At 39.0% G+C, this 107,542-nt stretch overlaps 3 protein-coding genes and 1 long non-coding RNA gene across 4 annotated transcripts; 3 read left to right on the forward strand and 1 right to left on the reverse strand.

The window, feature by feature from the left end:
• The first annotated feature begins 2,247 nt into the window (after positions 1-2,247).
• Positions 2,248-4,172, forward strand: LOC105380257 (A disintegrin and metalloproteinase with thrombospondin motifs 16-like). Its single transcript, XM_048628026.1, has 4 exons — positions 2,248-2,583; positions 3,086-3,191; positions 3,424-3,549; positions 4,049-4,172. The coding sequence occupies exons 1-4, from the start codon at positions 2,355-2,357 to the stop codon at positions 4,080-4,082; spliced, it is 495 nt and encodes a 164-aa protein (XP_048483983.1). The 5' UTR covers positions 2,248-2,354; the 3' UTR covers positions 4,083-4,172.
• Positions 4,173-8,312: 4,140 nt separating this feature from the next.
• Positions 8,313-8,942, forward strand: LOC125490035. Its single transcript, XR_007267406.1, has 3 exons — positions 8,313-8,482; positions 8,593-8,758; positions 8,908-8,942. It is a non-coding gene; the product is annotated as an uncharacterized LOC125490035 (long non-coding RNA).
• Positions 8,943-12,843: 3,901 nt separating this feature from the next.
• Positions 12,844-94,085, forward strand: LOC105380255 (A disintegrin and metalloproteinase with thrombospondin motifs 16). The gene is made up of 18 exons (XM_048627901.1): positions 12,844-13,213; positions 41,174-41,246; positions 43,052-43,317; positions 43,431-44,181; positions 49,392-49,497; positions 62,108-62,242; positions 63,016-63,122; positions 64,163-64,305; positions 68,359-68,528; positions 69,341-69,407; positions 69,732-69,846; positions 70,242-70,582; positions 70,927-71,027; positions 71,706-71,877; positions 80,126-80,237; positions 81,155-81,303; positions 81,769-81,961; positions 93,555-94,085. The coding sequence occupies exons 1-18, from the start codon at positions 13,133-13,135 to the stop codon at positions 93,719-93,721; spliced, it is 3,249 nt and encodes a 1,082-aa protein (XP_048483858.1). The 5' UTR covers positions 12,844-13,132; the 3' UTR covers positions 93,722-94,085.
• A 245-nt stretch (positions 94,086-94,330) lies between these two features.
• Positions 94,331-104,530, reverse strand: LOC105391737 (augmin complex subunit dgt3). Its single transcript, XM_048627902.1, has 11 exons — positions 104,260-104,530; positions 103,613-103,825; positions 103,050-103,239; positions 102,529-102,710; positions 101,997-102,107; positions 101,227-101,382; positions 99,115-99,284; positions 97,453-97,604; positions 96,727-96,947; positions 95,988-96,150; positions 94,331-94,536 (listed from the first exon to the last, which is right to left on the reverse strand). Exons 1-11 carry the CDS (start codon positions 104,439-104,441, stop codon positions 94,432-94,434), a joined length of 1,845 nt encoding a protein of 614 aa, XP_048483859.1. The 5' UTR covers positions 104,442-104,530; the 3' UTR covers positions 94,331-94,431.
• Positions 104,531-107,542: the final 3,012 nt, after the last annotated feature.

Below are 107,542 nucleotides of genomic sequence, written 5' to 3' on the forward strand. Positions count from 1 at the left end.
GTTTCTGGGAAGAGGGAAGGATGAAGAAAGAAGAAAGAGTCGAGTAACTTCATTTAAGATCCAGAAGGTTTTTGAAACATCCATTTATACCTGTCAATTTCATAATAGCCAAGTTTATTTATTTATTTATGTATTTCATTATTTATTGCATAAATATGAGATATAAGTGTACAAAAGGTGGACCTAATGCTATTCTGGATAGTGATCTGGATGGAATGTTATAGTACCGTACTCTGCTTCAGGCTTAGGTACTTGTTTCAGAACCAAGCTTGTTGGTACTGCAATAACAACACTATTCACATGTGTTTAAAGGTTATAATTGAAAGTGCAGCGAAGTACGGGTTGCCATTGCATACGACCTGTGAGGGTCACTTTAGCGTACGAAAAACGTAGTTTCAGACGCTTAATTAAATGAAACCGGTTCTACCTTTTTTGGCCTAAGATTTATTTGCCTAATCTCATATTGCATAGTAACGTTTGGTCAAAGTCTCGTTTCGCCGAAAATCGTATGGCATAAATCTCTTTTAGTAAAAAGTTATTTCGCATAATCTTGTTTAGCCTAATAATAGTATGGCCAAATCTTGAATAGCCTAATAATGCTATGGCATAGGTTATACAAAGTAATAATATTCGTTTGGCTTTAACTTTGATGGAGCGTCTCCCTACATAGCGCAGACTGGTGCCATGTATTGTGGCCGCTATGTGGGAAACGCTCCGCTCCGCTTCGCTTCGCTCCGCTTTGCTTTTGACGATAATGTGCACCTAACACGCTCGTCGTCACACCTATCTTTAGGTTTCGATCCCATGGGGTTTAATGCCGTTTGTAATTATAATGGTCATTCACTTTCGATATTTTGATCATTCAATATCGTAATTTTCGGGATGTAGGAGAAAAATACCACAATTTGTAAATTTATAACATACTTAATATAGTAATTATTAAAATAATATATATTTTTGACGAAGCGAGGGTGGATTGTATGTTTGATAAATTTTGTATTTTAATAAGTCAAATTGTATACATATATTTTGTTCTAAATAAATAATCAATCAATCTTGTTTCTCCTAATATTATATTAATAATTAATAATAATAAGTATTGGTATAAACCAATACGAACAATTTGAGCAAACGAGACTTAGGTGTTTCAAGTTTGTGCCAAAAGAGTTTTAGACGAAACGAGTCTTATGCCACATAAGTCTTGGCGAAGTGATGATTCTACCTAAAAAGTTTAGACCTTACGAGTTATGCGAAACGAGTTTAGGGCAATAAAGATTAGGCGAGATGAGGGGAACCCAATGAAACCATTTACTTCAGTTGTAGTTTATTTGTCTGATTAAAAACACACACAGATATTTTACCTTTAATGACTAGTCTAAAAAAATGCAGTAAGTATAAGTGTAAGCATAGAATAACGAGTACTGTACTTGTTATTCTATGGTATAAGTATCTCGTCGATTACCATACCGATGCATGGCATTACTTCCTCGTTTATAATCAAATTGTCTCTCTTAGCTCGTAGGGTTGCCTGGAAGAGATTGATCGCTTTTAGCGATAAGGCCGCCCTTATTGTATTATACATATTAAGTCTTAAATGTGTTTTTAAGTGTTTTATGTACAATAAAGTTATACTACTACTACTACTACATGGCAGTTCTCATTCATTAATTTTATGTTAAGCTAAAGTGACCCTTCTTCTTTCCGAATCGCAACGGGATCAAAACTGCGAATCAAATTGAAGCTTCAAGCTTTTGACAGAGAATAATCGAGCTTACGTAACCTATGGTTAGTGTTTACAGTTACTTGGCCGACATTCGCACAATTACAAGTAAATGATTCTGGCTCAGTTAGTCATTGGGCCTTTTGACTTTAGTGTTCTTTTAGTGCTTGACGTTTTAACACACAGGATGAATTATTTTGCGTTTTTTTTTGGATTGCTTCTGTGCGGTGTGGCTGTTCGGTGTTGGACGGTGCATGTGGTAAGCCTTTTTTGATTTATATTTAAGGTATTTTGTTTTTTTCATAACTTCAAGTAAGTACTTATCAGTCATCATATCGTACACAATGTGATGTATTATTACATATTATGTAGATTAAAACTTTTTTTTATGTGTTGTATTTTTTATGTTTTGTATTTTAATTCAAGAATATTTTTAATTTGTTTTCAGATTAAAAATAGACTCTTAACACATCATGAAACGAAGCTAAATAAAACGTCAATAACAGTGGATCTTCTAATACATTTTGATCCGGACTTGTTTGAACAGTTACTAGAAGAATGGGGAGACAGAAATAACATAGAAAAAAACACTAGAAAACTAATAAAAAGTGTTGAAAATTTGTATAAAAACCCTATGTTGAATGTCAATGTGAACTTTAACATTCTGGGAATAAGGTTTATAAGGAGACATCTAAGAACTGTTGATAGGACTGAAGATATATCTTTGTATTTGAGGAGTTACTGTGAATGGCAAGGAATGAAGAAAATTGCGAAGAAAAAGCAGTATTTTTCGATATTATTTACTAGCCTGGATCTATATTCTACAAAAAATGGGAGCAACTTAAAAGTTCGCGAGGCTGTGGGTGAGTACCTACTGAAACTTATTCTTAATTTGCTCGGCGTCGTACAAAAAAATTCACATAATGAGTTCCTAAGGTAACCCTCTTTCGGCTTACTGTACCACTTTTGCCACCACCTGTATTAGACGTGTAACTAGTGCAAAAATTACACAAATTAAATTAAAAGTAGCTTACCAACTTGTCATTCAAACCACCCCAACCAAACTGCATTCAAATCCGTTCAGCAGTTTTGGCGTGAAATAGTAACAGACAGACAGACACAGCTACTTTCGCATTTATAATATTAATATAAGTTAGGATTAGTTAGGATTAGGATCTGATATTTTTTGTGGTATATAAGAAGGTCAGTATGTTGTGGCGCTGCTGGGGACAGTAGCCTATGCTTAGCAGTGGAACACTACGGGCTGCTTATAATGATGTTGTAGTTTAAATTTATCACACAAATAACGATACTTATATCACGAAATAGTGAGACTAGCTTATAAATGGTGTATTTTGTTTACAGGTCGCAGTTTCAGGAATGGTATTTGCAACCCGCACCGGAGTTGCGCGGTGTTTCAGTGGAGGCTCGACATACTGAAATATCTGGTGGCGCATGAAATTGGTCACAGGTTGGTTTAAAATAAGATTTGATAAGTTGTTACATACTTACCTTAAAAAAGTCGGTTTTTAATCTCAGATACTAAATTGACAGATTCTGAACGGTTCATCAACAGTCAATAGTCCTGTCAATAGAACGATACGTCACTTAATCGCAGGACAAGCGACTGTTTGTGAACCGTTCAGAATCTGTCAATTTAGTATCTGAGATTAAAAAACAGTAGTGTAATTATTATTTTACAGCCTCGGTATGTTCCATGACATTCCGCCATGCACCGATGGCATCATGTCATCGAGGTTCAGAAACAGGAGGGCTCCGTTGAAAAATTGGACACCCTGTAATCAGATAGCGCTGAGAAACTTTTTGAGGTAACAAAATATTAATGTACGATTAAAATATGTACTTACTTAATTAAAATAACAAATGCAAATGACACCTTGAGGCCTTGTGGAACAGGCTTTTAGCGAGCTATATTATTCAAAATCATCATCATCAGTCAATATTCTTCCACTGCTGGGCATATGCTTGGACATGGACTATAGGTACTTATACTCTTCTCTCATTCATGGACTTATCTCTATTTCATTCAAAAGTTGTCTGGGAGAAATTGCTATAAGCATCAAGGCCGCCTTTTTAAAAAAAATATTTTAATTGTAAATGTGTGACCGTTTGGGGTGGCGATTGTTAGGAGAGGCCTATGTCCAACAGTGGACTATACAGGGTGTTGACTTAATTGCGTTTGAGCGGCTTTGTAGAAGGCTGAGAGAGAGAGAGAGAGAGAGTGTAATTTTGAAGTTGGTACCATGCTTCGGATTAGTTTTTATTTAATGTAAAAGCTATGTACTTAATTAGTTTTTTTTGTTTTAGGACGAAAAAGGCGAGGTGTTTACGTACAAATTGATATAAATAACAATAATACTATATAAGGTACTCGTAAGAAATGGATGATCTCTTTAATTAAGTTCGCGTTTTAATTAATTTATCCTTAACTTTAACTTATAAATAAGTAACTATTTATTTAACGAATCTGTAATAATTAGCATACTTGTGAACTTATGTTAAATGTGTTTTTTTTACTTCGAAATAATTAATAGTTAAATAAAAATATAAAGACTTTTTTTTTGTTTTATTAGTAGCGAGCAATGTAAATAGTCCTAGTACAATAGCACAAAATTATGCCTACACGGAATTAGAATATTATGCACTGACTAAAAACGTAAATATTGTGTTCAAAATTCCAATCAAATGTTACAAAACATTGGGGCCATTAATTTGGTGTTTGCATTTTGTAGGTGTTGGTGTTTGCCGAAGAACCGATAACCGTTGGGGTAGACGAGTTCTCGAGTGGAGACCACGACCTTAGGCGGGTAGCCGGCAGTGGTTAGATGAGGATGGCCGAGGACCGAGTGTTGTGACCCTCCTTGGGAGAGGCCTATGACCAGCAGTGCATGATTATTGGCTGATGATGATGATTTTGTAGGTGGAACTATTTCATTGCTCGTGAGTATATACAACGGCCTGTGTTCAACATTACTTTGTAAGGGGCATTCCTTTCAGTATGTTCACCGGAAATCCAAAAATAGTAAACAACAAACAATGCTAATTCTTGTAAATGACAGTTCATTACTTTTAAGAACAGTAGGTGCATTATTGGCTAGGCACAGTAGCGTTAGTTACATTCAATAATTTTCCCAGAATTGTATTGGATGCGTGAAGGTATTATTATGTTAATTTCGTGACACTTGCTTCGTCTATTTCGTCTTCGCCGCCTCTCCCAAAATCTACACTTAAAAATAAATATGTATTTACAAATGTGGCTATGAGGTTGAAACTTTTCAATTCTGACAGATACTAAGACCCCCCGCAGACTGCAGACTTTTAGTCGGCCGATAGTTTGGTCGGGCTCTTAATCAGTATGGAGTATCGGCCGATACATAATCGTTGAATGTGCGCACTACCATACATCTCCATACTGATTAAGAGCCCGACCAAACTATCGGCCGACTAAAAGTCTGCAGCCTGCGGGGGGTCTTATACTAGAGCATTGAATTGAACTTCTATACACATCTTAATATATGTATAAGGTGGAATTTCACCAAAAACGCTAAACGTATGTAGTTTCTTACCGTTAAACGTCTTTCAGTTGTACAAAATGTATTTAAAAATTAATTTAAATATATTTTTTATATACTTACGTTTAGAATTTGGTAAAAGTCACCTAACTATATTTTTTATAAATGAAATCAATCACTAGGCATTGCCTATTAGGCAAGCAGAACAGGAAAGACACGAAAGACTTTATAGCGCCTAATTTTATTGTAGCGGCAATCCATGGAATGTGTGATTGAATTATACAAATAAACAGGCTGTATTATAAATGTATAGGTTTTTTCAACTTACTAGATGTCAACCTCTAGCTTCGCTTCCCCACTAAAGGTTTTCCCATGTATCCTTCTAACCCTCAGTAAAAATAAGGAAAAACTAAATGAGCGGGTGTGTAGATAATACTGAATCCCGGTGCTGAAATGGTTTTTAGCTCAGTCTGTTTCTATAGTAGACCGTAGCTCTGGTTTTCAGCTAGAACCCTGGGTGAAGTCTCTAGTACCTAGTTTTGTATTTTTTCTTAACCCTGTGACCTTACTAAAGTTAAAGTTAGGATTCTTAGGATCCCTTATCTTTTCCAATTAGCAATAAATATAGCCTATGTTACACGGGGTGGGTAGCTTTGTAATCAAATGGTGAAAGATTTGTTTAAGTCGTACTTCCTCCGTATTTTTCATAATTATCTAAATGGTGACCTAGAAATGGTCGAAAAGCTGTTGGCAGACCACCTGCTAAGACCTAACACCACCTTGTGGTTTATTTATTTATTTATACTGTTATTGCACTATTTACAAAACTAGATGTACAATCAGGTGGACTTAATGCTAAGAGCATCATCTACCATTCAACCTGCAGGAGGTTCAGGAGCAGAAAGTAGGGAAGTGCAAAAAAATTACAAATTCATAATTACTCACTTAATAGAAATTATTAAGCTTGGATTACATGCAAGCGTTACGCATTACGTGGTTCGATGATATCTGCGGGGTTGCGGGGAAGCAGTGGACTAGAGCGGCACAGGAATAGAAGAAAATGGTACAAAAAAGAAGGCATTTACCTACCCTACAGTGGACAATAGAAGGCTGATGATGATGACGAAGATGCTGATGATTTTCCATCTCAATGTATTTATATTTTATATCACCAAATCTAGATACGTACCTACGTGAAACAATACTAGTTATTTTAGTAAGGCTGGTATGGCTAGATTCTTTATTTTGCTGACCGTTGAATATACTCTCGCTACTACAGGTAAGCTTGTATTTACTGAATTCGAACAAAAATCAGTATTCCAAATGTGAAATGCTAACTTGAGAAAATACTTGAAAACATCTGACCTGAATTCAAAATAACTTTTTAAGACATTATAATTGTTTATGCTAGGGTGCACCCGCTTACGGATTTATAGTGAAAGTACCTAAGGATACTAAAAGTGAAACTGAATGGTATTTATTTATACTACATGCGAATTTTCTCTTTGTTTTTTTTTCACTAATACCTCCTGCCCGCTGGACTGACGACCTTAGGCGGGTGACGGGTAGTGGTTGGATGAGGAAGGCCGAGGACCGAGTGTTGTGGCGCTCCTTGGCAGAGGCCTATGTCCAGCAGTGGATGATTATTGGCTGATGATGAATACACTTGCGAGCAATGAAACAGTTCCACTTACAGCTAGTCTTATTTTGGTTCAGGAGTAATTTGGTAACACTGGAACTTTTTCATTGCCCGCGATTTTGTGTAATTTCTGACAATATAACTTTTTCAATTACTCTAACTAATATTATAAATGCGAAAGTAACTGTGTCAGTTTGTCTGTCTGTTACTCTTTCACGCCAAAACTACTGGACGGATTTAAATGAAATTTGGTATATATATGGACAAATAACATAGGCTAATCTTTATCCCGGAATTCCCAGGAGAAAACTTTTTAAGGCGAAGCGAAGCTCGCGGGAACAGCTAGTAATTGATAATTAAAGAAAATATATCTAATCTCCCATGTTCTACGTAGAAAATTAAGCGTTGTTGGACTCTACATAATATTTAAAGATACCTACTATATTTAACTTATTTAATACAACAGTCGCGTTTCCAAGTAACTGACCTTACTTAGAAAACGAGAGTGCTTAGAAGAAAATGGCCGGGGCATTGACCAAAAACTACAAGCAATTTACCTCTACTAATGGTGATTGCATCTAATGTGAAAACTTACTTTCTAGCGTGCTAACGCAAAATTATATAAAAATTGGTGACTGATGTTATGATAAATATTCACATGTCTTTTTATCTACTGAATTAGGTACGTACCTACGAGATATATTTTATAATTACCATGATCTCATTAAATTATTTCGTCCTATCAACCACACAATGTAAAATGACCCAGTCACATGACCTTAAAATAATAAACATAAAACTGAAACAAACCTCTAGGCACAATAAACCGACCAGCCTTTGCCCCACATATTCTGAGAGGTAGTGAAAAAAAGTTTTACATACGGTATTTTTTTTAGATTAATTAGCATTACTTAACGTTTTCATTTTGATTTGAATGGATTGTAACTCGCTAACAAAAGCAGTCACGGTATGATTAATTTGAAAAAACCTAAAGTTTAGTATATGTACTTTTACTCACATAAATAAAAAATCATTAAAAATTATTAGGTACCTAGTCCCAATGCTTGGCGAAGAGACTTAAAAAAACCTAATTAGGTACGGTCATGTGCAGAGAAACCTGGCCCCCCTCTCATAGTAACAATGCTTCTGGGGCGCGATTCACATCTCAACCGAAATATTTGTAAAGCGATACGAACGAGTTACGAGATGAAATCCGCAATGTTTAAAAACGCGATTCATAGCACACATACTTTGATCTCGTTTTCATATCGCTAGTTCGTATTTGGATGGCTTGAGTGAAATGAATGAAACTATATTTTTTTTAATTGCCATGCAAAAATTATAAATACTACCACTAATTGTTTTAAATAATTTTGTTCCTACAATATATTTTGTTGGAATTAGTGTCGATAGCAAACAGCTTTTTAATTCAACGTTGAAGAAATTCATAACCTGTGGCACTTTTGACAGCCGCCATGTTTTCTCCATAAAAACATTGATTTTCTTTGCTCATTTTCGTGTCAACGTAGTTTTTTTGGAAAATAAGAAGAAAGGAAGTTTAACTTACTTAGAGAAATACGACTGAGACATGTAAGTATCAATGTATTAACCTATTTTTTTGAAATATAAATGTTACCGGTTGTAGTCAAGAAGGTATTGTAATTTACGATGTATCCAATTTCTGTTTTGAATTGTTTTAGAAACACAAGCAGCAGCCGATGTGCTTGAGTAGCAGAAGGAGCAACTGCGTTGTGAGAGGGCCACGGCTTCAGCCCTCACAATGATAGCTGATTAGCTGAAGTAATGAACAGACAGGCTGCAGTCAATGAGAGGCTTCTTGAGGAGGGGTTCCTCATATGGAAAAAGGTAGGTTATTCCTAAATGTTTGGCTAAATAATAGAATGTCTTAGGAAAACTGGTGTTGAATATTTATGTTACAGCGTAGTTTTGTTTAGTATCTGTCTGTAATTTTTTAGAACAATATCATACTGAACTTTTCATTTTGTCTTTTCTAGGCTAATGAAAGGAACAATCAAGACCAGACTTAAGGCGCGGGAGGATCCTTTCCCTGCGCATGCGCCTGGCCTTCAATGACCTCACGCCTCTCTTCTTCATCTTCTTCATGCGTCAATTCAAACAGAGGAGCACCTGTGATTACTGATTACCTAAGTTCCTATATACAATAATAGTTTAATAATTGTTAACAAAATATTGTATATATAAGTATTAATAATTACTTATACAAAAGGCTAAAAGCATTTTGTACCAGCCAACCTATAGGAGAGAATATGAGAAAAATAATAAGACTTTAATCTTTGATTGCCATTATCTGTAGCTTTATTAAGTGGTAAAGGGACCTAATTACTACCTATATTTTTTTAGTATTTGTGATAATTCATAGAATTTATTAGTTCTATCAATAAATAAAATATACATGCATTACAATGTGTTTAATTCATTAACTTACAATTTGCACACTGAGGGAATGTGTATGCTTTCGGTTAAAATATTCTTCCTCATTCTGCGAGGGCCTCAGGCCAAAACCCACACCAATCAAATAAATATCACTAATACAAGCTTACTATAGAGGAAAATTACGAATTCGGTAAAGATGGAAACGTATCTCGTAGGGACGGCTGTCCGGCTGAAAAATGGCTTGAAGATCTTGGAGAGATGCGTACAAGGTCAATTTCACTTTTAGCAGTATTTTCTGAAAACGATCTAACAATTTCACCCTTTTCTTCGAAAGTTTAAAATCGCTAAAACGTCAAAATATGACAGATAAGCGATATCAAAAAGTTCAACAAAAATGACATGAATCGCGTCATTCTCCATTCCGTTCATTCATTTTGCGATCTCGAAACGATCTTACTATGTAGCTTGTTTTTAGTGCCATGTGAATCGCAATTTCATAGCTCGTTCGTAAAAATCTGAAAACGAGATGAAAACGAAGTTGTTTTTTGTGACACGAATCACCCTCCTGAGAGGGGTTAGATTTATCTGCCTTATACTGTACCTACATAAAATCTACCTGCCTATTTTCCTCTTTAAAATTTAATATGGAATTTAAAAATGCACAATAAAATTACTTATAGACAGAATAAATACAGGTGTATTTTTGTTGAGAGAAGAATAAATATTTAATATGGGTAAAATTTTTACAGGTTGGTTACCATCTGTAGAATTTTCCTTTTTTTATAGGTACATACGACATACATGACACTACCTAGGTACTGAAGTAAATTCGCTAATGTCTTAAATTTTATTAATGTTTGTAATCAACATCATCTGAGTTTATAATTAATTACAATGTTATCATATTTATTAGGTACTTAAGTATTTATATCTACGTAACGAAACTTTTTTCAAAATTTAGTTTTTATCATCATAATTATCTGCTTTAGTTATAATTAGCCAGGCCAGTTGAACTATACCTATACCTCCCTCACCTACATGTAATTGAACCAAAATGTTCAGCAACATTCTCTCATGTGGTTCCGCTCCGTTTGTATGTTCACATCGGCGCGTGCGCAGCTAATAAAGCCATGGAGTCGCATTATTACCTTTTTTTGTTTTATTTTTATAGCTGTTCCCGCGAGCTTCGCTTCGGCTTGAAAAGTTTTCCCGCGGGAATTCCGGGATAAAAAGTAGCCTATGTTTGTTCTCAGGGTTTTGACCACAATATGTATACCAAATTTCATTCAAATCCGTTCAGTAGTTTTGGCGTGAAAGAGTAACAGACAGACACAGTTACTTTCGCATTTATAATATCAGTTAGGATTAGCAGAAAATGCTTTTAGCATTAAGTCCACGCTTTTATTTGTAATATTTGTACAATAAAGAGTTAAATAAATAAATAAATAAATTAGGGTAGGATGTACTTAGCCTTTTTAGTGTCCCACTGCTGGGCAAAGGCCTCTTTATAAACTGCTATTATAACTTTGTAGTTTGAAAAATAACTCTTATCCAAAGTTTGTCTGGAAGAGATTGCTTAAAGAGATAGAACCGCCTAATTAAGATACAAATTATTATTCATGTAAGAATAAATGAAGAGTGGGTAGGCTATCTATCTATCTTGTACAAAGTCAAATGATTTTATTCATCGTATAAATATAAAATTTTCTGATGAACGTAATTTTTTACAAACTAGGTACTCTCCGTTCGGATAAGAGGTATTTTTGTCTTAGGAGAAGATCGGAAGAAAGAAACTTCTTAACCATCTTTTCAAAAAAATACTTAAAACTAGTTGCTATGGTACTTATACAATACTTATAAGCTTAATAGTACACTCACGGGCAATGAAACAGTTCCACATACAAAATGCCGACACCAAATGACCCCAATTTTTTCAAACATTTAATTTAAAATTTAAACAAAATCTTACCGTTTTTAATTGGTAACATCCCGATGCTCTTTTAAATGTACTCCAATGTTGTAGAAGGCGTAATTATGCTAGCCTTTTCCGTTTAGAAGTAAGTAATTTTGCTGTTTTTCTCAGTGGAACCTTTTCATTGCCCGTGAGTGTATATAAGGCCGGCTCCAGACGTTGGTCCCAACGCTCGTACCAACGTTGGACTGTAAATTGAGTGAGGCGTACATACGTTGGCTCATAAACTAGTTCTGTCCCGACAGGGCCAACGTGAAGATGTCCGATACAGAAATGTTAACTGCTCTGAGGCGATAAATATGAGCTCATTAATTATTTCCGCTTTTTTAAAATCTTCAATTGAGAAGATCATGCCCATATTCTGTTGAATGCTGCGCCATGCATCAGCTAATACATTTAGATTTCTATGTTCCTTTCGAGTTGCGTCCCATATTATTGAATGTGCTTGTTGTTAAGTTCAATATAATCTGTAACTTTTTAATTTTTCCATAAAGGTAACGATTTTGTGTATGAGAAATCTCTTCTTGCTCGACGTCCGCACTCGTTGCGTGTTGCAACAGCACTGAGCAAAGCGCCAACGTGTGGGAGTGATCGCCAGCGTTGGCGCAGATTCCTTTGATAAAACCGACACGAGCCGGCCAACTACCAACGCTCGCCCCAACGTTGGGGCCAATGCAATTTTCTAGATCCATATTCCATACGTTGGACGAGTAGCGTTGGGACCTGCGTTGGGGCCAACGTATGGAGCCGGCGTAACAATAATATGTATATGATAAGGCCTCCATTGGAACATAATGTATGTGTTAGATTAATTCCTATAACTGCGTCCGTTTCATTTTTCTGTGTTCAAATAAACAATAATGTTAGAAAATGGCTACTCTACATTTTTCTATAACAATGAACCGAAGAGATGGCTCACGATATGTCACAGCAGCTTTGTCTCATTGTGTGTGTGTGTGTGTGTGTGTGTGTGTGTGTGTGTATGTGTGTGTGTATTAATGTGGATGCAGGAAAACACCATCGCCTTTCCCCTATACTTAATAGACAACCTTTTTGCACTGATTCTCTTTGTTCGTAAATGGAAAGTCCGTTTAGAAACGTGCCGCGAAGGAGATAAAGTTTACAATAGATATTAGGCGCGAAATGCGTTTGTCTATGCCTGTCTGGATTAAAAAAGACGACGATTCATTTTGTTTCTTTTTTGGTCTGTGTGCTGTGTGTGTAAAAAGTTTAAATAAACACAATACGTGATTTTTTTGCATATTGATTAAGTAATTTTTTAATTGATTAATGTACTATGAATGTACCTAGTTACCTAAATAGTAATTTTATGCAATCATTACTGCTCGGCTTAGTATTATAGGTAAGTACCCTTTTACAAACACACAACACAAACACACCACCATAGATAGAAATCCTGAGACTAATCCAGTTTTAATTGGCTACTCCAGATAGATAGAATAATTGCCTGCTTTAAATTCCGTCTTATGCAAATTGAGCATGAAACTGTCGAAAAATAAGCACCCGCGCATTAGAATGCCGCTTTCAGAGTCAGCTGTGCATTGCAACTGGCAGAATGCGTAGTCACACGGCAGACCGCGAACGTAGAGTACTGTCATTGGCGGGCAAATAGACGCGCGAAAATACTGGCCGCTAACAGCCATGCGCGGAAAAATAATACCATAATTAAAAAGTAAAACATAAATCGCGCAGCGTTGCTGGCTGTATGGCACTGAAACCTTTGCCTAAAAAAGCAACTGTCAAATTTCGGCGGCAATATTTGATGTGCAATTATTTTTGTGATTAGTTTTTAGTTGAAAATGTGAAGTTAGATTAGAATTTAAATTGTGATAATGCATTGGAAAGAGGTATTTGTTGTTGCATCGCTGACTGTGCTTTTGGATGCCACCAGTGAGCAGTTATTTGGGGATGATGTGAGTAAATTGCTTATACATAAGTAGGTACTTTAAACTATTATTAATTAATTCATATAATTATATGCTTTACCTTTGATGCAAAATCTAAAATGCATTCTTATCTAAAACTTTGAGCCTATTAGCCTTAAGTAAAATACCGTTCTTTCAAACTATAGAAAAATACGGTTTTCCATTTGAGAATTTCAATCAGTTAAATTTATCGTTTTTACAGTGCCGAATGGCTCTGGTTCGATCCCCAGCTGGGGCAGATATTTGGTCTTGAGTCTTGTTAAATGTTTGTGTGCTGTATCACACAACTCGTGTGATATCTCCTTCTTTACCATATTATAATATAACTACATATTATAAGGGTGGGTTTCACCATTTAACTTTAACTATTACAAACGTCAAATCGCTTGAAGATTGATCTCTCTCGTCAAGGGATTTGACGTTTGTAATAGTTAAAGTTAAATGGTGCAACCCACCCTAAGTATGTAATTTTAACAAAAGCAACTTAACAGCTGTATGTGACCTTTCAAAAATCATAAACCATACCTCAATGTTTCATTTTTGTGCAACACACTCAAACCAACCATTTTATCAATACATACTATCAACAAAATGTAGCCTTACTTTAATTTCTTTCGAAACATTTTTTGTTACTAGAATTGCCGTGTTCTGTGTTCACCCACATGGGAAACTGCTGTTTTTTTTAATGTTGGGCAAAAGCCATAAATGTTAATTACATATCTAACGTACGTATAGTTACATTAATTAAACTGTTTAATTAGAAGGTTTTAGTAAAATGTAGTATCTTGAACTTTCGGTAAAATTTACTACTTTTTAAACACTTTTTAGGGTTCCGTAGCCAAAATGGCAAAAACGGAACCCTTATAGTTTCGTCATGTCCGTCTGTCCGTCTGTCCGTCTGTCCGTCTGTCACAGCCGATTTACTCGGAAACTATAAGTACTACAGTGATGAAATTTGATGGGAATATGTGTTGTATGAACCGCTACAAAAATATGACACTAAATAGTAAAAAAAAGAATTGGGGGTGGGGCCCCCCATACATGTAACTGAGGGATGAAATTTTTTTTTTCGATGTACGTGTGGGGTATCAATGGAAAGGTCTTTTAAAATGATATAAAGTTTTCTAAAAAACATTTTTCTTAAAGTGAACGGTTTTTGAGATATCAGCTCTCAAAGTCGTAAAAAGTATGTCCCCCCCCCTCTATTTTTATAACTACGGGGTATAAAATTCTAAAAAAAATAGAGGTGATGCATGCTAATTAACTCTTTCAACGATTTTTGGTTTGATCAAAGTATCTCTTATAGTTTTTGAGATAGGTTGATTTAACTGTAATATTATATTTGCTGCTACGGAACCCTTTGTGCGCGAGCCCGACTCGCACTTGGCCGGTTTTTTTTTATTAATTCATGTTGATTTTTTTGAAATAGCAGGAGTGTCTATTAGTATCAGTATTTATACTCTCCTTGCCTATAAAACGTAAAGAAATTTAAATGCCCCTACAGAAACGTCACAACACCCTGTCGTCGACATTACCACTACTGTCTCTATACAGTGTGTCTGGTCAACGATGTCTGAGCCGAAAGGAGGTGACTCAGGGGGTCAGAACTGCATTTGTTTAACAACATTTGAAAATTCACGAAAAAAATTATCAGTTCCCCATAGTAAAAACTCACGTGACCAACTAAGTTTCTATGGAGAAGCAATTATTTTTTCGCGAAATTCCATAAGTCATAGAATAGATCAATAGAGATTCAGAATAACCACTGAGTCCTTTCGGAAACCGAAATCGTTGACCAGACACACTGTATATGTGTGCAAGGTCATAATATATTATAAGCTTCATGTAAAATATGGTTAAGGTAAGGTATATTATGTTTAAGTTACATAATAATATTAACATAGGTTCTTAGTTGAATCCTTCTCCTTGAGCCAACATGTAGGTATGCACGTAACCTTTTGCATAGTTGAAAATTTAACCTACATACCTACGACGCATACCTAGATGGAACAGAATATGTTTTGACCGATCAAGCTAGCTATACATATTATACAGGTTGTTGGAAAAATAGTTTGTCGAAATGTCCTGAAACCCTTCCTTCATTGGAAGGAGACCCGTGCCCCAGCAGTGGGGACGTGATGGGTTGTAATGATGATGATTATAGCAATGGATTTTTTTCTTTGCAATATATTGCTGTAGCTTTCAAGGGTTCCGTAGCCAAATTTACACGAAAACGGAACTGAATCGCACTTAGCCGATTTTTATACTTCAGGTTATGCACTAAAGACACAAAAGGTGCAGTCTTATAAAGTTACGTAAGGCAAACCGTAAACTAGACGTTCAACTAAACACAGGTCAAGGACCTCTGGTTAGAACTTTGTGTTCAGTACGGCTTTATCACAGGTTATATTAAAACCAGGTTTTAAACATTGTCCATTTAACTAAGCTAAAGTTTAGACCTCTCTCTGAGTTACACGTAAAAAACAAATGTTCTGTGGGAAATAAAATTTCGATTATTTGTATTATGATATGCGTAAGAACATACACACGTACGTGTAAATAGCAAACTATTTAATTTCTTATGTCTATAATGTAAATTTAATTTAATATTGGAAAGGACTCTAAGGGCGTCTTGCATAACAAAGTTAAATAAAATTAAATAGTTTGTCTCTTGCTCTGACAGTATAATGTCAGAGCAAGAGGTCATAGATTTAATTTTATTTAACTTTGTTGTGCAAGACGCCCTAAATAATGTATCTGTCTTTTGATCAAAAAATACTTAACTTTAATTAATACTTAACTCTCACATCCCGAGAAATCAGAGGCAACAAAAAATCTATTGTGTCTGGTTTACCAATGGGTCACCGGGACGTAAGCGGTTATTATGATATATATATTATGAAAAATATTAACGTAATTAAACTTTCACTAAGAAATTATAAGAATGACTCGATATTAAATCGCGTTTAGACTAGGATTGAAACATGCTGCAAGTGGGTCGCACTAGACAAGCTTTACTTTGAGTGTCACGCTTTTCGCGGACTAGTAATCGCTCGTCAAGCGTTTTGTATTAGCTATTGTCTAGTTAACAAGGGGTGGAATGAAAATTCATGAAACTTAAATAAAAAGCCTGGCTTTTACTTTAGAGAAGCTTTAGTGCCAATTTCTCCATAGTCGGTTATATAACCGACCAGGGATTGGTTCATCAAGTATAGTATACGTCATCTCCATATAAAATGTTCTTGTCAGAAGTGTCAAAAGTCAACCACTAATACCTGGTTATGCTCTAACCGACTATGGCGAAATTGGAGCTTAGCCTAGCAAAACTTTAGAAAAGTCAACGCCCAACAAAACAAACCGTAGGTGATTATAGGTACTTACTGCCTAATTTATATTTCAATATTTGACTCTTACACAACTAATTATTAATTACTGATGATAATTGATTGATAATTTGTTATTTTTTGCACTTCCCTATCTTTTGCTCCTGAACCTCCTGCAGGTGGACTGGTAGAGAATGCTCTTAGCATTAAGTCCACCTGATTGTACATCTACTGTTGTAATATGTGCAATAAAAGTATACATAAATAATGATGCTGATGGCCAAGCTGCACTAGATGCTTAACCGTCATCGTTGCCAAGAGGAAGTCGAAGCTCACGACAGTACTTTCTGTCAACGAAATTGCCACATAATGGCTCTAAATTATGAATCTAACTCAAAAAACCGTGACAATGCGGGCCATTTCTTAAAAAGCTCAAATCACGACCGTCACAATAGAAGCATTTGTAAAGGTGAAAATTGGCCGCTGACGTGACGACATGTTTTAGCAGACGACGCGTCGTGTCTCACCGACACTACCTACTAGGCCCGAAGTCAGCTAAATTTTATAAATGTCAGTTGGATATAAAGGAAATGTAATATTGGACAGTAAGTCATTATTTACTTATATGTATAATTTCCTCTTGTTTTTAAATCCAACTGACATGCTATTGACATCTATATCAAAATTTTGCAGATTTCGGGGCCTGGTTGCTAATTATTTCTATGGGATTCGTCTTTGGCCGGCGACATGACAGCAAATACATAGAAATTGTGTCGCCTGCTGCAACCTCATGTAGTCAGCCGTCAATCAGCACCCTAAATTGTAACTGTCGCAACACGGTCGGCTGATAAGTCTACCGTTTTGTTTACCATAATGTGCAGAAAGCATACATTAAAGTGTGTAAATCTCGAGAGATCTTGCACCGGGACTGAAGTAATTTTACCCAGCGGTACGCTGCATAATCACTCATGTAAGATTTGGGACACAGTTCAAAAAGTTTAAAAGGCTACAAAAGTTTTGGAGGTTGATGCCTTCGTCTTGTGTACCTACGTGTACTCACTATTTTAACTAACTTAGAAAAAAGGAGGAGGAGGAGGAGGTCTCAATTCGTCTAGTATGCTATTTTTCCTGACTTTTTAGCGATTTGCATAGTCGGTTTTCATTTTAAATTGGCTAACATTCTTCTCCTATTGGCTTTTTAATTGTTGTGAAAGGATTGGCGTTTCTCGCTGACAGTCCAGGGTTCGAGGGTGATAAATAGGTGACGTCACTCGATTTGGCTCCTTCCGTGCACCTAAGCTCACGACTGTAGCCCCCAAGGTGTAGCCAGAGGTGACTGTGAAGAGTGTGTGTCATGTGATAGGAATAAAGAAACATTAATTTGACACACATACAGTGACATTCAAATTCGTTAATGCCCTTAGGTAATTATTAACATGAGTCGTATATATAATAAGTAAGTACTTAATGAAAGAAAAAAAAATATTCACGTTTTTTACACGTTATCCTTGCTAGATGTGAAATTATATAATACTCATAATATTTACTAATTATATTGTAAGGAAATACGTCTACAGCTGCTGAGAAATATAAACAATGACTATCATAATAGTTTAATTGCAATCTCAAATTCCTAATAGACTTCATGAAAAAATAAACTGCTATGTTACCTACAGAATGATACAGAACAGCAACTGAAAAAAAACTAGGAAATACATTATTATGTCATAAACATAACATAATAATTAACCATAATGGGTATCAAACGACACGACTTCATAGCGTAAGTCCAAAATCGTTTCACCCGGTTGCCAAGCAGAGCATTAAACAAACAACATTGGAGGGTTCTGTAATGTGATGCAATTTGAAAGTACATAGGGAAGATTCCTAGACGCAATGTGTACTTGAATTCGTGCAATTAAATTTCGTTTCGCAATCGGTTTGGTACCACCCGAGTCCGCGTTGTTCTATGCCAAACCATAGAACAACGCGGACTCGGCGAGCGTGGTGTAACTCTTTGTTTTGATGGCGTGTGTTTGGTTTTACATTTCAACTTATAAGTTGGTATATTAAATTTTATGTCTACCACAACGCCCATTACAGTCTGCCTACTGGTTACTCACGGCACAGGCTTAGCCTAGTGTGAGAACCCTAGCTACCATAGTTTTTTTTTTTTTTTAATCTGGTCCAAACAATTTATAACTGTTTTATATTCATAATATTTATTAAGATAACCTGTATTTTTTGGTTAAATAATCATTTTTTCATTTTTTATTTTTTTTTCATCTGGACAATTATGCTCTCCTAAGGGAGACCTCAATACTTTGTCCTCTGTCTCCCCAATTCAACCACCAGGAGCCTTCACGCAAAATGTGGTCGTCGATCAGGCCTAGCAAATATACTTACCTATTTCACGACATGAAAAATATAAATGTCAGTTGAATTTCGATTACAGCGTATTTCTAAAACCTTTCATCTACATGCCGTAGCATCACTAATTGTCCTGTTGGCTTCACCATGCTCCGCTGCGCGACGCTCGGTGTCACTGCGTTCGAAACAGTGTGACAAATTATACCACATTTCAGCGCATACCCTGTCTGGTACCTAACCAGATATTTGCGATTCTCATTTGTTCCTAAATGTGTTAAAATATGTACTTATGTCAGAGATACAGACAGGGTGTCATTTTTATTTGTTTCGAGTAGAAGTAGATGCACTTATTTCGAAACTATGGATAGTTGGGTTTGTTTTTTTTAAAGTTAAATACTAAACTAAGTTTTTTGTTTCTCACTATTGTGTCCCGCTTCTTGGCAAAGGTCTTAACTAAGTTAGCGTTCTAAAATGATCACTCTTTTAAGATAAGTAGTAACTTAATAGATTTCTCTACTGGTTCAGTGGCTTACCTAAAGAGGAGCTGGTTAGGTCGCTTGTGACTAATCAAATCGCAAAACACTGAGACAGTGGCACCAGATAACCATTACATATGACTTCGCAAGAATGACATTTCTATGTAATTTCATTAGATAAAGAAAATGCACATAATTGCTTGAACGTCCACCTCACATGCTACTGCGCATATTCCTTTTCTAAAACCTACACTACGGTCTAGGAAATAGGGGTTAGGTGAGTTTATTGTGGAAACGAAATCTGCAAAATGTACGATTTCTTCTCCGCATGGAAGCACCTGAGATGAGAGTGTGTGATAACTTTACATACATACGTTTCCTTGTTATAATAGGTGCTTCTCTGACAGTAACACATAAATTATGGACGTAGATAGCGTATACAGACCTTTGTATGACTAGATGCCATAAATGCACTAATTTCTATGAGAACTGGGCGTGCCGATATTTGTATATGAATTATTATTTTTGACACTGACAATGACAGCTGGACGGGACTAAATGTATGAACCAACGCGCTCAGTAGGTATTAGCGTAGAATTACAAGTACAGTAGTACAAGTACTCGTTATTCCATGGTATTAGGTATGTACACTTGGGGAATCTGATGTCATATAATATGTCTGTGGTAACTGGTATCACATAAATTATGTAGGCATAAATGGGTATTCTTAAAATATCTGCATGTTATTTGCACAGTGCGCCGAAAATTTATTCAGTTTCAATGAGTCTGGAGTGAAAATTGCAACCTTGATAATGTTAATGTCACAACTGTGCCTTATTGGATATCCTAAAAAATATACTTAAGTACTACCGAGTAATGAAAAAATTCCACTTATATAATTCCGGCACCAAAATATCCCCATTTTCTTTAAACAGAAACTTTTTATTTAAGTTAACTAAAAAATGTACTTACCTAATATTTACATTTTTAGTTGGTAATATTCTAATGTTAAGTGTAGGTACTACATGCTAGTGAGTATATTTTATTATATTTCAGGCCTAACAGTAGGTACTTAATCCCTGCTTAGGATAATTAAGATATGCTGAATACATAAAAACTATATTAAATTTTACCGGAAATCACAATGCAATGTAAAGCAGATCTTGCGGAAATGAAGTTACTAAGTATTTCATCATTTCAATAGTTTTTAATTACTCAATTCAATTTGAAAAGGCGTGAGGAAAATGTTAAACTAGAGGGTTATTCTATACTGACGAAAAAACGAACAAACGAGAGCTTGTCGTGCAATTGCCTCGTTTTGTACGACCTACAGTCGTCGAAATATAATAGGCCCGTTTGGACAGCTCCAAAATGTATGGGATGACAGCTGGTGTCAAAACTAAATCATCAAAAATCTAAACAATAAGTAGCTTTTGGTGTTTTAAAAGTTTTTTATTCTTTCGGCCGTTAAATAATACCTAAGCCAGACTATGTGTCTTTTTATGTATTTCATCAAGTAAATAGCAAATTTGAGTAGCTGTCCAAACGGGCCTATTATATTTGGACGACTGTAGAGTCGTGGCTCGCGCAGCAGCGCTCTGAAACTCGTTTTCGTTGTAAAGAGTGACCCCCCCTAATTCTAATCGCAAATCTTAATAGCCGTGCAAACCGATCATCTGCGGGCCACTTTCCCATTGCATAACAGTAGCAAAATAAATAAAAAAGTGTTATTTACATAACAACACAACTTTTTGTTAATAGTTTTCTGCGTGTGGCCGCTAGACCGAGTCGGAAATAGAGAAGCTCTTTTGATCGGAAATGAATGCGCATTTTTTTATTTTAATTAACGTGCACTAATCACAATAATCATGTATTTTAAGTTGGTAAAGGTTGTATTTAATCGTAATTTTCAAAGGATTTTCATTAATTTCTCTCATTCTAAACATGCGATGCGAATGTTTTTTTACCCTTTAACACCATTTTATGATATCACATAAATTATAACAATATATGTTACAGCATCAATGGCCTATCTATGTAAATTCCTTTCAGGAAATGCAGTTATGACTTTTTCATCAATAAATCAAACCGCCTTATTGTATTCATTGTGTCTTGTTTTGTGCAATACACATACACATACGCATTTTTTGCTTTTACATGGGTTGCGTGCTTTGATACGTAATGAAATAATGTTACCGCCTACCTATGAAATATGTAAAGATTGTAGAGGCAACTTTACTATATTTTCAAAGATTAAATTTAAAAAATTATCAAACTATTACTTACCGTTTTTAGTTGGTAATATCCTGATGCTCTGTTAAATGGACTTCAATGTTACAAAAGGCGTAATTAAGTTTGGCTTTTCCTTTAAGGAGTAATTTGGTCCTTTTCTCAGTGGAACCTTTTCATTGCCCGTGAGTGTACTACTTCTATCCTGAGTTTTCATGATACGAGCGATGTCTAACAGTAAGAGTCGAACTTCAAATTATCAAGATGACTGTTGCAAGTTGCAAGCCTCTTAACTGTCAATTCGTTAAAAGGTAGTTTCTTCGGTGGGCTACCCTTAAACGGGCCAAATACAATACACATTGCACATACATTACTTTCAGCCACGCATCACGGTGGAACGTTACCGTGGATGTAATTGAATAAGTGCATGATCGTAATATCGTAACAAACAATGTGCACTATCAATGGATGATAATGATGGATGCCATTCTTCATTATGGTGGCTCCGTGCAGTCACCCCGCCTCTACTAGCAATGATGTTTCATGCTCGGTGCATTTTTATACAGGGTGTTGCAAATAGGACATACTTGCTAACCCGAAAGGGGGTGCCTCAGGGGGTCATTCTGAACAACTTTTATACTACGAGTTTTGGAAATTGTCAAAAATTCTTTTTCGTTTTCTATTTAAAAGGAAAAAAATATCGTGAATTATCAAAACAACAAAATTAGAACAAAATTTGTTCAGAATGACCGCCTGAGTCACCCCCTATCGGCTTTTATACCCTTTTAACAACATTCGGTATAATCATTTGCCAAGAAGGTTTAGCCAGATATTGGAACTGGGAACTTATATGGCCTGCCCTTTATAAAATAATGATTGGGATGGGGTTGGAACTACCTATAATAGTGGCGAAAAGTGGGTGCATCAAGCTACCTCTGGCAAATTTACCCGCAATTATGCTGTATCTATTACCAAGCTATAAGAAGCTTATCACAATCGAATCGTATGATTTTGATAAAATTTAAAAATACCAATTGGCTGTAAACGTTGAGAATAAAAAATTTAGGGTCTAGACAGGCGGACCGTATTTCAACTGCAAATAGCAGTTCAGGTGCAGTTGACACGACTGCAATAGCTGCAAACTAAACGCGAAGTCCGATTGCAGTTCAATTGCAGTCGGCGTGCAGTTGCAGTTGGATTGCAGTTGAAATGCGGTCCGTCTGTCTAGCTAGACCCTTAGACCATATACAACCACTAACAACATTCGACCATAATTTTATATCATAATTTTAAACTTTCTTCAAGTCGTAACCGTAACTCAGAGGAAACAACAAATTAAATTTACCTCATAGTTGTAATACCTACGTGTATAATTGCTTTCTACAACTTTGTAATTGTATCACGTTAACGCATAATGTCTATTTAGCCAGAGAAAATAGGAAAAGCTGTTCATAATGATAGTGTTTAGTTGGTTTAGAACGACGCAACTCAAAGGTTCAACCGTACTTAGAAATGTCGATTGAAAACCAACTTTACTTATGTAAACGAAGTGAGTAGGGAACTATTTGAAGAAGACGGGCGGCTAGTGTCTGTGAACCGTGTTATACTTTTAATTACATACTTATTCTCTTGTCAGGCGCATGGTATTATTGCCAATAATACATAAGTATCTATTTCATCTCACATAATTATAACACTAAGCTTGTTCATTTAGCTAGACCGGCTCGTAAATATACCTAGCTACATAACAAAAATGTGTATCCTAGATCCAAAACGCCCTAATTCTGCGCTTGCCTTGCCCATCGAGTTCGTCACCCATACCTAATGCTTTTGTCATTCATTTTTCCACACACCAACGTACAAGTATAAGGTGGCAACTAAGTTTACCCACTCGCTGGTCAGCCGGACCGCGTCTCGCCAGAGGAATGCTAATCTCAGTTACGCTGTTCCGCTCTTCCGTACAATGTCACGCGATACTGGAGGACGGCTCTAGCTTGACAAATAACGAATTAACTATTGCTGTCATCATGTCATGCGATAGAGATATTTTTATAGTTCTCGAGTGGAGACCACGAACAAGCAAACGCAGCGTGAGACGCCCTTCTTCCCGCTGGACTGACGACCTTAGGCGGGTAGCCGGTAGTGGTTGGATGAGGAAGGCCGAGGACCGAGTGTCTTGGCGCTCCTTGGGAGAGGCTTATGTCCAGCAGTGGATGATTATTGGCTGATGATGATAGATATTTTAACACATCGAGATAAAGTCGTGGTTAGCGAAGCGGCGCTATGAAACTTAGTTTTTCGTAAGGTAGATAGACCTCTCTGTATGCAGAGTATTCACATGCGATGTGGATGTGGGTGGACAGTGGGTAATATTTATAATGAGTTGGTTTAATAAATTTCTATTTACTTCCATCGATAGCTATTTCCATAGCACGTTGAGCAATTTCATGGATTGAGCATCTACTGGTACCTAAATATTTTCAACTGCTTAAGAAACCAATTAATTCACTTTCAAACCACTGACCCTATTCCGTCAACAGCCTAATAGACATTTAAGTCACAACTTGTTACCATAACACCATAAATAAATAAGCTAACTAGTCGTTTCGTAATAATATGATACTCGCACAATGCATGCCACCTCCGGACACGGACTGGAGACTCGTGAGGGCGAAGTCACGACTACACGTAACATATTACAAGATCCCAGGATGTTATAAAATATGAAATTGTGAAATATGGTAAGGATGGTATTATTCTGAGCAACCCTAGGCAAATCATACCTACTGCCATTGAATCTCAGCACGACATAACCTAACCAACGTTAAAAACCCTCGACATTCAAAACATAACTTTTAAACGGCTAAGCCGATTTTGATAAATTATGGCTAACTTGGGGTAACGTAAACGTCTACTATGACCCAAAAATTCAAACCGAAAAACGTTTCAGCCGCCAAATACACAAACACGTTAAACAAACTTAGGTCGTCGTCGAGGGTTATAATGATATTTTTGCAACCAAAACTAGTAGTTACACCTAGATTTTCTTCTAAAACTGTTGCTTTACCGTTTAAGTAAGTACCTTTTTCTGTTGCCATGCATGGATATTCAGATTATTTTAAAACCCAAAACCAGTACTTTGTCTAAGGTCTACTACTAAAGATAAATCTATCTTTATAACAAAATAAATTATGATCTAAAGTCGAATAAGTTTTGGACAGACAACTGGAAAGGTTAATGTTTGCTTTACTGTTTCTCACAAAATAACAATTGAATTTAATATAATTCGTTATGTTATCTAAGTCGAAACGGAAGGTAGAATGTATTTAGTATTTTACCATTTCCTACTATATATTAATATTGCAGGATTGAATTTCACGTTTTATGATAGTAGTTAAGGGCCTGTTACGATGTCTGGATAATAGTTATCTGCTGGGTGATGAAAATCATACCTACTGTCATCTTTTAATTAAATTCTACAGAGTGGTCGTAACTAAAATGTTTTCTCCCACAAATAAGTGTGGGAGTGGAACAGAACGCAAGGTGAAATATCCATGACGACGAATAACAGAGGAGCATAGAGTGAAAGGAGAGTGTGAAAGACGTATAAAGACGTAAAGACGATTTCATATTTCTTTATTTTATTTTGACCCTTATATAATAAAAGTGATAAATACAACATCTGATTTAATTCCTACATAAACTTTATCAACAAGTAGCAAGATTGTAGATGCTGGTGGAAAACATCTGAATTATTGTGGTTGTATCACTCACTCACTCACTCACTCTTGATGGCTCGTTGACCCAAAGTGTATCTTGGCCTCCGCTACCAAAAGACGCCACTTCTCTCTGTTCCGCGCAAGTTCTCGCCAGTTGTCCGTTTTGAGCTCGCGCAGATCCTTCTCCACCTCATCTCTCCAGCGATACCTGGGGCGACCGACTGGCCTACGCCCAACGGGTCGCGCTTCATATGCCATCCTAGCCGCCCGATCCTCTCCCATTCTTTCTACGTGACCGAACCAGCGGAGTCTTGCAGCTTTAGTCTCTCCAATTATGTGGGCCCGGCCATTAGGTTTTATTGTGGTTGTATATAAAATATTATTTTTATCATTAGTTATTACATACTTATTGAACATTTCAATGTTACCTATACAATACCTCTAGATAGCTAGGTTACTAAGGCAAATTTATTTAATTCAAATGATTTATTATAAGCTAAATCGTGATCCTCTTTGCGCACAGGTTCAATGTGCCTATAAAACATCCTTTCCCAGTCTATGAACGTAGGCGTCTCGACATGACTCGCCACAATTTATTGTGATCAGAGCGTGTGGGACGCCCCTCGGTTAATTGGCAATATGTAAAGTTACTTCATGTGAAATTTATCTAGGTACTTATTAGCTGTTTCCGCGAGCTTCGCTTCGCCTTAAAAAGTTTTCCCGTGGGAAATCCGGGATAAAAAGTAGCCTATATACTTTTTCAGGGTCTAGAACATATGTATACCAAATTTCATTCAAATCCGTTCTGTAGTTTTGGCGTGAAAGAGTAACAGACAGACAGACACAGTTACTTTCGCATAATATTAGTTAGGATTAGGATTTTACTGTATTAAGGTTATTTTCCTTTACATTTGCGTCTGCCATGAATTCTTTTTCGTGAAATTTGAAATTTTGTAAAGCAATATTGATTATCAATTTGTGTAACTTGTCATCATTCACTATCGTTTGGAAAGCAGGTTAACCTGGATCACCCTGCTTTTAATAGTATTGAAGATAATAATTATATGATACGATAAGTTGACTGGTAGAGAATGCTCTTAGCATTAAGTCCACCTGATTGTACATCTTCTTTTGTAATTTGTGCAATAAAAGTATAGATAAATAAATAAATAAGAGAATAATTAATATTGAAGAAGATATTATGTGTCACATTTTACGATTCATTAATTGAAACGTGACCTCAAACATATTATAATTTAAATCAGTTTTGAATAATAATGAAATGCCGTCTGTTCTGGGGTGGCTGAAAAGCATTCAACTGTCATTCACCTTTCGTATATTATGTAAAGAGAGCAATTCGTCTGAATAATATTATTGCCTATTTTGAATTTCATTGACTTAGATTCCATTTCGTAAGTTTATTTTTGTCAGTGAACCATGGAAGTAATGAGTGAATTACTTCCATGCAGAGAACATACTTTTGATGGACTATTAAAGTTCTTTGACAGAGAGTATAGAGACCTTAGACAAGTAAACCCAGTATACGGACAGAAAGACGACTATTAATTTGTCCAAATTAAGTGTGCTGTAAACACATACTTTTGATTTAAATTCAGAACAAAACTTTATAGTAATAGATTTTAAAGTTCGTCATTAGTTTTAAAGTTCTTTTGCAACTGATTACAAGTGGAGATGTTAGGGATTCTGAAAGCATAATTTTATGTCTTCATCACTGCCAATAACATTATAAATTTACTTTATAGGTTACGTTATGTAATAATAATAATAATATGTAAAAATAGGTTAGGTATAGTTTAACAGGTTTAATTACTGTATGTAGAGTATTGTTGAGTTTACAATAAAGTTTCAGTTGCTATGCGGTATTCTCCTCAGAAAGGCGCTGTGACAAATGAAATGATTTAAAAATTTAAATAATTATTGGTATTGTAATTTATTTAAATCTTACTTCATTCATTCATTTCTTATAGTACTTAGTAGATCTTGAGGACGTCAACCTTTTTGTAATACTTATACTTGCATAATTATGTTTTTTTATAGTGTAATAGTTACTTTTACCAGTATCTGTTTTTTTTTTACTGACGGGAAACTTAGGTTAGTAATGCCCTTATTTGAATAAATCCCACCCTATAAGACAGGTTGCGATGGAGAGTCACTGTGGGTGGACGCCCTCTGCCCGATCCAGGGGACATAGGATACTAAGTCAAGTAAGTCAAGATAGGTGTTATCTCGAGTCTCGACAAAACTATTCTCTATTAAAACGTCGAAATCTGCCGTCTACCTCTATTCTCTCATATTCGTTATACCTCGTGTGGTTTTGACGAGAGTCTGGAGCGCGCTTAAGGGTGCTTACATAGAGAATCGGGTTCTCTGTATCTACCTGTACCGGTAACCTGAATATGCGAAAGCGCTCACAGAGATTTAAAAATCCGGAAAATGCTCCGTGAGTGAGCGCTTTTGCATAACCAGGTTACCGGTACAGGTAGACACAGGGAACCCGATTCTCTATGTAAGCACCCTAAGTATGTACTTTGGTTTCTGTCTAGATCACCTGGATGAGCGCAATCCTTAATGAGTTAATTAAATCTCAGCCCCAAACCGCACAATTACCTTTCAGGTCAGATGGAACACTTTCGCACCGGCCGGCGTGTTGAAACAGCTAGCGGAACGACAGACACACAGACAGACAGACAATGTTGTAAATATTCATGAACTGTTACACTGTACAATGGTATAGTGTTGTGTGGACGAGATTAGGCGTCAATTGTGATTGGTTTGGTGTATTGTAGACTATTATTGTTATTGGTAAAGTTTGATGAGGACTTGAAATATAAATTTATTATTATGTATGCCGGTTTTATAGCTGAGAGCTTTCTTAATTTAGGTCGTAGATAATGTTACCTTGAGTGTTCTTAGACATATTTTATCAAAATCATATATTCATATAATAATTTTAATGTTGAATGACGGAGTTTTTTTTTGTTACTTAGATTAAATAACGATATATTTACATGAACTTCGGAGCTTTTTAAGTACGACTTAATAACGAATTTCTTAAGCTTATCTTTAAGTTTATTTGAATGACAGAAAGTGACCATGTTAGAAAGTAGGTAACTGTGTCTGTTACTCTTTCACGCCAAAACTACTGAACGGATTTGAATGAAATTTGGTATAAATATGGTCTAGACCCTGAGAAATAACATAAGTACTTTTTATCCCGGAATTCCCACGGGAAAACTTTTTAAGGCGAAGCGAAGCTCGCGGGAACAGCTACATTTCATAAAAATCGTTTTCGGAGCTACGTGTATCCGTTCACAGACAGGCTAATAAAATGTACAAAAATCAAATTTAAATCTAGGTAAGTATACATTTTTATTGCTAGTCGATCCGAGACGAGGTCACCAAATAAAATAAATAGTACATTGACCATTACATTTACCTAATGTATGTAACCTAGGTACATAATCGTGCGCAGCGACAGTAAATTAGGTTATAAATAAACTAAATGAGCATGATGTAGGCGTAACATTAGGATCGTTAGGTTTATATATACAATCAATTTGTATAGGTATTAGTAGTAGGTACCTAGGTAGGTACATTTATAGACGTGGTGCATCAAAAAGCAAAAGCTCATAGTGATAGACTCATACTCTTGACAAACAACAAATAATTGTAAATGTTTACGTTTAATATTACTTACTGAATAAAATCATTATTTTATTCAATGTAAAATTTATTCTCTGGGCATAGAATCATAGAATCAGAATGCAATCTATTTTATTATTTTCTACTCTACATGTGCTGTGGACAATAAAGGCCATATAACTGTTCGCAAGCTACCTATAAACATGTACTTAGTTAAAAACTATTTAATATACGCCTTAAACCCAGGCGTGGCTGGCAAACCAGTTTCTCCCAAGTAAGATCTAAAAGATCTACAAACTAGACCCAGTAGTCCCCCTATATACAATCATGGCAGATCGATGTAGTTATGTATATTTGTGCTGCATAGAATTTCTCCAACAAACTGGTTCTAAGGCATTGCCTTGCCATTTCCATTGTATGGTTCAATGAATCATGGAATAAAATAAAATAAAGGATTCGCTGTTTTGGCTTGGTAAAAGTGAGAGATTTTAAACTGAGAAGTTACTTTATATTACTCTTGTTACTCATTATAGTCGTCGAAATATGTATAATATGCCCGTTTGGACAGCAACACAAATTTGCTATTTACTCTGGATTTACTTGATGAAATACATAAAATGACACAAAATCTGGCGTATTATTTAACGGCCAAAAGAAAAAAGAACTTTTGAAGCCCCAAAAGTTACTTATTGTTTAGATTTTTTATGATTTAGATTTGACACCAGCTGTCATCCCATACATTTTGGAGCTGTCCAAACGGGCTTATTATATTTGGACGACTTTACGTATACATTATGAGCAGTAGAATTTTCATATAAGTACCTACTTATTAAGTATCTAAGGAGTTACTTATTTATGTGAACAATAATTATTGTGAGTTTAGCAGGTTTTAAGATAAATACCTCGGTACCTAGTTACAATATACATAAGTACTATAGCTATATTATTGTGCTTTAGCTATTTAAGCAATACCACTATAGTCCCGCAAATAAACATGTCATTTCATTTTATTTACGGGTCTCCTTCATTTGTCTGCCAAAATGTGAATAAAATGTACCTAGTTATCTAATCCCCACTTTTATGTCATTTTGAACTTGACCTTTAGCAAAAAAATAAGGCAAAATAAATGCATTTTATTATCTATTCGATACTTATTTGTCACATGTTCACATTTGAGGATCTACTTATTATGTAATTATGGAACGTGAGAACATAAAAAATACGTCCTACATGAATACCTATACAAGGTGCTGCAAAAGTCCTATAAGTACCTACCTATGCCGAAAGGGGGTGACTCAGACAGGGGGACATCTTAAAGAAAAGTTTTTAAAATCAATTGAAAATTGGGTACAATTTAAATCATCACCAAAAAAATATATTGTACGCTAATACATTGCACCAAAAAAAATAATTTATTAAATCAACTCCAAAATCGAAACCCCAAAAAAAAACGTTTACGTTCCAAAATAAATAAACAAGCCTCCAAATAATTGCAAGTTTACAATAGAAAATCTTTTTCGTCGCCAAAACGGATAAATCACCAAATTATGCTATACTAAAATATAAACATTGACACCAAAACTGAGTGTTCAATTTTTTTTTAATTCACCAAATTATCCTACCCAAAAACAATATAAAATATAGTATAAAGGTAATCGATTTACCTGTTAATTTTAATATGTAGGCATTTGCGGCTTTAAGAGTGGTGCGGCATGAATTTTGAATTTGCGCGATGCTTGTGGACGCAATGTATTGATGTCTAGTACATCGACCTCAATACATCGCGGCAAATTCACCCCTTCTGGACAAGGTCAAATTTGAGCGGCGCCATCCCCCCGCGCCCGCATACTCATATATATACATTTACCTATCATCATCATGATCATCAGCCAATAATCATCCACTGCTGCATTTCCTAGATTATTACCTTATTGTACTGAATATTGTGTATTTTACGGATGTGTACTGTTTGTGTTCCTAATAAATAAAAACTAAAACTAAAACTGCTGGACATAGGCCTCTCCCAAGGAGCGCCACAACACTCGGTCCTCGGCCTTCCTCATCCAACCACAACCCGCCTAAGGTCGTCAGTCCAGCGGGCAGGAGGGCGTCCCACGCTGCGTTTGCCTGTTCGAGGTCTCCACTCGAGAACTCGTCTACCCCAACAGTTATCGGTTCTTCGACAGATATGACCAGCCCACTGCCATTTCAGCTTGCAAATTTTGACAGCTATGTCAATAATCTTAGTCCTCTGACAGATAACCTCATTTCTGATACGATCCATCAGAGAAACCCCAAGCACCAAGCACTTAACTATAATTAATTGTATTTCAATTCCTTATTTCTATAGAATTTATTGGTAGGTACATGGAAAAATTCAAACCCTCGGCCACACGAATGGGAGTCGAGATGGCGTAACGGATAGATTTTACTAGGCACATACTAATGATTTAATTAATTCATAAAGCAATTTAACAAGTGACTTGGGATAAGCTATTTATTATTTGGTATAAACTTAATTTTTAATATTTACTTTTACTTTTTTTGGTTAGAAAGGATTATTAAAATGATACTGATAAAAGAATATATTGCTTACATCTATATAGCGATGATATACTTTATTTGGTTTGAAATAAATTTTAATCGTGTCAATATAGTTTTACAGTATGCAGTAAAAAATAATTTGGTTCATTTCAAACATATTTTGGGAAGCATGATTTGGTGATGATTTATCCGTTTTTGTGCATAAGTACTTATTATGGTTTCAAATAAATATCATCACAATTATGTACTCAGGAACCCTTTCGGAACTCTTACAACATCATATTAGCAAAACCAATCTAAATGCAATTGGAATTGCTTGGGAAGTGAATAGACAATTGCTAATACTTTCGTAATAATATGTAAAGAAACTGCTACTAACAATAATTTCTTAATAGTCCCAGTGCAATACGTATTTGATTCCATTGATCTTTTCTAGTTGTTAATTTCAAGCTTATTGACATGTATGGGAAAGGCCTTGATACACTTATAGAGTTCGACCACGCTACCATAACAAAACGGGTATAAAATGGGAGATAGTACCTTTTTGTTTTCTTTAATTGGTAGCCCATAAGGTGTCTGACTGACTGCCCAGCAGAGGGAAAACAAAATAGACTTTTTATAAAAAGTGTAAACTTATAACTGGACAGTTGAATATTGTGTGTATAAATAATTATTAATTATATTGTGAAAAACTAGCGTCACGACGTGATCATAATCATCCTGGCCTAGAATAGAGTTATTGTGATGGATATAATTTTTATAATATGTTTAACCTTTATTTAAGTAGGTACTTTTAGTTATTTTTATTAAATACAATGACTGTTGTTCAAGAGTAAATTACAATGTAGTTATAGTTAGGTCTGCAGTTACCTCTAGATGATATTGTCAGGTTTATGAAGAACCATAAAATTTTGAATAATTCTCTAAATTTCATAATCACGACAATATTATGCCTTGTTTCTGTATTGTTAAAATTAAAATGAAGTTAGTAGGTGTAGCTATATTTTTTACTCACCGATTTTGTAAAGAAGGGTATAGTAGGTAAGTACCTATCTGACAAAATTTATTTCCGTAGAAATGTTGAACTCTATAAAACTTAGTAGGTCACGTGACTGACGTTACCTTTTACTAGAGGATGTGGTTTATTTTCACCAATTACCAAAAGTCGTAGAACCATAATTTCCCGGAATAACCTCTCAAATTCAAATTCAAATTCAAATTCAAATGGTTTAATCGACGTAAAATTTTACAATTATTTGTCGATAGTCATCTACCACCATTTCACAAAGGCCCCGTCATTGAGAAGGAAAGAAATGGCGAAAGAAACTCCTCGAGCATCTTTTCAACTTTTTCCTTATAATCTATTACAATTTTTACTTATATCTAGTGCCTACAATTTTACTTAAGTACCTATATCCATTTCATTTTTTCAATAGCCTTAGCTGAGGTGGACAAGACCACGCGTTTTTGTCGTTTAAATAATCATTTATACTATAGTAAGCTTTACTACATAATGTAGCTTTAACATAATTCTTAAATTTTTGCTCAGTAAGGTTTATTGCTTCATTTGATAATTTATTATAAAAACGTATACAGTTCCCCATGAATGATGTGTTTGTTTTCGAAAGTCTGAGTGTGGGGAAAAGCAACCTATTTTTGTTTCTGGTCTCAATACCGTGAGTGGCTCCTACTTTACTAAATGAATTTAAGTTTTTACGAACATACATAATATTTTCATAGATATATTGGCATGGAACAGTTAGTATACCTATTTCCTTAAACGTATCTCTTAATGAAATTCTAGACCCTAATACATATATGGCTCGAATTGCTCGTTTTTGCAGAACAAAGATTTGATTAATGTCAGCCGCTCGTCCCCACAATAGAATTCCGTAAGACATAACACTATGAAAATAACTAAAATACACAAGCCTGGCTGTATCTACATCTGTTAACTGTCTAATGGTTCTAACCGCATAAGCTGCAGAACTCAATCTACCGGCTATCCTCTCAATATGGGGTCCCCATTGCAACTTTGAGTCAATTGTAATACCCAGGAATACCGTTTCATTTACTAACTCTAGCTTATCGTTATTCAATGTCAAATATGTCTCTACTTGTCTTACATTAGGCAAAGTGAATTTAATACATTTTGTTTTCTTGGAGTTAAGAGCTAAATTATTTACAGTGAACCAATTAGCAACTATGGAAAGAGTACTGTTTGCATTGTCAAAATTGACTTCTTGTCGCTTCAACTTAAATATAAGTGAAGTATCATCAGCAAACAGTACTATCTCACATAATTTATCTACCAAAAACGGTAAATCGTTAACATATACAAGAAACAAGAATGGTCCTAGAATCGAGCCTTGGGGAACACCCATACTGACAGGACAGCCAGCCGAACGCACTCCATTTATGTCAACTAGTTGAGTTCTGTTGCTCAAGTATGATTCCAATAATGTAAGAGCTTTGCCAGTTAGCCCATAATATTTAAGTTTCATAAGTAGAGTGGCATGATCCACACAATCAAATGCTTTCGATAGATCGCAAAATACACCCACAGCATCAAGACGCTCCTCCCAAGCACTAAATATGTGTTTGACCAACGCGACACCAGCGTCAGTTGTAGATCGACCTTTGGTGAAACCGAACTGTTGGTTATGGAGAAGGCCGTGAATACTAAAGTGAGAAAGCATTTGATGTAGCATAATTTTTTCAAATATTTTACTCAGTACTGGCAAAACTGATACAGGCCTAAAATTATTGGGATCATTTTTCTCACCAGATTTAAAAAGCGGTATTAGTTTACTAAGTTTCATCAAATCGGGGAATACACCGACCTCAATGCATCTGTTAAAAAGATTAGCCAAGTGGGGTGCTAGGATATCAATAACATGACTAATAACTTTAACGGACATGCCTCATAAATCTTCTGTCATTTTTAAATTTAATTCTTTATAAGTGCTAATTATAGTCTGTGTATTTATACCATGAAATTGAAAGTCGAGATCGCAAGGCGGTGCATTCCCTCTTAGCAAACGTTCAGCTTCAGCGCAAAATGAATCAAGGTTCTCAGTTGTAGCTATCGGTATACTACGGAAAAAATCTTCAAAGACGGAAGCCACTTCTTCACTAGATGAAACAATTTTATCATTAATTTTAAGTTCAAAATTTAAATCACGTGGTTTATTCTTCCCGGTTTCAGTATTAATGATATTCCATACGGTTTTAATCTTGTTATTAGAGTTTTTAATCTTTCTATTTATATAATCTTATTTAGCTTGGTGGCAAACGGCTTTGAATATCTTTGTATATTTCTTTACATAATCTCTAAAGTTATCGTCATGAGTAAATGTACGCTGTTCATAGAGATCATATAATTTACGTCTGCTCTTATAAATTCCCGATGTTGCCCAGTCATTAAGACTTAGTTTACAATTAACATCTACTTCTTTCTTAGTGAACACGTTTTCAAATTCTTGAGACAAACCTTGAAATATTTCCTTAAAGGCATCATTGGGATTTCTTTCAGAGCTTCTACAGTAGCCAAGTTTACTGTTCAATCGAGATTTAAACTTATCAATTCTGTATGATGTTACTGGTCTGAACTTGAAAGTGGCTGACTTACGTTCAAAAGTACAAGGAAACGTAATAATTTGCCCACTGTGGTCGGATGGTAAACAATTGATTACAGAATGATTAGTAAAATCACAATTACAGTAAATATTGTCAATACAAGTGGCTGAGGTGGGAGTAATTCTGGTAGGTTCCAGGAAGACATTACTTAAATTATATGACTTGAACAAATTAATTATACAACATTTCATAGAAGTCTCAACTAATAAATCAATATTAAAATCTCCCACCACGACCATTTGTTTTGAGCTCTTAGATAAGATGGTAAGACTATCCTCCATCACTTTCTCAAATACTTTATAGTCAGAAGAGGGGGGCCTGTACACGCTTAAAATTATATACTTGTCCATCTCAACACAAGCTAGTTCAGCTATTCTTTCGACCGATAATTTTACAATATCTTTCCTATCCTTACATTTTAAATTTTTCTTTACAAATATTAATGATCCTCCTTTGTCTAACGATTTCCTATTAAATGAGCTAATAACATTGTAATTTTTTACATTAAAATTCATGTCATCATTTTTAAGGTGATGCTCAGTAATACAAATTATGTCTATGTCGTATTGTTCTAAAAATAACTCTAGCATTAGAAGTTTGCGAGAAAGCCCCTGAATGTTCTGGTGTACAACTCTCAGTTGCTCATCTCTTGTCGTGCATGGCAGTTTAAATTTACATTAGTATTACTACTAACTATCGTATCAGTTGGTCCTACTTCTGTTATACTACTTATAACAGGGTCATAAATATTGTAAGCTAACAATTTAGCTATCTGTCGCTTATAAAACTTAGGTACAAATAATGTACTCTTGGTCAAAATAAAATTGTGAATAAATTTATTTGTATCGAAATACATCATCTGTTCCCTATGACCAAATGTCATGTTAAATATCAACATATTTAACTCATGTATCTGAGTGTTCTGCTTATGAGACCGTGAAGCGGAATAGGGAAAAGCACAGATTATCGTTTTCTTGATTTCCATGGTAGAAAGGGCGTCATAGCATCTTATTAAGTCATTTTCTGTCACATCTAAGCTGTTTCCAATTAACAATACTAATGTAGTGTTTGCACTGTATTGTCCTGACAAAATTCTATCTACAATTTGGTTATAAGAAGCCCCTGGCATACATATATTAATGACTTTTTGTTTAAGATAGTCATTTAACATGTGACCCATTTTGCTACCTAGCTTATCTGAGAAGACAATTGTCTCATAAGGAGCTTCTCGAAGCAGGCAGGTACTCGGTGTTGAAGACAGGGCAATCTCGGACCGGTCGCACGGTGACGGGCTGCTCGTCGGGACGGCTGGCTCGTCGTTGCAGACTGTAGTAGCTGGCTCGTCGTTGCAGGCTGTACCAGCTGGCTCGTTCACATGAAGAGCGCAGGCTGGCGGCAGTTGAGTGTCAGTTAGTAGGACACTACTCGTCGCGACGGCGGGCTCGTTGTTGCAGGTTGTAGTAGGTGGCTGAATCTCATCAGGGGGGCAGGCAGATGGCAGCTGATGTAGCTGAGTGGCAGTTGGTAGGACACTGTCTGCTGGATGCTGGTGCTGTTCAGGTGAAGCACTCTGGTTGAACCCCGAAAGAGGTGCCGACATCTGGGGACTGGTGGTTTTATCCCCAGAGTATGGCGTGCGGGTACTATTTAGGGCAGACTCTAAGTTGACCAGTCTGCGCTGCAACATTGCCATGTTCATCTCGTAGTAGCTGTTGCATTCCGAAAGGTCCTGCCTATGGACTAAAATATCCTTCTCATACTTATGGACCAGTAGTACTAGAATAGAATACTTAACAAAGAATAGAAGGCTTGGTATACTTAACATTTTTGCAACATCCTGTATATAAACAAATACAATTTTAATAATATAGGTATTAGATCTCTTTCTCTCTCTCTCTCTCTCAGCCTACTATAGTCCACTGTTGGACATAGGCCTTTCCAAACGATCGCCACCCCAAACGGTCACCCGCCATCTGCATCCCGCGGCTTCCCGCTACCTTCCGCAGATCATCAGTCCAACGGATTGGGGGCGACCGATACGCCATTTGTATTAGATACCAACAGCTTATTATCCCATCTACGATCGCAGTCGGATGTAGGCACATTAGCACGTAACATAAAGCGGAACAAAAAATGCAGATTTTTCTTCAACCAGCTGTGTAGTTGGTGATCAAGAACAATACACGTAATTCTCGCATTTCAAATTTACTGACGCGTCACAAGGCTGTTGGATAATATTAGAGACAAATTATTGTGTTGTACAGGCGCTGACACAAGTGTGCACATTTTGAAAGAAAAAAGAAGATTGCTAAAGAATTCACAGAGTGGTGGCCAAGAACTGGCAAACGAGGAATAGGCAGACCGATGGTCTGATGACATTGTTAAGGTGGCCGGTAGACACTGGACTAGACTCGCACAGGACCGGAAGAGATGGCGTGATAGGGAAGAGGCTTATACCCAGCAGTGGGCAGATACGGGCTGATAATGATGATGATGATGATAGATGATTGTTATGAAAAATTTGTGACGCAAAAATGCTTAGAGGCGGGAGAAATACCTTTACGAAAAACCATTATTTTATACGATCCTCGCGGGGACACCTAATCTTGACCTTACCTAAGACTTTTTAAATTTGTTCTGAGTTAGAGAGGGACAAAACGGTTCAATAGCTAAGACGTCCTGTAACTTTTCTATGTATAAGGGGGTTAGCGTTAAATAAATAAGCAATCACTTGTGCTATTGACTGTACAGGGTACACAGCTGCCTGTATAATACTTAATATATTATCTTATCATGATTCCTTTACACGTCTCATACGTTCATTTTAATTACTAATTACGCGAATCCGCTTAAACAAAGCCTTTTCAGTTGTATATTTCCGGTTCATTTGAACATATTACGCTATAAAATTATTAAATACTTATAATAGGGACCGATAAACCGTTAACGTTGTATCGTGAAATTATCTAATAAGACAAAGTCAAAAGTCAAAGTCAAATGTTTTTATTCATCGTATAAATATAAAATTTTCTGATGAACGTAATTTTTTACAATCTTCTCTCCGTTTGGATAAGGAGCTCTTTCTGTCTTAGGAGAAGAACGGAGGCAAGAAACACCTGAGCCATCTTTTCAAAAAGACACCCACACAGACATTAATAAAGACCGGATGTCTTTTAGAAGTTTAGTCCGGAAAGAGCTTCCGGAAACCGTACAGTGTGTGGGAATTGCCTTAAGTAGGTATAGATATCCGGAATTCATATTTTTGTGAAATTTGAGTAAAAATACCTAGGAATACTTTGTAACATAAAAATAATGATAGGTATATTATGGTGTAGTGTGATGAGTGTGACGAAAAGCGAAGTTTCGGAGCACCCATCTAGTTCGTATATTGTTAATCTAAGGTACACGCACTACTTAATTAGGTACTTATACGGTATACATAACTCAATACCATACGCTATTACAGACACCTATGTACTTTACAATGAGCGTAGAACAACGAAATGATAAAACATAACCTAGTTCCCAGAATATGAAAATATTTATCAATTGAACCGCGAGCCACGGCGAAATCTAGTTCAGACCATAGACAATTACTAGGAACGTAGGAATGCAGTTTAGAATTCTAGACTTGAATTTTAAGTGGCTGTTTTGGTAAGTATATCAAATTTTGGTAAGCTTGAACATTGAGGGGCATAATGTCTGTTATTAAGTATTTATTTTGTTCATCAAAGACCGGTTCCTATAATATGTACCTACCTAGGTCAATTACATATCCTACAACTGATGCCATTAAATATTTGGACAAACTTGATAGAAATTTAGCTAATTTCCAACTTCAAAGGCAGGTATCATTACCTACTGACCACCATCTATCGAATTCGAACTCACCACACCATACTATCAAAATAAACAATACCTGCGCCTCATACCAAATTCAGATAAGAATCAACAAGTTTTCGGCAATGGCCGAGTAGCCATCAGATACAGGGTGCACCTTGGAACAGAACAATCGCCCTGGGCCAAGGTCAAGTTCTCCTTATTTGATTGTTAATTCAAAACGGAAATATTTGCTTTACCCGGCACATCCTGCCTTGCTTGCTTATTGCTATTATACTCGGAGTTTAACTTCATCTCCATCCATCATCATTGGCCAATCTTAAGAAAAATTAAATACTTATTCTTTCTATTGGACGTACAATTATTTGTCGATTTTCAAATTTCTCGATATAAACATGTTAACAAGAAGAACTATAAAATAATACTGTCGTCGCCATCATCCAACCATAGTTATTCACAGTATGGCATAATGAAATGAAATATTAGTATCAGAATAAGGTACCTAAAGCCGAATTATATTTCATGTTTTTTTACGATTACATTGGATAATGGCGTAATCCGCCAACCACAAACTTTCATTTGTTTTGCTTGACCGTTAGGTACAATTCCAAATTCAACTCAAGTATTCAAGAGCAACAGCAGAACGCAGCGATTACCATTAGGTACCTACTTTCGCTCTCTACATCTACTTCCGACAAGTTTCTGAAATACCACATTTAAAGTTAATCATTGCTATAATAAGTTAACCAAACAGTGGTGCGATAAGGATCTTCAGCAGTTTAGTTAAATCTGAAGTCAGGTATATAAATAGCCGATGCATCGAGCCCAGAAATTGCTTTTGGGGTCTAGATGTTCCTATTAAGTACATAATAATATTAATAATCTACTGTGGGGTATCGTTGAAAAGATCTTTTAAATATTTTAGTTGTGCTCAAACCATTTTACAATAAGTGATTGGTTTACGAAATATTAAGCTTCAAATTTTTTTTTAATTGTTTGACTCAATTGTGTTCCTATGCTGGCTAAAAGCCAACCTTTTCCAAAAAATATGAAAAATTCACGGATGTAGTACATTTAACGAAATTAAAAGGAAAACTATCTCAGATAAGTAGACTAGTAGTTAACTGCTTCGGTAGGTAATAATAAATAATTCACAAAAGGAAAGTACATAATGAGGTAAAAGTAAAATATGTACTAACATAGATGATTTGACAGTTTTAGGTGAACTTAACCAAGCTCAGAACTTAAATTGCGACAGCAGCAATCACCACCGTAAATGCAGTGGCCTTGTTAAATTGCAATCATAATTATGATTATAAAGGTTTACTCTCTTATAAAATACCTTTTATAGCCCACTTGCTTTTCCAGTGTGCTTTGCATTATTTATTGGCAGAAGATTAAGGAAACCTGCGATGCCAGAATCTATACGTGTGAAATAAATATTAGGGTATAAGTATGCCAAATGGGGGTGACTCAGATGGTCATTATGACAAGTTTTGCTATAGCTATACGTAAGTACATCTATTAAAGTCTAGTAACTAGACTACTAACATAACTGAGTTCCCTCTTTCGGCATGTAATACCTATCACTTTTGCAACATCTAGTATAGCCGAATACACCGTTGATCATACCATACCCACCATAGAACAACGCCAAAGCACCCTTACCCCTTTGTCGGGAAAGGATTAAAAATACTATTAAGAATAGCGCATTCATAATTAAATTAAATTTTAATTCACAAGATATAACCCCATAATGTGAAGCTCGATCTACAATTTCGATAAAGGAAATTAAGGAGCGTAATTAAAAATCAAAATACAAAACACATAACCGATTAGTCGAGAAGGCGTGAGAAACTCCATCTCGCTGCCAGCGCCATTGTCAAAAATAATGTCGAGGTTCGTACTTATAATTTACCTAAAGAACATAAGACTATTGTGTTAACAACCAATAATTAGATATGCGCAGATAAAATTATAAATTGTCTGAAAGATTCCACATTATGCAATGAAACTTATGAGGTATTCCACAAAATATAAAGTTAGGGTAAATATGGCATTAACATTTCCATAATTATTAGCAACAACCTGTATACTATAATTAAGCTTTGTCATTTTTCTAACGTGTTTTTTCTTTGGTTGCAGGAGCACTCTAATCGAGTTTTGGAGCATTTGACTGATGCAGAAAAGTTATTTCTGTTTGGAGCTATCGACAAAAGTGAGCATAAAATACTTAATTACCTATAAATACCTACTACATAATAAGTAGTCATTATTCGTTTTTATATTTAAACAAACCCATGCGCCGTTAAACGCTGACAAATGTCGGTAAGGTTCCTCTTCCTAACCCTGTCGGAATAACAAGTATACTAATCTTCTTCTTCTTTCGTGTCAGTGAAATGCGATTTTTTATATTTGTCCAGACCAAAAAGAAGCAACTTTGATAGCATTCTGGTTGGCCTGGAGTAAGTCTTCCCGTGTGCAGGTGGAAGGGCACAGGGGACAGGAGAGTAAATGCTCCATAGTCTGGGGGGCGGTACCACAGTCGCATAGGTTGGTACCAACGGTATAGCCCCACTTACAGAGATTGTCCTTGCAGCAGCCTACCTCTGCTCGCAACCGATTTAGAGTCTTCCAGATGTGCCAGGGAAGACTGTTACCGGGAGCAAGTTTTTCCTCAAGAGGTAGGAAAGGATCCTGGGGCTGCTTTTCCTCCCAGAGCCTTAGCCTTGCGTTTTGTGGGTTTTCATCCGTTAAGGACACCTCACTATTTAGAAACGCTTTGCGGTTCTTAAGGCGGGAAGGTGCGGCAGGTGGGGCAGGCATATTCGGCAGCTGAGAAGCAGAGTGCTAAGCTACTTGTTCGTAGAACTTGCGGAGAGGCGCCCCAGCTGGTAGACGTAAGCCGTCGCAGAAGGTTGTTTCGGGAGCTGACTTTCTTCTTGGTGATTTGGCAGTGAGTTTTGTACGTGAGGGATCTATCCAGGGTCACTCCGAGGTATTTTGGTGACGAGCAGTGCTGGATTTTTACCCCTTCCCATGTTATGTCCAGCTCTCGATTTGCCTGGTGGTTGCGTAGGTGGAAAGCACATGACTGAGTTTTTGATGGGTTTGGCCTCAAAGCGTTTTGACTGTAGTAGTCACCCAGCTTCCGCAAAGCTGCAGTCAACGTGCCTTCCACTTCTTCGAACGTAGCTGCCTGCGATGCCAGTGCAAGGTCGTCAGCGTAGAGGAATCGAGCTGTTCCTGCATCGCGGGGCTGGTCGTTGGTATATATGTTAAAAAGAGTTGGCGCCAACACACTTCCCTGAGGCAATCCATTTCTCTGAGAGCGCCATCTACTTTTTTCCGAGTTAATGCAAACTTGGAAACGGCGGTTGTGGAGCATCTCACTTAAAAGTTTGACGAAGTTGTTATCGTTAGTGAGTGCACCGACCTTCACCAGTAGTCTCTTTATATTGACTGTGTCATAGGCGGCTGATAGGTCGACAAACACCACACCAGTCACCTTTCCAGTTTCAAAACCATCCTCAATGGATTGAGTCAAATTTAAGGTCTGACTGGTGCAGGACTTTCCTGGTCTAAAGCCAGCCTGTTCAGGTATAAGTTTTGGCTCTATTTCGCTTGTGAGACGGTTAAGGATGAGCCTTTCGAACAGCTTATATGTATGGCACAGAAGAGATATTGGTCGGTAGCTCTTAGTTTCAGAAGCAGGCTTACCCGGCTTTAAGAGCGCTACAACTTTTGCTTTCCTCCATGGCTTAGGGATTCTTGCCGAATCAGTGCAGTTGTTGCAAAGGGCAAGTAACCAGGACACAGTCCCAGGGCCGAACTCTTTTATTTGCTCCACCATGATGTCGTCGACTCCAGCAGCTTTACCAGTCTTAAGTGATTTTATGACACAGATAATTTCACTGAGCGTAAACGGCTGAGAGTATACTAATTAAAAATTTATAAAAGAAATTACAACGTCTTATGTATGTTAAATTAACTTCTAATCCTCAATTATTAACATTTTTACAGCACCCCAGTTTGAAATAGCGCATCTAAAGCATCCACGGCGACGGAAGCGGTCAATCTATAACCGCCAACCAAATCAAGATCTAGAACTCATCAAGAAGATCCTAGATCTAAAACTAAGTCCTAGAAACACCTTCCTAGACCCCCAGTTCCTAGTAGTGAGACGATGGGCCAACAACACGGAGCCTGTTGTAGACCATTCTGATGATGAAGTGGATTCGTGTTATTATAGGAGTCAAAACGCCGCACTTTATGTTTGCAATGATGTGGTAAGAAAGCATAACAGTTAAAATTTTATGAGTAATAACGTTATGGTAAACTTTCTAATGGTTAATGTTGTGCGATTGTGTTTTAAAGTATTAATTTAACATCTCTATTTCAGAGAGGAGTCATAAAAGCTGATAATGACAGCCATTACTTCATACATCCTTTACCAGAAAGGTTTCACAACGATGATGGAAAGCACCACGTTATAGTCAAAAGATCTCCAACTGATCGAAATAACAATGATCAGTCGAATCAAGAAAACACATGTGTAGAAAGTACAGATTTAGACAAATTCAATAACAACCCATCTCAAATTTGGACAAAACACAGGCGGAAAAGAGAAGCGAGACAAAGCACAATAGAAAGTGAAAGAAATAGTTTAGAGAAACTTAAACTAGACTTAGCTCATAGGAATAGAACAATTAGTACATTTATTAACAAATTAGATTCAATACAAAACAGGCAAAGAAGAGCCGTTTTACCGGCGATATTCGTCGAAACAGCTGTATTTGTCGACAGAGACTTGTACAAGCACATGACTGTAAACTTTCCCAAAGACACTGAGAGAGAACTGATAAGATTCGTCCTGGCAATGATAAACGCTGTGCAATTGCTGTACCACGACTCATCGTTGGGGAGACCAGTGAATTTCATCCTTAAGAGACTGGAGATCCTTCACGAAGACCCGGCTAATTTGAAGAGACCTCACGACATTGACAGGTTCCTGAGTAACTTCTGTACATGGCAAAGGCTGGAGAATCCTCCGGGTGATACCGATCCCTTGCATTGGGACCACGCGCTCATTTTGACAGGGTTGGATCTGTATGTTGTGAGCAAGAACGGCAAAGTGAGCAGCCAAGTTGTTGGTACGTAAATTTAAGTATACAAAATCCTAGATGTATGATACTCTTGCTAATGGACACAGGACACTTAAATAGGGTTCAATAACATTTATAACTTCAATATTACGCCACTAAGTCATAAAGCTAAATCACCTAGTTACTGACATGCATCAGGGCATTATAAGCCATTCTGTTAAATTCGCTCCACCTGTATTGAACGAACAGTAACACCATTTACTTGTAATCGCTAGTGTAGTAAGATTACTCAACGTCAATAAAGATATTTCCCTCTTTAGTAATAATTTCCGACATTCATAGTAATCTCCCGCACATTGAAGAAATCATGTTAATATTATAATGATGATGGGAGAAAGTTGGAGGAAAGTAATCACATCAAATACCTAAATGTGTATCAAGTAGCTCTACTAATATATTCCGTTGACGCAGTTATTTATATTCGATTAAATAAGTTAACTAATAATAGATTAGCATAATAATATCGACTGTAGCAATTAACAATGTCGTAAGTGAAAAACCGCTACTTTTCAGTAGAGCCGTTTTAAGTTTTAAATATGACTAAAATAGTTCTAAAATTTACATAACTCTATCTATCTTAACCAAATTCGGCATGGTGACTTAGTTTTAAATGTGCTACAAGGTAGTAAGATAAAAAGTTAGCATTTTTGATAGGAAAGGTGAAAAAAGGCACATGTGACATTATTAACCGTCAAATCCCAGATTAACTTTGTCGGAAGAGTTAGATCCAACAATGTTAACTGGACTTGGTATTATAAATTTTGTTGGTAGTGGGAGATTCAACAATGTTCACTGAACTTAGTACTCAAAATTTTGTCGGAAGTGGGAAATCCTGCTATTTTAAGTGGACTTTATATTCTTTACGATGTCGGATTTATGCTTTCCTGAATAAATTTTTCCATGAAAATTTTAGTTTTCCATTATTTTGTTTCTATTTTCTAAGATAAATTTTAGTAATCAATTATAATAATGCAACGATAATCTGCTTATAGTTCTAGACACAAAACTGAATGTCGCAGTTTCTTAAGGCATGCTAAGAACGGGAAATTCGGGAAACTTCGTCACATATTCTCCTCGGCCATTCCTCAGAGCCTGAAGACAAAAGTCTTCAGCCAGTGAGTCCTGCCAGTGAGGACGTATGTTGCAGAGACCTGGACACTGACGGTAGGACTGGTCTACCGATTTCAAATCGCTCAGCGTGCTATGGAGAGAGCTATGCTTGAGGTTTCTTTGATAGATCGTATCAGAAATTAGGTTATCCGTCAGAGGACTACGGTTACCGACATAGCTGTCAAAATATGCAAGCTGAAGTGGCAGTGGGCTGGTCATATCTGCCGAAGAATCGATAACAGTTGGGGTAGACGAGTTCTCGAGTGGAGACCACGAACAGACAGACGCAGGGTGGGACGCCCTCCTGCCTGCTGGACCGTAGGCGGGTAGCCGGTTGGAGGAGGAAGTCCGAGAACCGAGTGTTGTGGCGCTCATTGGGAGAGGCTGCAACTGAGATTTACCAACTCCTCAATGAGTGCTGGTATTGCGGTACAGTGCCAGGTAACTGGAACGGAGCGGTCATAGTTCCTTTGCATAAAAACAAAGGCTCTCTCCAGGTCCGCAACATTCACCGTGGCATCAGCCTCTTAAGTATCGTTGATTCTGTATGCAAAAATATTGATTGAAAGGGTATATAGGGAGACAGAGAATAAAAAATCTTGGATGTGTTGGCATGGTATTTGAAGAAAGGGAATGGGATTTGTGGATTACGATCTTATCACTACGTATAACGTCACAGATAGGTCCTGGCTTAACAGAGTTCTGTGCCTTCTTGGATTTAGGAAATGCTTTTATAGTAAGGAGGAATGATTTGTGGGACACAATGTCCGTTTATGGAGTGGACAGCCAATTGACGCGACCACTGGGATCCCTTTAGGGACTTTAGCTTGCGTTAGGATAAATAGAGCCTACACTGACTGGTTTAGCATCCACAGGGGTGTTAAGCCCTGCTTAATGTGTGCTTCGCCTTGGGTGTTTCATTTATTTAAAGAAAGTTATGTTAGGGATATAAAAGATGATAAAGAGGATTGCGAATCGAAAAGTTACTTCTTAAGTGCATGCTGTACGCTGACAATTAAGTCTTACTATCATCGTCGGTAGAACAGCTGCAAAAATAAGTAATTTTCCGGTATGATGTTTAAAAATGAAGGGAATGAAAGGCGAAAGTAATGATTTTTGAAAGAGATGAAACGGTGACTGAGTGTAAGATCACGATAGAGAATTATAGATTACAGCAAGAGAATGAGTTTGTATTGTTTGGGTATCCTGTTAACGAGAGATGTAAGGGGGTTATTGAAAGTGAAAGTGGGAAATCAGATAAATTTATTGGAGCCTGGAACTCTGTAATGAGGAGTCAGAAAGTGTCTCAAAAAGCTCGTTTGGATGCTCATGAGAGTGTTGTTCCCTACGCTGATGTCATTTATTATTGTTATCACTAAAGATCTAGCATACTCGTATCCTTGCAGCTGTACAGTAAGATGCCGAGAAACCTGCAGGTTACAGTGCACATGACTGCACTAGTTCATCTTCAAATCCAATAGGAATTTTACTGACGGTTGTTATCCAAAAAACAACAAATAAATAATAAAATATCGGTACCTATAAACATACAGAATGTAAAAGCAATGCTCCTGAAATCATGAACCACGTGCTCCTTCAGTCCAACTAAAAAAGTCTAAGGGACATACCTACGCAAATTAAATTTTTTTTCAGTTTACCATACAGAATTACCTACTCTGGAATATTATGAGTATGTATGGGATTTCTAAAGATGTGAGTGTTCAATTAAAGTAAACTATTTTTGCAGATACCAGAGCTTTTGACTGTTTTTGAAAAATCTGCCCTTAATAAATTTACAGTAAGAGGCCTTCCTTACTAGGCCATGGTCACATCAGCAACTACGTATCCAAGCAGTAGGTATATTGAAATGTATGGTATTAGCGACGATGCCACACCGTCGCCAAGTGAGTTAGGTACCATAAATTTCAATACTTACAGTTAGGAGACGTTGCTGGTAACGCGGTCAATGAGGTTCTAGTAAGGCTGGGCTCTAACTTTTATAGAGAGCCGGTCGAGATTTTACAACGTTAACAGAAAATAATGGTACATTGTACCACATCCAACTCAATAGTTTAACATTATGTACAAATAACAAGGTCGGTTCTTCCATATCCGACAATCACAAGGGAAAGAAGAACAAATAATAAAGTCGGTAATACCATATACAACAGTAGTACTTGAAACGCAAGCAAGTAACAATGTGGGATGTGGTACATCCGACTCAAAATTAAAATAATGCGCAGTTAATACTGTTGGATGTGCCGTTTGCTACAATGTTACCTGTTCAGTACTGTTTATACAACTTCCATACGAACAATTTTATAAAATATTAATTGTTAAAAAAAAATACATTGTATGAAGCAAGCATGTTAATGTGAGATGCTATAAAAATATTTATTTGTTTAATTGTATCCGTTTTAATGGATCATGTTTGTACACAAATCTTCAAATTCTGTCATACATTGTCTTGAGATCTTTACCCGTTCCTTGATACACTAAGTCTACCATTATTTAGAGCAAGACATTATAGTTTCATTATTTTTATAAATTAATTGATCTTAAAGACCACATAATAAAATTGTATAACGCAACTTGGGCTCCTCCCGCTAACATGGCGGGAAGTGGTAGATACGACCGGCCGTCCCGCTCGCCCGCCCCGGGAACAGTGTCGCAACATACTTACCGACAGTGTTAAGCGGTCGCCATGAACAGATCCGACTTTTTTCCACAAGAAAAATCGGGAAATATTCATAATTACGAGCTGAAACTTTCCTAACACCTTCCTTATTGATATTATGACCTTCTAGTGCAATAAACTGAAAAATGGCCAAAAGTCAGTTACGACATTGTTAATTGCTACAGTCGATATAGAGTAGATAGTCCTTATGTATAGCGCACGGGTTTGTAGTGGGGTAACGGATAAGGTCTAGTGGTAGCATACAGGGTGTTGCAAAAAGAGGTATACTAAGCCGAAACCTGTTAAGGCCTAATTTCACACCATTCGGTTAGGTTAAAAATACCTCGGTTTGGTTACATGTTGGACCGTTAAGGTTAGTGAGTGTCCCACCATGCTAAATCACAGGGTTAACTCCCTTGATCGGGTGATAAACTTGATTGCTGCTGTGGGGTTCCGCTAAGACTTGGTTAAGACCGGTAACCAGGCAACGGGTTGTTTACTTGTCACTCATTCTGTCAAGATTCAAGATGGAAAAGTGAACAGAGCCTTTGATAAACAATATACGAACTAGATGTTGTGTGACATAAAAAATGAAGCGAAATACTGTCTGGGTTTTATATAATGTCAAACCGAGATAAAAGTTTAAATTTAATGTCCTAACCTAACTTGGAACCGCAATATAGAAACACAAATAGATGGCCCTACCTGGAAATCGAACCCGGGATCCCTGGGTGATGAAGCTGAGCTTCTACCACTAGACCACAGACGTAGATTCAAGAAGTTAAACCTCATGACTTAATGAGAACTATCGAATTAAGTGAAAAATCTTCTAACTAAATATTTTAAAATAAGACCTTACTTAGAAATTGATATGTTATTTCCCGAGAAGTTTCTTTTGCACTGACACTCCATCTTGTTCGTTGTATTGTTTTTCAAAGGGCATGGCGTAATAATATTATTTTCAATGACGGATGTCAAAAAACAACCTCGGTAGAAATAGTAACCATGGCAACCTCTAAACCAAAAAGTTTGGTTGTTTGAGGTTTTTTGAAATCACAGAGACATAGACAACAAATTTCAATGAATATGACAGAATATTGAGTGAAGTGTGAGGGAAATGAGTGAATGATAGACATAATGCTGGATTTATGAATGGTCTGTTAGATTTTCGTCGTGGGACTCATCCAGTTAACAAGGGTAATAATCCTTAAACGCGTCGTCAGCAAATCCGTTATTGAGACTGTAACTAACAGAATCATGAGAAACCAGGTCTAAGCATGTTACATCAAAGCCCAAAAATTAAATCAGAATGTCAAAATTCGCAAAAAAAACTATAGAAACTTTATGGGTCACGGTTTTTTTATACTAACATCCTGTATTTGTTAAATAATGTGTACAATTATTATTCCAGGGTTGGCACCAGTAGCCGGGATGTGTACAGTGACCAGCAGCTGCACGGTGAACGAGGGGAGACACTTCGAGAGCGTCTATGTGGTCGCTCATGAAATCGGACACAAGTAAGTAACTATTTGATCACGGGCCTTGCATTTGCCCAAAGGATAGGATTGCTTACTTACTTATATCGGTACTGGCTAAAAATTACATGCCGTTCAGATGGCGCATCGGTTAGTAACTATGACTCTTGTAAATAGGGTCCCGAAATCGATCTCCGACCGGGGCAGGTATTTGTTTAGACAAAGTCATAGATAGAGGAAGCTCATGTCCTACAGTCTACAGTGTTTACGGGCTGTGTGTTTGTTTGTATTTAACAAATGCTAAATCTGCCTACCCCACAAGGGGTAAACACAAATGTCTGGGGGGACAAACTTCACAACTGAAACTGAAGTCTTCAGTCAGCTGTTTTGTGCGTGTCATCGTTACGTCACGTTGTTCTGTTCTCTTGGTGTCTATGGTCAATCGGCATAAATCGGTTAGTCGAGTTCCCATCACTAGTACCCAACCGTATTCTGAGAATTAAGTTCACAGACCAACTTTCGTTTTGACACGTAACTTTTAAATATCTGGGACTGCTTTTAGGTTATTTTATTAGACGAAAATATTAACAAACAACAATGAGCAAATCAGAAAGCAAAATGGTTAGGGGTTCCTCAGCCGACCCCACCAAAGTGTGTATGGCCCAGCTGGAGGCTGCAGAGCAGTACCTAGCTGGGATCTACAAGCTAGCTTGTAGTTTGCAGGGAAAATCGGACCCAGCTAGCGTTGCAATGTTCAGAGTCCGTTTTGAGGACTTAAAAGAGATGCGTGACCTATATCGGGACGCCTACACGAGCCTGAAGGGTCTGTCGGTTGAGGAGTCCGCGCTGGAACAGGCTGACCATAATTATATAAAATTCTGCGAGATGGTCTATTCCGTGAAAGTGATAGCAGAGGGATTTTTATCGACTAGCAGCGGTACTCGGGTGGAGCCGAGATCAACTCAATTTCAACTACCCAAAATAAATCTACCGAGTTTCTCAGGTGTCTACACCGAGTGGCCCAACTTCATAGGGTTGTTCGATAGCCTCATCCACAACAATGAGGGTCTGTCCAATGTACAGAAAATGCATTACTTGGTCGGCGCATTGGATAGGGAACCTCTCGCCTTAGTTAAGCACCTGCAGCTATCGGATAGTAATTATGCTATTGCCTATCAGCTTCTCAAGGAGCGCTATGAAAATAAGAGACTTATAGCTGATAAGCATCTAGAAGCCATACTGTCTACATCATTGGGACAGGGTTCAGCAGTCAACCTCCGTAAATTTGTTAACGTCATAAAGGAGAACAGTATGGCTCTGGGTGCTTTAGGCTTTGATGTGAAGTCCTGGAGCTTCTTATTACTCCACATCATCCTTAGGAAACTTACCCAAGACCTTAGGAGTAGGTTTGAGCTTAGCCTCGATTGTTCTTCTAGCACCATACCCACATTCTCCTGCTTGCTTGCCTTCTTGGAGAACCAGCTTAGGGTGTTGGAGGCTGTTGGTGGCTCCAGGGGTTCAGGCAACCAGGGGACTCCGGGGACTTCACAAACTAGGACAAGTCTTGCTGCAATGGACATTTCATGTGTGCTCTGCAGGGGTAGCCATAGCATTTATAACTGCGACACATTCAACGCCATGACACCTAGCCAACGTAAGGAGGTAGTCACACAGCAGCGCCTATGTTACAATTGTCTGCGCTCTCACTCTGCAAATAGATGCACATCAAAAAGTAGGTGCTCAGTGTGCAATGGTCGCCACCATACCAAATTGCATCTTGCACCATCATCTTCATCTTCAACGTCTCCATCACAGTCATCATCATCATCGCCTCCGATAGCTTCCACATCATCATCATCTATGGTAGTGCCCTCTGAAGGTCTACCCGCAGTGTCTGGGCATTCTGCTGCATCCCTCAACTCGACGGTCTCTGACGGTAGGGTGCAGAGCACCATGCTGCTGGGAACAGCGATGGTCGGAGTACATGACTGTAATGGTCACGTACATATAGTGAGAGCCTTGTTGGACAGCGGATCTCAGGTATCGATTGTTACGGAGAATTTGGCCCAGAAGCTGCGGCTTCCCCGCAGTTCATCTGGCAGTTTGTATGGTTTGGGAGGTTCATCTGCTCAGCGGACCAATGGCAGCATTGAGATCCGAGTGACATCCCGTCATGATCGGTCAGCTCCTGGGTTGGTAACCACAGCTGTAGTTTTAAAGCGCATCACGGGTAGTCTCCCTACTGCTTCTGTGTCTCCACGTGTCATGGAGCGGTGCCAACATCTTACACTTGCAGATGACAGGCTGTCCTCCCCGGGTCCCATCGATGTCCTCATAGGCGTGGACCTGTATAGTCAGGTGTTCAAGGGTGGTTCTTACCAGTTGGGTGAAGGGTTTCCCACAGCGCATGAATCTGTGTTTGGGTGGATTTTGATGGGGCAAGCGCCAGTCAACTCTCAAGTGTGTAGTCTCATGTCTCTGTCTTGCACGACCGACGAGCTGAACTCTACCTTGTCCAAGTTCTGGGAGGTAGAGGAGGCTCCAGCCACCGCCGTGCAAGATCCAGAGAACATTCTTTGTGAAAGGCATTTTGTGGAGACACACACTCGGGACGAGACGGGACGGTTTATTGTGCGGCTTCCCTTCAAATCCACCCACATGCCTCTGGGCGATACCCGTACATACGCCTTGAAAAGGTTCTTTAATTTAGAGCGCAAGCTACAAAGAGACGCCAGGCTTCACCAGCTCTACAGCGCATTCATGGCCGACTACCTTGAAACTGGCCATATGCGGCCTGTGTCCACGCCTAGCTGTAACGACAGGTATTACATACCTCATCACGGGGTTCTAAAGGAGAGCAGCAGCACCACCAAACTTAGGGCGGTCTTCGATGCGTCTCATCCCAGCTCCACCGGTGTCTCGCTGAATCAAGTTTTGATGCCTGGTCCCAAGCTGCAACAGCACATTTCGGACGTCATATTGCGCTTTCGCACATACGCAGTCGTGTTCACTTGCGACATAAAGCAGATGTACCGGAATGTGCGCATGCACGACGACGATTGTCGGTACCAGACCATCTTTTGGCGCGAGTCACCGGACCAGCCCCTCCGGGAGTTTGAGCTGACAACCGTCACCTATGGCGTATCCAGTTCAGCTTATCAAGCGATCCGCGTCTTGCACGAATTAGCTAACATCAACGAGGTCAAGTGTCCAGAGGTTGCCCGTATCCTTCGGGAAGACACCTTCGTTGATGATGTGGTCAGTGGTTGCGGATCCATTGAGGAAGCGAAGCTGTTGCAACAACAGGTGGTCGATGTGTTGTCACAAGGGGGTTTCACTGTTCGGAAGTGGGCCAGTAACCGTGATGAGGTCCTCCACGGCTATCCTAGCGATCACTTGGAGTGTCCCTTTCGATTCGAGGAATCAGGGGACAACATTTTCAAGATCTTGGGGATCGAATGGAATTCGGACTCGGACAGCTTTGTCTACCATGTTTCACCTTTCGGGAGATGCAGAAGTAAGCGGGAGATTATGTCGAATGTTGCTCGTATCTACGATCCCTGTGGTTACTTAACTCCTGTGACCTTCAAGGCCAAGGCCTTCTTACAAGGTCTTTGGTCACACAATTTAGGTTGGGATGAACCTCTGCCCGAAGAACTCACTACTGAGTGGGCTTCCTTCGCAGAGGGCTTCGTCAATTTACGGCTGCCCCGGATTACAAGATTTGTATCGTCTGATCAACCTCAAACCCGTGAGTTGATGGGTTTCAGCGATGCCTCGGAATCTGGGTACTCAGCCGTACTCTATTTACGCGTGCTAGACGCGTCAGGTGAGGCGACGGTGCATCTTCTCATGGGCAAGTCCCGTGTGGCACCCATCAAGCAGAAGATGACCATACCGCGCCTCGAGTTATCAGGAGCCTTCCTATTGGCTCGCATGATGCATCATGTTTTAACGGTGTTGCAGAGTAAGATGATCGTCGACCACTCAATTGCGTGGTGTGACTCCAGCATCGCTTTGGCCTGGATTCACACTCCACCGCATAAGTTAGGAGTCTTTGAAGGAAATCGGGTCTCCCAGATTCAGGGTCTCGTTCCTTCAACTGAGTGGCGACACGTTCCATCAGCGCTCAACCCTGCTGATTGCGCCAGTAGAGGTCTTCGACCCGACGAAATTGTTGGGCATGATTTATGGTGGTCCCCGTCTTGGTTACGGGACGACCCTTCCACTTGGCCGGAGAACATTGCGGTGAACTCGTCCAGTGCCCAAGTGCATACTGGAACCATTGCGAGCGAGGAAGAGGTAGTAGCTGTAGACCCTTCTTTCATTGTCGGTCGCTACAGCTCTCTATCAAGAACCAAGCGAACAATAGCTTGGGTTTTGCGATTCATCCGCAATGTTCGAAGTCGCAATCATCCGACCAAACATGACCCGTTGGTCGTACCGGAACCATTGACGGTTTCGGAGCTTGATGGTGCCTTGCTGAGAATGATTAGGTTGGTGCAGATGACTTCCTTCTCTGAGGAGATCACAGCCCTGCGCGAGAAGAAACCCCTCAAGCGACTGACTCAGCTCAGTCCATTTTTGGATTCAGAGGGTCTTCTTCGTGTAGGTGGACGTCTTCGGCACTCCGGCTTGCCATTCTCTGCAAAGCATCCCATCCTTTTGCCTTCGAAGCATTGTCTGACCGATCTGATCGTCGACTACCACCACGTCACTCACATGCACGCCGGACCTGCATGCTTGATTTCGGTGCTGAGCCAAAGGTTCTGGATCCCTTCAGCGCGTCGTGTGGTTCGACACCGAATACATATGTGTCACCGCCTGAAGGCTAGACCTTTGCAGCCGCTCATGGGTGACTTACCTCCCAACCGTGTAGGCCAAATTCGTCCCTTCCTGAAGGTCGGCATTGATTTCGCGGGGCCTTTCCTAGTAAAGGCCTCCACTTTGCGAAATGCGAAGTCCCACAAGGCATATCTGTGTGTCTTCGTTTGCTTCGCCACTAAGGCGATGCATTTAGAGGTCACCACAGATCTCACTACCGAGGCGTTCTTGGCAGCATTCCATCGGTTTGTGTCGCGAAGGGGAATGGCGTCGGATGTCCATTCCGATTGTGGGAAGAACTTTCAGGGGGCTAGGCGTCATCTATCGGAGGTAGAAACCTTCTTGCGGAGCAAGCAGAGTGACATAGACGCTGCTCTGGTTGGTCAGGGTGTCAGGTGGCACATGAATCCACCGTATAGTCCGCACATGGGGGGGTTATGGGAGTCCGCAGTGAAGTCCGCGAAGCAGCTGCTGAAACGAACCATCGGGGATAGGATTCTCACTTTGGAGGAGCTGATGACCGTGTTCTGTCGGGTAGAGGCGGTGCTTAACTCGAGGCCGTTGTGTGCTCTGTCGAATGACCCAAATGATTTGGAGGCGCTCACCCCCGGGCACTTTTTGATCGGTCAACCGTTGGTGGCGCCACCCGAGCCCTGCTTCGAGGATATCCCAATGCCACGCTTGAAGCGATGGCAGCTTGTGCAGCAGATTGCTCAGCACGTGTGGCGCAGGTGGCAGCTGGAGTACTTGCACACTCTGCAGCAGCGTGGCAAGTGGACCAAAGATCTCCCCAACCTTCAGTTGGGAGACTTGGTTTTGATTAAGGAGGACCACTTGCCACCTCTACAATGGCGCAAGGGGCGAGTGCTCGAGCTGCACCCTGGACCCGACGGGGTCGTGCGGGTTGTCAAACTCAAGACGGGCTCTGGCACATGCCTGCGTTCGATGGCTAAGCTGTGTCGACTTCCCACTTTGCAGGATTAGGCTGGCTTGTGGGTCCCACCCCAGCCGCCCTGTTAGGTTTACTAGGTAGGTAATTTAGTTTTATAACTTTTAGGTAGGTATTACTTTATATTTTTGTTTTTTTTTTTTCATGCGGAAAATCACCTCGGAAAATCATCTTTCTTATATGTTTTTTTTTCAAATTTTGTTTTTACTTTTTCGTTAAAGAGCCTAGACGCTCTTTGGGGGGCGGTTTATGTTGGGGCCATAGGCATAGGGTCAAGGAACTCCGTGGGTACACACACAAACAGCTGACAGACAGGTACACAGATGCTTGTAACTCCTTCCCACCTTCCCTATCCTAATGGAAACTGCAGGTAGATGAACACTAGCTGTCATCTGCCACCTCAACGACTGACCCTCGTCCACTTCTACCACCGCCGCGATTCGAGTCGGTCGACGCACCTTACGCTCCCGTCACTCAATCCGCGATAGAAGCACAATCCGCCGCGTACTACAACACACGTAGCTCTACGCCGCGCACCGGTACATCAGCACATCAACCTGGAGAAGAACGGGTGGAAAATCGAAGAGGTCAAACGCATTTGATCAGCCGGACAACCGTTCCTGCCAGGTCAGTTTCTTTCCTTTGAACTTCCCCCTTGCTCCTCCATTTCATGGTCCTTCGAGCCGGATAAAAACACAACTGAAACTGAACATTAGTGAAAGGCGTCAGTGTGCTTGTAAGATCTAATTTCACAGCTATTCTTGAAGTTAACTTGATGGGTATAAAATATTTGGGGCCCTCGTCACGGCACCATTGTAAATTTTGCGACCTTTTCGGGAACCTTGACTCTTTTCAAAGGTATTGTTAGAGTCATTTTACACTTCTAACCTATCACGTCCGTCATTTGACATGTCACAGTAACATAGTTCTAAATACTTCCGCATACTGCAATGAGCCGTTTTCCTTGACAGCTGTCAGTTGAGCTTTTGGGTAAGCCGATAGATGGCGTGAAAACGCAGTGTACCAACTGTCAAAAATTACATAGAGAGCAAAGAGTACTAAACTCAGAATAAGAACTCACTAGTTGTGATTAAATGTCGGGTGGCAGCGCGAGCCATCCTTCCGAGGCTCAGACTGCATGTGGCTTGGGCTTGGGATAGTGCTAAGTATTCTGTGAATAGTTCTACCCGCGCCGTCACGTAGTGTTCTTTTCTCTATGCGCGCCGTTTGAACGGGTGCTGCGTGCGAGAACTGATTTTCTATTTTTATTTATTGTATGATCCTAAATAAGATCCCAAAGAAATACTTACAAGACAAGATGAGAATGTGTGCCGTCGCAACTTGTAAAAATAAAGGACATCATAAATTTCCAAATGATGAAAGCCAGGCGCAACAATGGATTAAGGCGACTCGGATAAATGTGCGAAAAATTGATTGGAAACTGCGAAAACATTCATGGTTGTGTTCGGATCATTTCATACCAAGTGATTTTCATTCACGTAAGTAAGTTAAATCATTCGCGGTAATGTAAATTAACCATTGTTACATAAGCACTCAAACAGGTAGGTAGAGTTGCCCAACATGACCCACCAAATCAGGGATTAAATTCATTAAAAGGGATTTGAGCTGCATGTAGGTACTTATAGCTTTTCACATTTTATATGCACTAGGTTGCTTGCTCAGTCAGTACCTGTACCACATAAGAGTCACTATCTCAAAAGAGTCACTATCTCAAGTGCACTAACTCTACAGTATCAAGGGAGGAGGAGCAGATAGCTCAACTACAACTCAATTAATACAGGAGAAACACAAGGAAACTGAGAAAACTTGAAAAGAACGGCTGTACGCACAATCGCACTGAACGCTGAAGCAACAGTGACATCGACATCATAGAGAAAATAATACTACAATTCTACCTACCTACGTCACTTTCACATTTCTTTAGCCTCACAGAATAACATATTGTGATCTGAGTGTGTTCTGAGGGTTTGAAAGTTGGTACAACCCCAGACAACGCCATCTATTTCTCCAAAAAGGAACTTTTTTTTTTTTTTAACAAACGCCTCATAGAATCACCGAATGCTTTTATGAAGTGTTGCTGGAACGAATGTCCAGTTATTGGTGTTTTCAGATTATACGTTATACGCAACCAGCCTATTTCCGTGAGAATCATTTAAGGGCCCGTACAGGGTGACGTGCCGCGCCAATTTTGGGTTTTCAATGCTCTTCACACAGCACACGCAGTGACACGCACACATGTAAGTTTGCACAGTGGGTCGATAAACTTTTACTCGCCAACTTTATTGACAATTATTTTCAAGTAGTGATTTGAGGGTAAGTTTAATTTTTAATTACACTGGTAAGCACCAGGAAAGAGTAGAAATTAATAGGGGTGCCACTTTTCTCCATACTCGGAACCCGATTAGATTTCTAAACAAATGTGGTATTTACTTGTAGAAAGGTAACTACAGGTATTAAAGTGTAGATAATAAGTTATACTAAGGGTATACTAAGCCGAAAGGGGATGACTCAAGGGGTCATTCTGAACAACTTTATAGATTGGCAAGTTGCTTGGCGACCCTCCTTGCGGGGTAAAAGACGCGGAGGGGACGAGGTACCCAAGACGACAGCGGGTAGCGGAAGGGGTAGCGGTGAAGGGCAACGCGTGCACTGCATGTCATTGTTACGGCAGTCTCGGCCGCGCAGCCGAGGCGGCCACATGTCTTATATAGTCTGTCATAATTTGAGTGCGACCCACATGAGATCATTGATCCTGAGACCATTAGTCTTAGGATGAGTGTTGAGGCCTTTTTAATATTATCATTTTATTATTATTAGGTATCTATAATTCGTCAACAAAATAACGTTAAAAACAACAAATCGTATAATGTCTCAATATAGGGGCTTCTTGTAGAACAGCGTACCGGATCAGTCATGCAGCATGCTACGCGGCTAAAGGTTGGTACTGCGCAGTCAGATACGAAAAAGTAAACAACAAAGACGAAGAGTCCATATGACAGTGCGTCAGTTGTCAGTTCTTGTAACTAGGAAAGCAACCAAAATTTATGTGATTTAATGAAAGTAATTAATGAGCAAAACACAGAGAAAAATTACAAAATTGATGAAATTTTGAAAGAAAATGGTCATATCGTGCTTCGCCTACCCCCATACCACCCGGAATTAAATCCTATTGAACTTGTGTGGCGGTACGTGAAAGGCGAGCTCGCAAGAACGTCGATTGACTCTAACTTAGATAAAGAGATAAAAGACTTAGAGTTGCTTTTCTCTAATTATTCGCCTGAAAAGTGGAGAAATTGTGACGACCATGTCATGAAAAATTAAGACGAATATTATAAATCTGATAGAGTATTTGACGATGTATTGGACAGGTATGTTATTGTTTATTTATAATTTAATGTAAATTAAACATAAAATATTATAGGTGTACACTGAACTAATATGACTGGCGTACTCTAGTACATTATACATCAAAGTAGGTATAATGTTTTTTGGTTTTTGTCTTAGATTTATAATTGAAGTTAATGAAAACGATGATGAAGATGAGGATGACGACGACGATGAACAAGTTCAAACAGAGAGTGAACATGAAAGTGACATGGAAATTGATTTATAAAATAAAACACTTTTACATAAATTAATTCAAATTGGTAGATATTCTGAGGGTAAACATCCAAATTTTAATGCTGTCAAACTATAAATTTTAAGCTAAATATGACATTTACGGGAACACTCATAGAATAAAATTTTACTTACGTCAGAAATAGTTACAAGCTATCGCGAGATTAATCCGGGCACACTTTTCTACGTGTGTAGCATGTCGTGCTACCTCGCCCCCGCCACTTCTTTCACCCCGCAAGGAGGGTCGCCAAGTAACTTGCCACATTATAGTTCTACGAGTTTTGCAAAAACGCGAAAAAAAAAATTCGTTTTCCATGGTAAAAAGTCACGTGTCAACAAAGTTTCTATGATAAAGGTTTTTTTTGGTTAATTTTTAAAACTCGTAGAACAAAAGTTCAGAATCAATCTCACTTGTTTTAACCCGACTGCCGAAGGAGGAGAGTAATGTTTTTTGATTGTATGTATGTATGTTTGTAAGTATATTTTTTGGTGGCAGAATAATATTTTTTCATATTTTAAGAGTTTCGTACCTCAAAAGGAAAAAAGCAACCGTTATAAGATCTCTTTGTTGTCCGTCTGTCTGACTGACTGTCTGTCACTGCCCTTTTTCTCAGAAACGGGTAAAGATATCAAGCTGATATTTCGCATAGATATGAGGAGTACCCAAAAAAAATTGGGGTTGATATTTTTTCCGGTTATTTTGATGGTGTAGGTAGGGTATCGTTGAATAGGTCTTTTAATATAATAGGTATAAAAAAAGGTTAAAATATAATTATTTGGCTTTTACCCTTAAATTTGGGGACCACACCATAGACAAATCCTAATTTAAAAAATGATTTCAATAGATGGCGTGATTTTATGTTGGGTAACTCAGAATAAGAAGTGATGATATCTCAGAATAATAATGGTTAATGGTGCTATTCCGCTGAGCATCGAAACCGGTGGGACGCTAATGAAAAGTGGTCATGGAAATGCACCAGGGTAGACCCTGCTCCTAGAACAAGGCATGAGTTTGTGATTTGTGTGCGTGAAAAGCGAGGATGGAAACTTTGAATATTTTCTTGATTTTTTTATTATTGATGCAATAACATATAATTAGTATTATTCTGAGTTACCCACCGAAGTCACCCCGTGGCAGGTTGACTAGATAGGTACTTTTGCAAATCACGCCATATATCGTTGTTTTTATTAGTGGCTACTGTCTATAGAAGAAATTCCGTCATTGACAATTTTACGTTACGAATGAATTTAGTAAACTCAGTAAACCTAACTAATCCAGAGGAAACCTAAAATATCTTTCTCTCTCTCTTTGAAAAACATACTTAATAGCCCAAACTCGATTCTATTCTATTCTCTGTGGGGGTGTAAGTACCTGCACCTGGCTCTCTCAAGTGGAACCTTTGTGCATATCCCCAAGGTCTAAACTGCCTTCCTAAGCTTGAACCATTTCCCACCACGCTGGTCCACTGCGGGTTGGTGGGTTCACATATCTAGATGTGCTAAATCTAGATATGCAGGTTTCCTCACGATGTTTTCCTTCACCGTTAGAGCGATGGTATACATTGTACTTAAGTTAAAAGAACTCATTGGTACATGTCAGCGCCGTGATTCGAACCCGCATCTCTTGCGTGAGAAGCGGGCGCTTACCCGACTGAGCTACCACCGCGCCCAAACTCGATGCTTTTAGCTATTAAATCTTTGAAATAAAATTCAGTCACCTCCGTGTTACTGCCCTCATCAGATCCTCACGAGACCATGCCTCAACCAGCACCATGAGACTGTGTTTTTGAATCCTAACCTAATCTTCCTACGTATTGTCATCACTTAGATCCATTTACTATATTCCTGCTCCTCATCCCAGGGCCGTGGGGAGGCACGTCAGCTTTTTAAAGACATCAGCAGCAGACTAATAGAAGTCTCAAGGGATCCTAGGGCTGGCACTTAGGTACCTATCACAAAGGCTAAGCATCGCTATATAGCGGGGTAACGCGGCCAGCGTCTTGGGTACCCTACCCGACAGTGGCAGCGATCTGGCCAGCATCTTCTTTTTAGTTTAATTTTAATTTTATATTAGTGAGTTTTAGTTAGGCATTAATAATTATAATTTAATCAAGAAGTACCATGGACTTAACTAATAAAAAACATTATGATTTAATTTATTGAATATAGTAGTTATAAGAATTATGCTTCCTCAATTTCAAATCAAATTATGTTGGTGTCATAAAAGTTGAAAAAGTGCAATGACAACCAATGTGCAGTGATTTTGTGTCTGTACACAATTAGATCGCGAGCTGTCAGTGCCGCCTAAACCGACGTGACCCTTCTTTGGAGGCCACCGGCCGACTGAGTCAAACGTCGCATGTGTTTATGATTTTATAACACAGAAAGCCGCCATAGATATTTGTATGAAGATTTGAGGGAAAAAAATTGCTCAAGTTTGGGATTAATTTACACAAAATAGGTGAGTGTTTATTAAAAAACAAGGTATTTAGCGCCTAGTCCAAGCATTTATCTTTATAATTTGATAAGAATCATATGAAAATTCTTGATTATTACGACACAGTTGTTACAATACGGGAGTGTGATTTACTGGTTTTTCGTAATTAATTTACAGTTATCCATAAGCATTTACTTAAATTCGAATGATTCAGCACCTAGCTAGACTCTTCGGCTACCTGTGTGATTTTTTTCAAGGCTGTAGAGCATCATTTACTACATAATTCTATGACAATGCCAACCCTCGATTGCCTATTGCGGACCCTTAAGACGTGTGAAGTCCAAATTCTTACCTTTACAAGCTTGACATTTATAACATAAAACCTTTGAAAAGCATCGGGCATGAAGATGTTAAGTACCTATCATCGTAACTGATTGTTACCACAAACATAAAAAGAAGGTTATAAAAAATATTCCTGTGCCCTTCTTTAACCCTTCCACTGGCAGGCGGCGCGCTCCAAGCGGATTTTTTAAATGTATTATTATTTCCTAAACCGTAAAGAGCCGAGCGCAGCGAGGCCATATAAACCAACCGCGCATTCCTAAACCCTTGAGAGCCGAGCGAAGCGAGGCAATACATACTTAACCGGCAATTCCTAAACCTTAAAGAGCCGAGCGTAGCGAGGCCATATATCTCATCCCAGCATTCTCTAAAGCCTAACATAGGGAATTATTGGTTGACGCAGCCAAAACTTACTTTTTCTCTACCTAAAACCCCACTCTCATAGTTCCCTTCATCCACAGCCTAGGAATGCGGCACGACGGCCCGCTGGCAGACAACGGCTGCGACCCGAGCGCCTACATCATGAGCCCCACGCTCGGCAGCGGCAAGATCACCTGGTCGCAGTGCAGCCGCACCTACCTGCAGAAATTTCTCGAGTAAGCCATTCCTAACACCCTGCCTTGATAGTCATACGTCAAACTGGTAAGAGGTCTACAGCATGAGCTATTTGCAGAAGTTTCTAGAGTGAATCTTGTTCAATATGGATACCTTATACAAACTGACCTTTATGTATTGGTGATAACAGGTCTGCAGTAGGACCTATCTGCACAAGTTTCTGGAGTAAGCTATGTGGATGTGCATTCCTAATACAGGCAGCGTCTTGTTAGTCAACCTCATGCTGGTAAGTTTGCAGCAGGAGCTGGGTATCTGCAGAAATTTATTGAGTGAACTTTGTTTATTACTTATTGTTATATTGTTTAATTTAGAGCTTTTTTGAAAAACTCTGTTATTTCCTAGTTCAGATCAGCATTTTAAACTACCTTTAGCATTAAGAGTTGACCTATTATTGTAAATCACATTTAGGATTAAGTTTTTTTCTGAATAAATATTCTATTCTATTCTATCATAGCACCAAGCTGAGCTAGAACCCGTTTCTGCACCGGAAAGCAACACCCTTGCTCATTTTCCTTTACCTTTTTTTATTATTGTTTTATTATTTATTTTTGTGTTGTTTCGGTGTGTGTGTGAAATAAATGTATGTATTTCTAAAATGTATTACTATCCTATGATCTTGAAAAATTAACTAACGGTAGTCTTAAAAAAACTAGACGCCCCGCCAATCATATCGTTGCATTTCTAAAGATGCCATTCCTGGGGCATGTCATAAGACATTTTTCAAAATTAACCATCATTATTCTTCTCTTTCCAGCACAATCCAGTCCCGATGCCTGCTAGACCACGGCAACTCGGCGGGACAGCTGGACCACAGCGCGGAGGGCATTCTGCCCGGAGAGCGGTTTGATGCGGACCAGCAGTGTGAGTTCACCCTCTTTATTGTGATTCAACTTTATACGACTCTTTCTGGTTTAATTCATTATACCTTTTGCATCCCAAAGTCGCGATATCGCAAGATACACAATAGTTTTTTTTTGTCTTTTTTGACGGGATTTAAATTCATACTCAAACCAGTTATGTGAAAAAAATTACAAACATCCATTCATTCATCATTCAGATAAATTATAGGGTTGAATTCCTGGTGCTATAGTATCAAAGTTGGCTGAGAACATCAAAGGAAATCCATCAATAATGTATGATATCCGAGATAACACCTCAAAAAGAGTTGACTGACCCGACATCTATACCAGACCATGAAATCCAACTTATTTATGCCAACAACGTCGCCAAAAAGTCATCATAAAGAAAATTTTCTCGGACACTATTTCTATTTTCGTAAATTCTAAACACGTTCCTATTGTATTAGAATCCATCACCAAACGCACCCGCCAACGGACAATTTGGCATGATCTTGAACTTCTGTTGTCACCTATTGTCTTCGTTCTAACGTCACGACAGTAGTATTATACTCAGCAGCTTTCGCCACGGTGATCGATGACCAATCGATTATGCGCGGGGTCATTATAGATCAGACTCGGTATATTCTCGATGGGTGTTGAATAATAGGTTTTGGAGCGGTATTGTCGGGATATAGCGGTGCATTATGATGAAAATGGCTATCTTTATGCTATCGGTAATTCGCTGGTAACCTGTGAAAGATCGATTGTTGTACCTACCTACTTAAACTTACGGTGGGATAGATAGTAACAGCTAGAAACCCAAAAGCCAATAAGTTAAAAAACACTTTTTTTTTAATAAGGCATCACTACTGTTCTGAACCCCTACTATTCTCTAAATATCACTATAACAAAGTGCTGTTTACACGATAAGAGTACCTAGCCGAGCAGAGCCAATCATATGGAAATAGAGCGAATACTTACTATTTTCGTGTAAACCCAGCTTATCTTAGTGCATACAAGCCAAACTACCAGAAATCATAATCACAACTCTCCTTTCTCCAGGCATGTTAAAATACGGGCGCGGCAGTCGTCACTCCGCATCTCAGAGCCTGGAGGACATCTGCCGGGACCTGCACTGCCAGCGGGAGCGCCACACCTGGACCTCGCACCCCGCGCTCGAGGGGACCAAGTGTGGACACGATATGGTAAGGACACTAGGAACACCACCCATCATTAAAAGGTTAATATGTACCGGCATTTCATCCTACCTAAAATATGCAGCGCCTGTAATTTGGAAGTCAGGTAGCTGATATATATATAGACACCAAACACGAGGCAAACTATATAGACACCAAACACGAGGCAAAAGTGCTCATCATCATCACACCAACATTTGCGCTGGACGGGATTCAAACCCGTAGCCCCGAACCACGGAAACAGGGTTACTACCTCCTGAGCTGCGACGTCATCAATCATCATTACTTCAGTCATGAGGAAGTGGCAGTCGTCACTCCGCGTCTCAGAGCCTGGAGGACATCTGCCGGGACCTGCACTGCCAGCGGGAGCGCCACACCTGGACCTCGCACCCCGCGCTCGAGGCGACCAAGTGTGGACACGATATGGTAAGAACATATGTGAAATAATAGGATAATATCTGCGGGCATCTCATCCTACCCTGTAATTTTGATGTCAGGTAGCTGATATATAGACACCAAACACGAGGCGAACCAGTTTAAGTGCTCATCACACCAACATTTGCCCTGGGCGGGATTCAAACCTGTAGCCCCGAGCGAAGGAAGCAGCAGGTCGTCTACTGGCTTTCTGGCGTAGGTATTTCACGCATAATGGCCCACCTAAGAGGCTAAATGCGAAAAATCAGCTCGCCATGATAAGGAAGCAGGGTTACTACCGCCTTAGCTTAGCTCCAGTAAAGTGCAAGTGGCAGGGGTCACTCCGCGTCTCAGAGCCTGGAGGACATCTGCCGGGACCTGCACTGCCAGCGGGAGCGCCACACCTGGACCTTGCACCCCGCGCTCGAGGGGACCAGGTGTGGACACGATATGGTGAGGACATGGATGATGTAAAAGGATAATAGAGGTATTGTATTGTATTGTATTGTATTGTATTTATTCACAAAAGAAAAAAGGTAAGATACAGAGTACAACTTACAAATTATTTTACAATAAAATATGAATGACAATAGGCTGTAATCTTCATTGACATGTAGCTTCCAGCAACCGCGCTAGGTGGTAACCTGTGTTACAGCTGCTGGTGCCCCATATAACGGTTTCACAAAATTAAAAGGTAAGCCTTATAATATTTTGCCAATAAAAACGTTATACTTATAGTGCTCAGTGACATCCGTCTTAGGGTGGATTCAACCAAGCTCGAGTAACTTTTATTCAAGAGTAAACTACCAGTTACTCGGGAGTAAGCAGATTTTGCACCCTACCAAACCTGAAACCAAGATAAGTAGCTAATACGACGGATTGGGTGATTTGGACGAATCCACCCTTAGTATATTACTTACATTTATTCATTTTATTAGAAGTTAAGTTAAATATAATAAGTAAGCTTAGTTTATTGAGAGATGTATGTAGGCGTGTGTGTGTGTGTGTGCGTGCGTGCGTGTGTGTGCGTGTGTGTGTGTGTGTGTGTGTGTGCGTGTGTGTGTGTGTGTGTGTGTGTGTGTGTGTGTGCGTGTGTGTGTGTGTGTGTATTGTGATGTTATAGATCACTTGCTATTTTGTTGTATATAGTAGATTTTCTGTGTCTCCTTGCCCGATTTCCAAAAGGTACTTGGTAACAGTTCTTTTGCAGTCTAGGTGGTTCTGATTATAAATTTCTAATGTTTTATTTACTTTGTTATACACGTGAGCGCCCAAAAATGTTTTGAATCTTTGTGCAAACACAGTGTTACACCTTTTAACGTTAAAAACGAGATCTTTCCGCCGCTTTTCTTTCAGATTAAAGACGTCAGTTTGTTTTTTATGTTGGCTCATAATAATACTCAGAACATACAGTTTTCTAACACTGAGGACTTGGACCTTATTGTAGAGCTGTGAAGTAGGGTGCAGCACTGGCAGGAAGTGCGCCACCTTGAGCAGAGCTCGCTGGGCGCGCTCGAGTCGCATCAGGTGAGTTTGGGCCGCTCCACCCCATACTTCAATGCAGTAAGTCAGTATTGACTGGCATAAAGACAAATATACTAGCCTAATGTGATAAGGTTCTGCGATATTTCGTAGTTTTTTAAAAATAACCATTAGCTTTCGAGTACGATTTGACAATGCCGCTATGTGATCCCGGAAATTTAGTTTATTATCTATTATCACACCGAGATATTTAATAGATTTAACTCTTTCTAGGTTAATGCATTCAGGTGAAGGGTGATTTTGGCAAGAGCTAGAGAGCACGGTTATGTTGTAATCATTGGTTGGGGGCTGCGATCTCTCTGTGATAGAGAAAGTTATATATTTTGTTTTTTCTTCGTTTAGACTGAGAAGGTTGTTGCCTAGCCATTTTATAACCTTATCTACTCCACGTTGGGCATAATCAAACGCATCTCTCCAGTTGACACCTTTGAATAGAAGTGCTGTGTCATCAGCAAAAGAAACGACTTGTCCATTTGCAAGTTCCAAATCACACAGATCGTTTATATATGCCAAAAATAGTGTCGGAGCTAGTACACTGCCTTGGGGAGCACCGTAATTTATTGGCAGAGAGTCGCTTACTGTATCAGAGACTTTGACAGATTGACTTCTGTTTTTGAGATAGTCGGACAGCAATTTTAGCGGTTGTCCTCGTATTCCAATGTTCTCTAGTTTTTTTAGCAGGATAGGTATCGATAAGGTATCGAAAGCTTTACGGAGGTCCAGGAATACAGCAATACATTTTTCACCACTGTCCAGACTTGCCACCAAAGAATCGGTCATTTTTGAAACGGCGTCAGCGGTGGATCTGCCGCTTCGGAAGCCATATTGGTTTTCTGATAGAATTTGGAATGACTCTAGGTATTTAGTTAGTTGCTTATTTATTACACGCTCTAGAATTTTGGATAAGGTAGGCAATATTGAGATTGGTCTGTAGTTATTTATGTTATGTTGGTCCCCAGATTTATGTATAGGTGTTATTATAGATTTTTTGAACGCGTTCGGAAATTCCCCTGATTTTATTGACAAATTGCAAATATGCGTTAACAATGCAGCAAAGGTGTGAATGTTTTGTTTTAGTATTTTTGCGGAGATTAGATCCCAGCCACAAGAATTAGTATTTTTTAAACATTTAATAATCGTTATTATTTCTGTAATGTCTGACTCTAATAATACAAATGAGTGTTTTGTTTGTTTTGAAACTTTTGTTGCTGAAGGCGTGTCTTTATCTCTCTTACGCTTGTCTATGACTTGAGCTGCAAGTTTTTCACCCACCTGTGCGAAATATTTATTAGCATTATTTACTGCAATTTTAGGAGTAGTTGTTGAGTGTAACAGATTCTGGGGTGAGGTTTTACGTTTTTTATACTGAGTTATATTATTAATTATCTCCCAGGTTTGTTTTATATTGGTTTTGCTTGCTTTATCAAGTTCGGAACGTTCAAAATGCCTTTTAAGTTTTTTTAAGAGGTTGTTACAAAAGTTGCGATATCGACGGTAAGTTGTTGCTAAGGTCAAGTTATTTGGGTTCGTTTTAAGCTGCTTGTGCATACGATCGCGGTTTTTCATGCACTTTAAGAGACCAGGGGTGACCCATGGTTTCAATGTGACGCGTCGGGAAGGTATTTGCGGATATCTCTCACACGGCTATCAGACCCAAAGCTAGGCAGAGCCTATAATATGGGTGTGTGGCAGCATTTTCAACGTCCTGTAGGCTGCATTACGCTCGGCATTTGTTTGTAAATTTTCTGGACATAGTTACGTCCAGAAAGTTTGCAGTAGCAACTGGCGTACACAACGGATTGTTTATTTTGTCAATATTGGTAACATTGGCTGCATAGCTCAGTGATTTACTTTTAATCAGTGGACCCTTTTCATTGGAGATGTACCGTACCTAGTAATATTTTTAGTCCAGTCCTAACAGAGTCTATATTCATGGTTTTGCACCATTGAAGACCTTTTACCTTCCGACTTAAACGTCGAGGTCTTGCAGCATTCTTTACATTAATGTAGTTATTAAACTTCACTCTCACTTTCGGTCTTGCATGCCCCTAATCCTGCCCGTGTTATTACCATACCCACATCACTAACCCAACCTTCTCTCCGCAGTACTGCCGCGGCGGTGAATGCGTGGAGCGCTACGGCACCTCAACCCCCTTGGGCTCGTGGGGCCGCTGGGGCGGATGGTCCGAATGCGCCTCGTCGTGTCTGCTAGATGAGAGACATAGTGCTGCAGCTAGTGGGATTGCTGTCGCTACCAGACGGTGTAACCGATTTAGGTGAGTATCCCATTTGGCTTTCGTATGAAGGGGCTTTGAGATGCTTTCTGGTGTTTTTTGGACTCTCCGTGAGTAGCGTCAGCTACAGTCTTTTGTTTATGGGGGTGGTCCGAATGCGCCTCGTCGTGTCTGCTAGATGAGAGACATAGTGCTGCAGCTAGTGGGATTGCTGTCGCTACAAGACGGTGCAATCGATTTAGGTAAGTATCCCATTTGGCTTTGAGATCTTTCTGGTCTCTCAGTGAGTAGCGTCTGCTATAGTATTATGTTTATGGCATCGGAAAGTGCCTCTAGATGTCTGGTAGATGAGAGACATAATGCTGCAGCTAGTGGCATTGCTGTCGCTACAAGACGGTGTAACCGATTTAGGTATGTAAGGCTGGATTTAGGAGAACGTGAATGTGTGGCTTCAGAGCTTTTATGGTGTGGTCGATTTTTTTTGCTTTTATTTATTCGACGACCGAATGGCGTACTGGTTAGTGACCCTGACTACTGAGCCGAAGGTCCCGGGTTCGATTCCCGGCTGGGGCAGATATTTGTTTAAACACAGATATTTGTTCTCGGGTCTTGGATGTGCCCGTAAAATGGCAATAGGCCCGCCCCCTATTACATTGGAACTAACATAACACTCTGGCGAAAAGTGGGTGCAGCAATGCACCTCTGCCTACCCCGCAAGGGAGTACAATAGTACAAGGTGTGAGTGTGTGTGTGTTTTTTTTCATTTATTTATTTATCAAATATGGAACACCAGCAGTTTACACAACACACACTGATAACTTATTCATCATTACAAATTTCGTTCTTTGTTTCAGACACGACAGTGGCAGTAGCTACTGTTCCGGCTACGACAAGAAATATCAGACGTGTAATGCTCAACAGGTACCGAAACTTCTTCCAATGTTAGGTATTTGGTTCTAATCTAATCAAAAATTGTTAATCAGTAATAAACGCTTAAGTTTAAACTAGATGATATACAGGAAGAGCGGAGTCTCCTGGCACAGGCGTTTCCAACGCCTAAAAGGAGGCTTCAAATTACTAGTTGATAAGAAATCTTTGTTAAGACAATAAACAATTTTTGTATTTTTATTTTGTACCTATTTTTGTATTTGTAATCTTTGCCAGAACATTGGGATCAAGGCTAAATATTTATTCAGTGTGGGCAATCTGTTTTTATGAAACATTACATTTTAATAAATATTTCAGTGCAACAACGTGCCAAGACTGACAGTACGTGAGTTTGCGGATCAAATCTGCAGAAGGGCGAGGGAAGTGGACCCTGACCTAATAGGGACTGGCTTGCAGAGAATGGATTCTGATGGTAAGAGAATGAGGACTATAATAAACAGAATAGTCAAGAGTCGGTCCGATATTAGCAGGATTGTAGCATATGCTAACAAAGAGATACTACATACATAATCTAAATGTAATGTAAATGAATTTTACAAACAATCCAACTAATACGTTATCACAATCTTGGCGTTGAAACACGCGCGGCCTATATGCATCCCAATTTACAACACCAAAATCACAAAACAAAAGTTTTCACTGACCATATAATATAACTTAACTTAACCGACTTCGAAAAAAAGGAGGTTCTCAATCCGTAATTTTTTTATGTATGTTCACCGATTACTCCGCTATTTATGGACCGATTTTGATAATTCTGTTTTTCAATACCCATCTGTATTACATCAATATTAACCTCACCCCCAGACGTATCGTCATCGTGCGCGGTGTGGTGCGACACGCGCGGCGGCGGCTACAAGTCCCGCGGCTGGACGCTGCCCGACGGCGCGCGCTGCTCCCGCCACGCGCCCCAGTACTGCATAGCCGGCTCCTGCCAGGTCAGTGTCTACACGGTACGCTACAAGTCCCGCGGCTGGACGCTGCCCGATGGCGCGCGCTGCTCCCGCCACGCGCCCCAGTACTGCATAGCCGGCTCCTGCCAGGTCAGTGTCTATACGGTACGCTACAAGTCCCGCGGCTGGACGCTGCCCGATGGCGCGCGCTGCTCCCGCCACGCGCCCCAGTACTGCATAGCCGGCTCCTGCCAGGTCAGTGTCTATACGGTACGCTACACAGTGCTCGAAGATCAATATAAAATTATAGACCTAGTTACAATATAACAATCAATTTTGCATGTTGATTGTACAATTATAATGAAATGCGTTTTGAATCCAAATGACGTTTGCACAATCTTCAATATTAGCCCTAGATACAAGATATAATATTATATATCTAGAATATTGCGCAATATAATTCGTCTAGGAGCCGCCTTATAGCATTTTATTGACAAAACCTTTAGCTTGCTGTGTCAACACTGACAGTACTTTCCATTTATGACACCATATTGGCGCTTCCTTCAAAGTAACATTTTATTTCCTATTCCATTTTACAGAAATTCTCATGCTCTCCCCACGCCGACTCCCAATTCTCCCTGACGCCGAGCGAGTGCGAGTGGGAGGCCCTGCAGCTGCAGACAGCTACGCCGCATACCTCGTGAGTTTTACTACTACTTCTGTGTATTATGTTTATTATTGGAAATTTTAGAAAATGATGACAGTATGGGGCAAATAAACCCGACCCTTTTTAACAACGTGGTCATCATTTTCCCGCGTCTCGCGAGCATATTCGTAACTTATTCGTATTCTGTCATAGGTATGACCGCGTGCGGGGCAATCCCGCATGCATGATGAATCCCGCATGTTGTTAAAAACAGCCTATGAGTGACAATAGTACAAGAGAGGAGTCAGAGTTCTTAGCCCCAGTCGGTACTTAATTTTATTTTATGTCGTTTCTTTATCTGAGGGGGTAATATGCAACTGGTAGGCTGGCATACTCGAATGGAACCTATTTGCACGTGCCCATAAGGCACTGTTAAATCGTTTATAAGCACTATCATCCTCATAATAACATTATGTAAATATGGCCCTCATCAACCAAAATGGTGTAAACCACGTTATCAGTCTAAAGGCGGGATCAGACGGTTCATTCGAGTGAATATTCATTCGAGTGAACGGTTATTTCTTTTTGCACTTTTTTTTCATTTTGAGTTTACACGTATCATTTCAAGTGAAAGATGCCGAACGAAAGACAGAAATGAACGAAAAATGACCGTCTGATCGCACATTTACCAATCCATTAAACATCAACTAACCACAATCCCTTCCACTCCAGCACAAAATCCTCCGGCACGTGGCGTCGCGCGGTCGGCTCCCAGTGGCGGGCTGTCAGCGGCTGCCACTACCACTGCGTCAGCGGCGGCAGCGGCGTGCGGCTGGTCCGGGCCGCCGGCAAGCAGTCTACTAGCATACAGCTGTGCCGCCCCGACACGCCTAGCGCTAGACTGGTATGTAGTGTATTTATAAATAATAAATATGTAAGTATGTGGGGAAATTTTACACACCGCCATCCAACCCCAAACTATGCAGAACCTGTGTTATGGGTGTCGGACAGCTGATATATCTACACAAATACATAGATAGATATTAAATAGATAAACGACAACCAGACACAAGCTGTGCTACCACAAAAAACTTTAAACACTGTTTAACTAGTGTTTAAAACGAAATTTGACAGATTTTGTAGGCGTTTGACAGCGCTAAACACCTGTTAAATACTGTCTAAGTTTTTGTGGTAAGGCCCAAGGTATTTAGCATGTTAGCGAGTTCTCTCAGCATACCATCGCTGTATTTAATAATAATCACAGCGATGGTATTCCGTCAGGACCGACTTGGTGCCACCCCGACACGCTTTAGACTGGTATATACTTGTACTTGTTCTGGCATAGCCTAGCTCTAGTCAGTGTCAGCGGCTGCCACTACCACTGCGTCAGCGGCGGCAGCGGCGTGCGGCTGGTCCGGGCCGCCGGCAAGCAGACTACTAGCATACAGCTGTGCCGCCCCGACACGCCTAGCGCTAGACTGGCATGCTTATTACCGCTGGTATGCTTATTCTTCTTCTGATAGTGTCAGTTGCAATAGCTGAGAAGGCCCTATTGCAATACCCAGGCTTTATGCTCCAGTTTACTCGGGAGCTAGGCTGGCTGAGCTGAAATTAAGGGGATATGTACAAAGGTTCCACTGGAAAGAGCCACGTACGAACTTCACCCCTCTCAGAATAGAATAGATAAAGATAAAAGATAAAATCAGTAACGAATAGAAGAGATAGTGTCAGTGACAAACACTAGAGCTAGACTGGTCTAGGTGACCCTAGGGTCACCATATTGAAAGGATTCATGAATCTGGCATAGTCAACGCTATGGTGACCTGATTTTCAAATGACTGTTCACCTTTAGGGCTGATTTTTCAATACAAAATACAAAAATACAAAAATACAAAATATTTATTTTCAGTAACTTAGTCTATGTATAACAAAACATTGTTGGGGCTCTCCTATTAAGTAAAAAAAGTGATTGGTCCGACCGATTTCGGCCATGGCGACCACTTCGACCCCTAGTTCTGTTGGCGCGCGTGCGCCCTAAGATGGCTTATATAGCCGATCTTTGCGGCGAACCCCCTTGCACAGTGTGGGCATGTGAGTACGCCGCCGACATAATTATAGTTGATGGCGGCAGGTGGACAAGCTTTTAAGTGGTCGCGTTTCGCGTCTAATTCAGCTTTACGCTGCAGCTCGAATTCGCGTACTCGTCTTGCCACCACCCTGCGCCATTCAGGCCGTTGTGCCGCCAAATCTTCCCAACGAGAGGGCTCAATGTTGCATCTTTTCATGTGCCGCTTCTGAACATCTTTATATCGGAGGAGGGTAAGCGTAAAAAAAGTACCTGTATTAGGAGACCCCGCTCTTCCTGGACCACTGTACGTAGTAAGTTACATTCAATAAATTTAAATGATGTACTCTCTGATTTTTAATTGGAAAGAATTCTGACATTTTATGAGTGATGCTACTAAAAAAGTTCTTTACCGAAAAAATGAAAAATTGCGATCCATTTCTGGGCAATAATTTTTTCTTAATATTTTTATACAAAAAGATAAATCTAAATATTTACTTGCTCAAGTAAACTAATACAAAAATAACAAATATTTCAATATAATAGCTGTTCCCGCGAGCTTCGCTTCGCCTTAATAAGTTTTCCCGTGGGAATTCCGCGATAAAAAGTAACATATGTGTTAATCCAGGGTGTCAGCTAACTTCATTCCAAATTTCATTAAAATCGGTTCAGCCGTTTTGACGTGAAGAAATAACAAACATACACACATACATACATACAAGTGTATATGTGTATGTACATACACATATACACTTACAAACTTTCGCATTTATAATATGAAGTAGGATCACGACTCACGACCCATGTATCGAATTAATTTTAATTGCTTTATTTTATTCTTTAGCATGGCATCACTTCCTACTAAATTCAGGGATAATAAACCTTTTTAATCAATTTCAAAAAAAGATTGTCTATTCGGTAAGTACATATAATATGTTCGGTATGTATGTAAGATTATTGGAACTGCACCATATTGACATATGAAAATACGAGTATTAGGGCTAATAAACAAATATTCAAAATTTAATAAATGTTTATGTACCTATGTACGTTTATATGCTTGTTGGTATGTATGTTTGTCCACGCATATCTCCGAAACGATTGATCCGATTGTCACTATTCTTTTTGAGGGTTCCGTACCTCAAAAGGAAAAAAAGGAACCCTTATAAGATCACACTTTGTTGTCACCACCTTTTTTCTCGGAAACGGGTAAAGATATCAAGCTGATATTTCGTATAGATGTACATAATTATGATGAAATTAAAAGGAAAACTACCTCAGGTAATTAAGTATACTTGTACGGAACACTCACTGCGCGAGTCCATCTGGCTCAGTCGGGTAAGCGCCCGCTTCTCAAGCAAGAGATGCGGGTTCGAATCTCGGCGCTGACATGTAGGTAACAATGAGTTCTTTGAATTTAATTACAATGTATACCATCGCTCTTACGGAGAAGGAAAACATCTGTGATCATATGTGAACCCACCAACACCGCAGTGGACCAGCGTGGTGGGAAATGGTCCAACCTTTGGAAGGCACTATGGAGATGCTGGAGGCGGGTTCCGCTCATCTGGCATAATCTTTATTGACCAAAACTCATTTCGCATAACTCGTATGGTCTAAACTTTTTTGGTCGAACCATCACTTTGCCAAGACTTATGGCATAAGGCTCGTTTCGTCTAAAACTCTTTAGGCACAATCTTTAAACACCTAAGTTTCGTTTGCTCAAATTTATGTTCGTCTATACCTATGTATAATCTTGTTTCTCCTAATGTTATCTTAATAAATAATATATTAAGTATGTAGTAAATGTACAAATTGTGGTATTTTTCTCCTACATCCCGAAAATCACGATATTGTATGATAAAAAAATCGAAAGTTAACGACCAATATAATTATTACAAACCCCATGAGATCGAAGCCTAAAAATAGGTGCGACGACGAGCAAAGCGAGGAGGAGCGTGTTAGGTGCACATGTTCATCAAAACCAAAGCGGAGCGCAGCGAAGCGGAGCGGAGCGTTTTCCAAACAGCGGAAACAATACAAGGCACCAGTTTGCGCTATGTAGGGAGACGCTCCGTCAAAGTTAACTTGGCAAACTTCGTCAAGTCTTCTCGTCGCCCATACCACAAAGTCTCAAGACGAAAGGCTTTGATCAGTGTGTCCTACCGGTTATGACCTATGGGGCTAAAACGTGGACACTTACTGTGGGACTGGTTCACAAACTGAAGGTCACTCAGCGAGCTATGGAAAGAGCTATGCTTGGAGCTATGCTTGAAAGATCGCATCCGGAACGAAGTAATCTGACAGAGAACTAAAGTCACCGACATAGCTCACCGAGTTAGTAAGCTTAAGTGGCAATGGGCTGGTCACATCTGTCGAAGAACCGATGACCGATGGGGTAAACGTGTTCTGCTGTCTTACTCCCAGCGATGAGTCGCTGACACAATTTCACCTGTATCTCTAATTTGGTACCACCACCGCACATTTTAGACTCACAGTTTGCTGTGACGACACGCAAGCCAGTCAGTGCACACAATACAATTTTATAGAGCGACATCTCTTTTTTTTACCTCTATTCAAATACGAACGCAACATCGCCCTGACATCGGCGCGGCTACCGTTTCAAAAATAATTACTAGTTGTTTTTAGATATATTTTCTACGACAGCGATAATTATATAAGATAATTGAGATTATCTTTAATTGTATTTTTCACTGTTTGTAATATATTTAGGTAGGTGGGCAGTTCTTCTTTTTAACCTACATAATGGATAAAAAATTATCCCGAATTTGAAAAAAATAACTTTAGCTTTTTGGTGAACTCTAATAATTTTTATGATAGCTACATTTCTATTCTATCGAAAAAGGTGGTTGGCCGCGAAGTTTAAGTATTTTTTCAAGATTTTCAGAACATAATACGTGGATAAGGCAAAGAAAATTACACCTTCGTCACAGAATCTTTTATTTTATTTTAACGAAATAGTCTTCGTCGATTAAAATTAAACTTTTTTGATACGTTAATAAACAAAATACCATTTTAGAAAACATATGAAGGAATGGATTTTTAGTAATAACAAAATATTTATTAAGTAGTTATTACCACTCTGTCACAATTTCAGCTAAAATGAAGCTTGTTTTTGCTATAAATATTTTTTCGCTACTAATTACAGTCAAAAATTAACAGCATAGACGTTAACATCAATGACTAAATTTAATATGATTTTTCCAAAGTTGCACTATTTATAACAGAACATATAAACGACCAAAAATAAGTTGACTACCAGGAGACACCAATCGTTACAGAGTGGTAAACGATGTGACATAGTTGTTATTCTATTAAATATGCGGCAGCGTTTTGGAATAAAACAGTTTTATTTAAAAATAATAATTTAGTAACTTACTTATAAATCATTATGGTTTCAAGTTAGTCAAAAAAATTACTGGAGATATCTTTATTATTAGTATAACTAATGAAATCACACTTGAGAACCTCTGGAGAGTGAAATATCCGTATTTCAGGAACTTAAAGGACAAATTTGTTCCAACTACATAAAATAGTGTTTATCTGCACAAATAATATTTTCGGCAACCTAAAATTTAAGTAACATAATGGAAAATTACGTAATTTGTTAAAGTTTTAACCAGCCATATTTCGAAAATACAGCAGTGGCTCTTAGAACTTGAAAAAAATACTCTTTCCTTTTTTAATTGCCTTAGAAGCTGGAAGGACTTTAATGTTATCATCAAACATCCGATAAATCATTCTCCACCATATTAAACAGTCTACCACATTCATCGTCTGTTCTTGAGAACAATAGCACGAAATTACCTTTTTCACAAACGAAACTTTTTATTAATGCAGCGCAAGTGTATTGGACGTTCCTTTCGCTTCTTACTTTAACCAAAACGTGTAGTTTCTCTTCAATTTTTCTTTGATGAATTTTCTCAGGTTGGAGTGTTTCGTAAGAATGTTACAGATTTGTCGTGTGACAGAGGGGTAAAATGTGTTGCAAAGTCGATTAGCATTTAAACAGTAACATAAAGTGTAATATTCACATGTTGATTGCAAAGTAATTGTTATTACCAATGAGTAAATAACAAAATAATAATTTAATTGTATTTTATTTTAACAATTACCTACGTGACGAAGCTGTCGCCGAATAAACACACGCACCTCCTGTCACACTTTGCGGGTGGCCGATACGCGGTGTCTGGATCTCAAAGGGGAAATCTTACCAAGGGGAAAAGGAGACCTTAAACTCTGATCGATGGCAATAAGGACGAGTGGCTCAAACAAATATTTTAAATGGCAACCTACGTGACAGAATGTACCTACTAAAACATTAGGTAGTAGGAGACAAATTTTCAACATTTTTTAAAAATATTTCTGAAATCATTTAAAAATATATATTTTGTTTTACTAAATTGGTAATATCTTCTGGAGTTTAAATAAATTTTTATATTTTATGTCGTCATATATATTTTTTGTAACATTATCGAATATGCGCAGGATGAAGTGGCGGGAGACAGCCAAGATTCGTATGAAATACACCTCTGTCACGCGGATTTACCACTCTGTAACGTAATTTTAAATACAAAAATATAAATTTATATTTTTGTAAACGTACACAGCCGTTGTGTTTTTAGTACAATGCACGCTGAAATATAAATAAATAAATAAATATTTGAAAAACTCATGATTTTTTCTTCACAACTGATGGAGACTAAGTTATGTAGGTTAAAAAGAAGAACTGCCCAGGTACGGTAATTATTTTTTTTTTTTTACGGTAATTATTTCTCACCGTAGGTAAATCCCCTTTTAATTTGGAGCGCCGCACTTAATAAAATGGATACAGGGACTAAAAAAAATATATTATAGTCTCAGATGTCCAGACTCGTATTGAAAAAGTGCCCAGCCCAAAAAGGTTTGTGATCTCTGATTTGTCTAAAATTGATAACTGTCAGAATTCCGTAAGATTACTAATAACAGTGTAGGTAGGTACTTAGTTACAGAAAATAACATTTAAAAACTAAAAAACTAAAAGATTTAACATGCTTAAGTATGTGTTTGTGTGTGTGTGTGTGTGTGTGTGTGTGTGTGTGTGTGTGTGTGTGTGTGTGTGTGTGTGTGTGTGTGTGTGTGAGTATGTGCGTGTGTGTGCCAGGATTAATATTAAGAATAATCAAATCAAGTTAGTTTATAACTTTTATTACCTATTCGTTATACTACAAGTTTAAACAATTTTTCAGTCTCATCATAGCTAAGGCCGTAAAGCCAGTTAGTCACAGCTTTTTTGCACTCGTTATAAGTAAGACTGTAGATATTAAGTTGCCTGTTGATTTTATTGTATATGTAAATCGATTGTTTCACAAATTGTCTTGAGGCAAAAGACGTGGCCACAAATGGAACTGAAAGCACTTTATCTTTCCTTCTTTTATTTGTCAGTTGTGGTTGATAATTGACCGATTTATGCAATTTGAGTGTGGAGCATAAGACATATAATTGTCTGACTGTTAGAAGGTTGCCAAATTTATAGAGCTCATCTGTGGGGAATCTATATGGTAGAAAATACATGACCTTCAACAGTGACCTTTGTGCCCGTTCCAGCTCTAACATTTTAGTTTTCGTAGCTCCACCCCAAACTGGGAGACAATAGCATATCACGGACTGAACCAACGCCTTATATATTGTCTCCAGTAGTTCATTGCTGGCTACATGTCTAAGTTTCATAAAAATCCATATAAGTTTTCTGACTCTACCCATGACTTTTTCTATATGTGCATGCCAAGATAGTCTTTCATCAATAATTATACCCAAATATTTAGTTGATGACACTTTTTCAATGGGAGAGCAGAGGCAAGTTACATTTGTTGGTGACAAACATTTATGAATTTTTAATCTGAAACTTGGATCCGGTTGGGTGCGTTTGTCGATTGAGAAGCAGATATAGTTGGTTTTCGTTAGATTAAGAGTCAATAAATTCGAAACAAGCCACTCTGCTACAGTCGAAAGACCTTGCTCAGCTATGCTACACACTTCGTCCCACGTATTTGCTGTGAATACTATAGCTGTATCGTCAGCATATGAAAATATACTAGCGTTGGTCAGTTTAAGATTACACAGCTCATTTATGTATGTGAGAAATAAGGTAGGTCCGAGTATACTCCCTTGTGGGACTCCGTAGGATATGTTTACGAGGTCACTATTTTGGTTAGTTATTTTAACGCGTTGTGTACGATTAGTCAGATAGTCCTGCAGTAATTGAAGAGGTATACCTCTTATTCCAATGTCTTCCAGCCTTTGCACAAGGATGGGGACAGACACTGTGTCAAAGGCCTTTTTCAAGTCTAAAAACACGGATATACATTTTTTACCCTTATCAACTTGTTCAACAATTAGTGAGGTTAGTGCTATCGCAGCATCTTCTGTCGATATACCGTGTCTAAAACCATACTGTGATTTGGAGAGAATTTTAAAATCTAAATAATTTACTAGTCTTATGTTTATGAGTTTCTCTAAGATTTTTGAAATGGATGTTAATACTGAAATGGGACGGTAATTGCTCACTTCCCTACTATCGCCACCCTTGTACACGGGGGTTATTATAGATTGTTTTAAAGCTCGGGGGAATGTACCTTGTTCAAAACAAAGGTTGACCAAATGACAGATAACTGGAACCAATATATTGTGAGCTAGCTTTAAAAAAGCTGGGGTGACGTTATCCCATCCGGGGGCACTATTAGATTTAAGGTTCATTAAGACGTCGAACACTTCCTTATGATCACTTTCAAGAAGAACGAAAGAATTTGGTTGCTTCGTACTTTGAGGTAGTTTTTTACTGCTATCGACATTCCCAGCTAATCGATTGACAACTATTTCCTCAGCTAGTGATTGGCCTACGTTCGAGAAATATTCATTTAATGAGGAATAAAATTGTTGCTGTCACATCTGAATGTTTGTATTAGACAATGAGAGTAACAATTTTATTCTTCAGATAACACTTATCTGACTATTGAAAAATCAGCCCTTAGTCATTCAGTAGTAAGACTACTCTCTTATCTAGTGGTAAAATGTGTTTAATTTCCAGGGCTGTTCGCAAAGGAAGACACCATACCAGTACGCTACGATGGTCTGCACCAAATACAAGGAAAGAGTCAGAAGATTGTCCGGACTTGGCATGCAGATATCACCGGCTTTAGGTACGTTTAACGTTAATCCACGAAATGCTGATGATGGTAATGTAGAATGTAAAGACCTACACAAAATGCTGATGATGATAATGATGATTATAAAGAACTATATCTGTAACTTTGTCATCATCATCAGCCTTCTATCTATTAATTGCAATGTGTTTTCCCCTGAACTTTAGTCAGCCTTCTATCCATTTTGTATTGTGTTTTACTGAACTTTTGTTATCTTGACAAATCACCTAATATATCAATTATACCATTCTTGAAAGAAACCCCAAGCATTTCAGAATCACACTGAACTTGTTTGAATCATTATAAATCCTACTAATATTATAAATACGAAAATTTGTGAGTATGTGATGATGTGTAGTTATGTATGTTTGTTACTTCAACACGTCCAAACGGCTGAACCGATTTTAATGAAATTTGGTATGGAGTTAGCTGACACTCTTATAACCCGGATTAACACACATAGCCTTACCCTGACATGCTATATTGTTTTATTCGGATCAATTGTATTTAATATTTCATTTTTTATCAACTTAATTTATATTTTACACAATTTATCCTTATTATTTATTAATGTGACATTGTTTATTTATTTATTTTTATTTTGTTTTAAATATAGTTAAATAGAATTGAACCGATATAAATTAATATACTCTATGAATTATACTAATTAATTTTAATTAATTTATTGATTTATTGTGATCTAATTTTAATTTTTAATTATAATTTTATTTTTAATTTGATTGACATTGCATGTACTATGGATCTTGTTATCTGAAAATAAATGTTTTATTATTATTATTATATTATAGCCTACTTTTTATCGCAGAATTCTCACGGGATAACTTTTGAAAAACTAGTAATCTATAACCACCTGTCAGTAATCTAATACCACTACAATAACCTCCCTCCCACAGAGGACCCAGACCGCCCCTGCCGAGTGGCCTGCCAGGACGCGGGCGTGTCGCACCGGTTCTACCTGGTGCACGGGCAGGAGGGCTGGTTCCCGCTCGGGACGCCGTGCGGCGGCGGCAACGCCAGCTACTGCGTCAGCGGGAAGTGCTTGGTAAGATTCATAAACAGACTATGACTCTTGCAATTGCGAGAGCGAAAGATGGCATCGGTAGAAGTCTAAAGATGAAAGTTATTGATATATTCTATGAGCAGGATTTTCATAATCTTTCGGAGCAAAAAGGCGTTAGCTTTTGCTTTGGTCCTGGACGGAATTTATTCTGTATTACTATACTGTCTTGATAATGGATATGTGGCGAATATCCGGCTACCTAGCCGTACTAGCCGTAGTAAAAGCGGAATATAAACAAGCGCAACAAAAAATTATTATACTGTATTACTATACTGTCGTGATAATGGATATGGCGAATATCCAGCCACCTCGCCGTAGTAAAAGCGAAATACAAATAAGAGCAAGACAAAAAAAAACTCCTGATATTCGTATCGAAAAAAACAGTACAGTAGTGACCCTATATTGCATTTCTAAAATACACAACCTAACCACCGCATCCTTCCCCAGGAATTCGGCCCAGACAACACACCGCTCTCCGAGATGGTGTTCACGCTGCCCCTGCTGAACCGCACCACCCACTCGGCCGTCAGACGACACTCGTCGCGACACCGGCGCAGCTTGCAACGAGAGAAAGTGGTGGTCACAGCCACGCTTAAACAGAGCCACCTGGACCATATTATTAAGCATTTGAACTTTACAGGTTGGTTTTGCATAATTATAGAGGAAACGTATTTTAATTTTTAATGTCAATATACTAAGTGCAAATATGTGCGGATCACGAATATTGTTGACTCAAGTCGATAGCGTAATCCGATATCAATTGACATCTTGATCAGCGCCCATGTCGGTGACGTTAGAAACTAATAAAACCCTGTAGTCCCGCTGTCCTCGTAATAATAGTATACTACACTATAATGGTACTATTATATCAATTGCAACATTACTAGACACACACAATCCTGTGACAAAGTTATAAGCCCGCAAATCCCATGATACCATAAGAAGCAATGCAATATGCTACACACTGGTTCAACTTCAAAATGAATCGATTCTGAAGGCAGAAATTCTAATTTGAACGCTGTCAAACTAGAAGATGTGTTAACCAAAAATTCAATTTACGGGAACACTCATAGAGTCGAATTTTAAACAAAGAAATTAAGGTTTTGACAGCTCTAAAATTAGAATTTCTGCATTTAGAATCGACATCAAAATCTACATAACAACAATAGCCTCAAAGAATTGAATGGTTTGTTGAGCATAACAAAATACTGTCGCCTAAGTGTACTGGTTTTAGGAGAGGTCACTCATGCATGGATAACTTAGTTAGCTTAGTTACACAGGTTCAATTAGGATTTTCTGATAACTCGCCAACACTGGCCTGTTTTTTAGACATAGAAAATGCTTATAATAATATTTTAGTAGATAAACTAGTTAAAATTTTAAATAATATTCAAATAGGTAAAAAGATATGTCAATACATTTGGTTTTTCTTAAGTGAGCGTCATCTTAAAATTAGAAATGAGTCTGAGAATGATATGGAGCTAATTAGATGGACGGGGAGGGGTTTGGCCCAGGGGGATCCAATCTCACCGCTTTTATTTAATATAGCTACCAAGGACATTTGTCGCAGAATAACTGAAGTATTTATATCCCAGTATGCGGATGACTTTGTTCTCTATATAAGTAATAAAAACTTAAGTTGTTCGGCTACATATATTCAAAATGCTCTCGATACGTTTGTGACGCTGTTGGATACACTAGGTTTGCAATTATCAGCTATGAAATCAAAGTGTTGCATTTTTAGTAGGGGCCGCAGGAAACAGAATGTGCAGCTTGAACTAAATGGTATCAAAATTGAAAAGGTTCACGTAGTCAAGTATTTAGGTATCTGGTTAGATGAATCTCTAAGATGGGGCAAACACTTAAATGAGGTATGCAGTATGACCATGAAATTTGTTAATATTTTGAAAGTTTTGGCTGGATCCGAGTGGGGGTTACATCCAAAGCATTTAAGAAGACTATATATTTCTCTTGTTCGTAGTCGAATTGATTATGGCAGCATTTTATTTGATAACTGTGCAAAAACTCATTTATACAAAATTGATAAAGTCCAGAATCAGGCACTTCGTGTTATTGGGGGCTTTATTAGAAGCACTCCTATCCATACTATGGAAAGTGAACTCTGTGTACCGCCTTTACATATAAGAAGAGAATATTTGGGATATAAATACTGCTCTAAGGCAAAGTCATGGTCCAATAGTGATACAAACACTTTATTAGAAAAACTTGGATTACATTGTGGAAATAGGTACTGGCAAACAAAGAAAAAACCTTTGTTATCTACGATTTACGAAGAAACAAAAAGTGATACTATTCATTCATCAGAAATACTTGAGTTCTTTTGTCTAGATACCTGGGTGTCAAATATTAATGTTGCGGATGTGGTTAGAACTCAATTGAAAAGTTTGAATAAGCCAAAATCGTCCTACAAGAATAGTTTTTCGATTTTGAAATTTAACATTATACAAGAGGTTTATGGAGAATATAATGCCTGGAGATACCTGTATACTGATGCGTCAAAAGATGGTCGAGGCATAGGGGCAGCGTTTTATGATCCTATGGCAAAAAAATCCGGTATATTTAAAACTTCGGCAAATATTTCTATTATGGCGGCTGAGTTGATTGCAATTTCCGAAGCACTATCATACGCTATCTCTGAAGATCTCTACAAATTTGTTATCTTCACTGACAGCAAAAGCGCATTACAGCACCTCTCTCGTTGCACTTCTGGTGGCAGAGGTACATTATGGGATACGTTGTGCTGAACAAAATGAAGGAATTAATAAACAACAATAGAGTTTCCGAATTCAATAGGGATTCCGGATAGTTGTGGTATCGGTTCCAAATGGCTGGGGTGTTGGTCGTGGTAACAACTTATAGAAGAATGCCCCATTTCTTGTGTGCCAATTTTACCGTTGTGTTTGAAATCCGCTGGCCATTGAAGGGCGTGTTGGTGCACCGGCTGAGGGTGCTAGCATTGTAGTGATGCTTTCTTTTTCCTATTTTGCTGAAGTGGCTTTGCCTGTCTTTGGAAAAATGTGGACGCGTTTCGTCGGTAACGTATATTCGGGTTGGGTCATTAATAGCGTCATTGAGGTCTTGTTCGCCAAGTGCTTTTGTGCTCGGGGAAACAATTTCATCTGGTTCACAAGCGCTGGCATTGGTTAGGTTAGGCCTTCAGCTGTTCTGAAGATAGCATTTGAGTATCTTTTCATAGAGTGAGATGGTGAAAGCCATTTGTCTCCTGGTCTTGCATTCTTGAAGGGACTGCTCCAAAGATTATCTTTAAGGAAAAATGGTGACATCTGTCTTTATCCTGGAGAATCCACATTATCCTAGGCTGATAGTATGCTCCACTAGCGTTTTTATCTTCCTCATCAGCTAATAACGAATCTGGAACCAACTTGGACTTTGTGTTTGAATTCTCTATATTTTAAAAAGTGCTTGCATGTCACCCTGAATTATTTTGGAATGTCTTGTTGATCCTTAACATCAATGATATTTTAAAGATCCAATAGTACTTTAGTGATACATTTAATAATGCGTCCGTATAGACTGACATATACATTCACGATCTATTATCAAAATATGGGTGGAATTCGAACTAAATTGAAAGATCTCAGACTAGCATCATTAACCTCCACCTATGATATAATTATAGTAACAGAAAGCTGGCTTCATGACGGAATAACTGACTCTGAAGTTCTAAACCCCAATTACACTATTTATCGTCGAGACAGAACAACTAAGGAAAGCACCAAGGGTGACGGAGGTGGAAGCTTTATAGCGGTATCAAACCGGCTTAGGTCTACTAGGATAAGAAATCTTGAGAGTTACTGTGAAGATGTGTGGGTTTCTGTGACCGACTCGGGTGGCGAACTGCTTACCGTTTGTGCTGTCTATATTCCTCCAGATTCTAATGTGCCAGTGTATAACAAGTTTTTTGATCAGTTGAGTGACAAATTATGTAACCACAAGAATAAAGTTATGATCTTCGGGGACTTTAATATAAGTGCTATTAAGTGGACACGCGACGTTTCAGGTCTTTGGTGTAATCCATCTACATCCTATGTGGGAAAAGCTCTGTCGCTTTTTGATTTTATGTCTCAAAATAATTTTTATCAGCTAAACCACATGCTCAATAGCAACTCTAACACTTTGGACTTAATCTTAAGTAGCTTTGCTGGACCAACTGTGAATGAATCACTTAACCCTCTTTGTAAAGTCGGCAAGCACCATCCTCCACTGGATTTGGAGGTTTCTCTTGGCTGTACCAATAATAAGGTGCTTAAACCTAGAAAATTCGCTAAGTATAATTTTAAGAGAGCCGATTATACCATTGTCAACGAGAAACTTAGCCAGGTCGAGTGGCGGTCATTACTGGAATCGTGTGATGACGTAGATAGTATGGTTGCAGCTTTTTATTCCTCTGTTGAATTCGTAATAAAGAACAACATACCTAAAGCTAGGTCTCATTCGGGTGCTTATCCCTCCTGGTTTAGTACGTCATTATTAAAAATGCTACGAGAAAAAGAGAAAAAGCGTAAAACTTTCAAGAAAACAAATAATCCGCGTGACCGGTTAGAATTTGAGTTGCTTCGATCAAGGGTTCATAGCAAAATCAAGACCGACTACAGAAAGTTTGTTGAGTCTGTTGAGAGTAGCCTTGTAAACAATCCCAAAAAATTTTGGTCATTTATTAAGGAAACACGTAAGGGTAAAACTAATTATCCTTGTAGTATGAGTCACGGTGACACCACTGCTGATAACAATAAGGAAATTTGTGATCTTTTTGCAACGCATTTTTCCGCTACATTCTTACCTAAAGCTCCACTATCTGCCGACCTTTCTGTCACGGAATCTAGTTGCTCAACTATACATACATTTAAATTTACAGAAAAATCCATCTTGAAAGCTCTAGCCTCTCTTGATGCCAGTAAGGGAGCGGGCCCCGATGGTGTTCCTTCTGTATTTATTAAAAGATGTTCTAAAAGTTTAGCTCTACCCCTTTCAATAATTTTTAATCAGTCAATGAAAACTTCTACTTTTCCTAAGGTCTGGAAGGAAGCTATGGTGGTACCTATTTATAAAAAAGGTGATACTTCCATTGTGGGAAATTACAGACCAGTTTCACTCCTATCAATATTTTCCAAGGTTTTCGAGAGTCTTGTTTACCCGGTGTTACATGGTCATGTCAGATTGTTGCTTTCCCCTCTACAACACGGTTTTATGCCTAGAAAGTCAACAACAACTAACTTATTGACCTATGTATCTGACCTTACGCATACTGTTGATTCTGGTAATCAAATCGACGCAATCTACACGGATTTTAGTAGTGCCTTCGATAAGGTCGACCACGACCTGCTTTTACACAAAATGCGCTACCAATTCGGGATCACTGGTGAGTTGTGGGGCTGGTTTAAATCATACCTATCAGATCGCAGTCAACGTGTAGCCAAAGATGGTTTTAACTCAGAGTCATATTTTTCGACATCGGGTGTACCGCAAGGCTCCCACCTCGGACCATTATTGTTTAATATGTTTATTAACGACATAGTTTCAGTTATTAAGAATAGCAAATGCCTTTTATTTGCTGATGACTTGAAATTATATAAGCAAATTAATTCGGATTCTGATTCTCAACTACTTCAGATTGACTTAAACAATATAAAAAAATGGTGTACTATTAATCGCATGACATTGAATGCTAGTAAATGCTTTCATATTAAATTTACGCGGAAAAAACGTCCCGTTTGCTCTAACTATACTTTAGATGGTACAAACTTGGAAGAAGTTCGAACAATAAGAGACCTGGGTGTAATTTTTGACTCCAACTTGAACTTCATAAGTCACATTGAGCACGTTGCTAATACAAGTAACAAAATGTTGGGATTTATAAAGCGCATGGCTAAGAGTTTTAAAAAAATCGAAAGTTTTAAGTTACTTTATAATGCTCTTGTTTTGTCTCGACTCGAATACTGTAGCCAGGTTTGGAACCCTACATACCAAGTGCACATAGATCGGTTAGAGAGGGTGCAGAGATCCTTTACCAGGTTTCTAGCGTTCAAAACCAACAGCTCCGATATTAATAGTCGCGTTCCCTACGAGGACAGATTGAAGTATTTTAAAATGTGTTCCCTTGAACAACGAAGACAGTACCAAGATCTCAACTTTCTACACAAACTGCTCAGAGGTGAATTGACGGAACCAGATTTATTAACTCGACTCAACTTTAAAGTTCCGAAGTTGAATCACCGTAAATGTCAGGTTATTAAAACATTTGCTCCACTTTTTTCCCGTACCCAACTAGGTAAATTTTCGCCACTCAATCGTTTCCAGATGTGCTACAACGATCTCGAGTCGACATTGAGCTTGGACATTTATAATGACTCCCCACTTTCTTGGAAACGTAAACTGCTGCAACCTAAATAGAACTAATTAATCATTAATCAATTACATACACATAATACCTACTATTTCTAAATTCAAATTATAATTTCTGACATAATACCTATAATATACCTACTTATATAATTTCTGTCAATTATTGTATTGGTGTTATTAATTTGTAATGAATTTTTGTATTATTTTGTAATTATTTTCTGTAAGTAATCAAATCAATATAAATTTCATTGTACAATACTATACCTAATTTAGTTTAGATTTAAGCATTGTATGCATGATTGCATGTTAGTATTTAAATTATTGTATTTTATAAGTATAGTGTTTGGGAGTTTATAAATGATAACTCAATCGCGTTAGCTGTTACAGTCTTTTAATTAGCAATCAACTGACATGGCGCTTATCGATATTCATGTACCCTCTATATACAATACACTACATCCCTCCACCCTTAGTTTAAAAAAAATCAACATAAATAGATCTATACTTAACTAAATCTACAACTAAGTAATTCTACATACTAGGCACTTAAAATCAAATACATGTGTACTTACATTATTACCATGTAACAACTTAAAATAATATTGAATTTTAAAGTTTATAATTGGCATCTAGATTTCTAGTCGTTCTAATTGGATAACGTCTAGTATCAGGTTGGCAAGGATTTTCGCATTCATTATCTGAGCTTGAAGTATGAACATGCGTCTCATCATGATCGAAGGCTATTCCTTGCGAGCCTGGTACCGGAGCCATGCTGGGGCCTCCTTCATCCAACACCTGCCGTGTAGGAGAACCTACTGGAGAAGTTATACTAGTGAAGGAACTGTCAGATAGATCTTCATCTACGTTATTAGTCGGTAACAATTGCTGATCACCCGTTTTTTCTAAAGATACACTATCGTAACTAATATCTTCACAACTGTTGCCCTTCGTAATAGACCCTCTGTACAATAATAATTGATCCACATGTTTCTTAACATCGAGTTGCTTACTGGGAATATGAACCATAAACATTCTTGAACCGATACTTTTATCTATTATGCCCTTCATCCAAGTATACTTTGTCCCATTATTATAAAAAGTCTTAACTAAAACACAATCACCCTTCTTAAAGGCTACTTTCCTCTTCCCTCCGCGCTGATCACATTGTGAGATCTGTTTAAACAAAACGTTATCATTAGCACGCGATGCCGTTGAAGGTGCGCTCGGCTGTTCAGTGCAGAAATCCCCACGCAACAAATCCAATCGATTACGCAATGGACGACCCATTAACAATTGCGCCGGCGAAAAACCGGTTGTACAGTGGGTAGTATTTCTATAATCAAATAGATATTTACTTAACCTGTGGTTAAAATCATTTTGAGACAAATTTTCCGCTAAAATAGATTTTATGCCCTTCTTTACTGTTTTAACACTATTTTCGGCCTGCCCGTTGGACTCAGGGTGATAAGGAGCTATTGTGATGTGTTTTATGCCATTAATAATGCAATAATTTTCGAACTGTGATGAGCAAAAATTGGTCGCATTGTCCGTTACTAATGTTTGTACCAAACCAAATCTGCTGAACATTTCCGATAATTTTAGCAAAATATTGGTAGTGTCTGTGCGAGACAACAAAAAACATTCGACCCACTTAGAGTGCGCATCTATCGCTATGAGGAACTGCTTCCCGTCGACCGCGCACATATCGAGGTGCAGGCGCTGCCACGGCCGCGCCGGGTGCGGCCACGGGGCCAGCGGCGCGCGCGGCGGCGAGGGCCGCAGTGTGTTACATATGCTACATGAACCTATCTTTTCCTCGATATGTTTATCTATATTGGGCCACCACATGCGTTCTCGCGCCTCGCTTTTAGTTTTAACAACACCCCTGTGTGAATTATGCAGCTCATTTAACAGTTGTTCACGGAAAATTTTAGGTATCACTACTTTATGCCCCCTTAATAAACAACCGTCTTCAAAACACAACTCATAACGACAATTGTAATAAGGTTTCAATTCTGCTTCCGCTATTTTTCGTGGCCATCCGTTATCTAGGTATGACCGCACTTTCTGCAACTCGGGATCTTTTTCAGTTTCTCGCCTCATATCATTAACGGAAACCGGTTTTACAGAACTCGATACAAAATTTATATACATTGTTTTATTTTGGTTACTGGCCGGCTCGAGATACGGTTCATTTTGAGTTACCCTTATAGCTCGCGATAAGAAATCCGCTACGTTATCTTCGCTTTTTATGTATTCTATCTTAAAGTTATACGCTGAAAGAAATAACGCATATCTTTGTAGTCTATTAGCGGCCATTTCAGGTACGCCCTTTTTACTACCAAAAATAGCTAATAGCGGCTTATGATCGGTCCTTAGAATGAACGGCGTCGACCTACCGTACAAATAATGGTGGAATTTTTTAATTCCGAATACAATAGCTGCCGCTTCTTTTTGTATTTGAGCGTAGTTACACTCACTGGTCGAGAGGGAGCGCGAGGCGTAGGCCACGGCGCGCTCCTCGCCGCCCGGCTGCACCTGCGCCAGCACGGCGCCCAGCCCGCGCGGGCCCGCGTCCACCGTCAGCACCGTGGGCAGCTCCGGGTTGTAGTGGGCTAGCACGCGCTCTGACGCTAGCTCCTGTTTTATCAAATCGAATGCTATATCATGTTCCTTTCCCCAGTCCCACTTACAATCTTTTTTTAATAGATTATTCAGTGGGCTAAGTATGCTAGATGCGTTGGGCACGAAAGATCTATAATAATTTAGCATACCCAAAAATGATTTTAATTCAGTGACTTTTGTTGGTTTTTTTAAACTCAATATTGCCTCAACTTTTTTCACAGACTTATGTAGGCCATTTTTGTCAATAACAAAACCTAAATATTCTACGGATTCTTGGAATAATTCGCATTTCTCAGGTTTCACCCGCAAGCCTGCATCTTGAAGTCGTCTTAAAACTTTAGATAATCTTTCCATGTGTACCTGCCTATTAGGGCCCGTTACAAGCACATCGTCCAAGAATATGCAAGTTCCCTCAATATCTACAAGTAATTTTTCCATTATTTGTTGAAAAATGCAAGGCGCACTTGATAGACCAAACACTAATCTCGTATAACGAAACAAACCCTTATGAGTATTTATGCAAGTTAGGTTTTTAGATGCATCATCTAATTCGAGTTGTTGATATGCCCTAGAGAGATCTAATTTCGAAAATTCCTCCCCCCCGTGTAGTTTTGAAAACAGGTCTTCTATACGCGGTAATGGGTAATTATCAATAAATAACTCTTTATTCAGAGTTACCGAATAATCACCGCATATTCTAACTTTTCCGTCTGGCCGCAACACTGGGACAATCGGGGTAGCTACCTCTGAATGCTCCACTTTTTCTAAGATACCTAAGTCCACTAATCTTTGTAATTCTTCTTCTACTTTAGGTTTTAAGGCTAACGGAACGGTGCGTGGCCTAAAAAAAGTTAAATTTGGCATTTTCATTCACTTTTAAATGGATCTTATACGGTTTGAAACGGCCTAATTCGTCAGTAAATACTTCCGAAAATTCATTTTTCAACTGCGATATAACCTCCATACTATCACTGTCATTTAAATTATTACAGTTAAGGTTGCAGAGATGCAAATTAAACACCGTTATAAAATCACGTCCTAATAGTGCTGGTTGTGTCTAAAATGTCGTCAGCATCCTGAGCTAAGAAATTGTTGCGCTTTATTTTAGATTTACACATTCTACTCAAATGTCCTTTTTGATTACACTTTTTACACGGATACTCAGCGTATCGACACTCATTTTTCGTATGATTTTTGTACCCGCACACAACACACTTTCGCGATATCGGATTCGTAGCCGGCGAGGCTGCGCGCGGGCCGCCGGCGCCTCCGGGGGCGGCCGCGGCGCGCAGCGCAAACACGTCGCTCCCGGCCGCTGCCACCGCGGCGCTAGTGACGCTCGTAGACTGCAATGCCAACCGGGCACATCTTACGCTTTGCGCCAGTTCCAATGCTTTGCTGAACGTTAATGTGTCCATGCTTTCAGAGAACAATTTTTCTTTTTCCTTAGCGTTCTCCAGTCCAAGAACAAAACGATCCCGTAATGCAGTGTCCAGTTCTGTGTTGAACCCGCAAAACTGCGCTAAACTCCGAACTCGCGCCGCCCATTCCGCCAGGTCTTCTCCAGGTCGTTGCTCGGCTTTGTAAAAATTGTAACGCTCGGCAAATGAACACTTTTTTGACTGAAAATGTTGATTCAGTTTATCAACTAAAGTCAGCAAAACAATTTTATCTAATGACTCTGGAAACACTAGATCCCTCGCGACACGGTAGGTATCTTCCACCAGGGCTGTGAGTAGTATAGCACATCTTCTTTTACCAGCCTTGTCGGTGTCATCCGTAAGGTCGTTCGCCAGACAATACTGATTGAAACGGCTAATGAATATACTCCAGTCTTGAGTTCGGTGGTCAAAAGTGAGGTTATTGCCATACTGTCCAAATCCACTGTTCGCCATCACGATCACACTATTTTATTTACACTTATTTTAATGTTTTACACACGTAGGTAACGTTCTCGTCGCCAATATATAGTGTTTGGGAGTTTATAAATGATAACTCAATCGCGTTAGCTGTTACAGTCTTTTAATTAGCAATCAACTGACATGGCGCTTATCGATATTCATGTACCCTCTATATACAATACACTACAATAAGATAACATTTTGAATGCTGTTGCACACCTATAATTGGTGCATGGATAGGATAAGCAACATATACTGTGTCTGAACAACTTTTTATCCAATGTGCTGTTGGTGTGTCTATTTCTGTAAATAAAATAAATAAATAAATCCTAGTTTGTCTCAGACAAGTGGAATTGCCTTTTCTATACTTTTTTTGCTATCTTGGCGCTTCTTCATCTCGCTGAAAGCTGTAAAAATATATCATGTATAATAATACTAGTAACTGACCACCAATTTACCCAATAACTGACCACCTATGTCAGTAAATGGAAGGAGTGAAGATAGAATGCTCATATTTTGACACAAGAAAATGGCACATATGAGCTTTAATATTACGTTCTTATTTTGCCTAAATTCAGCTTCAACCAAAAATCCCAATAACCGACATAGGTGGTCAGTTATTGGAAAATCGCTGTTTTGTCGTCCAGTAACTGTCCACCCCATTAAAAACAATCAAACGGGAAATAATAAGCTGAATCTTATCAAAAACGTAATCTTTATAATTAAATCTATATGGTATAATTTTTTCTTTCAATGATTTCAATTTTTTTCATGGTAAATTTTACGATCAAATAATTCACTTACCTTAACAAATAGGTTAGTCACAACTGCAATTTACTCGGTTCGCGCGCCAACTGAACTTTTTCGATCGCTCACTATCCATCTGTTGGCGACTGGCTAAATCTTTTGTATCAGTAATGCTCTCAATGAACCACAAAATAGACTGGATGTTCACTAGATGGCCCTGCTTGGCTATATTTCTTATTTATTGGAGTTGAAGAGGAAGGTGGTCAGTTACTGGCACATGGTCAGTTACTGGGTGTTTTGCCCTAAGTCTCTTTAATAAATAAAGATTAAAAAAAAAAAACAATAGCCTCTGCAATAATCGAATGACAATAACAAATAAATCACTGATGTTGATTCTGAAGGCAGAAATTCTAATTTTAACGCTGTCAAACTAAAAAAATTGCTTGCATAAAATGACATTTACGGAAACAATCATAGAGTCGAATTTTAAACAAAGAATTTAAGGTTTTGACATCGCTAAATTTAAAATTTCTGCCTTCAGAATCGATATCAATATAATATTAAATTCTTCCACAGAAAACAAAAACGAGCCGATAACATACTTCGAACACATACCGGAGCATATCGAAGTGGATTTCAACAACCCAATACACATCGCTCCAGAAGAGAGTATGTTCGGCAAAATACCAAAACCGAGGTGGGACCGGCAAGTTGGGACCTTGTCACAATACACACACGTGTAGATAATACAAGTGATTTATTGAAGTGACTTAGAGAAACTTTAGTGTGAAATGGTGTCGAGTGTAATAAATAATTGACTGAGGTGCTAAAGTGAATGAATTTTGAAGCGTTCATTCGAAGACTGGCCTTTTTGTAAGTTGTCTGTACTTTTTGTTAATGTTCAAAAACTCTATTTACCTCAACTTTTTATATAAATTTGTTATGTAGGCATGTAATAAATTAATTATCTTGATTTTATAATTGTTTTAAAGTACAACCTAAAACTGGTGTTATTATTTTGTGTTCAAAACAACTTGTACCTTTTACCTCAATTTTATCACTGCCTGTATTCTTTAAGTATTCCTAATGAAATGATTTTGTGGTATAAAAGAGCATATACCTAATTTCTTTAAACTTAATTTGTTACTAAACAAATTTGCTCAAACTTACAATTTATTCTTGAATGTAAAGGGTGTGGCGTGAAATGGTATCAAAATAATTAGGTTTTTTGTGATCAAGCGATCGTAGTATTTATTTTAGGAAACTTTTGTAAATGTATTTAATTAATTGTACCAGTAAAATAAAGCTATTATTACATTTAAAGAGCTTGTCTTTTTCATTTAATTACCTATAATAATATTAAGATACACATTTTTTTCCATTATAGCCTACGTTATACAACGTTAACTATACGACAAAACAGAATAGTATAATAAAAATACCTTAAATAAACTCATGAATAACTCTCGCACTGTGTTGCTCTCATAACAGATCTCAATTTGGACGGATCGCTCAGGAACCACTGCCACAGCTTCCTCAAGTTCTGCTTATCGCCATTCTGAAATGCGGAAACGATAATATTTGTTATTCATTCAGGAAAAAAATATATTTATCTGAGGACTGAAAGCAATGGCCTACGCACACCGGGGCGGCATGGCAACGGTTTTTTACTAATAGACATTCAACCGCAATGTTACAGAAATACGACATAAATAACTTTGCTTTTAAATGATGCCATGGCATTGAAAAATCTCTTTCAATGCCACGGCTAGAGTTAATGTCTAGGATTAGGCACTAATAGGATTAGTTGTCACTGTTAGTCACAGACTGCCGAGGGTGCACCAGACATATACAGTTGATAAGTACTACAATCAAGACACAGTTGTAGCTGTTGCTGGCAACTTGCACTTTGTACTACCAATATTATTACGTGGACCCCAACACAAACAAGCTTGTAGAGAGTTGTCGGGTATGTGGGCAACCCGACTGTCAGATGTTTTCAAGCTGCTTGACGGCCTCCGACTAGGTTTAACGACTGCTGCCGAAACAGCAACCTCACCTTAACTCGTGCGAACTCGGTCCCCGCGTGGCAGACAGCTCGCTCGGCGGCGGCGACGCGGCGCGCGAGCCCCGCGCCCAGCGCCGCCGCGCCGCCGCCGCGGGGGGCGCCCGTGGGGCCGGAGAGGAGGTAGGTGCAGGTGACGTCACATGACATTTTAGACGCGAATTACACAGAAAAGGCAAAAGCGCGGCGCTGCCGCTTCAAAACGTTTCAATACAAAATGTAAGTAAGCGACGATGAAACCATGCGCCTATGCCGCGCTGCTTGAGTATAATTAAGAACGTGTCGCTTGCCTATGATGCCTACGCCGCGCCTTCGCCTTATGCCTTTTCTACATAATAACGAACAAGAATACGATTTCGCTGTTTTTTTCCATATGTTTGTGTAGTATCGCATTGTTATGTAGCCCATGATAAGCCCTCTGGTAGCTTTAAGTTGACTATGTCAACCGCAGATTGCCGCTCGTCTATAAGCTTACCTTGACTCGTGCGAACTCGGTCCCCGCGTGGCAGACGGCTCGCTCGGCGGCGGCGACGCGGCGCGCGAGCCCCGCGCCCAGCGCCGCCGCGCCGCCGCCGCCGCGGGGGGCGCCCGTGGGGCCGGGGAGGAGGTAGGTGCAGTTGACGTCACATGACATTTTAGACGCGAATTGACGCATAAGGCGAAGGCGTGTCGCAAGCATCTTACTTACTTACTTACTCCGCTCGCGCGGCGACCCAAAATGCCGCTTCAAAACGTTACAATACAAAATGTAGGTAAGCGGCGACGAAACCACGCGCCTAGACCGCTCTGCTTGAGCATACTTAAGAATGTGCCGCTTACGTACATTTTGTATTTTGGAGCGGCAAGATGCCTAGCCGCGCCTTCGCCTTATGCCTTTTCTGTGTAATTCGCGCTTTACTCAGTCGGTAGAAAAATGCCGCTCGCCTTTAAGCGTAGGTACTCACCTTAACTCGTGCGAACTCGGTCCCCGCGTGGCAGACGGCTCGCTCGGCGGCGGCGACGCGGCGCGCGAGCCCCGCGCCCAGCGCCGCCGCGCCGCCGCCGCCGCGGGGGGCGCCCGTGGGGCCGGAGAGGAGGTAGGAGCGGAGCGGGAGGTGGCTGGTTTGGCTGTGGGATGAGAACTATATGTATTGTCTGTGGAATGAAAATGAGGTAGTTACCAAAGTGTATATTACCCAAGGGGCAATAAATGAGTTTGTCCCCGAGGTTTGATAACGGTGGGGTACCACCATCGAACATTAGCAATCAACAATCTGACGTAATTTGTATGTTTGACATGCGAGCGATGCTGCTTATCTCGGACTAACAAGCTCATAATTTGCCGGTCGTGGTACGGTTACTGAACGTAACGAGAGCGCTAATAGCCCGAGGGACTTATTTAAAGGGTTCACCCGAGGTTGACACTGTGGTGAAAATTATCATTAACCTTTGGAACGCCGAATCACGCATTCCTCCAGGTATTATTTTTCCGCATCTACCTTTATCTACATTAAGCCGATTCTTGGTTCAGAAGCTCCAGGCCCTTGCCAACTCTTGGATGTTATTTACATAATTAGACTTGACATAAACGTTCACCTTTTGTACTACAATCTACATTACGAGAGAGCATTTTTTATGGGACAAAATATTTTTTGTACCTAATCAATCCATTAATCTATGAACATCCTAACAATAGCTACTTACATCTCCGCTAATCTCTCTTCCTTCTGTCTAAATCTATCCTCAACAGCTGTCTTCAGTTCTTCGATCTCTCCCAACAGCTCTGCGTATTGCTTGACCAAAACCACCACATCTGTAGTAGGCTTCACTCCCAGTATACTGCTGATGGCGTGCAACAACTTGTCCTGGCTCTGTAGTCTTTGCGAGCAGATCTCTTGCTCTTCACATATTGCCATCATTGTTTCCTGAAATTAAAGTTGGATAAATTGAGTTAATGGCATGGTAGGTACAGAATATATTGAAGCCACATATTTTTACGATTGTGGCTATTGCTTATATTTTGGCTAGTTTATTATAATAAAGTAGAAAGTTATGCATATAAGGATGCGAAGGCGGAATATAGGACACATAATACTAATTTCCTCTGAAAACAAATACAGCACAAACCTAGCAGTCGCAGACGACGTCACCCGGTGCAAGGTCGTCAGGTCGGCTAGGTTTTATTGTTTTATAGCAATACACGACCCATCATATTTAAATTTATACACATACCTACCTCGGGTTCGTGACTGAGGTCATCTTATAAGGGTCAGCTGAAAACCACCGCTTTAGCCTCATTCTCTACAGCACATTCTGAGCTGGTGTCTTTTCTTCTTATTTTTTTGTTTGGTTGTCAGTGTGTCAAATAAGTTTTTTTTCTTTGTTTGGGGCCATTTGGTGTCGCTCGTGTACCTAAGTTTGTATAATCACCAGTCTCCCCCTGCTGGCGGCGGCCCTTGCCCCGCGCCGCGCCCTGTGCCGCGCGGAGCACTGCGCCGCCCCCCCCGCCGCCCGCAGCGAGAGCCACACGCCGCCGTCCAGACCACGCGCCCGTGACGTCACACGGTGGAGGGGGGGGTGTACTACCCATAGTAATATACACACAACCCAGCATAGTGAAATGTATATGCATACTTACCTACCTCGTACCTCTAGCTATATAGTCGTTTGCAATAGAATCCAACAATCATGTAAACAAACCAAATTGTCACGATTGCTCCGTAATCACATACATTTGACGATCAATTATGAACATAGTCTGATTTCAACGAACGCACCATTGTTTTCACATTATCTTCAACACGATTTAACTTGTATTTATAACTTAAATTTGTTAAAACATTTGCAACGTAAAAATTTCGAAGTATTTGACAAGCTGTCATCTTAGTTTTTTACTTATCGAACTCTATAAGTCATTGAAAAGTTAGTGTTGTTCGTAATCTGAAGTTATATTTTAATTTTAATTTAATAAATTATTTTAATTTAATATTATTTGAATACAATAAAAAATAATTTTCAAGAGCTTAATATAATTAACCAAAACGAAAAAAGGAAGAGGAAGAAATGAAAAAGCTCGACGGCATTTTAGACACGGCAAGCGATGACACAGTGGTTCCATTTATAATTACGGTCACCTGCGACACTTCTGATAGTGATGATGAAGAAGACGAAGATTTAAATTTGTTTTAATAAACACTTTTTTATATATAATCAGTTTTGTTTTATAGTCTATGGCTTATATATTTAATCTAATTAGAACACTATGACATCACTATGGGCATAAACAATACGCTATCAATGTCAGTCCGCCATATTTGTTTACATGATTGTTGGATTCTATTGCAAACGACTATACCTCTGAACAACCCGTCATATTTAAATTGATAGGTATGTATTATTATACCTACCTCGGGTTCGTTTCTGAGGTAACTTTATAAGTACCAGCTGAAAAGCAGCGCTGTAGCCTCATTTAGCACAGCACATACTGTGTTTGCGCCTTTTAGACGCTCTAGACAGCACAAAACAAAACAGCCGTGATTTTTTTGTTTTGTGTCATTTTCTTGTTAGCAATGTGTCAAATAGATAGTTTCTTCCTTTAAAAGCGTGGGGGGTCACCATTATGGGTGGCTATTATGCTCGCTGTATGTATATAGTTACCAGTCTACCCCTACTGGCGTGGGCCCGCGCCCCGCGCCCCCCCGCAGCCGCGCGGAGGACTGCGCCGCCCCCCCCGTCGCCCGCAGCGAGAGCCGGTGACGTCACACATACACACTACCCATCATAGTTACATTGATATGTACCTATATGTTATATACCGACCTCGTGTTCGTATATGAGGTTCCCTTATAAGAGCCAGCTGTAAATCAGCGCTGCGGTCTTATTTCCACAGCACATGCTTAGCTTGTGCCTTTTTGACGCTCTAGACAGCAAGCTTTGTATATTTTGTATCATATTCTGTATTAGTGCGTTAAATAAATATGTTTCTTTCATAAAAATTGGCGCCATTTGGTATCGGCATTCGGCATTAATGTTAGTAGACCTCTTTCATTTCTCGCTATTTGACAGCTGTCATAAAGCTACTTACTAGTCTACCCCTGCTGGCGGCGGCCCTTGCCCCGCGCCACCCCCGCAGCCGCGCGGAGCACTGCGTCGCCCCCCCCGCCGCCCGCAGCGAGAGCCGCGCCAGCGCGCACACGCCGCCGTCCAGAGCGCGCGCCGGTGACGTCACACGGTGCAGGAAGGTTAGGTCTGAGAGGATCTGTCTGTGGAGTGGAAATGATTTCGATATTTATGGGTTACGTAAAGGATAAAGTCACCGACATAGCTCACCGAGTTAGTAAGCTTAAGGTCGTGTCCCCAGTAGGCAAACTGTTAGCAACGTGATACTGAGATAGTCGTCATAGAACGCGCGTAACGCTAACTGCGTACTAAACTAGCAGACTGTGGACACTCCATTTCAAATATTAATATATGAAAAAGCGTACTAAATCGATACACCGCTAACACTTTACCTACTGGGGACACGGCCTAAGTGGCAGTGGGCTGGTCATATCTAACCGATAATCTACGGGAACACATTTTAATGGCGAAGCGAGCAAAATATACACTCACTCTCTAACAGCGGGCGGGGCCCTCACAGCCGCGTCCACGGCGTGTCTCGCGCGTCGCTCCACGCACTGCTGCCCCGCGGCCCGCACCTGCTGCTCCAGAATACACTGCTCTTGCTGCAGCAGCTCCACTGCGCTTAACTAAACTACTCGACGGTCGAATGACTGCTATGCCGAAGGTCCCGGGTTCGATTCCCGGCTGGGGCAGATATTTGTACTTGGGTGTTGATATTTGATATGTATCTATCTATGTATTGTGAATATATATCAGCTGTCCGATACCCATATTACAGTGTGTCTAGTACAGGTTTGATAGTTAATGGAAAACTATGAAAGTTTACGTTTTCTCGCATACTAAGGGCCACTTGCAGAAACATATTAAATCTAGATTTAGTGTCAAATCTCAATTTAAGAAACGTCAGTCCATATTAAATTTGACACTAAATCGAGATTTAACACGTAGGCCCATCTGGAGGAGTAATTGCTAAGCAACGACTATTTATCTAAATAGTCGTTGCTTAGCAATTGCTCAAACAAATGCTTAGCCAAGTGCGACTTCACCTGAACTAAGTCGAGTTGCAATGAGTCTCTAAAATAGACACTACTTAGCGTTTGCTCGGCTAAGTCACTGGCATATATAGAATCTGTTATGTCAAATCTGCGTCAAATGCAGTCAAATGTATATTTATTTATCTGTGGTCATAGTTTCATTCCGTAGTTTTTTAGCAAATTTGGTATAAATGTGGTCTGTGGATAGCCTGAGAGCATAGAATAATAATTTCCTGAGAGTGTGGCAGATGTGACAACTTGGGTATGCTAAGCAAGGGCCAAGTCTTGACAAATGTGAACTCGAACTCGGTTAAGTCAGAGTGCGAACTTACTGGCATAGTCTGTGCTCAAGTAGTGTCTATTTTAGTGAATTCGTGTTCTTAGCATGTGCTTAAGCTAAGACTCCGTCTTAGTTTCGTCTATTTATCTTGGCCTAAATCTACATTTAATATGTTTTTGCAAGTGCCCCTAAGTGGCGCCTCTAGCATTTTCATAAATTGCGAAACCCGTACTAGAGGCTCAGGCTCTGCCTAGTTTGGAAACACATATATCATATATATCAATATCATTCTAACTCACTCTCTAACAGCCAACGCTGATCTAACAGCCACATCCACGGTGTGTCTCGCGCGTCGCTCCACGAACTGCTGGACCGCCGCCTGGATCTGCTGCTCCAGGATAGACTCCTCTTGCTCCAGCAGCTCCACTGTGTTTACTAAACTACTCGACGGTCGAATGGTGTAGTGGACCCTGACTGCTATGCCGAAGGTCCCGGGTTCCATTTCGGTTGGGGCGGATACATATTTGTTTAAAAGATAGATAGTTGTACTTGGGTCTTGGGCGTTGATATTTAGGTATATTCAATATGTCTAATCTATGTATTTGAGTAAATATATATTAGCTGTCCAATAATACCCATATTACAGGCTCTGTCTAGTTTGGGGTCGGATGGCCGTGTCTGAGATGTCCGCACATATTCATTATTATTATTTATTATTCTATTCTATTCTATTAAATTACATTCTAATGTAATAAAGTCAATACTCACTCTCTAACAGCCAACGCTGATCTAACGGCCACATCCACGGCGTGTCTCGTGCGTCGCTCCACGAACTGCTGGACCGCCGCCTGGATCTGCTGCTCCAGGATAGACTCCTCTTGCTCCAGCAGCTCCACTGTGCTCTTAGCTTCCATTGCTACTAGCCTGGTAACATAAGAATATCATTATTAGACAAACGTCGCGGACTTCTGATTAAGGAGTGTGCAGGTGCGAATGTCTCTGAGCTGGTTTAAGATCGTAAAGAGAGGCTCTTCACTTCAGCCCTTTGCTAACCAGCGGAGAATGGGAGTAAGTAAAAAAAAATTAACTACATTGATATTACACTAATATTAGTCTATGGTACCATAGACTTATATTAGTCTATGATTGTACCAACTACAGGTAAAATCATGATGTAGGTATCTTGACCAACGAGTAGAAGACAATGATTAGGTCCTTATGGGGATACGGGGTTAGGCAAAGGTGGCAAATGTGTAAAAACCATGCGACCCCACCAATAGGTAGTGTTAAGCCGGTCAGCCTATTTACTATACCACACCTTATATTTACAAGGCCATTTATTGTCTATTGCATTCATAATATGAATGTCTTCAGTTACACTGATCCAACAATGGGAACGTCAATGATTTTCCACCCTGTTTTGTTTCTTTATGTATTGTAAGTAGTATAAAAATAACGGGAATAACAATGATTTCATTCCTCATCCTCTATTTACTTTATCTGTATGTATTATATAAAAATAAAACTAGGTGACTCACGCATACTGCGAAGGATGAACAGCCTCATAGTTGCAGGTGAGCGCGAGCGTGGCCTGCTCCCCGCTGAGGTCGGCCTGCGCGGCGATGTACGACGTCATGGCGTGCGCTAGCCTGGCAGTTACAACACACATAATTATTATATGCGTTCATTATGCTTTGTTGTTTGTATTGTACCATCCAAGAAAAACATTTATTGAAAGAGTGAGATTGTGAAGAAGAAGAAATACGACCGTCAAACAGCTAAAGACACATACAAAGTTGGTTAAGTATTCTGTAATTTTATTTATAACATACTCATGGTAGCTCAGTTGCTTTTTGGAGGTTGCTTCTGACGACAGAGATACAGATTCAATTCGGTCAAATCTGTGTCATTTACCACAAATATTATATATCACTCCTATACTGAAAGAAAACATCTTGAGGAAACCTGCACACTACTCAATGGACCAGCATGGAAGGGAGTTTAGAGGTTCCACTCAAGTAAGCCAGACACAAGCACTAACATCCCTACGGATAACACAATACCACATACCTTTCCTCCAAAGCCTTAGCATCAACAAGAGCGTTCCTCAGCTCATTGTCAACCGCACTCTGCTCATCCTGCCGGCTCGTGAACCGCTTGGCACAGTACAGGTCGAAGTGCGATCGGAACAGCGCCTGCGACTGGCGGTACTGGTCGAACGGACCGAGTGCGAAGAAACGCTTGGCTGTGTCCTGCGGATTGGGATAGTGTTGTTTGTTATAAAAAATGTTTCGTAATTACTTTGTTTAAGAGTGTTACATGTACTGACCTAGTAGTAGTACATGGATTATAGACCTAGAACTAGACTATGGACCTAGATTGTAGATCTTGATTATGCTGTCTAGCCGAATTTATTCAGTTTTGTATACATTCACTATAGGTATGGTAGTGATATTTTACTGGTGACAAACCCTAAGCTATAATATGTAAACTTGTAAGGCCCTAAGTATTTGTCACCTGCTAAGAAGATATTATAAAATTATTTAATCAATAAAATTATTTTCCATGCATGTACCTAAAAATCAACCTACCTCATCAGTTTGACTATTAGAATACAGGCTCAAAGCATCGGCCACGGCATCAATGGCACTCTCAGTGATATCTTCAATCTCTTGAGCGAGCAAGAGGCATTCTTCAGACAAGTTTGCCTCATCCTGCTTGCATTGGGTCTTCATTGCGTTCAGTTTTGTCACTTCACATGTTAGTTGCTCTTTGGTTTTTCTGAAATTTAAAAACATGTCCAGTTAATAATTATTTCATTTGCAACTCAACTTCAATATATGAATGACTCCCAGATGGCACATGTGACACTTAGGGCCACTTGCACAAACATTTAAATCTAGATTTAGTGTCTAATCTTGATTTAAGAAACGTCAATCCATATAAAATTTGACACTAAATCGAGATTTAACATTAAATCTAGATTAAAGCTGTACCAAAGGTGCCACGTTAGATCCCTGGCAGGGCAGATATTCTTTTAATAGTTTTTCTTGGGTCACTTGGGAAACTTGGATTCTGCTTATGTCAGTTACTATTAACAATCCAGAAGCCTGAATTTCTCAGCAGTTCAACGGGTAAACAATAAATAACTTACTCATTCTGTTGAACAAGCCCCGTGACAATTTCCTCTTGCCTCTCCAGGAACCGAAGTCTCTCCTCGAGCATCTCTGTCTCCAGTTGGATATCTTCCATGGCTTCTGCGTCTCCGGGCAGCGGTAACCCTTCATACTGCTGCAGGATTGAAGCAATGGATTCATCCAGTTCTTGCGGAGACTGCAGTATGCCTTTCTTTTGGATTTCTGCATATCTAGAATAAAAGAAATACATGTTTAATTCCTGTATTTATGAGTGCAGTGATACTAAATTTAATGCTAACTATAACTAACTAACCCTTTGTATCCTTTGAAGACTTGTTGAGATGTGAGTGGTTCATAATTCAGTTATTCAATAATGGCTAGAGGAGGATGAGACCAGTGATGGATGCTTATAATAATATGGAGTGACCTATGTCTATGAGTGGACCGGTATTTGCTGCTATGATGATACTGATGAAGGAGACTAAAGGTAAGGTAATTCCGCATCGTACGCAACAGACGCATCGCATTTAGTTGTCTTTAAAGTTGAATTCACACAATTGTGTCTACAACATCGGCATTGCCGACGTTGTTTCTCTACACATTTATAAACATCCGTTTGGTCCGCATATGATACCGAAAGGTGGACGCTTAAATTAGAACTCACCGGTATTCTTCCCGAGCAGTCAGGGCGTTGCTTTGGTCCAGGTTCTTGTAAAGCCACCCCAAGACACCGGCGTAATCAGGGTCGTTCAGCATCCATTCGAAGGATTTCTTGTAGGTTTCCACTCCTAAACTACTCAAGAAAGGGATAAATTCCTCATCACTTGTTTCACTAAACATGTTCATTTTGCTTTTCAATAGCTAACAATCGTGGTTTAATATTCTTTTATTGAATATTTTTCAACAAATACAGAGGTGAAACATAAATTGTAACCGCCAGAAACTTTTAAAATCGAAAACAAAAACAAATACAAACGTCACACACAAATGACAAACAAAGGCGAAGCTACTCTGTGAACATAAAATGACATTTGTCAACCCTGTTGCGTAGGTAATAAAAGTATAGGTTGTTATTATTCTGAGGTAATAATCAGCCTTTGAATGTTTTTTTTAGGTCATTTCTTACACATTTCTTAGGTATATTTTTTTTGTCTCAGTTAGGTATTTTTGTTTCTATGAGATTCACCAGTATCGTGAAGGTACCTACTTAAGTGGCGGACTCCTAGCCACAACTTCTGATGACTAACAACAGATGGCGTTCGGAACATAATACACAGAACATGAATAAAAACTAAGCAAATTACCAATATGAAATCCTACATCGCGGTATCGAAGATTCTCAGCTACACTGCGGTCTGCGATAAATAGAAATTCCCAACGGTAAACGTTAGGTAGCTGCCTGTCATCCAGGCCACACCATCCGGCCTGGTCGGAGGATCCTGCATGGAGATGTGCTACCACCGTCGCATCTCCATACTAACCAATCCGATGCGGAATGAACCTCGTCGCATCCACCCTAACCCATAAAAAAAAACAAACTTTACAGTAGAGAATCAAAAAGCCGTTTCCTGGTCCAACTGCGTCATTCACGCAAGCATTCCTCACTAAATCATGCAATTCACGTATGACATAAACAGCCGGGTATTGGTCAAATTGGTCCATTAGCCAATTCAAGACCCTCTGTTTTGGCTTTTGGCACATCCTCGCTCTTGGCCGAGCAGGGTTCACGGTCACGGTCGCTGCAGTGCATGGAAGAGTGTTTTTGACACTTAGAACAATAACAAAAACATGTTGCGATTGCGCATAATCCGTGGAATAAGGATTTTTGAGGAATACTATCATCATCATCACACACACGTACTTATAGAGCTTCCACTTTGTTATTGTATTTTAGATGTTTCCTTATGTCTGGTAAGTAAAGTTGGTTTTCCTTTGCAGTCGTCAAATATGTATGGGATTTCGAATGTTAAAAAACCAATAATATAATGGACAGAGTATAGTTACGTAGGCTACGTACATAGAACAACGCGGACTCGGGTGTACCCTCGGGAAGCGTCATAGCGATCTTTCTTGATACAAAAAAGTCTGCCAATTTTTGCGGGGGGAAATTTTACCGTTTACCATGATTATGTCTCATGGGACATATCATTATGAGTTTTAATTCCCAGCAATAAGGGTTACGTGAAGTGACATTTAATAATGAACACAGTGTTTTCATTTTTCTTGCTAATGGATGTAACAATTATCGATAAGTGTTATCGATGAATTCGAGAACATGGGTTAGAAATACTAATTTCAAATTAATTAGGTATAGTTAAATTTAATTAGGAATGATTAATAAACGAAGTCACCTTTTCGCTGTACATTTAGGTATACTCACGTGATAGGTCGCGAGCCGTATCGCCGTTTTTGAATGAGTACGATGCACTGAAGTTGTCGAGTAAGTGGGCAACCCGACGGTCAGATGCTTTCAAGCCGCCCCTTCGGGCGGCCTCTGACTAGGCTTAACGACTGCTGCCGAAGCAGCAACCGGGACCCACGGCTTAACGTCCCGTCCGAAGCACGGAAGCGTCCAGAAAAGAACCATTTGATATCGGTAACTCATCTTGTACCTACCAATGGCTGACCGTGTCAGTTGTTGCTTAACCTCAGTGATCAGTTACGATTACTGAAGCCAATTCGGCTACGGACGCTTCCCAACTATGACCTTTTTTGTCGATTAATACATATCTACATACCGGTACATCACTATTGCATTTTTTGACATTGGTTGCTAGGAAACAGCTAATAACAATAAACCATGACCAAATCTGTGATCAAATCCGGAATCCGGATATTCTATGAATTGAAGCTGTCATTTTAGTATGTAAACAAATCATTTTCTATGAAACGAACGCTTTGCCAACTAGATTGAGTCTAGTGAAAATTTAGACTGCAACTAGTTTTTATAAATCGGTGGGCCTTTCTGGCCTACCACCCCGCCAGAGGGGAACGTCTGCCTATTTCGTCTCCAGACCATTCATACTCAATGGCTACGTAGCATATATAGTTAGGAGGTTATGTTATGTAGGTACTTATACAATATACATGCGAGGATCATGGCTTTGTTCCTTCTTGCTTCTCACTACTCATGGAAGCATGGGTCGAAGATACCTGACTACTTAATACATCATCACGACCCATCACATCCTCACTGCTGAGGCACGGAAGAAGGAAGGGTTTAGGCCTAGTCCACCACGCTGGCCTAGTGCGGGTTGGTGGACTCAATACATTGTATACAGATGTATACAAAGGTACTTATTATGGGTTTTCTGACAGCTTTTTTATTGAGCTACCAAAAACCACTCAAACCATTAAAACCACTCATTAGTCTCATTACCTACCAAGAGGAACACACACCATTAGGGTGCATTACTAGTTTTAAACTTGAATTTATATATTTTTATTGCATGTTGTGTTATGTACCTGTTGTGTGGTGCCAATAAATAAATAAATAAAGGACTTTGTATAAGTCCTTGTTACCTACCTATTTATAAAATTTCCACTACTTTCTGGACTTTTGCAACACCATTGTACTCGTAGGTATCTATAGGTCCACATGAGTTTCTACATCTACATGGTCCACGTAGGTTAACATTATTCTTTAGATAGGTAGTGGTAGTTATGATTGGTACCTTCTTTCTCCACATCTATAACTACTAACTACATACATACCTAATAAGTAGATTCTATAGGTAGGTAGTTATTTTACTTGCTACATCGATCGTAGGTACTAAAGAATTGCACACAGAATACAATGAAACCCACACTCTATTAAAACTACTTTCTACAGCAAAGCCTGAGAGCAAAGCGTGCTTTATAAAGTCCTCATTGATGTGTCGAGTGTTCACAGACTACAGCGAACAAGAGTGCAGTGGAAAGTTCTAGAGGCACCATCTTTTGTTTTC

The sequence above is a fragment of the Plutella xylostella genome, chromosome 19 (assembly GCF_932276165.1).
Source record: "Plutella xylostella chromosome 19, ilPluXylo3.1, whole genome shotgun sequence".
NCBI classification, from domain to species: Eukaryota; Metazoa; Arthropoda; class Insecta; order Lepidoptera; family Plutellidae; genus Plutella; species Plutella xylostella.

Excerpts from the sequence above, each read along its gene's own strand:
- LOC105380257 (XM_048628026.1), top strand. The coding sequence starts at position 2,355 with ATGTTGAATGTCAATGTGAACTTTAACATTCTGGGAATAAGGTTTATA. Across the intron at positions 2,584-3,085 it reads AAAAGTTCGCGAGGCTGTGG|GTCGCAGTTTCAGGAATGGT; the intron begins GTGAGTACCTAC and ends TTTTGTTTACAG. Across the intron at positions 3,192-3,423 it reads GCGCATGAAATTGGTCACAG|CCTCGGTATGTTCCATGACA; the intron begins GTTGGTTTAAAA and ends ATTATTTTACAG.
- LOC105380255 (XM_048627901.1), top strand. The coding sequence starts at position 13,133 with ATGCATTGGAAAGAGGTATTTGTTGTTGCATCGCTGACTGTGCTTTTG. Across the intron at positions 81,304-81,768 it reads GCGTCAGCGGGAAGTGCTTG|GAATTCGGCCCAGACAACAC; the intron begins GTAAGATTCATA and ends ATCCTTCCCCAG. Across the intron at positions 81,962-93,554 it reads TAAGCATTTGAACTTTACAG|AAAACAAAAACGAGCCGATA; the intron begins GTTGGTTTTGCA and ends ATTCTTCCACAG.
- LOC105391737 (XM_048627902.1), bottom strand. The coding sequence starts at position 104,441 with ATGAACATGTTTAGTGAAACAAGTGATGAGGAATTTATCCCTTTCTTG. Across the intron at positions 103,240-103,612 it reads GGGCTTGTTCAACAGAATGA|AAAAACCAAAGAGCAACTAA; the intron begins GTAAGTTATTTA and ends TTTAAATTTCAG. Across the intron at positions 96,151-96,726 it reads GAAGAGAGATTAGCGGAGAT|CCAAACCAGCCACCTCCCGC; the intron begins GTAAGTAGCTAT and ends CTCATCCCACAG.